Raw genomic sequence first — 117,572 nt, forward strand, 5'->3', positions numbered from 1 at the left:
TCATGTCGTTTTGTGGCAGAAACCAACACAACATTGTAAACCAATTTTCCACCCATTAAAAAATAAAAAAATAAATAAAAATAAAAAAAGAACATTTTCTGGGGAGGAAAATGGTTGGCTGGAGGACAGGAAAAGGAGAGGCTTTACACTTGTGAACTTGAGTTCTACACTTCTATTACTTATCCATAAACAGAAATTTACTTTAAAATATAGCAATGAATTACCAAAAGCATTTTTGAAAATGTCAGTTGGATGACCTCAAAAGGAGAGGTGGTATTGCATAAGGGAAGAGAGAAAATGAAAGACACGGAGTCAGAGTTGGGTATTCTGCACGAATATCAGGAGAAACCAGTTTCTGCAGGCACACACATGTCCTGGGGTGAAAACCGACCTGATGAGGAGGAAACTCAGGCGATTTTCACATGGAAGCTGCGGGTCCACGGGACTCCTCTGAGCAGACTTTCAGACTGGAAACCCTTGTCACCCAGTGGCAGCTCCTATAGGAGGCTTCATCACTGAAAACTTTCACACCAGTGTAGATGATTATTGGCTATTTTTTAAGGTAAATAGTCTGCAGCCATGCAGGTCCACAGTGCTCTAAAGGCAATCTGGGGGCTTCCCTGATGGTCCAGTGGTTAACAATCTGCCTGCCAATGCAGGGGACATGGGCTTGATCCCCGGTCGGGGACGGTTTCGCGTGCCATGTGGTAACCGAGTCCCTGCCACACCACTGCTGAGCCTACGCGCCGCAGCTACCGAGGCCCATTGGCCCTAGAGCCATGCCCGCAAGAGAAGCCGCTGCAAGGAGGAGCCCTCACACCACAGTAAAGAGCAGCCCTGCTCCCTGCAGCTGGAGGAAATCTTGTGTGGAGCAGCGAAGACCCAGCACCGTCTAAAATAAATTAACAAATAAGTGTATCTTAGAAAATATAGGCAACAACTCAGGCTCTCTGCTCTGCTCTTCTGGTCCTGATCTCAATTTAGGAATCACATGAGTAATCAAGACTACTAAAGGCCAAACCATTGAAAACAACAGGGGCTGTCTTTTCCAGTCTTTTTTGACCACTTTTTCCCAATAGGAAACAGATTTTTACATTGCAGCCTAGTACAGTGTTCATGCAAATTCACACACACACACACACACACACACACATATGAAACAAATCTTTGTAAAAAAATACTTCAATTACATAGGATGGATTCAATTTTCTATTTTATTCTTTCCTGTTTGGTTTTTTCTTTTTTTTTTTTAATTAAGCAGTAATAAATCACCCAGTTTTACTTTTAGATACAAATTAGTGAATTCAGTTGTTTCAGGTGAAACTAGCACATGGGGACATACCACTCAAAGCATGAAAAACTCCTGAGTTTCAATGATTTTGTGAATACCCTCCATGGTGAATATTATTACAACTGTATTTTAACTACATGCAATTTCTTCAGAGTATGTCATCCAGTGAAATCAGTCCTTAAAAAGTCAGACAAAAAAAAAGTCAGATAAAAGTGCATCCCTTTGGAAATTACAAAGTACTAATAAGTGGACTGATTTGGGGATTTGGCCATGGAAATATGATAGTACTTTTTTTTATATTATAAACTACATTTTTAAACTAGTAGTGGAAACAATGAGTGGTGTGAAAATAAATATGCTTTAGAAATACATAAAGTAACTTCACAAAATAAATGTTAACAACTAATAAGAATTTTTGTAGCACCCATTACCAGATAATGATGAAAAGAGGATTGTGATAAAAATAAGTCATTGGTTCACTTTATAAAAATGAAATAGCACAAATATTGCAGGATACACTTCAGCTATTATTTTGGAAATGGAAAATTATTTAATCTTTAGTTGATCACATTTTTTTTTCTGGTATACACCTTTATGATCCAAACCATGTCTATTTATCTTTGCATCCTCACCTTGGAGTGCACCTTGATTGCTAAAAAAAAAAGCAATAAATTAATATCCATTATATCAAGGTGAAGTGTCTCAGATATTAAAAATATTTTCTAAGATTTAGCTTTAAACCATTCAATTCCTTTTTCTTTTCCCAACATTTTGATTTTAGGATTAGTTCAACCCTTATGTCCCTCTAAGTTAGTACTTAAAAATTTGGTACCCAGTATCTATTATAATACTTCTTAATCCCATAATTTTGTAGGATAGGTGCTACTTTTATTTGAAATAACTGAAAGGAAATGAGCAATTGTGGATGAAGTCATTTAAACAGATACAGTAAAAATAAATAAATAATAGATTAGTCAATCAAACAATCAATAATCCATCTCATGTACTTATTTGGGTGTCTTTCATACATCTACTCTAACTTAGTACAGTGATTCTTTCATCCAACATATAACTGAATGCCTATGCTCTAGCATATATTTTGTCATACAAATTTAGGAGTGTGGAATGGAGTGTGTTTATATGTCTTTGTGGTCTGTCCCCATCCACACAGATGTGGGGAAGGCCGCCAAGGTAGATCCTGTGGGATGCAGTGTTGGGACAAAGGGAAGACTGTCCAGGTTCCTCCTCTCAGAGGGCATTGGTACTGAAGGCCTTGGTGACAAGGCCATACCCAGTAGGTCAGATTAATAGCATGCACTCCCCATGGTTGACTGATTACTACCCCTCTTCTAAAATAATCAACTTTACTGATATATGACTTACATACATTAAAATGCCCCCACTCAAAGCATGCATCTCCATGAGTTTTGACAAATTCATACTCTTGTGTAACCATCACCCAGTGATGGTATAGAATTTTCTATCATTCAAAAAGTTTCCTTGTCCTCCTTTGCAGAGATGGGTCCACCCCCCCACCCCCACCACCTGCTGGCCCTGGGCAACTAGTGATCTATCTGCTTTTGCTTTCCTTTTGTTATCTCTGTGAAATGTGAGAATTAATCCCCAACAAATCAAGAGAACAGTTGGGGCAGGATGGAAAAGCAGGGCTGCGTGCTGATGCGGCTGGTTGTGGGTGGCAGTACTGATTTGGGAGAGATGACCAGGAACAGTGAATCCTGAGGGGTTGGAGTGGATGCGTCTAGCTGGGCCTTCCTAGGTGGAGACATGCCTTCCTTTGGAAGCTTTGGAGCACTGTCTCAAATTGCTGAAATCTTTGGTCTTTTCAGGTTATGGACATTTGGGTGAAGGTAGGAGGACTGACTGGAAAAGGAAATGGCAACCCACTCCAGTATTCTTGCCTGGAGAATCCCAGGGATGGGGGCGCCTGGTGGGCTGCCATCTGTGGGGTTTCACAGAGTCGGACATGACTGAAGTGACTTAGCAGCAGCAGCAGGAGGACTGACCCTGATGGAGTGGATAGATATTTTGGAGGTACTCCTTTGGGAAAGCCTAGTTTGGAATAGGTAAAGGATTAGTGTTAGAAATTTGACTAGAAATTCTGAATCCTGCTGAGGCCCCAGTGGGCCTTTGGCCTGAGCTTCTTTAAATTCTTCTTTAAGACTTAAGTTCTTCTTTAAGACTGTGTTGGAACTTACACCATGTTAATGAACCAAATCTAGGTCAGGGTCAACAGTTGGAGTTCAAGAAAGGGTCTAGAGCTGCAATGAGCAAACAATCATGCAAGAAGAACTGGGAAGGTACAGACTGCCAGAGTATTTAAGAGAGTGGCTGGTAAAGGCTGGACAGGAACATGGAAGCCAATGGAACATGGAAGATGCCAATGGAACGTGGGCACAGTAGTTTTTAATCAAGTCACCTTAACAGGAAAGGTAGGGGGGAGTTAGGAGTCATGCTAATCAGTCAAAACAAATCTGTAGTAGTGTGGGGGGAGAAAACCATACCCACTTCTTGCAACAAATGTGTGGTCAATATAGCAGATGCTGTAGGTGCCCACTCATGTCTCCTCAGCATTTATTTTCATGAACTAGGATTTGCAATTGCCAGCAGCCATTACTCTCTGCCTGAGTGCAGTCCCTGGTTGGTGAAGCCTAGTCTCCATGGGCATGATGTACACTTGATCTTAGCCACAAGGTGGAGAAGCAGTGAGTATGCTTCAGATACTGTAGAATTACCTGAGTTTCCTCCTGCCACCAACTCCCCTCCCAGCCTTGTATTTTCCAGTGGATAGGTAACTATATTTCCTACCCAACATGTTCTTCTTACAGTGTGAATTTGACATTCCTCCCATTGAGGAGTGAAGTCTAAGTCCTCTTCCCTTGAAATTGGGCAGGCTTTTGGGATTATTTCAACCAATAGGGCATGGTGGAAATGATGCTGTATAACATCTGAGGCTAGGTCATAAAAGGCAGAGAAGTTTATACCTTGCTTACTGGACTACTGTCCTTTGCCCTCTTCCAGCTACCAAGTAAGCAGTCTGACTGCTTCAAGGGCACCATGTTGTGAAGAAGCCCAAACAAGACCATGGCAAATGATCAGTGGAGAGCCATGAGACTATAGAGAGACAGAGATGCTGGCCCACCCCCTAGCTGACTTGGTTCCCCTTGCTGTTCCATCTCTAGCCACCATTTGACAATAACTACAGGAGAGATCCTGAGCTAGAATAGCCCAACCATGTCTTTCTTAAGTTCCTAACCAATGGAAACTGTGAGAGATGATTATTGCTGTTCAGAGCCCCTAAGTCCGGGGTGATTTGTTCTATAGCAACAGATAACCAGGGGCTTCCCTGGTGGCTCAGGTGGCACAGAATTTGCCTGCAATGCAGGAGACCTAGGTTTGATTCCTGGGTCAGGAAGATCCCCTGGATAAGGGAATGGCTACCCACTCCAGTATTCTTGCCCGGAGAATTCCATGGAGAATTCCATGGAGAAGAGAAGCCTGGAAGGCTACAGTCCATGGGGTTGCAAAGAGTTGGACACGACAGAGATACTAACATTTTCACATTCTAACAGATAACCAGAACATTCCCATCCCTTTAACCAATGGCCATCAGGACTTGGTATTTGAATTTTCCATTCCCTTCCCCACTGAGTGGGGTAACATTGAAGAATGTGTTTTTCTCTGTAGTCACCACAGTGATAACCTTTTAGTTGCTGTCTCTTTTCTGCTTCATTTTCCCCTTCTCTTCTGGTGTTTCCCAGAATTGCCTCCCCAAGAAGCTGTGCTGCACTGTGCTTATTCTCTCAGTCGTGTCCGACTCTCTGTGACCCCATGGACTGGAGCCCGCCAGGCTCCTCTGTCCATGGGATTCTCCAGGCAAGAATACTGCAGTGGGTTGCCATGCCCTCCTCCAGGGCATCTTCCCAACCCAGGGATCTAACCCAGGTCTCCTGCATTGCAGGTGGATTCTTTACCATCCAAGCCACGAGGAAAGCCCCTTCTCCCCAACCCCAGAAACTAGTGAAGTCTCACAGTTGTGTCCGACTCTTTGTGACCTGATGGAATGTAGCCTGTCAGGTTCCTCCATCCACGGGATTTTCCAGGCAAGAATACTGGAGTGTGTTGCCATTTCCTTCCCCAGAAACTATTTGTATTAAATCCCTAGTCAGGGTCTGGTTTTAAGGGAACACAAAGTACGATAATTTTCTATGTTAAGCATTTCTCATTTGATTCTGAGTACTTAGTGACTTCTTCACCCGTCCCCTGAAATGTGTTTAAAATATATACCATTATTCAGGCCCTTTCTCCCCAGCTCTCCTCTCACACCATCTGGAAGACCATCCCATTACTTCCCTGAGAAAATGAAAACTGCCTGCAAAGAGTTCCTCCAACTTTTATCCTCTTTTTCTTCTGCTCAATTTTTCTCCTTGAGCAGAAAAAATAGGGAAAAAAAGGGACTCCCCTGGTGGTCCAGTGGTTAAGACTGCCCTCCCAATATAGGGGGCATGGGAGCAATCCCTGGTCTGGGAACTAAGATCCCATATGCTGCAGGGCTCGGCCAATTTTATTTCTCCTTCGAGCATCCCAACACTAGGTTCTCTCCCCCTGTTGGGGTAGAAGGGATACCCCTCTGCCTGTCTAGGTCTGACTGCCCCGTGTGCACTGTGGGTTCCCTCCTCTCTCGTCTCCTCAGAGACATAAGCCCCTGACCATAACTGCACACACTCCCGAACCTTCCCTTCTGTCCTGGCCCATGTTCCACAGCTCTCCTTCACTGCGACCTTCCCTTTCCTCTAGCTACTGCCCTCTCCTTCTTTTCTCAGTATAGTTTCTAAAAAAAAAAATGGTATCCAAGTTCGTTGAGTCTCTACTTCCTCCTCTCTAATTCACCCTATGCTTTCCTGAAGGTGAATGTTCCAGAGACAGTATTCAAGTCCTACCAAAGCTACTCTGTTCAGACCCCTCAGCTTAGTGCACAAAACCTTGGTGTTTGGGGACTTCCCTGGTGGTCCAGTGGGAAAGCATCTGCCTGCCGATGCAGGGGACACCGGGTTGATTTCTGGTCCAGGAAGACTGTGTGTGCCACAGGACAGCTGAGCTCACAGGTCACAACTACTGAGCCTGTGGACCCAGAGCCCAGGCTTTACAACAAGAGAAGCTGTCTTGCAATGAGAAGCCTGTGCACCGCAGCTAGAGAGTAGCCCCTACTTGCTACAACTGGAGAAAGCCTGCTGGCAGCAACAGACCCAGAACAGCCAAAAGAACAGAACCTGGTGCTTGACTTCCTGCCTGTCCCTATGCCACAGGTCACATGGACTCTTCACTTCTGTCACTGAGGATTACTTACATTCCTTCAACATGTTACTCTTCCACATCTTTGTATATTTGTACAAGCTGTTTTCTCTGCTTGAATTCTCTTATCCCCACCCAACTTTCTCTAACAATTCCCATTCTGACAACTGCTACTGAGTCTTTCAAGTTGTCTGAATTACCATCTTTTCAGGAAAGATTTCTTCTCTAGCCTTAGATGACTTTTCTCTATGTTCCCATGGCCCTAGGACATGATAAACGTTCATAAGTATCTGAATTAAGTATTAGGCAGCAGTAGTAGGGTCTTAAGTACCGACACTCATATAGTTTAGAGTGTCCTGACCCCATAAGCAAAGCAGGAAAAGATCCAGTCTTAATAACTGGCCATTCCAGGCTGCCAAGTAGATGAAGGTAAGCATCTGGCAGGAGGCGTCAGGAAAGGGCAGAAATAAGGGATATGTCTTGACAACACTCCTGATGTTAGTTTGCGAGGACCCATGCCAAAGCACACGGGCTGGGTGACTAAATGTAAATTTATTTTCTCACAGTTCTGCAGACTAGAAGTCCCAGATCAAGATACCAACAGGGCTGGTTTCTTCTAAGAGCTCTCCTTTGGTTTGTAGACAGCCATCCTCTTTCAGTGTCTTCATGTGACTTGCTTCTGTGTGTATTTGTGTCCTAATCTCTGCTTCTTTTAAAGACATTGAAAAAGTGAAAATGTGAGTTACTCAGTAATGTCTGATTCTTTGTAACCCCATGGACTCTAGCCTGCCAGCCTCCTCTGTCCATGGAATTCTCCAGGCAAGAATACTGGAGTGGGTAGCCATTCCCTTCTTCAGGGAATCTTCCTGACCCAGGGATCAAAGCCAGGTCTCCTGCATTGCTGGCAGATTCTTTACCATCTGAGCCACTAGGGAAACCCCATATAAAGACACTGGTGACATTGCGTTGGAGTCCACACATATGACTTCTTTTTACTTTAGCTACCTTTTTAAAGGTCCTATCTCCAAATACAGTCACATTCTAAGGTATTGAGGTTTAGGATTTTTTTCTTTTTGCTGGGCTGGGTCTTTGTTGCCACTCAGGCTTTTTCTCTAGTTGCAGCAAGCAGGGTGCATGTGGCTCCTATGGCTTCTCATCGCAGTGGCTTCTTGTTGCACAGCACAAGCCAGGTCTCCTGCACTGCAGGCAGATTCTTTATCACTGAGCACCAAGGAAGCCTGGTTTAGGACTTTAACATGTGAATTTTCAGAGGGCACAGTTCAGCCCATAACACTCCCCCAATATAGAGAATCCATGCTTCTTAATGTTAAATTCTTTAAACACCAGATCAGATATCAACCCTGAGGGAAAGAGCTTCTCAGCCCTGGGGACATTAACTTGAGTCATGGGCTTTGTTTTCTTAACCTGGCTGTCTGTTTAAGACCAATACTAGAGGGATAATAAGTTCAAGTCAGAAAACAATTCTGTTTCTTCATAGCTGTTGTATGATCTTTCTGCAGCTGCTCTAGAGACCAAAATCCAACCAAGAGGTCTCCAGAATCCAGGGATGTGTGGAGGCTGATTATTGGGAGAATGAAGGGGAATGACTACAATCAGCTTCCAGAAATACTGTGCAGCATGTCTTCCAGGTTAGGTGCATTGGGCTTGGGCATAAGATTTTGTAGAAGAGCTGATACTTTTGTAATTATTAGCTTCTACCTAGAACATCCTTGATGCTGTCACTTGCAGTATCTCTGGGCCTGACAGGGTATAAGAAGAGCAGAGAAAGGAAGCCCCTCCTGAGGGAAGGATCACAGTATGAGAACTCCCAGCTGGGACTCACTGCTTTGGGAGGTCTCTGAGCCTTCCAGCTCTAGAGTGAACGTGTTAGAGGCTGGGGCTGCCCCCTGTTCACAAGTAGCTCTGCCTTGTCAAAGGTGTGAAGGTTTGGAGATGAAGGAGATTGAAAAGTGCTCAGAGAAGCCTGAAACAATCCTATTTTAGTTTTTAATGGCTCCTATTTCCCTCAAATTGGGAGACATTAATACTTTCTTATTCAACTGCTGCTCAGTTCAGTTCAGTTCAGTTCAGTCGCTCAGTCGTGTCTGACTCTTTGCGACCCCATGAATCGCAGCACGCCAGGCCTGCCTGTCCATCACCAACTCCCAGAGATTACTCAAACTCATGTCCATTGAGTCAGTGATGCCACCCAGCCATCTCATCCTCTGTCATCCCCTTCTCCTCCTGCCCTCAGTCCCTCCCAGCATCAGGGTCTTTTCCAATGAGTCAACTCTTCACATGAGGTGGTCAAAGTATTGGAGTTTCAGCTTCAGGATCAGTCCTTCCAATGAACACCCAGGACTTATCTCCTTCAGGATGGACTGGTTGGATCTCCTTGCTGTCCAAGGGACTCTCAAGAGTCTTCTCCAACACCAGAGTTCAAAAGCATCAATTTTTTGGCACTCAGCTTTCTTCACAGCCCAATTATCACATCCATACATGACCACTGGAAAAACCATAGCCTTGACTAGACAGACCTTTGTTGACAAAGTAATGTCTCTGCTTTTTAATATGTTGTCTAGGTTGGTCATAACTTTCCTTCCAAGGAGCTAGTCTTCCATTAATTTACCAGTCATCATAATGATTAGACGTAGATGCAGAATATTTACATTACAAGGGGTTCAAAGACCGAGTTCGGTCTTCATTTTGCTCATAAGGAGAAAAGGGAGAACTAACAGTTATTAAATGTTTTAAATATGTTACAAATCTTACAAGGTAATTATTATCCCCATTTTATAGATAATGAGATACACTCAGAAAAATGAAGTAACTGGCCTAATAACACAAGGTAAGTGCCAGGATTGGGAATAGAACCATGTTTCCTGATTCCTAGGCCACTTACCTTTGGATAATTACTTTAGCCCAAATCTAGTGAGGCAGTGGTCTCCTAATTTTAATGCCCCAATCTATTTTCCTGGTAAATCAGATTATCTAAAGAACTCAAACAGACACTGCTTAGGAAAAATTGAAGGTAATATATGGTCAGTCAATAGCTTTTCATTACTCAGTCCTGTTGGCTCCCAATTTGGCTGGTGGGATGTTAAATCCATTGGAACCCTGGTGTGTATCTTGCTTAAATTGCATTGAAAACATAACTTAGATGAAACTATACATAGAAAATCCTAAAAAAAAAAAAAAAAAAAAAAAAAAATAAATAAATAAAAAAAAAAGAAAATCCTAAACATGCTACCTGAAAACTACTAGAGCTCATCAATGAATTTAGTAAAGTTTCAGGATACAAATTTAATACACAGAAATCTGTTGTACTTCTATGCACTAACAGCAAAAGTTCAGAAAGAGAAATTAAGAGAACAATCCATTTACCATCGCATCAGAAAGAATAAAATAATTGGGAATAAGCCTACCTAATGAAGCAAAAGAACTATATTTTGAAAACTACTTATAATCACTGATATAAGAAATTGAAACTCACACAAGCAGATGGAAAGATATATCATGTTCTTGCATTGGAGAATCAATGTTAAAATCACTGAACTACTCAAGGCAAATGCAATCCCTACAAAATGACAATGGTATTTTTCTCAGAACTAGAAAAGAATATTTAAAAATTTTTATGAAAACACAAAAGACCCCAAATAGCCAAAATAATCTTGAGAAAAAAGAATGGAGCTGCAAGAATCAAGCTTCCTGACTTCAGACTATACTACAAAACTACAGTCATCAAAACAGTATGGTACTGACACAAAAACAGAAATATAGATCAATGGAACGAGATAGAAAGCCCAGGGAAAAAACCACCCATTTATGGCAAATTAATCTATGACAAAGGAGGCAAGAACATACAGTGGAGAGAAGATAGTCTCTTCAATAAGTGGTGCTAGGAAAACTGGACAGCTACAAAAATGCAATTAGAACACTTTCTAACACCATATATAAAAATGAACTCAAGTGGATTAAAAACTGCAATGTAAGACCAGATATCCTAAAACTTCTTGAGGAAAACATAGGCAGAACACTCTTTGACATAAATCACAGCAATATCTTTTTGTATTTGTCTCCTACAGTGATGGAAATTAAAACAAAACAAACAAAAAAGTCAACTGGGAACTAATTAAACTTAAAAGCTCTTGCACATCAAAGGAAATCATAAACAAAATAAAACACAACCCACAGAATGGGAGAAAATATTTGCAAAAAATGCAACCAACAAGGGATTAATTTCTAAAATATACAAACAGCTCTACAACTCCGTATCAAAAAACCCAATAACCCAATCAAAAAATAGGAAGATCTCAATAGACATTTCTCCAAAGAAGACTTACAGATGACCAACAGGCACGTGAAAAGATGCTCAGCATTGCTGATTATTAAAGAAAGGCAAATCAAAACTACAAAGAGGTATCACCTCATTCTAGTCAGACTGGCCATCATCAAAAAGTCTACAAATAAGAAATGCTGGAGTGTGGAGAAAAAGAAACATTCCTACACTGTTGGTGGAAATGAAAATTTGTGCAGCCATTATGGAGAATTGTATGGGGGTTCCTTAAAAAACTGAACATAGAGTTGCCATATGATCTAGCAATGCCACTCCTGGGCATATATCCAAAGAAAAATCTATTTCAAAAAATGCATGAATCCTAATGTTCATAAAAGCACTATTTATAATAGTCAAGCCATAGAAGCAATCTAAATGTCCATTTACAGATGAGTGGACAAAGATGATATGATCCATCTATCTGTGTATATACAGTGGAATATTACTCAGCCATAGAGAATGAAATAATGCCATTTGCAGCAACATAAATGGACATAGCTACAGGAAGTATCACTTATATGTGAAATCCAAGAAAAAAGATACAAATGAATTTATTTATAAAACAGAAAGAGATTCACAGGCATAGAAAACAAGCTTATGGTTACCAAAGGGGAAAGGAAAAGGGAGGGATAAATTAGGAAGTTGGTATTAATATATACACACTATTATATATAAAATAATCAACAAGGACCTATTGTATAGCACAGGTAACTAAATTCAATATTTTGTAATAACCTATAATGGAAAATAATCTGGAAAAGAATATATGGGGGTCACTGTGCTAACTAACCTGAAACTAACATAACATTGTAAATCAATTTCAATTAGAAAAAAATGAAAATATGACTGAGAGATATGCTGGAGGAGCCCAGCTTCCAGAAGTGGAGAGTTGCCTAGTACAGGACCTGCCATCAGAGTCGACTGAGAGAGAAAGGAACGCATGTCCAGTGTAACAGTGAAAACGGAGGAGAGCTTTTCAAAAAAAGAGGGACTAGGGAAAGAGAAGGGACCACAGACTGTGGAAAATGGGAGAGAATGATGATGCAGAGAGCCTTGCAGACATTAAGATGTTACGAGAGTCAGGGCAGCAGAAGCAGAGCCCTCAGTGAAAATGCAGTCCCTCGGGAGAAAGGGAGCACTCTGCTGTCACCCCGTGCCACTTGTGACCACCTTATCAGTTTCCATCAGGTGCTCCACCTCCCCTTGCACCCTTTCCATTTCCTGTTATCTCTACCTATGTTTGAAGGTCAAAATCCCTTGACTCACGTTCACGGCAATGTTTCATTGCCGTGATGAATCTCAGGGCACTGATTTCTTTGGCCTCTTTTTGGCAGCAATGCAGGATCTAAGTGTGGAATTCTGAGAGGTATGGGGGGAAGGGAGAGGGAACAGAGAAGGCTCTCGTGTTTCCCTCTCTGCTGCTGCTGTTACTAACACGGTCACAGTGAAGCTATTGTTGGGAAATTCTATCCTCAATGCATGAGCGTTCATACTCACCCTCGAACTGCAGGAGAAATGAAAATAGATTCTGATGCTTTTACTAAATTTTAAGCAAAAACGTGTTTGGTTAATTAGTATCTGAGACACCATGTATGACCTCTGTTAGAGACACATGGTGGCAAACTGCTGCGGGTTGGAGATTATGGCTTTATAGTAACAATAGTTAATACCTACTTAGCACTTCCAAAGACCAGGTCCTATTCCAAACAATTTATATAATTAATCCACTAATCTTCACAACAACCCTATGAGGCTGGAACCATTCTACCTCCCTTTTATAGATAAGGAGACTGAGGCTGAGCGACTTGTCTAGGGTCACCTAGATAGTAGGTGCCAGAGCTAGGATGTGAACCCAGATGCTTGTGCTCACGACCCCCAGCTTGCACCACCTCCCTCATACCTACATTCCCCTTAGCATGCTGCGTTCAGATCTGCGTGTGACTCTGGTTCTTCCTCTGTGGGCCCTACTACTTACAGAAGGGTCCGTCCTCCAGAGCTATTTCTCCTGAGCTCTTGAGAGGAGTCTTTCACTTCAGCTTTTTGCACTCATCTTTTCGTTCTCCTCCTAACACTCAGATTATGCTGATTCAGGAATAAATGGGTATGTCTCAAATATTTGACATTTAAAAAACAACGGAACAACAGCAGCTGGGGGAGGTGATTCCTTCTCAATTCTTTCCTCCCTATGGCTTAGCATGCAGAAGGCCAGTTAGGTGGATGCAAAGTGAAATCAAAGAACAAGACACACCATCTGCCCATACGGGGGTGGGGGAGTGATACTGAGAACTTCAGGCCAACAGATCTAAGATATAGATGTTAACAGTCTTGCTTGTACGCTCAGATGACTTGAAAGGCTATAATACAATTTTTCTAAATACTAGTGGAAAGAATGGCTTAAAACATCATTAAGCTGGATCAGCTGTATGGAAAGGGAAAAAGGAAAGAGTCAGGAAACAGTAGAAGGTAAACAACTGCCAGTGAAGTTGTTGGAAAATTACACCCTTCACTCTGCTATAGAATTTCAGAGCTCTGTGAGGAACAAGGCGTTAGACTCCAAATAAGCACAGATCCCAGCTCTTACAACACAAAGGTGAAACAGGAGAAGCTCTTGAGGGGCAAATGGAGAATTGACTAGCCGAGCTTCTCAAGGGAGTGAAAAGACATTACAGTGAAGCTAGTTTCATAATACAGAGCGAAAAGAATGTCAACACACCAGGTAAGCAGCACTGATATAAATCCATGATGGAAAAGAGAGACCGTTCCTTGCATTAATAATTTTCCTGGGAAAGGAACTCTTTATGTAGTAAGTTAAGAATTAACAACATCCTCTCTGGAAACCAGAAACAAGTTTGAAAAAGAAATAAAAAATAGTGTAATGATAAGAGCTGCAGGAAGTCACTACTGTGAGTCACCGTGAGAACAAGGGTGACTGCATCAGGCACATTGTAGGAAGGGGAGGGCAGGGCATAAGACAATGACTTGAGAAGTACAAAGAGGTCATGCATATAGGGCTTTAAAAAATCATTATTATTATTCCTCTTGGAGCAGGTACACTTTCAGAAAAAGGATAAGGTCAGCACAGTTTCAAGAGAAGCACAAGTCCATGTTTTATGTGCATTTGATGAAAAAATAAAAGTGAATCTAAAATAATTCTGATAAAGGACTGACCTTATTTTGAGATTTCCTGAGGACTACACCCTACCCACTCTGAGTGCTAATATATGAAAATTCTCCAGACATTCAGACTTTCAGTATCCTTACTCCACTGGGGCAGGCTTATGGGTCTATGTCTTTAATCAACCCAGGGTGGACAAACATACATCCTGGATTTTCAGAGGCAGGACGAATTTAAATCAGCCTTAATTTCCTCCACAAGTACAGTGGCTTTTGTTCATATATCCTGAAGTTGGGTTGGAAAATACAGTCATTCTACTGCAGAGCAGAAACTTTTCTTTTTCTTCGATTGTTTTCCATTGGCTCAGCTGTTTCCTTTCTTCTTCCAGACTTTTCAAATATTTCCCTCTTCTTTTTTCCTTGTTATCTTCCATCATCTTTGTCTTTCTTTTCTCCCCAAAACCCTGGTCCCTGCTAGGAGGCCTCACTGGTCTGTAGAATGTGGCTGGCAGAATACCAGTCACCTCATTGCATTCACTTTCTTCCTGACAGTATTCTCTTTGTTTGAAAAACAAATCAAAACATTCTCTTCTTCAACTTAGAATCTTACTAATACTTCCCTTACATGTTCAGATCTTCCATGAACTTTCAATTACAGATGTCAACTAAAAAATACAGTCACAAACTGAAAGTAGAGATTTGGTGGGAATGTCTAGGACTCTGAGCCAGGGAAACAGCACTTCAGTAGCTCAGAGAAAATTGCTCCAAGGAGGCAGCAGTCAGGCTATTTACAAGTTTGCAACAAAGGGAACAGGCAGTCCGAACTTCAAAGATTAGGCTTCAAGTTAAGGAATTTAGCATTCTTTGTATGGGAACATGCAAGCCTCTCGGCTCACAGAATTCACTCCTTTCTTTTGCACCTCAGCTGTCTGAGGCCAAAGCTGTTCTCCCAGCTTCTTGCATTCCCCCAGCTCCTCAAGCAACCCCAGTGGTGGAGTGGCAGCATCTGCTGGATCACAGTTTTGGGAGCTCTCATTCACATCTGGAGGGCAGAAATCACTGATGGCTGTGACATTTCTTATTTATTAATATGGAGGGGGATATTTTCATTTCATTACAGACTTTTCATTACAAACTTTCATAAGAACTGCTGCTTACTGTTCCCTCCCAAAAGCAGTAATAATAACAGTTTTTTCTATATCAGGGAGCAAACCCTGAGGTTGGTGATACGGTCACTTCCCCCGGGGTTAATCAGATGCTGGCAGAGGGAACTGCCAGGACCTAACAGGACCTCAGCCAGGAGTGGGCTCCAAGGCGGTCTCTCCCACATCCCAGTAGGAGTCCAGGGGACTCTTGCTCCCTGGGGCTCCGCCGACCCTGCTTTCCCAGCGCCACAGAAACCCCCACGGAGGATCCCTCCTCTTCCCTAAATGGAACACTGGGGATTACTAACAAACATCTCACAAAGCCACCGAAAAGCAGCCCCTATTTCCGTCCAGCTACTGTTTCCCAACCCCGCCCTCCCTAGGAACTGACCATTCAGCTTCGGGCTTTATCGGCAGCGCTGCATTCGTGGATCACAGAGGGCCGGTTAGAGAGGGCTGATCCCATTGGGCAGTCTCTCGGCTGCGTTGTAGTCGCTGGAAACTGGGTGGAAATGAAAGCGCCAGGCCAGGACCGGTGGCTCAGAGGCAGCACCTCAGAGGCGGCCTGTTGCCTTAGCAACCGTGGAAGGTGAGGCCCGGGGCTGCAGCTTGGACGAGTGTGGAGCCCGGTGGAACCCGGTCATGCCAAGGGGACACTAACCCTAGTTTCTTCAGCAAGCCTTTCCAGATTGACAGGAGAGATGGAATAGCCTCCATCGCTCCATTTCCGTCATTTTTATTCTTTCAGTTTAGTCGCTCAGTTGTGTCTGACTCTTTGCGACCGCGAAGACTGCAGCACGCCAGGCTTCCCTGTCCATCACCAACTCCTGGAGCTTGGTCAAATTCCTGTCCATCCAGTTAGTGATACCATCCAACCGTCTCATCCTCTGTCGTCCCCTTCTCCTCCTGCCTTCAATCTTTCCCAGCATCAGGGTCTTTTCCAGTGAGTCAGTTCTTCGCATCAGCTGGCCAAAGTATTGGAGTTTCAGCTTCGGCATCAGTCCTTCCAATGAATATTCAGGACTGATTTCCTTTAGGATTGACTGGTTTGATCTTCTTGCAGCCCAAGGGACTCTGAAGTATCTTCTCCAACACCAGAGTTCAAAAGCATCAGTTCTTCAGTCCTCAGCCTTCTTTATGGTATAGCTCTCACATCAATACCTGACTATTGGGAAAAAACATAGCTTTGACTCTACAGACCTTTGTCGGTAAAGTAATATCTCTCTGCTTTTTAATATACTGTCTAGGTTTGTCATAGTTTTTCTTCCAAGGAGCAAGCATCTTTTAATTTCATGGCTGCAGTCACTGTCCACAGTGATTTTGGAGCCCAAGAAAATAAAGTCTTTCACTGTTTCCATTGTTTCCCCATCCATTTGGCATGAAGTGATGGGACCGGATGCTATGATCTTAGTTTTTTGAATGTTGAGTTTAAGCCAGCTTTTTCACTCTCCCCTTTCACTGTCATCAAAAGGCTCTTTAATTCCTCTCCACTTTCTGCCATAAGGGTGGTCTCATCTGCATATCTGAGGTTACTGATATTTCTCCTGGCAATCTTGATTCTAGCTTGTGCTTCATCCAGCCTAGCATTTCACATCATGTACTCCGCATATAAGTTAAATAAGCAAGGTGACAATATACAGCCTTGATGTACTCCTTTCCCAATTTGGAACCCATCTGTTGTACCATGTCCAGTTTTTTCATTCTTTGTTTCCAAAGCATTTTTATTTGTCAACCTCAGAGTAAAAACCCACTTACTTTCACATGGGCATAAGAAATACTTTTATCGGTCAGTGTAATTTTAAAAATAAGTAAACTGTGAAAACTTTGGCAGTCAGCTCTCATTTCCCTACATTTTCTATGAGAAAAACACTTCCCTGCTTGTTATTTATATGCTTGCTCGACATTTGTATTTCTTCTTATGTAGAAAGAGATTACATGACAAATCCCTGCCACATTCTGAAATCTCTACCACATTCATACACATTAGCAGGTACAAGAAAGACTAAAGGAACATTCTGAAGTCCCTCTGAGTGGTAAAGGAGTTGGCCACTGTTCGGGACATTTTCCCACCCTCTCATTCCTGATTACCTTGGTTTAGAAATAACAGTGCAGAAGGAAATGGCAAATCACTCCAGTATTCTTGCCTGGGAAATCCGTGGACAGAGGAGCCTGGCAGGCTACAGTCCATGAGGTCACAAAGAGTCAGACACGACCTAGCGGCTAAACAGCAGCAAAGATAGCAGACTGCTTTTTCTTCTCAGAGGTGGAGGGAACTGATGGAAATGAGGAGGGATAAGCAGACAAAAATGGAAAATGGGATCATTCTTGGATAACTTCAGTGTAGACAAATTTCCCTCTCCCAAATAGTTTTAATTATATATATATTTTATTTTTTCCTTAAAATTTTATTAAAAATTTTTTTTGAATTTTTACTTATTTATTTTTGTTTTCCTGGGTCTTTCTTGCTTTGAGTGGGTGAGCAGGCACCACTCTGCTTTGCTGTGCTGGAACTCATCGCCATGCTTCTGCTGTTGTGGAGCGCGGCTCAAGTCATCCAGGCTCAGTACGTGTGGCACATGGGCTCAGTTGCTCTGATACATGTGGAGTCCTCCCTGACCAGGGATTGCACCCATGACCCCTGCATTGGCAGGCGGATTCTTATCCACTGTGCCACCAGGAAAGTCTTTTCCTTTTTTTTAAACTAAGAATTTATTTTTAATGAGCAGTTTCTGGTTCACAGCAAAATGGAGGAGCAGAGATTTCCCATATACCTCCTTACCCCTCACATGCATAGCTTCCTCCATTACCAACATCTTTATTACTCTTATTATCTACATTGATGAACCTGAACTGACACATCATCATCACCCTAAGTCCACAGTTTACCTTAGGGTTCACTCTTTGTGTTGTCCATTCTATGAGTTTGGACAAATTGTGTATGTATTTTAGCAAATATTATGACCCCAAAGCATTTGGATCTAAGTTTGTGAAATAGCAGGTTAGTATCCAGCTGATCCTAGTTTGAATTTTAAAAGCAAGAAGAAGGGTAGAAGAAATATGACTATTAAGTATTGTACTGTTTTTCTTATATAGCTTTGAATGCAGTTCCAAGAGGAATTCCATAGACATTTTGAGCTATGTGGTCATATCACCTGTAGACATATAGCTTCCAATAGGGACTCCTTTGAAAGGCAACCTTTGTTTAGATGTATAAATTCTAATAATCAAAATTACTTTATCTTTCCCTTTCTTTCTCCCTCTCTTCCATCTTTGTCTCATTTTCACAAAGGATTTGGGGGCATGACTTAATTGATTTATTTCAATTAAAGCTACTTTGAAATGTGAGAAATATAAATATGAAGTTTATTACTGTTATTTTAGACATTACCAAATTATTACTAAAATTCTTAGTCATCGATGATTATATCCAGTGGTACTCAAATTAAACAGGCTATATTGTGCTAATGAAAGATTTTGTAGATCAAAATTGAAAATGTTAAACAACATATTTTTCTGTTGATTTTGAGTTATTATTTGAGAAGCTTTAAAAGAATTTTTGTTACTACCACTTTGGAGTTAGTAGGCATTCCTAATTCTGTCTTTAAAATTTTGTAGCCTCTTTGTTGTTAATGAAATGTATATATTGAACCATATGGGGTCACCAGGATTTTGTTTTCTATTTGGTCAAAATAGTCAAGTGTTGATAATTTAATGTGATTCAACCTAATATCTCAATAAGAAAAATTTCACTTAAAATATTTTTAAGTTATGCTGTTTTGATATAAATGACCACTTTTTAATGTATTGATTTTTACAAGATTTTATATATTGGGTTTACTTACAGCAGGTCCCATTTAAACCAGACTTTTCTCCTTTGCACATGTGTGGTATGATATCCTGACTAGAAATTCAGGAATTTAAGGGCAACTAGAAACCTTTCAGCACATGTCTTTCACAGCATTAACTACAATCCTCCCTGACAAGTTGGAGGTTACTGACTGTGAAATGTAGCCAGTTGCTGAGAACTCAGGGTGTATTCTTTTCTTGACCCCTAAAAACTGGCCTGTTTCCAATTAATGGTTTTTTGTTTTTTTTTGAGGCATGTTATGTTCCAGTTTCCTGGTTAATTTCCAGATCTTCTGCCATTCTTCTTGTACAATTCATTTTCTTTGTGGTGGGTCTTACCGAAAGACACTGTGTACAGAAAAGGGGCTTCTGGAAATTATCATGTTTCAGCAACAAAATTGTTTAAACATCTGTCTATCATTTACAACCAACATCTCTGGTCTCATCCATGGAAAATATCACACATAGCAGAGAAAATTGAGAAGAGCTGGCAGAAGATAGCTGTTGTGTTTGCATCCTGCAGTGGGTTCCTAGGAGACCTCAGATCAAGATTGTTTTTTACTTCAGTTTAACTTTTTGGGTGTGTTCCTTTCTGCAGAGAGCTGAAGATCAGAGTCTGGTTTTGAAGGTGAACTTGAGAAATCAATCAGTGCATCCTCCTCCTGACTGGAAACTCAGCATCATTATGGACAGAGAGCCTGTCTCCAAGGCAAAGGGAGGTAGAGGCTCTTTAACATTCCTGGGCAGGCAGGAAGCATTTCTGTTGGCTCTCATCCTTGCTGACCTGTTCTAGTCTCAGGTCACTGCTGTCCTGAGGGTCCTGCAGAGCGGGTAACTCCGTGTAGTTTGGACTAATGGTTTGTCACCCTGGGGAGCCATTGACTAAGCTTGTTCTTTAGGTCTCTGGTTAGGAATTTCGAATATATGCTATCTTTAGGAGTCCATGGGCTTGTATATTTCTTTAAGGGCATTTTTCCAGGTTTTTTTTTTTTTTAAATGAGATAAGAAAAACCTGTTAAGAAAGCTGGTTAGCCTGAAATTGAGCTTTGGAGCTTGAATTACTTTAACCTTAGGGTATGACATCATGCCACAATGATCTCTCCACCAGTTTAAAGGCACTGAACTAATTAGGGATGAGAAGACTATAGAGCATTAGGAACACACCTCTGAGTAGAACAGCAAACATTCTTTAACGTAAGAATGTGAAGTTCTTTGCTAAAGTCTCATAGGCTACATACTTCTAGTATATAAATTACACTATTATTAATGTGATCTGTAGGATAGAAACTTTGGGATGATTAGTGAACTCCTCAGTCACTTGTAAGATGCAATCTGAGAAAATCAGACTTCATTAGTTTCCTCACAATGTGAAACTCCTGCCTTATAATTTCAACTGTCTTAACTGAACCTCAGGTGACAGTTTTCTGTCTATCAATTAAGGAAGAAATAGATTTCATTTCACATGATCATGTACTAATTAATTTAGGAACTGCCTTTATGAAAGCATGTTTGCATGACTTTACCACAGTGCTCTCCAAAGGAAATATAGTGCTATCCTCATACGTAATTAATTTTTTGTAGTAGTTCCATTTGGAGAAGGCAGTGGCAGCCCACTCCAGTACTCTTGCCTGGAAAATCCCATGGATGGAGGAGCCTGGTGGGCTGCATGCAGTCCATAGGGTCGCGAAGAGTCAGACACGACTGAGCGGTTTCACTTTAACTTTTCACTTTCATGCATTGCAGAAGGAAATGGCTACCCACTCCAGTGTTCTTGCCTGGAGAATCCCAGGGAAGGGGGAGCCTGGTGGGCTGCCATCTATGGGGTCCCACAGAGTCAGACACGACTGAGGTGACTTAGCAGCAGCAGCAGTAGTTCCATTAAAAAGTAAAAAGAAATGGGTGAAATTAATTTTAACAAACTCTATTTAATCTAATATATTCAAAATAGTATCATGTCACTATGTAATCAATATAAAATCATGAGTGAAATATGTTATGTTTTAATTGATGTATGATGTCTTAGAAATCTGGTATTTTACACATAACAGTGTATGTCAGCTTGGACAAGCCGCATTCCAAGTGCTCAGCACCCACTTGTAGTTAGTGGCTGTGGAACTGGAAGCATGATTTTCAACTGTTACTGTATCTGTAATTAAGCAGAGGATTTCAGAGGGGAGAGAGAAATGGGGCAGGTAAGAGGAGAAAAAAGCCCTTGCTGGATATGGAGCATCACTGGAACCAGATTTCCTTTCTTCTGTTCAACATTTCAACTTTAAACCAAAAGCAACAACTTCATTTATCTGACACCCCAGTAGGACATTGTGATCAAAACAAGAAAATTGTCTTATAGACTCAATGTTTGCCCTACAAATGTGGGGCTTCCCAGGTGGAGCTAGTGGTAAAGAACCTGCCTGCAAATGCAGGAGAGGTTAAAGACCTGTGTTCAATCCCTGGGCCAGGAAATTCTCTGGAGGAGGACATGGCAGCCCACTCTGGCATTATTGCCTAGAGAATCCCATGGACAGAGAAGCCTGGTAGGCTACAGTCCATAGGGTCACAGAGTCAGACATGACTGAGGCGACTTACAATGCATGCACACAAATTTAAGAAGTGACAACAGGTGCTTTGGACAGTAGCATGACAATGGACTTTGGGAAAAGCACAGATAGACTTGAGTTCAAACCAGCCCTGTTGTTGCTGAGCTGTGAGCTTATGCAATGACACCACCCTTATAGAAGAAAGTTAAGAGGAACTGAGGAGCCTCTTAAAGAAAGCGAAAAAAAAAAAAAGATTGAAAAAGCTGTCTTAAAACTCAACATTCAAAAAATGAAGATCATGGCATTGGGAACCCATCACCTCATGGCAAATAGATGGGGAAACAATGGAAACAGTGACAGACTTTATTTTCTTGGGCTCCATAATCACTGGGATGGTGACTGCAGCCATGAAATTAAAAGATGCTTGCTCTTTGGAAGAGAAGCTATGACAAACCTAACCAGCATATTAAAAAGCAAAGACATTACTTTGATGAAAAAAGTCCATCTAGTCAAAGCTATGGTTTTTCCAGTAGTCATATATGGATGTGAGAGTTGGACCATAAAGAGAGCTGAGTGCCGAAGAACTGATGCTTTTGAATTGAGGTGTTGGAGAAGACTCTTGGGAGTCTGTTGGACTGCAAGGAGATCAAATCAGTCAATCCTAAAGGAAATCAGTCCTGAATATTCACTGGAAGGACTGATCCTGAAGGTGAAGCTCCAATACTTTGGCCCCCTGTTGTGAAGAACTGACTCATTGAAAGAAACCCTGATGCTGGGAAAGATTGAAGACAGGAGGAGAAGGGGACGACAGAGGATGAGGTGGTTGGATGGCATCACCGACTCAATGGACATGAGTTTGAGCAAACTCCGGGAGCTGGTGATGGACAGGGAAGTCTGGCGTGCTGCAGTCCTTGGGGTCGCAGAGTCGGACGCAACTGCGTGGCTGAACTGAATGACTGATTGAGCTTATGCAAATCTGTCACCTCTTTGACTCCTTCCACTCTAGTCAAGGGCATGGAACTATCCAGGCTGGTGGGGTTTTAGTGGGGGTTAAATGACATTCCTCATGTGAAGTTACCTAGGCCAGTTGGTTTGTGGTGTATGAGAGGCACTCAGTCTACCAAGACTGTTATTTTCTGGTTTTTCCATCTATTTTTCATCATCAGGGCACTTTGCCCAACCTTTCTTGCCCTTTACTCTCTTTTAGGTTCCGAACTATTCCCAGAACCTCAATTTCTGCTGCAGCCCCTGCTCATAGGCCTGCTGCAATTGTGATTATGTTATAAATATAAACGGCTTATTGTCAAAGCACCAGTAATAATGGTAATATAAATTCAGCTATTGCCCATTCCAAATCTATGTGAAGTGTTCCATTGTGCTAAGTCTATGTGCTAAGCTGCTTCGGTCATGTCCGACTCTTTGCTACCCCATGGACTGTAGCCCACCAGGCTCCTCTGCCCATGGGGATTCTCCAGGCAAGAATACTGGAGTGGGTTGCCATTTCCTTCTCCAGGGGATCTTCCTGACCCAGGGATTGAACCCAGGTCTCCGGCATTGGCAGGTGGATTCTTTACCATCTGAGCCACCAGGGAAGCCGAAATCTTTCATTAGATCACTCCAAATTTGGTGAAAAGACCAGATATATTTTTATTTTTGGCCGACGGGTGGCAGCATTGTCTAAGTCACTGATCTCTGGGCACGCTGGTCCTTCAGAGTTTCCTTTCTTTGTGCCTTTCATTATCTGAGGTTCATTCCCTCAACCTAGAAGAGCTTTTCATTGAAAAGGTCAGGACTGGAGGACAGTATCAGCCCCCAAAGTGCTAAAGGCAGCCCAGAACCCAGAGCTGCTGTCCATCAGACACTTGGGGAGACAGCTCAGGCTTGGAGTCAAGCTTCCCAGTAGGTGGGTTTGGGCAGGGGCCTGTTAGATTAATGGCAGGATAAGATGCTTTCCAGCAGGTGATCACCAAGGATCTAGGTATGGGGAAGAAGGGGTAGTGAGGCTGACCCCAAGAAATTGCATGAAAATAGACCAAGCCTCCATGAAAAGAGATGTTTGATAGGTATCAAGCACTGATCTTATAAGCTCACTGGGAATTAATTTTCTTACCTTCATCCCTGATTAGTAGGACCTATTGTCTTTGAATTAGAGGGATGTGCTTAAAAATTATTATTATCTTTTTCTTGTTATGTGGTAGTCTGTATGGGAGGGGAGTTTGAGGGAGAATGGATACATATATTTCTATGGCTGAGTCCCTTCACTTTTCACCTGAAACTATCAAAACATTGTTAATCAGCTATACCCCAATACAAAATAGTGAAAGCCGCTCAGTCATGTCTGACTTTTTGCGACCCCAGGTCAGAGTTCTGCAGGCCAGAATACTGGAGTGGGTAGCCGTTCCCTCCTTCAGGGGATCATCCCAACTCAGAAACTGAACCCAGGTCTCCTGCATTGCAAGCGAATTCTTTACCAGATGAGCCACAAGAGAAGCCCAGGAATACTGGAGTGGGTAGCCATACCCATGAATACTGGAGTGGGTAGCCTATCCTTTCTCTAGTGGATCTTCCCGACGCAGGAATTGAACCAGGGTCTCCTGAATTGCAGGCAGCTTCTCTACAAAGTGAACTATCAGGGAAGCACAATTCAAAATAAAAAGTTCAAAAAATTATTCATTTAAAAAAATATGTTGTTACCTGGAATTTATCCTCCACCCTGGTCCTCAACACCCAGTACAATGACAATTTGGCAATTTGAATTATGATCTTTAGACATCACATTACCCAACCATTTGGATTAAGTCCTCATATTTGAACACAATTTTTTTTCAGGCTTTCCTTTAAATTTTCTTATTTTTATCAGGTGACTGATTTGGTATGAATCAAGAGGTTTATCAGAGAACATTTAGGAAAGCATGAAGGAGAAAATAAAAACCATCCATTAGCTTGAAAAGATATATATCTTGAAAAGTAAGATAGAAAAGCTATTGTTTATTGTTCAAGAGGTATGGACTAAATCAGAAAACTTTTTGAATTGTTTTATTATGAATTTTATGATTAATCATGCTGACAAAACAGGGCATGAAACTTCTAGGATTATTTTATTTTGTTTGACCATTTAGCTATTCATTTATATGTGAAAACATTGGAAAACCTGCTATGAACTATATATTGTGCTAGATTGGGGGTTGAGGGAGATAGTTGGGCCATAAGACATTGTCCTTGCTTGTGAGTGCCTTACAATTTACTAGAGAAAAGAGACAAGCAAATCAATAATTCCAGTGTGGTAACTGTCACAGTAGGGGAATACACCTTTTTATAGAAGCAGAAGGAGAGGCATTTGACTGCCCACTGGCAGCCAGGAAAGGCTTCACGGGGAGGTGACACAAGCTGAGTCATTAAAGTCAAGCAAGAATTATCCATATTGTGCATAAGAAGATGGACATTCCAGGAAAAGGAATGAACTATACAAAGGTACTTACATTCAGTTGCTTGCTGTTTGTGAGGAATGGTAGGCACCTGATATGAGGCTGGAGTGGCCTATGTGAGTATATGGAGGAATAGAAGAGCTAGTGGGAATTGGGCAGGGAAGCTGAGCAAGATAATAATGGGCTTTTTATACCAATTGAGTTGTTGGGAATTTTATCTTATAGGATCTGATAGGATCTGATGGGATCTATCTTATAGGATCTGATCCATCTGATGGCAGATGGATGTGGGGAGTAGGATAGTGAGAGAATTATACAGTGCGTCCCTTGATTCTACTTTGGATGATTGGATGACTGTTTGTAACACAGAGGAGGAGCAGGGTTGAAGGAGCTGACAAAGATGACCAGCTTACTTTCAGACTTCAGGGGATCCTGTCCAGGTGACAGCTCTTTGGCCATCAGGAGAGAGATCTCAAGTTCTAGGTACAAACTGTGGTTACTAATAATAACCATTTACTGAAGATTTATTGTTGTTGTTCAGTCACTAAATCGTGTCCAACTCTTTGCGACCCCATGGACTGGGGGCATGCTGGGCTTCCCTGTCCTTCACCATCTCCTGAAGTTTGCTCAAACTCATGTCCATTGAGCCAGTGATGCGGTCCAACCACGTCAGGCTTGACCACCTGCTTCTCCTTTTGTCTTCAATCTTTCCCACCATCAAGGTCTTTTCCAATGAGTTGGCTCTTCTCCTCAGGTGGTCCAAGTATTGGAGCTTCAGTTTTAGCATCAGTCCTTCCAATGAATATTCAGAGTAGATTTCCTTTAGGATTGACTGGTTTGATCTCCTTGTTATCCAAGGGACGTTCAAGAGTCTTCTCCAGCACCACAGTTCAAAAGCATCAATCCTTCAAGCGCTCAGTCTTCTTTATGGTTCAACTCTCACATCCGTACATGACTACTGGAAAAACCACTGTTGTTGCTGTCCAGTTGCTCAGTCATGTCTGACTCTTTCTGACCCAATGGACTGCAGCACACCAGGCTTCCCTGTCCTTCACCATCGCCCGGAGTTTGCTCAAACTCATGTCCATTGAGTTGGTAATGCCATCCAACCATCTCATCCTTGGCCACCTGCTTCTCCTTTTGTCTTCATTCTTTCCTACCATCAAGGTCTTTTCCAACGAGTCGGCTCTTCATGTCAGGTGGCCAAAGTATTGGAACTTCAGCTTCAGTATCAGTCCTTCCAATGAATATTTAGGACTGATTTCCTTCAGGATTGACTGATTTGATCTCCTTGCAGTCCAAGGGACTCCCAAGAGTCTTCTCCAACATCACAGTTCAAAAGCATCAATTCTTCAGTGCTCAACCTTCTTTATGGTCCAACTCTCATATCTATATATGACTACTGGGGAAACCATAGCTTTGACTATACGGGCCTTTGTTGGCAAAGTAATGTCTCTGCTTTCTAATATGCTGTCTAGGTTTGTCATAGTTTTTCTTCCAAGGGGCAAGCGTCTTTAATTTCATGGCTGCAGTCACCATCCCAGTGGTTATGGAGTCTAAGAAAATAAAGTCTCTGTCACTGTTTTCATTGTTTCCCCATCTATTTGCCATGAAGTGATGGGACCGGATGCCATGATCTTAGTGTTTTGAATGTTGAGTTTTAAGCCAACTTTTTCACACTCCTCTTTCACCTTCTTCAAGAGGCTCTCTCTTTAGTTCCTCTTTGCTTTCTGCCATAACAGTGATGTTATCTGCCTATCTAAGGTTACTGATATTTCTCCTGGCAATCTTGATTCCAGCTTGTGCTTTATTCAGCCCAGCATTTAGCATGAGGTACTCTGCATAGAAGTTAAATAAACATGGTAACAGTATACAGCCTTGATGTACTCCTTTTCCAATTTTGAACCAGTCTGTTGTTGCATGTCAGGTTCTAACTGTTGCTTCTTGACCTGCATACAGATTTCTCAGGAAGCCAGTCAGATAGTATTCCTATTTCTCTAAGAATTTTTCAGTTTGTTGTGATCCACACAGTCAAAGGCTTTAATGTAGCCAATGACGCAGAAGTAGATGTTTTTCTGGAATTCTCTTGTTTTTTTTCTATGAACCAGCGGATGTTGGCGATTTGATCTCTGGTTCCTCTGCCTTTTCTAAATCCAGCTTGAACGTCTGGAAATTCTTGGTTCAGGTACTGTTGAAGTCTGGCTTGGAGGATTTTTAGCATTACTTTACTAGCATGTGAAATGAATGCAATTATTCAGTATTTTGAATGTTCTTTGGCATTTCCTTTCTTTGGGATTGGAATGAAAACTGACCTTTTCCAGTCCTGTGGCCACTGCTGAGTTTTCCAAATTTACTGGCATATTGAGTGCAGCACTTTAACAGCATTATTTTTGTGGATCTGAAATAGCTCAGCCGGAGTTCCATCACCTCCACTAGCTTTGTTCGTAGTGATGCTTCCTAAGGCCCAGTTGACTTCTCACTCTGGGATGTCTGGCTCTACACCATCGTGGTTATCTGGGTCATTAACATCATTTTTTGTGTAGTTCTTCTGTGTATTCTTGCCACCTCTTCTTAATATCTTCTGCTTCTGTTAGGTCCTTACTGTTTCTGTCCTTTATTGTGCCCATCTGTGCATGTTCCCTTGGTATCTCCAATTTTCTTTTTTTTTTTTTTTTTTTTTTTTATTAGTTGGAGGCTAATTACTTTACAATATTGTAGTGGGTTTTGTCATACATTGACATGAATCAGCCATGGATTTACATGTATTCCCCATCCCGATCCCCCCTCCCACCTCCCTCTCTACCCAATCCCTCTGAGTCTTCCCAGTGCTCCAATTTTCTTGAAGAGATCTTTGAGAGTCTTTCCCATTCCATTGTTTTCCTTTATTTCTTTGCATTGTTCACTTTGGAAGACTTTCTTATATCTCCTTGCTGTTCCTTGGAACTCTGCATTCAGATGGGTATATCTTTTCTTTTCATCTTTGCCTTGCACTTCTCTTCTTTTCTGAGCCTCCTCAGACAACCATTTTGCCATTTTTCAAAACCATAGCTTGACTATATGGACCTTTGCTGGCAAAGTGATGTCTCTGTTTTTTTTTTCTTTTTTCTTTTTTTATTAACTTAGTTTTTAATTGAAGGGTGATTGCTTTACAAAATTTTGTTGTTTTCTGTCAAACCTCAGCATGAATCAGACATATGTTTTTAATACACTGTCTAGATTTGTTATAGCTTTTGTTCCAAGTAGCAAGCATCTTTTTATTTCATGGCTGCAGTCACCATCTGAGGTGATTTTGGAGCCCAAGAAAATAAAATTTGCCACTGTTTCTACTTTTTTCCAGTCTATTTGCCATGAAGTCATGGATGATGGAATTGGATGCCATGATCCTAGTTTTTTAAATATTGAGTTTTAAGCCATCTTTTTAATGTGCCACATTTTGTATTAATCCTCAGATAAATCCTGTGAAAGCACAACTCTGTAGCTACATTTTACAGGCGAGAAACCACATTTTAGGTGATATGAATATGGTGGAGCTGGAATTTGAGCCCAGGCCGATTCCAGAGCCTGTGTTCTCAACCGCTGCCTTCTACAGAGCCATTTACATGGAGCTGTGGTTAAGTAATGGGCAAAGAGGAAACATTCAGGGATAGGATGTAGAAAGAGGAAAGGACCGAGGAGCATAGCCATATGGGACAAGTAGTAGCAGAGGAGCTGGTGGAGCCTAGGACAGAGTTGCCCCAGGAAGGAGGAAACAGCAAAGGATGTTATCCAGAAACCCAATAGGAGAATTTTGAGGAGTGAGGGATCAACAGTGACAAAAATAAGGCATGGACTATGTCTTCCTGGCCCCAGCCCCACACTTCCAGCTGATGATTAAATATAACCACTTGGGTGTTCCACAGGCTTTGTCACCTTCTAAATTCTGTTTCTGTTGATAATATGACTGTCTTCTCAGACATCCAGAACACATGCTTCAGGATGATCTTTAATGTCCCTTTTTTACGTGACCACCAATGACCACATCCTGTTGGACTTAACATTTCTCTTGTCTACTCCTTCCTCTTCATGCCTTCATTGATAACCCAGTTCTTTGCTTCTTACCTCCATCATTTTATTTCTCTCCTGCTTTGTCTTCTTGCCACTGGTTGCATTCTATCAGCCTTGACCATGAATCCTTCTGAAGTTTCACCATGCCACTCCCCAGCTCAGGAAACTTCAGAGACCCTTTAATATTTACAATATATAATAAATTCCAAATTGTTATTGAAGACCATCTATGAACTAGCTCTGGCTTCTTTCTTCTAATATTTTCCCCCTGCATTAAGTGCCTTGCGGCCTCTCTTCCAGCCAGATTGAAAAATGTCTTGATTCCAGTGTTTTCCTTCCTTAGATCCATTGTTGAGACCAATCCTTCCACCTGGATGCATTTTCCTTTCATCTTTCAGTTCCAAATCATACACATCCTTCAAAGGTCATCTGAAATATTTCAGTGAAGCTTTTCCTGACCCTTTCTACTGGAAATAATTTCAGCCTTCTCTGAACTCACATGAATATGACACTTTATCTGTACATTTCTTAGGGCAATTAATGGTGTGTGTGTGTGTGTGTGTGTGTGTGTGTGTGTGTGTGCGCGCGTGTGCACATGCTCGCTCAGTTGTGTTCAACTTTTTGCGACCCCATGGACTGTAGCCTGCCAGGCTCCTCTGTCCATGGAATTCTCCAGGTAAGACTACTAGAGTGGGTAGCCATTTCCTACTCCAGGGGATCTTCCTGACCCAGGGATCAAACCTGTGTCTCCTGCGTTACCAGGCAAGGTCTTTACCACTAGTCCCACCTGGGAAGACTCTACCTTAGGTTTTAGAAGTATATAAGTGTTTAAATAGTTTTCGAAGGCAAAGTCTACTTCTTGACTATTTTTCTATTCTTCATTTTGCTAATCACATGGGCATTTTACATGTAGGTGTTTTGTTTTGTTGAATATTTATTTATTGGGTGAATGGATGGAGAGCAGACATTGCTGTCAGGTTCTGTGCAATCTCTGGATATTCCCTTCTTAATCATCTCTTTAGACCGAGCCTCCTTAGTGCCCTGCCCTCTCAGTTGTATGGTGTAGACTCTAGCTTAGGTTTGAGTAGAGTTAATTTTGAGTATGTCAATGAATGCAGTAGAAAACTTAGGTAACTATTTGATTTTTGAGATATACTCTAAAGAACTAAAATTTCCTATTTGGGGAAAAAGTCTCCAGTTCTCTAGGGCATATCAAAATCCAGTCTGATTATCCTAAGGTATTTCTTGTGGTTTTCCTCAGCAGTCATGTTTAGAGCATGCCTTTGAAGATGGGTAGATATTAAGAGAAAATGAAAAGATGCTTATCTTGAGGATGGTATCCTGTATCCCTTGGAAATATCTTCATGTTTGGTGACCACATAATATTTCTGGGTTATCCCTTGACTCACAGATAGAAACAGATTAGAGAATTAGGAGCCATGGCCAGGATGTTGGACCAGGTTTGGTGGTGCCTGTCTGTCCTGCTTGTGAAATTAAATCTGGAGTATGGAGTTTCCATGGCTGAGCCTTGCATCCTGCTTGGGTCTCTTCAGCTTCCTCTGGCTTTTGAGGGTATTTTCCTCTTTTGCCACATGTGGATGAGCTGCTTGTTAAGCTAAATGCAGTGGAACTCAAAGAAAGAATCAATGGAAAATGTCTTCTGGTGTTATGTTTATTTGGGTTTCAATGTCATGTTTTAAGCCTATAATTTGAGCATACAATCAGTTGGAACTCGTAGTTTCTTACCAGCTTGGGCAGAGCTAAATTCCTCCTTGAAAATGGAATCCAGGTTTTGTTACCTTATCTTTAACTGCTGTTGTTGATGGCAGTAAGGATAATCTAAGGGAAAGCTCTCACATAAAGGGTTATCCAGGATTTGTGAACTCTCCTTGACAATCCACCTGTGTATCCTACAGAGGACAGCATATCTTCATTAGAGAAGATCAAGAGAAATTAACTTTGTTGATCAATATCTGCTTGGCATGGAATCTGGCAAAGAGAGCAAATTAATAGTCTTAAAAAAATCTCTTTCCAGCTGTTTCTCCCTGTCCTTTCTTATCCATGTTACTCCCTTTATCCAGTGATGGGCAGTAAAGCAAGGTAAATGTCACATCTTCATTAAAAGGTGAGGCTTCTCTAACGTGGGGGAGGTCAGGGTGGGAAGACATCCAACACCTACTTGTCTTCTTGAACAATTGGTACAGGAGCTGTCTGGTTCTTCCTCCACCTGCCTGGTTCATAGGTACCCACATCCCAGATGTGAAGCTCAAAGATAAAGAAGATCCTGGGTGCTGGCTCTGTTAGCTTGCACATCACTTTGTGTTTTTATCCTCCCCCTTTTCATGTCCCCTTTCACTCAATCTGGCTTATTCAAACTGACACCTTCTCACATGGAACCTAAAGGAATTACTTTGGCATCATTTTCACTGGAAATTAGTGGATCCACATGTGCTCATAACTTTTTCATTTCCTATTTCAGAGGGAATAGATTTGTTATTTTTATGTAAGTACTCTGATGACTTTTACTTAATTCTTTATTTCTTTGGTCTTGGGTTTCTATACTCTTTTCCTTTATTAAAAACTTTTTTTTTAATTAATTTTTTATTGGAATATAGTTGATTTAAATGTTGTGTTAGTTTCTGCTGTATGGCAAAGTGAATCAGTTATACACAGACATATATCCACTCTTTTTTAGATTCTATTCCTATATAGACCAGCACAGAGTATTGACTAGAGTTCTCTGTGCTATACAGTGGGTTCTAATTAATTTTCTATTTAGTAGTGTGTATATATCAGTCCCAGTCACCCAGTTTACACCCCCATGTTCAGGTCTAATTTAGCGCTTTTACAGCCTGTATTTGATGTCTTTGTCTGCTGTTCATTAAAAACTTGGAGTGGGGGGATTTTTGACTTCTGCAATTAATTAAAAATTATGGGAATCTCTTTCAAAAAGAGGATCAGATCAAATCTTTTGTGCCATGGCTTGCTGAGGTTCAGAAATTTCATGTGGAGTCTGGGGCTGAGAATTAAGAATTCAGATTTCAAAGTGATAGTCTAAAGATTCTGGATTCCATTTTATGGAGTACATCAAAGCAGGATGGAAGAATCACGTGACTCACAACACAGGCAAAGATAACTAAAAATTTAAGATTCTAGCTGAGATTGTGAAGAGTGACCAACTTGGGAAACAGACCACTTTATATCTCTTAAGTATGTAATTAAACCTTCTATAAGGATACATATATAATATCCAAACCCATGTAAGAAATAGTAAAGCCAGTAAGATTGGGAGTCATGTTCATAGAGAACTTTCTGGTTTACTTGTTATTCCTTATGGTAAAATATGTTTTCTCACTGAGTCATCACCACATCCTTGTGAAGAAGCCATCACCATTACCTTACTTTATAGATGTAGTGATGGAGGTCAGAAAGTTAGGTTAATTGCTCCAAAGTCACACACAGTGATTGAGACTATCCATGTTATCTGGTTTTGGATATCAGTTTCCTTCTGTACATTTATTTAAGACTACATTTTGGCAAATGGGATAGGGACCAAAAAAATAAACATATCACATTTAGAACCTTTCCTTTCCCCTGCCTTCTGAAAGGAAGACATCTCAGGTAGGCAGCTAATTTTGTTCTGCGGAATCACATAAGGGAACAGAATTGGTAAGGGCAGGGAAGTGCTAGAGGGAAAGAGGTATCAAGGGGGATGAGAGCAAATGCAGGCTGAAATTTGAGAGGTGGTTTTTGGGCATTTGGGGAGTATGGGCCATGAACTTGGTAGAGCAATGAGGAAAGAGGATGAGGAAAGTCTTGAGGAGTTCTATTATCATTATGAACAGACTGCTTCCTTGGTGCCTTTAAAAGACATTTCAGCATAGATGGCAATTGCTTTTCAGATTTCCCTGGAGGGTGGCTGGTTCTTTTGGATTTAGTGTCTCACTACAGATGGCCTAGCATTATGGGTGTTAGGTGAGCTCAAAAGTCAAGATGGTAGTCTAGGTTTTCACTCTCAGGTTCAGTTAGGTAAGGAAAGAGAGATCATCAGCGTGCTATGTCCAAGCTCAATGGTGCCAAAAGGAACTCAATGATGCCGAAGAGAAAGCAGCAAAGGAAAGGTTTTTCCCTCAGCTTTGTTGGTAGAGGTCACAGTTAGACCTGAGTCAAAGAGTCTCTGATTAGAATTCTGAGTATCTATGCTTCTGAAGTCTCTCATTTCTCTTTAAGGCCAGGAAATTCTTCTTGGTGTTAATCTGATCCATCTACAGTTGCACAAGGACCATGGATATCCTTTTATTTATAGGAAGAGAAATAGCACAGCTCTAAAGGGAGACTTCTTGGCAATTTCCCCTCATTTCATAGCTTGTGGTGAGCATGGTCTTGTGACTCCATTCCCCTGGTGTAATCGTGTGCACAGCCATGTCAGTCATGGGTCATGAACCAGGCATGCAGACGTGCTGCCTTAGCTGAAGGACCGACCTTGTCCCAGAAGAGAATCCAGTGAGCCTCAGCCCAGTCAGAGCTGGGAATAGGAGAATCTGAGGCCAAAGATAGACTCTGGCATACCTGGCATTGTCTGGCTATGTCAGGTCGGATTTTGCTGAGAATCGGTATTCGATCTGCTGGTTTCAAGGCTGTTCAGGGTGGGAGGTTGATTACTCCCTAGTGACAATGTGCTTCCCTAGGGCTAAGTGTCAATGCAGCAGTGTGTTTGATAGTTTGATGAGGAGTAGAAGCAAATACTTTTCTTTCCTGTCCCTTGGGGTACTTCCTTCTACAACGTGAAACCACTATGCTTGCAAAATGATGTGCATTCTTCATTCCAAAATATTAGCTCCTGATTAATACCGTAATTTAGGAGATATTGTTTAATAGCCCCCTACCCCCACCCTTTGGTTGCAACTATATTTCATTTAAGATGACTACTTTAAAAGTAACTGCCCTCATTTAATGAATCAATTTTACCTGTAAGTTTATAAAAATTACCCACCATACTTCACGGTCTTACCTTGTGGGGTTCATTTTTGTATCAGATAAGACTCTTTGGGTTGCAAACAACAGTTAAAAAGCCAAGTCAATCTAATTCAAGTTGGAATTTAACGCCTTATGTGACAAGAAAGACCATAGGTTTGTTAGCAAGGCTTGGTTGTGCCTCCCAGGCCCATCTATTTCCATCTCTCAGGTCTATCCTCCTCCTGGTTGGCTGTAATTTTGTCCATGCTGTTAAGACAGCTGCCAGTATAGACCTAAAGAGACACTAGTGACTGGAGTGGCTTAGGTAATTTGGAATCTGTCTGAGAAGTCTTGTATCTGAGCCTTGGTTTCTTCATCTGTAAAATGGGAACAATAATACTTCATCTACAGAGAATTAAGGAAATGAGCTTATGAAGGTGTGTGCCTCTATGTCTAAGAACATGGACTTTAGAGTCACATCTGGCCTCTTCACTTATTAAGTTATTAATACTTGGGTACAATGAGAAGACTTATAGTACCTGCATTATAGGGTTGTTAAAATTTAAAATGATAGATGGTATATAAAATCTCTAAGAGGGTGCCTGGCACATGGAGCCACTCGATACATGGTAGCTATTATTTGAGTAGCATTTTGAAGTGACCACCAGTGGCTTGAAATGAAAAAAACCAACTCAGGCATGGGAAATGGCAGGGAAAGGGCATGGAGAGTGATTCATAAAGGAGGCATTTTGGGTGAGGGTAAGGTTGGATAGTGTCCCTGTATACAATGTGGCTCTTGCACTTTGTATTAGAACCATGATAGAAGGACAGACACTAAGGGATGGTCTTGGCTTCCCAGGTGGCACTAGTGGTAAAGAGTCTGCCTGCCAATGCAGGAGACATAAGAGACGCAGTTTCGATCCTTGGAGGAGGGCATGGCAACCCACTCCAGTATCTTTGCCTGGAGAATCCCCTCGGACAGAGGAGCCTGGTGGGCTACAGTCCCTGGGGTCACACAGAGTCGGATATGACTAAGTGACGCAGCATGCAGCATGCAAGGGATGGTCTGGAGAAGAGCCTGTCAGTCAGCCAGGAGGGCAGCACCTTGGCCACTCCCATCAGGGGTGCTGTGGTGCTAGGGTGTCCTTTTGTCCAGTTACCACTGCCTGGCTTAGTGCCAGTGTTTGCGTCACTGACTTGAATTGCCTTCAGTGTCAGAGACGGTTTCCTTAAACCCTCAGTGGTGGCAAATCTTCCTTATAGGAGAGTAGATTTTAAATTTAGAACCAAATCTAATGAACAGGGTTAAGGATCAAGCTGAGTAATTCTGATTCAGATTAAAAAATATCAAGTTAAACTAGTGTGATTCCTCCTGCTAACCCCTGGTTTTTAAAAACAACAGGATGAGTAAGTTGTAGCACTCTAAAAAATCAATTTTATAATTTCATATTTTACATATAGAATATAATAACTCAAATTACAGAGTACTTGCCACATACTAGGCATGATATTGGGGCTTCCCTGGTAGATCGATGGGTAAAAGAATCCACCTGAAATGCAGGAGACTCAGGTTCAATCCCTGGGTCGGGAAGATCCCCTGGAGGAGGGCATGGCAACCCACTCCAGTATTTTTGCCTGGAGAATCCCCCATGGACAGAGGAGCCTGGTGGGCTACAGTCCATAGGGTTGCAAGGAGTTGGACCCGACTGAAGTGAGTGAGCATGCACACAGGCCTGATATTAAGTGTTAAGAGTTTTAAAGATTGATAGTATTTCTTCTTTGAGAACCTAAAAAAGAAAGAGAACAGATTAGTCATCATAATGGGATGAGATCATACTTGTAGAGTTTGGATTCTGTGAGCAGGCCTAGGGCAGGGGTGGGGGATTTTGGGAGGTTTTAATGTAGAGGTGATGTTTCAGAAGGATGTTGAAGGAAAAGTATGAATATGCAAGAATAGAGTATAGGTGGGTATGGGTGTGTGTGTGTATCTCAGAGAGAAGTTTTATATGTGAAGGTTTTGGTGACCATGAATGTCAGGAGAATGTCCTGAGGAATGAGTAACCTGAAACAGATGAAACACTTAAGAGTAATGTCTCCCCACCCCGCCACCCCCCAACTTAGTTTTGGCCAGGACAGGCATTCAATTTTTGATATCTAACTAAGGTTAGCGTTTGAAGAATCCTTCTAGGATGTCCTATCTTAAAAGTCAGCAGGTAAAAGGCAGCCAAGAGAAATATGTGAGTTCTGCAATTATCCCTCCCAACAATCTTGTGAGGATTTTACAGATGAGGAACCTGAAGCTCAGTGGGTTTAAGTAATTTGCCTAAAATCTGGAAGGCCAGGAAGAAGTGAACTGGGATTTGAAATGGAATATGCCTCCAAACAAAGTCCATACTCTACTCTGAATATACTTTCATCTCTATCTGATGACTCAGGACTTCATCTCATCTCAGGACCACCATTCTGAACAAGAGATTGTTCTGTGTGCTTTGGTAGCTGGAGATGGAGCTGCGGGTGCAGGGGGCTGAGTGTATGGACCAATCAGAGGCGAAGCCCAGACCAGTGGCTCTCAGATTTCAGAGTGTGTAAGGTTCCTTACTCCTTGGAAGGAAAGTTATGACCAACCTAGATAGCATATTAAAAAGCAGAGACATTACTTTGCCAACAAAGGTCTGTCTGGTCAAGGCTATGGTTTTTCCAGTGGTCATGTATGGATGTGAGAGTTGGACTGTGAAGAAAGCTGAGAACCAAAAAAATGATGCTTTTGAACTGTGGTGTTGGAGAAGACTCTTGAGAGTCCCTTGGACTGCAAGGAGATCCAACCAGTCCATCCTAAAGGAGATCAGTCCTGGGTGTTCATTGGAAGGACTGATGCTGAAGCTGAAACTCCAATACTTTGGCCACCTCATGTGAAGAGTTGACTCATTGGAAAAGACCCTGATGCTGGGAGGGATTGGGGGCAGGAGGAGAAGGGGACGACAGAGGATGAGATGGCTGGATGGCATCACTGACTCGATGGGCATGAGTTTGAGCAAACTCTGGGAGTTGGTGATGGACAGGGAGGCCTGGCGTGCTGCAATTCACAGGGTTGCAAAGAGTCAGACACGACTGAGCGACTGAACTGAACTGAAATGAAGGTTCCTCTGGGAGATCTGTGATGTTTCTGATTCTCAGATCCCACTTGTGAGGGTCTGTCTCCTTGTGAAGCACCTTGGGTGATTCTGACACAGATGGGATGCGATTCACACTTTGATGACCATCACCCTAAGTGAATTTCCTATGTGAACACCTCTGTTCTTCTTCCTTCCCCCTTCTTTCTTTTCTTCCTTCTCTTTCCTTGTTTTTTCTTTTCTTTCTTTTGAGGTTTCTGTTGACTGGGTTCAGATGATTTGACGAGATTATACGTAAGTACTATTCCTCGACTCTCCAATAAGATTATGCATTCCTTGCAGGCAGGGATTGGGTACTTTGTGTCCCTTTCACTGAGGCTTACATGAGTATCTTCCCCTAATTAAAACATACTGGGTACCTATTACCTTCTGATTACAATTAGGCATTTTGAAAACTTTAATTCAGTCCAGGTAGGCATGCTCAGCCATTTGCTTAAACTTTTCATGTTGTCTATGTGTTCTTTTTCCTCCTAGTCTATGCCTCTCTACTCTTCTGCCTTTCACATGATCCTGCAGGGTCCTAGATGGGTAGAACGTAGACTAATGCTTAGCGATTCCTTTCCAATTTCAGTTCTCAGCATTTCTTCCAGCCTCTGGTGAAACATCACCCCTTAGAAATCTCCAGACCTGTGCTTCCCCAGTCATGCTCACCTATTCAGATGCTTTTCTCATCTTGGGCTCCTAAAGAAAGGAAATCCCATTTTAAAAAATATATTTTTTAATTGAAGGATAATTGCTTTACAGAATTTTGTTGTTTTCTGTCAAACATGAATCAGCCATAGGTATACATATGTCCCCTCCCTCTTGAACCTCCTGCTTTTGTTTGCTTTTCGTTCAATTCTCCTCATTGTGGCTGGCTTAGTATCTGGGTTTCCCTCTTTTTGTTCATTGGATGCGAGGGCTGTGTGGGTGACCTGGACTCATTGTGGTTAAGTTGTTTTCTCTTCTCAGCTTAGTGGATTCCTTGCATAATATCACATAAGGTGGGGTTTCTTTCTGTCTCCTTGCCTTGGCCCAGACACCTGGATTCTGAAGTTAAGTTGCATGGGTTCAAATCCTGCTTGCTGACTGAGCTTGGGAAAATGTTTTAACCTCTAATCCCCCATTTCCTCACCTGTAAAATGAGAACCATTAGGTAGTTGTGAGGTTTATATAAAATGACGCATGAATGAGAGTACTGATTTATGATAAATGCTGTTGCAATTATTGTTATTGGTAATTATTTTTACTTTTTTTTCACTTCCCCAATTCAAATTCTGTCCATCTCCCAAGACCAGCTGGAGCTCTTCTTCATCCACAAAGCTTTTTTTTTTCATCTACTCAAACCAGCAGGGAACTCTGTCCTAAATTCTCATGATCACTCATGTCTGAGGTGAATGCTTGATTGCCTTTAATATTTAATGTTCTGTTAGTATTGCACTAGGTCCTAATTGGCTTTATTCTTGGTCCCTGGTGTCAAGAAAAGTCCTTGAATACTGATAATAAAGACTGTCTTTTTCTTTTAGCCTCTCTCCACCAGTTACATTAGTAGCATTACCCTTTTTTCAAGTGTCATGGTTAAGGATGTATAGATCAATACACTCAACATGAACTCATTTGGGATAAACAGAGATGAAGTGGCAGCGTCTATACCCCAAGTGACAGCATCCTGGGGTCCATTACTCAGCTGGCTCCGTCCAGTTGCTGCTCTTAGTACATGTGAAGAGGTGCTTATTCAGAGAGAAATGCATTTTAAGGTTTGAATGAGTAACCACTGGAAGACCTTGTTTTGCCACCCATCTCCTTCTGAAGCTGGTGACTCTCAGCCCTGGATGCACAGCAGAATCAGTGGAGAGCTTTAAAAATACTGATGTTCAGGTCATATTCTTGGCCAGTTAAGTACAAATCTCTTTGAGGGACACACAGGTATAGTATTTTTTTTTTTTTTAGGTATAGTATTTTTAAAAAGCTTACCAGGTGGGGTTCTTTCTTTTGAGATTTTATGAGTTTATTCTGTTACCAATTCATATTACTTTGATAAAACAAAATACATTTTAATTGGAAGTTATAATACATTTAAGAACTTTCTTCTCCACTAATACATTTGAAAAGCTTACCAGGTACTTTATGGTTTTATTATGCAGCCCAGGTTGAGAAGGTTACATGGCTCTAAAACCAGGGCCACAACCCCGTGTGTGTGTGCTAACTTGCTTTAGTCGTGTTCGACTCTGCAACCCTATGGACCGGAGCCTGCCAAACTCCTCTGTCCACGGGATTCTCCAGGCAGGAATTCTGGCTTGGGTTGCCATGCTGTCCTCCAGGGATCTTCTGGATCCAGGGATCGAACCCAGCTCTCTGAAGTCTCCTGCACTGGCAGGCAGATATTTTACCACTAGCCCCGCCTGGGAGCCCTCCACAGCCCCTCATTTGGTAAATGGGCATTAATTTAAATTTCATGCATTCATCCTGTTTTTCTGGAGTGGGCTGCAATTGGCTTGTAGGAATTAGCTTTTAAGAGAACACGTGTCTTAAGGGTCCAAACCAGGCCCTGAAAGAGACAGTTTATTATCTTGAGGCTGCTCCCAGACAGTATGCCTAGAAATAGAATTTTCCTTGCCCTAGGTCACTGATGCCATAGTAGAGAACTGACAGGGCTCCCTGAGGACCTAAAGTATTTATAACTCTTACAGTATTGCTGCAAGGTGAGCTTTGCTGCCAGAGGCCTGAATTGGGGCAGTTACTGAGGTAGAGGAGCTGGGCACAGCTGCTCTGAGCTTCTGGGGAAGCAATTCTTAGCCCTGAGGCAGAGGGGCTCAGGTGTCTTTCCCAGAGAACAGAAAGGAGCAAGGCCAGGGAGCAGACTCCCCCAGGCTTCCTCCTTCATCTTGTCTGAGGTATTTTGCAGAGGAAGCAATTAAGACTTAAAAAACCCCAGATTTCTTGAAGTATAATTTACATAACATAAAGTTCATCTGTTCAATGAGTTTTAGTAAATTTACAGGGCTATGCAACATTCCCACAATTCAGCTTTAGAGTATTTTTATTACCCCTAAAAGATCTTTTGTGCCTGTTTACAGTCAGCTTCTACACCTATTTCAGAAGCAGGGAACCACAAATCTGCATCCATCTCTGTAGTTTTGCCTTTTCTGGACATTTCATGTAAACGGAGTCTCCAATGTGTAGTTCTTTTGTGTCTTTCTTTTTTCACTTAGCAAATATTTCTGAGCTTCATCCATGTTGTAGCATGTATCATTTGTTCCTTTTTTATTGCTAAATAGTATTACATTGTATGGATGTGCCACATTTTATTTATCCATTCATCTACTGATGGCCATTTGGATTGTTTCCGCTTTCTATTATAACTAATGCTACTATGATCATTAGTCCATTTTGTGTGGACATGTTGTCATTGCTCTTGGGTAAACAGCTTGGAGTGGACTTCAGAGATTACATGGCAAATTTACATTTAGCTCTTTAAGAAACTGCAAACTGTGTTCCAAAGTGGCTGTGCCATTTTCTATTTCCACCCAAAATTCATGAAGGTTACAGTTTCTCCTCATCTTTACTACTGCTTGTTGTTATCAGTGTTTTTGATTTTAGTGTGCTGTGGTATCTCGTTATGGTTTAGTTTGCATTTACCTAATGTGGAAAATTCTGAAAGAGATGGGAATACCAGACCACTTGACCTGCCTCTTGAGAAACCTGTATGCAGGTCAGGAAGCTACAGTTAGAACTGGACATGAAACAACAGACTGGTTCCAAATAGGAAAAAGAGTACGTCAAGGCTGTATATTGTCACCTTGTTTATTTAACTTATATGCAGAGTACATCATGAGAAACACTGGGCTGGAAGAAGCACAAGTTGGAATTGAGATTGCTGGGAGAAATATCAATAACCTCAGATATGCAGATGACACCACCCTTATGGCAGAAAGTGAAGAGGAGCTAAAAAAGCCTCTTGATGAAAGTGAAAGAGGAGAGCAAAAAAGTTGGCTTAAAGCTCAACATTCACAAAACTAAGATCATGGCATCTGGTCCCATCACTTCATGGGAAATAGATGGGGAAACAGTGGAAACAGTGTCAGACTTTATTTTTGGGGGCTCCAAAATCACTGCAGATGGTGATTTCAGCCATGAAATTAAAAGACACTTACTCCTCAGAAGGAAAGTTATGACCAACCTAGACAACATATTAAAAAGCAGAGACATTACTTTGCCAACAAAGGTCCATCTAGTCAAGGCTATGGTTTTTCCAGTGGTCATGTATGGATGTGAGAGTTGGACTGTGAGGAAAGCTGAGTGCCGAAAAATTGATGCTTTTGAACTGTGGTGTTGGAGAAGACTCTTGAGAGTCCCTTGGACTGCAAGGAGATCCAATCAGTCCATCCTAAAGGAGATCGGTCCTGGTGTTCATTGGAAGGACTGATGCTGAAGCTGAAACTCCAATACTTTGGCCACCTGATGAGAAGAGCTGACTCATTGGAAAAGACCCTGATGCTGGGAGGGATTGGGGGCAGGAGAAGAAGGGGACGACAGAGGATGAGATGGCTGGATGGCATCACCGACTCGATGGACATGAGTTTGAGTAAACTCCGGGAGTTTGTGATGGACAGGGAGGCCTGGCGTGCTGCAATTCATGGGGTCGCAAAGAGTCGGGACATGACTGAGCCACTGAATTGAACTGAATGATTAAAGACGTTGAGCATCTTTTCAAGTACTTATTTGTCATTCATATATCTTCTTTGGCTACATGTCTCTTCAAATATTTTGCCCATTTTTAAGTTGGTTTATTTCACTTATTATTTAGTTGTAAGAGTTCTTTATATATTCTAGATATAAGTTCCTGATTGGAAATATGATTTATAAACATTTTCTCTGATTCTGTAGCTTGTCTTCTTACTTTCTTGATGGTGTGAAGCTCAAAGGTGTTTAATTTTGCTAAAATTCACTTTATCATTTTTTTTGTATTGTGCTTTTGGTGTCTTATCTAAGAAATTTTTGCATACTCAAAATCATGAAGTGTTTCTCCTAGATTTTAGGAGATTTTAGATTTTCTTCTAAAACTTTTATAGTTTTAGCTCTTGTTTGATTAATTTTGATTTGAGTTAAATCATTTGTCATTTGATTAATTTTGAGTTAATTTTTAGGTATGGTGTGAGTAGGATTCTAAGCTAATCTTTTAGTATGAAAGTGTCCAATTATTCCATTACCATTTTAAAGAAGTTACTTTTTCCCCTTTGAATTGCCTTGGTGCGTCTGTTGAAAATCAATTGACCATAAATATAAGGGGTTATTTCTGGAGTTTCAGTTTCATTCCATCTGTTTATGTTTATCTTTATGGTCAGTACCACACTGCCTTGATTATAGTAGCTTAATGATAAAATTTGCGATTAGAAAGTGTAAGCCTTCCAACTGTGTTCTTCTTTTTTCCAAGTTGTTTTGGCTATGCTGGGCTCTTTGTATTTCTGTGTAAATATTAGCTGGTCAATTTCTGCAAAAAGCCTGTTGGGATTTCTGTGTGTGTGTGTGTTGTGGAACTTATTGATCAATTTGGAAGACAACTGCCAATTGAACAATATTAAGTTTTCTAATCCATGAATACAGAATGTCTCACTTATTTAGATCTTTAATTTCTCTCAGTAATAATTTACAGCTTTTAGTGTGCAAGTCTTACAATCAATACTTTTTGACAGCGTTCCTGCTAGGGAAATTTGTTCGTATTTTTTTCTCCCCAAAGGTCTCATGGAAAACAGTGGAGAGAGATGCATAGCTTAGCAGCCAAGAGCAGGAGGGTGATAAGTGGGAAAGAAACCAGCCTGGAGATCAGGAGGACCAACCCTAATTTTAACCTCTTGGTTTATTGCTCTCTAAAATGAGTATAATATAATTTATTTTGCTTCAAGGTTGTGAGGATTAGAGACAATGTGTGGAAAGGACTTGGAAAGATGTTGGAGTTAGTGGGTGTTCACTATTTGGTGCTTGACCTCGTTGGTGCCTGTGATGATGATGATGGTTATTCAGCCCTGTGTGTGTGCTTTTAAAGGGTTCCCATCCCGGCCACTGAGTCTGTTTGCAGTTCAAGGCAGAGGCCAGCGAACCACAGGGAAGAAGGGAACATTCCACCTCATTTGACCCTCAAACAACTTAAAAACTTTATTTAAAAAACTATAAGTTTTTATACAATTTAAAAGGTTATTTTCCATTTAAAGTTTTTTTTTTTTTTTTTTTAAACTGGCTGTTTCCCCCATTTTGCACAACAGATCCTCGAGCCTGCCTGACACCCAGTAGCCTGTGCCTCGCATCCTCCCGTCCCTATCCTGGCCCCCCCACTGCTAAGCACGGCTCTGTCCTCTGTGTCTGTGAGTCTGCTGCTTCTTTGTTATACTCACTAGTTTCGGGTATTCTTTTTTAGATTCCACATTTAAGTGATATCAATTGGCATTTGTCTTTCTCTGTTCAGACAACTTACTGAATTAGTATTTTCATCCACACCTTGCACCTAGGAGACTGATGTTCAGGGCCATAAAGTCAAGTTCCCAAGGTTACAAGTTAGGAAGAGGTAGAGCAGGATGTAAACCCTGAAACTTAAACCCAGGCTTGCCTGACTTCAAACCCTCTGCCTTCCCTCTACATGTACCACCCCGTCTGCCCCCACCAAGTCTCATCAGGGGATCTACAAGGCAACGATAAATCCTGGGTGAGGCACGTAACTCTTCAATGGAAAAATGGATACTGATAAGTGATTACTATATCTTGCTTATCTTACTTAACATGTTAAAGATTTAATTCTGCCTTGAGATTCAGCAAGGATTAGATGAGAAAACCAAGATGAATTCATAAGGGTTGATGACAGGGAGATATTACAAAAGTCACCTGTTTTACATGGCTGTAGAGATGGAGATAAAAGGCAACTTTTATTTCCAATTTTCAGTGCAACCTGACGAGTGCTAAATTCCACCTTACAGCTTTGATTTTCTCAACTGTGATTGAGAAAGATGAGAGCTGGTGAGAGAAAGGTGGAGGCTGTGGCAATATTTTATTTCAGATCTGGTGAGAGAAAGGTGGAGGCTGTGGCCAAGTGATATCTCAGATCTGGTGAGAGAAAGGTGGAGGCAGTGGCAATGTTTTATTTCAGATCTGGTGAGAGAAAGGTGGACGCTGTGGCAATGTTTTATTTCAGATCCAGAGTGGCAAATGTCCCCCTGCTGCTTACTCTGGACTCATTCAACAGCACCACAACTACCCGTGTATATGAATGCAGTCTAAAGTTGACTCTGAGCTGATGGTTCACCAGTTTTTTTCTTGTTTCCCAAGTAGGAGATCTACATTTGATTTCTAGCAAAGCCTTTAATAGGAAAGTGCATAGGTTTTGGAATCAGTTAAATGAATTTTGTTGCATTTATACTATCTGCTGGTTTTGTGGTCCTGAGAAATGTAATCGACTTATCTGAGTCTCGGTTTGTTCGTAGAAAATGATGCAAATAATCGTCTCAAGGAGTAAAATGAGAGAATGTCTCTAAATAGCTTATTAGTGCCAGGTGTATGTTTTAGACAGAGTACGTTTGCTTCCTTCTATGGTAGGAAATAACCAGATTTAGTTTTGAAGAAATCTCACTGTGAGCAAGTATATTAGTCAGATTTTGCTGCAGTAACAAATAGCATGCAAATCTCTGTGGTTAAAAATCACACACATTATTTCTTGCTCATGTCCCCTGAGGGCTGAATTAACTGTTGCTTTGCTGGGCTGCACTGGTTTACATTGGAGGTTCTGCTCATTGTATCTTTTCATTTCAGGATCCTGTTGAGGAAGCATGCTCTTCTCATGGCAGGGGGAAGGAATTTTAAAAAGCTGGAGCCAAGTGATACAAGTGTATTTAAAGTTTCTGCTTAGACATTTATATCACATCTGCTCACATCCATTGTCATATGGCCAAACCCCAAATCAACTGATGAGGAAGTATACTTTACCTAAAAGGAAGCATGGTATGGGCTTTGTAAAAGAATAAAAAGCTACCTTAGCAAGTAAGAATTTTGATGGAAGCAATTCTTGGTAATCCAAGGAATAATAACTATATAAATGGAATCTTGGAGCTTCTTTGTTTTTATCTTTCCTTTTGGCTGTGGCAGTTTGCCTGCTTTTACAGTTTTTCTTTTTAAGAGCAGAGCTGATAAAAGATAATTTGTCAGAAAATATTTTCCAAATTTTCTTCTTACCTCATTCTTTTCAGCCACTTGCAGATCCACCCTTCTTTACTTGTTCAAATGTTGCCTTTCTTAGACTCCATTCTCTTCTCCTTCTATGCTCTTTTCTCTGGGTGATCTTATACAGAACCAAGGCTTTAGTTGATTATTCTCTGAGTAATCTTTTTTCAACATTTCCAGCTCAGATGCCTTGGGGCCTCAGACCCATATCGCCTGCTGCCCACATGACATCCCTATTATAATGACATATAAATCTCAATGTAACAGAGCCCAACCCTTGTGAGTCTATCTTACCCTCTAGGAGCAGACCATCTAGCCATTTGTATACATGGAACCCTAGAATGCGTCCTTGCTACTGTCTTTTCCCTCCCTTGCTTATCCAATCCATTTGCAAGTTCCCTAGCCTTCACCTCTTAAGGGCCTCTCTGATTAGCCACTTTCCTCCCTTGCCCCACATCTCCCCCTTACCCCATCCCTGTCCCCACCAAACCACGATCTTCTGTCACCTGGACTCTGGCAATAGACCCAACTGTCTTCCTGTATTGTTTCCTTCCCCTTCTATTAATAATTTGTTTTTAGCACTACAACTACAGCCAGAGTCATTTAAAAAAACTTGAACTTGACCGTTTCTCTCTTTCACTTAAAACTCTTAAAGGACTTGCTATGTCTTTAAGGATAAAGCCCCCAGTCCCGTCCATGGCCCTCGGGGGCCTGTGTGATCTGGCTTTTCCTGTCTCTCCCGTTTCATTCAGCATCACTCTCCTCTGTCTGTACTGAACACTACAGCGCTCTCCACTTCCACAACCTTGAACGTGTCATGCCGTCACCTTCCTTGAGGACTTTGTACATGCTTCTCTCTGTATGCAATGTTCTGGCCCTGACCCCTGTCCTTGAAATCCCAGCTGAGATGGCCTGTCGTTGCTGAAGCACTCCCCAGCCTCTCCAGGCTGAGAGTTGTTTTCTCTTTTATGATATAAAAACATTTACTCATATTTTAATGCGTGTAGGAGGCATCTTATGTTATTGTTTGCTAATGTGACTCTCTGTCTGGGATTCAAGGTCTGAGGCATAGTTTTATTTTATTCTCCAAACAATGGTTTAAAAAGTTCTTCTGAGCTTAAATAAAACTGTTCCAAAGAGAAACCAAAATTCTCTGCTTCTGGAATTCTTTTGGACAACCCATTCATTTTTTTCCCTGGCACAGTGGAGGCCTTAGAAAAATGGGAATGTCAGGGACAGAATGAACCACCTTAGCACCCATGTATGGGAACTTTCAGATGGGACTTGACACCATCAAATGGGACTAATGTTACTTGATGCCAATAGTACTTCTGAAAGGTAAAGGAGGAACCACCAGGAATATGACCTTAAATTAGTCCTTTCATCTCTTTAGGCTTCAATTTCTTCATTAATAAAAATAAAGGATGTGGACAAGAGCTCTGATATCTCTTCTACTGCTGTTTCTGTGTTTGTGATTTGGGATTTTAGGTCCTTTATGTAATCAATCTCTAAGTTTTAGAGCCACAAATGGAACTTTATGCCCATTTTAACTTGAGGGAAAATGAGAGTGACAGGGATTATAATGGGTTCAAGGTTCATGTAGCTCATGAAGAAATATCCCTCTATGTAGGGATCATTATGGTGAATTTCTTTTTACTTGTTTGCTGGGTGAGGTTGAGGGACTGGCAAGATCTGCCTACATAGATTTTTCCTGGAAACTGGTAATCCCAAGGGGCTTCTTGGTGGGAGACTTGCAGCATTTCAGTGCTTCAGTGTAAAGTCGCTGCAGTGTGAGCTTCAGTGAGCCCACTTCTCAGGGCTTTACGGAGCTCCTGCCGTGTGCCTGGGCCCTGGTCAGGGAGATCCCCTGGAGGAGGAGACGGCAACCCACTCCAGTGTTCTCGCCTGGGGAACCCCGGGACGGAGGAGCCTGGTGGGCTACAGTCCATAGGGTTGCAGAGTCAGACACGACGGAAGGGACTGAGGATGCACACAGGCATGCTGCGTGCATTGTATGGTGCTAAGTTCACTGGAGATAAAGAATTGTAAGCTGTGGACGACTTCTGAGGGAGACCAGATCAAAGGATTAAACCCGTTTTTATCCACTCTTCTCTTTGGGAATGAGCTCAGTGTCACTTAAATGAGTCCATGGAGACCAAAAAGACCCCAAGTCATGTATCAGACTGTATTGTTCTTAGACATTGATCTCTTGTCCTGAATAATTGGCCTGGTTAAGAAACCAATCAGCCTGCACCCTTTCTTAATCTAACTGCACTTAGCATTGTTTTCAGATTGTCCCATATTCTCGGTGGTTCCTTCCTTACCCCTCAGAAGTATCAGAAGTATTATTGCCAGAGCTGATCGCCTGTATACCATATCTACCATCTGGCTGCTTGTAAGGAATGGATAATCCTTTTAAAGTCTTAGTAGTAATAGATGATCCATTTGGCCCTATTTTCTAACATTAGCTTTGGGCTTGTATCCAATCAACAGGTTTTGAATTTGAATCCTAGAGATGAAGAGTGGTTAGCAACAGGGAGGAGTTGACATGAAAAATCATGAAAAATCAAACTGGAAAAATGAATTTTGTTAATTTCCCTAACATAGGAGTCTTCTTTGCACAGAGGAGGACGCTAAGTTGGTAGATAAAACACAAAGCTTGGCATCAAGAAGACAGGCCGGCTGAGACCCCAGTGCTGTCAGGGTTAGCCAGTGAAATAGGACCACAGGACCATGCTAGCATTTTAAATTTGGTTTACTTAATTAAATTTTTGCCATTAACTCTTTTTTTTAAATTGCAGTATAGTTGATTTACAGTGTCGTGTAGTTTCGGGTATATAGCACAGTGATTTAGTTATGTGTGTATGTATATATAACATGTATATGTATATGTATGCTTTTTCAGATTCTTTTCCCTTATAGGTTATTACAAAATACTGAGTATAGTTCCTTGTGCTATACAGTAGGTCTTTGTTGGACCTCTGTTTTATATGCATGCATGCTCAGTCGCTTTGGTGATGTCCAACTCTTTGCACCCTTATGGACTGTAGCCCACCAGGCTCCTCTGTCCATGGGGTTCTCTAGGCAAATATGCAGGAGAGAATTGCTGTGCCCTCCTCCAGGGGATCTTCTCAACTCAGGGATCAAACCTGTGTCTCCTGCACTACAGGCAAATTCTTTACCACTGAGCCACCGGGGAAGCCCCATATAGAGTGGTAGATATGTGTTAATCCCAGACTCCTAATTTATCCCTGGCCCCCTCACCTTTCCCCTTTGGTAACCACCAGTTTATTTTCTAAGTCTGTGAGCATATTTCTATTTTGTATAAAAGTTCATTTGTATCTTTTTTTTTTTTTTTCAGATTCTTCATATAAGTGATATCACATCATATGTCTTTATCTGGCTTACTTCACTTAGTATGATAACCTCTAGGTATATCCATGTTGATACAAATGGCATTATTTCATTCTTTTTTTTTTTCTTTTACTGAGACAGCATATTAAAAAGCAAAGACATCACTTTGCTGACAAAGATCTGTGTAGTCAAAGCTATACAGTAGTCATGCATGGATGTGAGAGTTTTTTCCAGCAGTCATGCAGGGATGTGAGAGTCGGACCATAAAGAAGGCTGAGCACCAAAGAATTGATGTTTTCAAATTGTGGTCCTGGGAGAAGACTCTTGAGAGTCCCTTGGACTGTAAGGAAATCAAACCAGTCAATCTTAAGGAAATCAACCCTGAATATTCATTGGAAGGACTGATGCTGAAACTGAAGCTCCAATACTTTGGCCACCTGCGGCGAAGAGCTGACTCACTGGAAAAGACACTGATGCTGGGAAAGACTGAGGCAGAAGGACAAGGGGGCGACAGATGATAAGGAGGTTAGATAGCATCACCGACTCAATGGACATGAGTCTGAGCAAACTCCGGGCGGCAGTGGAGGTCAGAGGAGAGAGCTGGGTCCTGGTTACCTACCGTCCATGGGTTGCAAAGAGTTGGAGACAACTGAGTGACTGAACAACAATATCAAGTATTCCATTGTCTATATGTACTACATCTTCTTTATCCATTTCTTTCAATGGACATTTGGGTTGCTTCCATGTTTTGGCTGTTGTAAAACATGGCTGTGAACACCGTGGTGCGTGCATCTTTTCGAATTATAGTTTCCTCCGGGAACATGCCCAGGAGTGGCATTGCTGGATCACACGGCAGCTCTATTTTTAATTTTTAAGGAGCCTCCACACTGTTCTCCACAGTGACTGCATCAATTGACATTCCCACCAACAGTGTAAGAGGGTTCCTTTTTCTCCACACCCTCTTCAGCATTTATTATTTGTAGACTTTTTGTTGGCCTTTTGGACCAAGTGCTAACCTTTTTCAATGTTAGTTTTCTTATTCATCCAATGGGACAGTAATTTCTTTCAAGGTTGTGGAAAGGCTTTGTGAGTTGGTTATTAGATGCTGCTCTGTGTCCAGACCTCCCCTGCTCAGGTGGGGTCTGAGTTTGAGGAAGTGTAAGGTGCTGGGTGGAGTCATGAACACTGTTGCCAGAACATGCCCTCAGCCCGGTTGTGGTCTTGAAATCTCAGAGACAGCAGCTCTTGTAGATGAAGCCGAGGGTTCTTCCCACAGCCTGGCTTTGGTCTGTTCATTCTGCAAAGACCTGGCAGGAAGAGGAACTCCAACAGATGGTCTGGGGTGGAGTGGGTGGGCACTGGGAGGGTGATGAGACACTGATCCACAGTTATCCCCCTTTGTAAATCTCAGGCACACAGGTTAAATTATATCTCTCAATAAATTGAACCTCGTCATCATTTGCCTGTTCTCGGCCCTTCTCCTTTTTGTTTTTTTAAATTAAATATACTTTTTACCCTCAGTCTCAGGCTTCCCAGTGGTGCTAGTGGTAAAGAACCTTCCTGCCAATGCAGAAGACATAAGAGACTCAGGTTCAATCCCTGGGTTGGGAAGATTCCTTGGAGGATAGCATGGCAACCCACTCCAGTATTCTTACCTGAAAATCCCATGGACAGAGGAGCCTGACAGGCTACAGTTGCAGAGTTGGACGTGAATGAAGTTACTTAGCATGCACACACCCTCATTCCCACTCACCTTTCATTTTCTTATTCAAGAAAAGTTTAGAAGTGCCTCTTTTATGATAGGCTTTGTTCTAGGTCTTAAGAAACATCAGGAAAAAAAAACAACACAGGCAAGAGTTCCTGCCTTCACAGAACTCAATCCTGCCTTCACAGAACTCACGTTCTAGTTGTAAATATAGGAGTGGGTGACAGTATTTACTACCTTTAAGATGACTATAAAATTTACTTTTCATTACATTTCATTATTATCTAAGGTAAAAATAGAGTTGGGCAAGGGGGACAAGTGTGTGTGTGTGTATGTGTGTGTGTGTGTATGTGTGTATGTATGTGTGTGTGTATGTGTGTCTATGGGGGATTCTGAAGGCTTGTAATTCCAGGCAGAAGAACAACCAGTGCAAAGGCCCTGTTGCAGCCTCCGTGCCTGGTGTATATTTATAGCAGGCATTCAGTGAGGCTGGGGCAGAGTGAGTAGTGGGACGGTGGTAGAAGATGATGTCAGTGAGAAAAACAGAGAGATGGAGGCAGGGTGGCAGATCATGTGGGGCTTTGTAGGACGGTGTAAGGACTTTAGATTTTACTAGAGGATTTCAGGATTTTTGAGAATCATAAAAAATACTCATCATCTTTCCCCCTTTGTTCACTCAGCATTGTGTTTTTGAGATCCACTCATGTTGCCATATGTACGTCTAGTTAGTTGCCTATAACCATTCTATAGCACTCTATACATTTTACCCAGTCACTCTTCCAACTCTGTGCTGCTACACATAACACTGCAACAGATGTCTTCATGTGTGTTCTATTATAGGCTGCATAATCATTTCTGCGGGAGATCTACCCAGGACTGAGTGGACCTGTTGGCTGGTAGGGTAAGCACACACTCAATTTGACTTAAGTGGTGCCGGATTGCTCTCCTGGCTGACTGTACCCATCTCTACTTCCTTCAGCAGTACACATCCCTGCCAACATGTGACAAGATCCAGCTTTCAATTTTTTTTTTAACCAATCTAACAAGTGTAAAGTAACATCTATTGTTTTACTTTGCATTTCTTTGAATACTAATGAATGTGAGCACTTCTTTGTATGCTAGTTAGCTTTCTTTCCCTCCTTTTATAAGTTGCCCATTCATATTCTCAGCCAGTATTTTTATTGGGGTTCTTGCTATTTTTCTTTTTGATTTGCAGGAGATCCTTGAATATTCTGGATATTACCTATAGTTTTTTCACATTTATATTTGAGATGGTCTTTGAGGTAATCTAGTCTAATCACCTCATTTTACATTTGGGGGAACTGAGACCCAAGCAAAGAAGCAGCTTTTTTTTTTTGGTAAGTAACTTCTTAAGATCACACACGCAACGGAAAAGCTGAGACTGGGTTAGTACTTCTCCCAACGTGTCACTACAAGGACCCCTTTTAGTGAAGCAGGAATGGCAGTAGGTGGTGGGCAGGAGCTGTGGAGTGTTGCCCCACCCCACCCCCCCAGCATCTGCATTTCTTTGTAGCCCATAGTGCCACTAACCCTGACATGATGACTGAGACCCGTTTGAGATCCAAGAGGCCCTTGCAGTCTATGAGGTCCTGGGTTTAGTGACCATTTTCTCCTTCCCGTTCGGGACTTTATTTCCTTGTGCTTGACGGATGTTTCTCAAATTTTAGGATGCATAGGATTTACCGAGAGAACATATTATAGTGTAGATTATAAAATTATATATATATATAAAATTATAAAATATAGATTACTGCCTCACCCCTCCTGAGGGTTTAGAAGCACCGAAGGATCCTTAGGTCCCTGTTACAGGTGGTCTGTGGGCCTGATTTTGCGAAACAGTGCACAAATTTCATTAGCTACCTGATCTTCTGTTTCCATACTAGCATGCTTAGTTACTCAGTCGCGTCCAACTCTTTGTGACCCCATGGACTGTAGTCCGCCAGGCTCCTTTGTCCATGGGATTTCCCACGCAGGGATACTGGAGTGGGTTGCCATTCCCTTCTCCAGGGGATCTTCCCAACCAGGATTGAACCCAGGTCTCCTGCATTGCAGGCAGATTCTTTACCATCTAAGCCAGCAGGGAAGCCCATCCTAGAGTTACTTCAGTGTCGTCCAGCCTGCCAAAAAGAACTAAAATCATTCCCTGAACACATCTCTCTTTGTCAGACCTCCATGCTTTCACCCTTACCATTCATCTGAAATGCCCCTTCCTCCATGAAATTCTATGACTTTTAAGAATCTAGGCTAACCATGGCCTCCTGTAGAAAGCCCTCTCTGATTTTTCTGGGACTCAGTCTCAGGAGCACATTGTGAATGGAGAAATCTGGCATGGAGTAGGGACATCCCCTTTGCAGGCACGTTGCCCTTTTAAATCACATGGATACCCACGTGGATAGAAAAGGGGGCTAAAGAGCCTCTTGAGATAGCAACACTCTAGATGAGCTAGTAGTAAAAAAAAAAATCAACCATTTTAATCAAATATAGAGGCACATAGTTTATTTACAGTTGTAGTTCTACAAAATTTATGAAAAACAGCCATCTTCCATGCTTTCTCCCATACTCTCCCCTCCCCAGACACTTGTAATTCTTTTGACTGATTTTTTTGATATCTCTAAAGATTACACTTAGATGGCTTCTATTTTGTTTTCCAGTTTTAAGCACTATTGACTTTCCACTGAAGAGCATAAGGACTTCACCTTTGATCTCCCTCCCTCCACCCGACCATGCCTTCACACGTGCCCTGTCCCACCCCCATATCTTATTGCTTGGCCAGTTTTTACATCCAGCTCACCACCATGGTTCTTTCTGTCTCACTGACTTGTGCTACCAGCCCCCGGGCTGTCTAGATCAGAAGTTTGGGCACCCTCCTTAACTCCTCCCACCCTCTTGGAATCCTCTGCCTATCCATTCTTTCCCTATCTTCCCTGTCCTGTCATTCACAGAACTCTGTCAACTCCGTCTCTGATGTAACTGGGATTCATCTACTTCTCTCTGTTTCTAGTGTCACAGCCCTTGCTTCATCACCCTTGGGTCTCACCTGGAGTTCTGCAGTATGCTAGACTGTGTGTTCTTATATGTCCCTCTGGGCTCTTTCACCTTATAGCCAGAGTGAGCTTTCTAAAACACAAATTAGACTATGTGAGTCTCACGCTAAAAACTCTTGAGTGGACCTTGGGGTCTCCAGGGGACAATTCAAATTCCTTATTGTGGTGAGCTAGACACAAAACTTTGTCTACCACTGGATTTTGTGTTCCTGGCACACAGACTGTATTTGCTTGTCATGAGGTTTGGGCCATGAGAAATGTGAGTTGAAAATTATCAGTCGTTCCAGGCTTGGGCAGTTAAGAGCTACGTGCCTGTTACATCTCTTCTCTGAAGAGATGCTGTGCTGTGGACTCCAGGCCTGTGTTCTAGATGCTGGAGCTGAAGGGTAGAGGAGGGCTGCCCTTCCCTTATCAGACTTTACAGGAGAAGGGTCTTTGTTGTGCTAAGCTAAGCAAACTCTGGGTTTTATCTGCTACCGCAGCAGAACCTACCATAACCCTGGGTAACAAATGGTGGCATAAAGACTTTGGAGCCTGGCCTTGCATCTCCCTCTCATGTGATCTCTCCTGTCTTCCTCCCCTCTTCTACTCTATATTCTAGCTACAATGACGTGCCAGGTCATTTCCCACTTCTGGGTGTTTGCACACACAGTTCTTATTACTTAGAATGTCCCCCTTGCCCACACATATATTCTTTGCCAGTTTGCACTCAGCCAAGTCTCAGCTTAGATGTCTTGTCCTTAGGGGAAGACTTTCAAGACTCCCTGCTACTTACTGTGAGAGGTGCCCTTCCCCTGGGTCCCTTGGAACCCCGTGCTTACTTCACTTACCACTCTGGCTAGAAATCACTTGCTTACCTGTGTTTCTGCCAAACTAGACTATAAGCTCCCTGAGAGTCTTGATTCTGTCTGTTCCCTGTGGAATCCTCAGGGCCAGTCAGAGTAGATGCTGGGCCCATTTGTGTGTATGTGTATGTGTCTGTATAAAGATCCAGGGTCTCTTAGGGGAAGAACTACTGTGCAAATCTGCAATTCATATTTCTTTTGCCAAGGCTTTCCTGGTAGTTTAAATTCTTGAGAGCTAGTATTGATCAGGGGTTTGGGGAAAACAATCTATAGTCACACAGAGCTGGTTTGACTTCTGGTCTTACTTCATAATTTTGAGCTAGTTAAGCCCCAACTTCCCTATCTAATGAGGATATAAATAATAATAATATCCACATCACAATGGTTATGTTGACAATTAAATGAGTTGATACATCTAGTGTTTAATTAGAAACATGCAGAGCAATTCATGACATATAGAAATGCCCAATAAATGTTAGATACATTGTTGTTTTAAAGAATATCCTAAATGTAAATGTGGTGTCCTTCATTGGATTCTGGAACAGAAAAAGGACTCTGGGGAATCCAAATAAGGTCTGAAGTTTAGTTAATAGCAGTATTCCAATGTTGGTTTCTTGGAAGAGGAGAATGAAAAAGTTGGCTTAAAACTCAACATTCAGAAAACTAAGATCGTGGCATCTGGTCCCATCACTTCATGGCAAATAGGTGGAAAAACAATGGAAACAGCAAGAGACTTTATTTTCCTGGGCTCCAAAATCACTGCAGATGGTGACTGCAGCCATGAAATTAAAAGACACTTGCTCCTTGGAAGAAAAGCTATGACCAATCTAGACAGCATATTAAAAAGCAGAGACACTACTTTGCCAACAAAGGTCCATCTAGTCAAAGCTATGGTTTTTCCAGTAGTCATGTATGGATGTGAGAGTTGGATTATAAAGAAAGCTGAATGCCAAAGAATTGATGCTTTTGCATTGGAGAAGACTCTTGAGAGTCCCTTGGACTGCAGGGAGATCCAACCAGTCCGTCCTTTAGGAAATCGGTCCTGAATATTCATTGGAAGGACTGATGCTGAAGCTGAAGCTCTAATACATTGGCCACTTGATGTGAAGAACTGACTCACTGGAAAAGACCCTGATACTGGGAAAGATTGAAGGCAGGAGGAGATGGGAACGACAGATTATGAGATAATTGGATGGCATCACTGACTCGATGGACATGAGTTTGAGCAAGCTCTGGGAGTTGGTGATGGACAGGGAAGCCTGGCGTGCTGCAGTCCATGGGGCTGCAAAGAGTCGGACACAAGTGAGCAACTGAACTAACCTAACTAATGTTGGTTTCTTAGTTCTGATGAATATACTGTGAGACAACTGTAATGTGAGATAACTTTAGGAGAAACTGGGTGAGGGGTTTATGGTAACTCTCTGTACTATTTTTGTAACTTCTCTGTAAGTGTAAAATTATTCTAGAATGTATTATTATGGTTGGTATTCACTTTATTCTCGCCACATCCCTCTATGATGTAAGCAGTATAATGAATGCCATTTACAGATGAAGAAACTGAGGGTTAGAGAAGTTGAACAAGTTGCCCACGGCCACCCCTCACAATCAGGATAATAGAGTAGGAATGATTGGTGGGCTGGGATTTAAACGGAATGCAAAAATGAGCATTTAATGAGCCCCTACTTTGTGTAAGGCACCACCCTATGTGCTGTCTCCATGGGGAATAACAGGCAGCCTCTGTTCTCAAGGTCAGAACAAGTAGGAAGCTCAAGTTCACACAGAGGGGAGGACATAAACTAGGAATCCTGTTTGAATGTTCATTGGAAGAATGGATGCTGAAGCTCCAATACTTTGGCCACCTGATGTGAAGAGACAACTCATCAGAAAAGACCCTGATCCTGGGAAAGATTGAGGGCAGGAGGAGAAGGAAGTGACAGAGGATGAGATGGTTGGAAGGCATCACTGATGCAATGGACATGAGTTTGAGCAAACTCAGGGAGAGATTGCATGCTTCAGTTCATGGGGTCGCAAAGAGTCGGACACAACTTAGAAACTCAACAACGACAACAACAACAATTTGGAGGGCATGGCACCAAGCAAATTCAAGGGAATCACATGAATTTGCAGAATAAGTGTAGAGGTAAAGGCAAGTCTTGCTGGGGGCTTAGGGACAGGTAGCTCCATGGGTGGGGCTTCGATCTGAGTCTTAATTCGATCTGGGAAGGGAGAAAGGGAAAGCATGAGTCTTTGGGTTGAGCCAACCCTGACTTCTGCTTCTTCCCTCCTTCTAAGCAGCCCCTAGAGCAGGACCAGGTGGGTGCACACTTGGCTGTCTTGTCGCTTCATCGGGGACGGGAGGTCACAGTGCACAGAGCGTGGGCTTTGGGTCAGGCAGCCTGGGGTTCAGCAATTGTTCTATTTCTTCTCATCTAGTGATCTTGAGCTGGTTACTTAGCCTCTCTGAGCATCACGAAAATGAGGTAACAATGCCCAACTGACTGAGTTGTTATGAGGATTAATCCCATTAGATGTGTCATGATGCTAGGCTCATGGTAAGGCCTCAGAAGTGATGGCTGCCTCTGTGCCTCTCTCCTTCATTGTGACAAGGCTGACACAATGAACCTTTGGTAATGCTGCTAAACATTTCGTGGAAAGGCAGCTTCTCTTAAAGGAAAAAATGTGGGCTTTGGGAGGCTGTGCTACTGACCATTTGGGTAAACTAGTGTCACTGTAAATTAGGACTGTTGTGATATTACAAGGGGAAGTGTGAACACAGCCCATAGACATAGTCCATTCCTGTTAGTTCTTGTCATTTTGTCCTGTGTTTTTCTCCATTTGATTCACATTAATGTTGACTACTCCCCTGAACCAACTTATTGCTTTTCCAGGACAAATCTTTTAAGTCTTATATTTCTCAGATCCCTCCCCCCAGCACTTAATTTAGGGGCAGAGTAGGTGCTCATCAAACACAATATGGCCCATTTTCAGAGTGGGCTTCCTCAACATTTAGATGCCTACAACAGCTTCAGTAGACTTCGTTCTACCCCATCCTTCTGAGCTTGAGAAATCGTGCTTGGGTTGGTTGAGCAGAAGAAGACCAACCTGTGAAATGACCGCCAAACATTTTATTTATTTTACTGGAATAGTATTTTACCATAATATTAGGCTTCCATCTCTAAGACAGCTCTGAGGAGTGGGAAGCGGAGGGCAAGACAGAAGGCAGGAGCCTGGGAAAGTTGCATCAGATAGCAGCATCAGCCTCTGCAACTAAATCAGCTGAGGGAACCCATAATGGCCCGAGTCCACTCTGCTATGAAAAATCCGCCTGCCGACTTCCACCCTCTGCTCCACCTCGTTCTCCGCCTCCTCGTCCTCCACGTCGTCCTCGCTCGACTTGCGGCAGGCATTCTGGTAGAGCACCGCACACACGCCGGTCAGCCAGGCGGCCACGGTGCCCGCGGAGAAGATGCAGAAGCTGATGAGCAGCAGGAAGATGTAGTCCTGGAGATCTAGGTTCGTGATGCACATATACCGGAGCGGGTTCCCCACCTTCGTGATGGGCCATCCTGCCAGCTCTGTGGGCTCCACGCAGGTGGCATTTTGTTCATCTAAGAGGAAACACACAGCAGGCAGAGTGCTGAAACAGATCTCCTAGGCTTGTGAGGCCAACGGGGACCTGGCGTGATGGCCTGGACGCCGGCTACTCAAAGCGTGGTCTGGGGGCCAGCCGTACCGGCATCACCGGGACCCCGGGAGAAATGTGGAATCTCAGGGAGCATGCCCAGGCCTCCTTGAATCAGAATCTGCATCTTAACAAGATCTCCAGGTGATCCCTGGGCATAGTAAGGTTTGAGACTGCACCTGGATTGCTTTTTGCCCCAGGCTTAGCTGGATTCACACACCCACTCCAGTACTCTTGCCTGGAAAATTCCATGGACGGAGGAGCCTGGTAGGCCACAGTCCATGGGATCGCAAAGGGTCGAACATGACTGAGCAAGTTCACTTCTAGCTGCATTCACATCACCTCCTGAAAATGACCTTTGCCTTTTAAGGCTCTTCAAGGAATGAGAGACCACAGTAGGAGCTGGGAGTTTGGAACCTTAAGCAAGATGGTCATGGAGTGTTGACATTTCACAGAGCTCCATCAGTGCTTGGCATCGCTTGCTCCCCTTCCTCGCCTCACCCCCACCTTCCCCTCCACCTTGTCCCTTTCCCTTCTCCTGTGCCTGAGCCCAGCCAGGGATCACTGAGGCCACCCAAGGTCATCACACCCCACTTAGGAGGGACAGGATTCCCTGGAAATGCCTACTGTGTGTTCTCTACACCCTCAACCTGGAGAAATCAGGGAGGAGCTCAGGGGAAAGAGACCGCCAATATGGGAAGCGGTTCTGCTTCTGTGATGCTGTTGGCATCACTCATGATCTACATGAGTCTCAGTCCTTTCTAGTGGCTGACTCAGCTGCCTGGCTCCTTCTCTGAGCACCTCCCCACACCAAGCATTGTGGACTTCAGTATACAATAGAAGACAAAGTGGGTCATGGAGCCAGACAGACTAGAATTCAAACCCACTGTCACTTACTAATTTTGGAAACTTCAGCAGGATGTCTGATTCTGTCTTTGAATCCCATTGCCTCATCCTATAAAGAATAACTGTATCCATGAAATTAAAAGACGCTTGCTCCTTGGAAGAAAATTTATGACCAACCTAGACAGCACATTGAAAAGCAGAAACATTACTTTGCCTACAAAGGTCCATCTGGTCAAAGCTATGGTTTTTCCAATAGTCATGTATGGATATGAGAGTTGGACTATAAAGAAAGCTGAGCACTGAAGAATTAATGCTATGATTTAGTTCAAAAGATTTAAACTATGGTGTTGGAGAAGACTCTTGAAGATTCCCTTGGACTGCAAGGAGATCCAACCAGTCAATCCTAAAGGAAATCAGTCCTGAATATTCATTGGAAGGACTGATGCTAAAGCTGAAACTCCAATACTTTGGTCACCTGATGCGAAGAACTGACTCATTAGAAAAGACCCTGATGCTGGGAGGGATTGGGGGCAGGAGGAGAAGGGGACGACAGAGGATGAGATGATTGGATGGTATCACTGACTCAATGAACATGAGTTTGAGTAAGCTCCAGGAGTTGGTGATGGACAGGGAAGCCTGGTGTGCTGTAGTCTATGGGGTCACAAAGAGTCGGACTGAGCAACTGAACTGAACCGATAAAGAATAACATCTATTCTTGGGGGTAATAAAGAGGATTTAATTGGCACAGGTGAGCAGGTAAGCTATTGTACACAACAGTGTACACAGTACCTTGTACACGAGAGTTGCATAGACTGCTCAGAGCTCTGTCATCAGCCCTACATTTTTCTAGCTCCATATACTCTGCCATGCTGATGCTGAGCTGCCTGTGTGCAGTGTCCTGGTGAAAATATCCAGCAAGCATTAGATAAAGGAGTTTCCGTTCAGGGTTGAGATTAGGGCTTAAGACAATTATGATCAGAATCATAGTAGCAGCTGATATTTACCAAGTTCTGTCTACATGCTAAGTGATATGCAAATGCTATCTCATTTAATTCTTACAAGAATGTTGACACACGTTTTTTTTTTTTTCTTTTCCCCACACATTTTCATCCTTGTTTTTCACATCAGGAAACTGAGACTCAGAAAGGTTTCCTAACCTGAAGGTTCTGGATAAACTGCAGGATCTCAGCAGGGGATAGGAGACAGAAAACCTGGACTGAGCCATCTGAGCTTGTTTTGCAGAAGTGGGAGTCACAGAGAGAGACTAATGCGGGGAGAAGCTTCCCCTACAGCAGGGTAGGAACTCCAGGCTATGTAGTGGTAGTAGTGAAAGTTGCTCAGTTGTGTCTGACTCTTTAGGACCCCATGAACTATACAGTCCATGGAATTCTCCAGGCCAGAATACTGGAGTGGGTAACCTTTCTCTTCTCCAGAGGATCTTCCCAACCCAGGGATCAAACCCAGGACTCCCTCATTGCAGGTAGATTCTTTACCAGCTGAGCCTCAAGGGAAGCCCAGGCTATGTAAAGGCACTGATTTCTTTGGTGACCAAGGAAATGAAGGAAATCAGTTTGGACTGGAGCTAGAAGCAGGAGAAATAGGGAAAGGAATACAGAGGTGAGCTTACTGGGCGGAGGCTGGCCCTGGCTGACTGGAATGAGCTGTCTATGACCATTGAGTCCTCTCCAGACCAGACACTGTTGCCCGCACCCTGGCTCCTGGTCAGCGCACCTGCAGTGAACTTGTTGGTTACTGTCAGGAAGCTGGCCTGATGTTTGTAATGCTACTGAGGACTCGCTCTTGGTAGAGGTTTTAGTCACAGGAGGAGGAAGCCAGCATGGGGCTGCAAAGATTACAGAGGAAAGGAGAGGAAGAAGCCCCTCTCTAGAACGAGTGTGAGACGGAGGCCCTGTGGGTGACCCAGGCCAGCTGGAGGGAAAAGGGGCCTTGGGTCTCCATCTCAGGGTGCTGTAAAGGGTCAGGGACGCAGTTAGGTCTCAAGACCTCTCTCTAGTCAGCCTGGTTCAAGGACCTCGGGGGCTTTTCCAGGAGGCCCAAGCAGAGGCTGGTGAGGTGAGGGAAGACTCCTGCAATCTTCAGGAATCCTAGCAAGCACCTGCCCAAGCTGCCAGAGATACCACGTGGGAATATACAAAGAAAGATGTATATGAGAAAGGAGAACATGGGACTCTGAGGGTCTGGAGTGTACCCAGTGGTGGGGGCAGAGGGGTTTATCTCATTCTATTTTTAAAAATATTAGGCTTTCAAATCAGGGCTTGAGCGGCAGATATGAGACTAAACATTAAATGCGTTATTTCCCCATTTTGGAGCATTACCTTGAAAGGAGCAATTAGGCAGTGATTTTAATGCATTGTTAGGCTGCTTTTAAGTGAGGGATGTGGGTGGTTCTGTGGGGAGGGTTTTTCTGCCGCTGCATTCTCTCTCCCCTCTTCATTGCCTGTCCCCGCCAAGGTGTGAGCGCTCCTCACCTCCCAGCAGGTCTGCCTCCACCATTGCCAGTTCCCCAGCTCTGACCACTGCACACACTTCTGCAAGCTTGGCTCTTGCCAGTCACAGTCCGGTTCAAAACCCGTCTCACTCCCCCGTGGGCTCAGGGTAACAACGTCCAGACCACCTGGTGTTCAGAACCCTCAGCATTGCTCTGTTCTACCATTCCCACCTTACTTCTCAGTTCTCCCAGTAACTCACCCTTTGCTCCTTGATTACATCTCCCTTTACCTACAGCTAGCTTTGTTACACTGCTCTTTTTGCATCAAATATCTCTTCCTCCAATTTTTGCATCATCAAGTCCTTCCTGTCCTTCGAGGTCTAATGTAAATGCATCTACTCCCAGGAACCCTTTCCCAGCCACTTCATCCTCGTAGTTCAGAGGATATTTTGTGATTGTTCCTGTTCTGAACTCATCTATTGCATTTCCTAGTGTCATTATTACTGCACCTATCACGTTCTATCTTACTTGGTGGTTATTTGCTAGAAAAGCAAAGCATCAAAAAAAAAAAAAAAATTTGAAAAAGTGTATTTTTTTTAAAAGACTTTTTTGATGTGACCATTTTTAAAGTCTTTATTGAATTTGTCACAGTATTGCTTCTGCTTCATGCTTTGGATTTTTGGCTATAGGGACATGGGATCTTAGCTCCCTGACAAGGGACCAAAACTACAACCCCTGCAAGTGAAGTCTTAACCACTGGACCACTAGGAAAGTCCTGCAAAAAGCATATTTTCTCTCCTACAAGACAGACTTTTAACTCTTGAAGACATAATCCATGTTTGATCATTATCATTCTTGTTAATAAGAGCTAATATTCCTTGAATTACTTGATTTTTAATATTTGGGGATTTTCTAGCACTGCTTTCATTATTCAGTTCTAGTTTAATTCTACTGTAGTCAGAGGCATATTCCTTCTGATTTCAGTCCTTTGAGGTCTATTAAGAATTTTCTTTATAATAGAGTCAGTTTTAGTAATTTTTGCATGTGCACTGAAAAAATGTATTGTCTTTGTTGAATATGTTGTTCTATGTATGCCAACTAGGGTGCTTTTATACAGATTGTCTATGTCTTTATTGACTTTTTATTAACTTTATATATTGTCTTGGTTACTATTAGCCTATTTGTTGTCTGCTAGTTACTGGGAAGTATGTTAAAATCACCAGTTATGGTTGTGTACTTGTCTACTTCTTCAAATAGTTCTGTCCAGTTTTGCTTACATATTTTGAAGCACTGTTCTTAAATACATATGTAACTGTTACCTCTTTCTGGTAGACTTACCCTTTTCTTTTGGTTAGTGTTTGTATTGCATATCTTTCCCCAGCCTTTTAATCTTTCTATGTTCCTATATTTAAGGTACATTTAGTAAGCAGGATGCAGCTGGACTTGTTCTTCATTCAATCCAGGAAACTGTATTTTAATCAGCCCATTAACATTTAATGTTAGACTGATATATTTGGATTAACTACTTGTTTTCCATTTCTCCCACTTTTTAAATGATCCTAGCCCTCTATTATTTCACCTCTCTCTCTTTTTAAACATTTTTTATTTTGTATCGGGGTACGGCCGATTGGCAACACTGTGATAGTTTCAGGTGAGCAGCCAAGGGATTTAGCCACACACGCATGTATCCACTCTCCCTCCAACTCCCCTCCGACTGAGGCTCTTAGGTAACATTGGGGTGAGTTCCACATGCTATACAATAGGTCCTTGCTGGTTCATCTCGTCTTTAGTTTGTTCATCATGCATTCTTCTCCTAGTCTAGTATGATGACTGGAGTTTTGGACCTATCTGCTCATCTTGGAGGGTCTTATATGTTCTAGGTGTCATATAAATTAAACTCTACTCCTGAGCACCCCACTGGGTGTGTGTGGTAGTCGCTCAGTCGTGTGACTTTTTGCGACTTTATGCATTGTACCCTCCCAGGCTCCTCTGTCTATGAAATTCTCCAGGCAACAATACTGGAATGGGTTGCCATTCCCTTCTCCAGGGGATCTTCCCAATCCAGGGATCAAGCTTGGGTCTCCCACATTGCAGGCAGATTCTTCACTTTTTGAGACACCAGGGAAGCACCCCACTAAGTAGTTTTAATTATTCCCAGGCTACAGAATGAATACATTGTTCATCAATTACTCCTTCTCTGGCTTTCTTGGTCTCCTTGCCTCTGAGAAAAGGCGACCAGGCACTGTTGGGTATGGGCTTTCATTCACGTTACAAACAGGCGACTCAGCCCCATATTATCCCTTCCTCAGCTCCACTTCATAGTTGCAGAGCATTTGCCCCAGTTAAAGTGCCTAGGTACAATTACAGGTATCATTAATGTTTAAATTCCCCCTGCAAATAGTTCCTAAGGAAACATAAACCACACACTTATTTAGTTCCTCATGTGGCACATTGCTCACAAGTGGAAAACCTATCTGCCAACATCAATGCATGAAGGGAAAAGTTTCAGGGACCCAGAACCACGTCTGGTAGCATAGGAACTGAGGAAGTCTTCCTTCAGAAAACCAGCTTGAACCTGGTGGTTTTATGAGGAACTGCTCTTTTTCTTAGTCCACAAAAGTGACCACAGTTCTGCAGTCTGCTTGGCTCTCCAGATGAGCAGGCTGCTTTGAGTTCCCTGGACAGTCTTGCTCAGGAACTGCGTGGGCTAAGTGGAGGAGGCCAGCCTCCAAATGATGGTCATGTAATGGGAGAGGATGCAACTTGCAGACTTCAGTTACACTGCAACTGCCCCTTGGAGAACAAATGTCAGTGTCTATCAGCCTAAGCACTTTGTGGTAAAATTTCCACCTGGAACCTAGAGAAAGGCCCAGTTCCCCCATTTTTCCTTATTAGGCCCTAGCTTGCCTGAATATCATTAGATGTTCAGTACTTTGTCATTCTCTTGTTTTTTTTTTTTCCCAGCTAACTTATGTATTTAACGAGGAAGTGGATTTACTATGTATACACTTGTCTGCTTCTGTCTGCTAGATTATGAACTCCATGAAGACATGGATTTGTGTTTCACTATTGTGTCTCCAACATCTAGAGTACTGCTTAACACACACCAGAGCTCAAAGTATGTTTGTTGAGTGGGTTAAATATTTTTTATTAATGTCCCTTGGGGGCAATTATTGACATAAGGCTTAGTGGGAGGAAAGAGAACTTGGGGTGATAGAAGGCCATAGATGGGCCAGCTAACCTCTTACCATTTTGGACTACTCTACACTAGGCTAATACCAATCCCTGCTTACCGTGTGAGAGTTTAGGGAGAATTCAGTGAGCTAAGGGATGTGAAGTCTTGGAGGAGGCAGGAACAGATGGTCTCCAGGACAAAATGAAGGGTAAACCTTGAACTGTCTTCTGAGAGTGGAGAAGGAAATGAGGCTAAGTGCAGATGGAGATGGGGGTGAGGATACAAGGGCTGCAGGCATATCAAAAGGTAATTATTGTTCCAATCATTGCTTGAGAATTGTTTGAGAGCAGAGACCCTATTTATTCACCTGTATATCCCTAGTGCCAGCACACAATACAGCCTTGATAAATATCTGTTGAATGCATACAGGGGGAAATGTGTGGATTATTGGCCTAATTTCATACAGTTCAGGTGCTCAGTCATGTCCGGCTCTTTGCGACCCCATGGACTGTAGCATTCCATGCTGCCCTGTCCGTCACCAGCTCCTGGAGCCTACTCAAACTCATGTCCATCAACTCAAGATGCCATCCAACCATCTCATCCTCTGTTGTACCCTTCTTTTCCTGCCTTCAATTTTTCCCAATATCAGGGTCTTTTCCAATGAATCAGTTCTTCATATCAGGCAGCCAAAGTACTGGAGCTTCAGCTTTAGCATCAGTCCTTCCAGTGAATATTCAGGACTGATTTCCCTTAGGATTGACGGGTTTGATCTCCTTGCAGTCCAAGGGACTCTCAAGAGTCTTATTCAACACCACAGTTCAAAAGCATCAATTCTTCAGCACTCAGCTTTCCTTATGGTCTTACTCTCACATCCATACATCCATCCATACTGGAAAAACCATCACTTTGACTATACAGACCTTTGCCTGTAAAGTAATGCCTCTGCTTTTTAATATGCTGTCTAGGTTTGTCATAGCTTTTCTTCCAAGGAGCAAGCGTCTTTTAATTTCATGGCTGCAATCACCATCCCAGTGATTTTGGAGCCCCCAAAATAAAGTCTGTCACTGTTTCCATTGTTTACCCATTTATATGCCATGAAGTGATGGGACCGGATGCTGTGATCTTCATTTTTTAAAAGTTGAGTTTTAAGCTGTTTTTTTTCCACTCTCCTCTTTCACTTTCATCAGGGGGCTCTCTAGTTCTTTGATTTCTGCCATAAGGGTGGTGTCATCTACATATCTGAGGTTATTGATATTTCTCCCTGCAATCTTGATTTCAGCTTGCACTTCATCCAGCCCAGCATTTTGCATGATGTACTCTGCATGTAAGTTAAATAAGCAAGGTGACAATATACAGCCTTGACGTACTCCTCTCCCAATTTGGAACCAGTCCATTGTTCCATGTCCAGTTCTATCTGTTGCTTCTTGACCTGCTTACCAATTTCTCAGGAGGCAGGTAAGACAGGTAGGCAGGTAAGGCAGGTAAGATGGGTCTGGTAGTCCCATCTCTTGAAGAATTTTCCACAGTTTGTTGTGATCCACACAGTCAAAGGATTTAGCATAGTCAATGAAGCAGAAGTAGATGTTTTTCTGTAATTCTCTTGCTTTTTCTATGATTCAACAGATGTTGGCAATTTGATCTCTGGTTCCTCTGCCTTTTCTAAATCCAGCTTGAACATCTGCAAGTTCTCATTTCACATACTATTGAAGCCTAGCTTGGAGAATTTTGAGCATTACTTTGCTAGCGTGTGAGATGAGTGCAATTGTGCGGTAGTTTGAGCATTCTTTGGCATTGCCTTTCTTTGGGATTGGAATAAAAACTGACCTTTTCTAGTCCTGTGGCCACTGCTGAGTTTTCCCAATTTGCTGGCATATTGAGTGCAGCACTTTCACAGCATCATCTTTAAGGATTTGAAATAGCTCAGCTGGATTCTCATACAGCATTTCTTTAAAACTCATGTTTTTGGCTTTGCTGTGCAAGACTTGTTTCTGATGGAATTTGAAGCGAACACTATTATATTCTGCTATACTCTGAGTGGGGTTTCCCTGGTGGTTCAGCCGGCAGTAAAGAATCTGCCTGCAATGCAGGAGACCTGGGTTTGATCCCTGAGTCTGGAAGATCCCCAGGAAGAGGGCATGGCAACCCATTCTAGTCCTCTGGCCTGGAGAGTCCATGGACCGAGGAGCCTGGCAGGGGGCAGCCCACAGGGCTGCGCAGAGCTGGACGTGACTGAGTGACTAAGCAGCTGCCGCAGCAGCACCCGATGAATGGCTCAGAGAAGTCTCCCTAGAGGGGACCTGGACTGCACCATATGGCAGCCCAGCACAACCAAAGCCAACTGGCCAGCAAGGCCCTTCTTAGAGCCTCACGCATGGTCCTCTGAGTGTTTCTAGTCCTGACCTTGGCTTCTACTTTTGCCTCCCTAGAGCTCCTTTCTCTCATCACCCAGATGTCTTCCCTTGATGGCATGAGCCAGGTTCAGCAAACTACAATCTGTGGGCCAAATCCATCCCGTGGCATGTTTTTGTATTGATAAATAAAGTTTCATTGGAACACAGCCTTGACCTCTCATTCATGTATTTTCTATGGCTGCTTTCATGCTACAGAGACAGAGTGAGTTGTCACAACAAAGACCCACAAAGCTTAAAATATTTGTCTTTTTTTTGACTTTTTAATTGAAGCATAATTGCTTTACAGAATTTTGTTCTTTTCTGTCAAACATCAACAAGAGTCAGCCGTAGGTAGAAAGTGTGTGCTGACTCCTGGTCTAAAGCGTCCTTGGCTTTGGATGATTTGGGCTTGGGCAGTACAGTTCTTATAACAATTTTTTCCCTTGTATGAAGAGTTCATATTTTGGTAAAGCTTAATCCTGATTCATAGACCATTGGAACATTACAGGAACAAACCCTGAAGTCTAGCAAGTTCAACCTGATTATTCCTGTGCTTTAAAGTTGCTTAGACTACAGGACTGGTCTTTTGTATAAGTGGTTGTAGATGAGCAAAGTTTACAGGTAGAAAGACCCCTTTTCTTCATAACACTTCTAATATGCTTCTCAGTGCCCAGAATTCTGTCAGCAGAGCTTCACTTCACTGATAAAACAAGGCTTGAAGTGTAAAGTCCTCTGGAAAAGAGGCCAAAGACTTAGGCCCTCCCCTGGGGAACCCCTGCCACTGACTTTCCGTAGCAGGTTTTGATGTGGGGAGAGGAGCCAACTGCATGTCAGACCTGGGGGATGGTGCCAGGCAGTTCTGAAAAGCTAATTTGTAAACCCTAGTTTGCTCTCAGTTTGGCCTAGAGCTGGACCTTGTGAATAACTACCCATCTTCTTGGAAAAATTCCAATAGTGGACAGTTATTATCCTCATGGATAAGAGGCAATTTAGAAAAGCTCAGTGGTAGAAGGGCAACACTCTTCACCATTCACCCAGGCAGAGACTTGGGAGTCCTTCTTGCTGCCTCTCTCACATCCCATAATTCAAGCCATGAGCCAGTCCTGTTAGTCCTACCTTCCCAATATACCCTAATTCTTACCTTCTCTGGACCATTGCCTGGAGCCAAGCCACTGTCCTTCCTTGCCTGAAAACTGAGACAGCCTCTTAACTCAGGTCCCCGCTTTCTCATCTCTCCATCTAGCAGTGGGAAGCAGCTCTAAATCATAGATCGTGTCACTTCTTCACTTAAAACCCTTTCATAATTTCCATTTTCCAAATGTCACATTTGGAATAAAATCAAAAACCTCTCCATGACCTCCATGACCTCCAGGTCCTATATGATCTGGCCTTTGATTTTTAACCTCATCTCTTACTTCACTCACTCTTCTTCAGCCATATTCACCTTCTACTACATCGAAGTTATTCCACCCTAAGGTCTTTGCACTTGCTCTTCCCTTTGTTTAGAAAGCCCACACCACTCTGTGTCATAGTTCCTTTGCTGATCCCCTCACTTTATTCAGTTTTCTGCACTTATCCTTTGATATGTTGGCATTCCCCAAATCTTCTGTTCTTACCCTGTGATCCTCTCATTCTAAACATCCTTTGTATGGTTTTCATGATCACCAGTGAGCTGATGACTTCCAACCATATATTTTATTCTCTACTCTGAATTTCAGGTCAAAACATCCAAAAGCCTCCTGTCTCACAAAGAGCTCCCACTCAACACATTCAAGATGGGACTTGACCTCTCCCCGAGCCCCATTACTACTTTCTTCTCTCAGTGGAGTCCCCACAGTTGTCCAAGCCAAAGCCTTGGGAATTACACTTGATTTTTCCTTTCCTTTATTTTCCACATCTCATTGACTTCTTTTATTCACTCAAATATTTTTTGAGAACTTTCTCTGTGCCTGAAGATTCAGACCTGCTCTTTGATCTTGTAGACCTTCCTATCAGGGAACACAAATTGTTAAAGAACACAAACCTGTTAATTACTTAGATTTGTGCCCAGAGTCACAAAGGGAAAGTGCAGGGGATTCTGAGAAGGTCTAGTTCAGTCCCAGGTCCTGCTGTGTCTGCCTTCTGGACACTTTCTTCTGACCTATCTGTACCTCTTCATTCATGCCTCTGCTGTAGACTGCCATCCTCTGTCTGAATGCCCACAGGAGCCTCCTAGCTCTGCATCCATCTTGCCTGCCTTCCAAAACTTCTCAGGATACATTGCATGTTCCCTAGAAAATCATTCAAAGGCCCTAGATGGCCAACCCCCGTTTCTCTTTTCTAGCCGCATCCACACTTTGTTGGATTTCTTTCAGGTTGGGGAATTCTTCATCTCTAGAGATGAAGCAACTGAGGTTAGCTGCTTTGGGGGCCTTGCGCTGCCTCCTTCCAGGGGCCTGAACAGTGTTGGGTGACCAGAGGGGCCATGCAGAGAGGTCTGGCATTTCTGAGTTTGAGGGGGCTTTAGATCACCCACTCTCAGTGATTCCAACTGGGCTGAGTTAGAGAGTGTATGAGAATCACAAAAGGTCCTTCCCAAACTGAACAAGCTTGCCACCTCCATCCCTTCTCAAATTTTCTGGATCGTTTAGGGGTCACTGACCCATTTGCAGCCCTCTCAGCTGCTTCATTGCCCTCGGGAGGCTGCTTCTCTGACTCTCAGCAGAAGGGAGCCACAAGGCCGGGGTAAGGTGGGAGAGACATGCTGGCAGAGCAGTTGACGGCCTTGGCAATGTCTGCGGCCCAGCTGTTCCTGTTTTTGGCGTCTGGTCTTTATTGCACTCTCTCTGATGGAGGAGATGGGTTAGCATTAATAGTGGAAGGGTGTGAAGACCTGAATTCATTCTGGAAATCTAAGCTTTGGCACAGTTGTGGATGACTTTGTACTTGGCGGGTTGAAATGGGGCCATTATCCTATCACAGCAGCCTGGAATACGGGATGAAATAGCCTCAGAATGAAACTAAGATGTTCTCTGTTCAAAATGCTCTCTAAATGACTTAGACCTGAAGCCGAGCATGGCCCAGCCCATCTGCTTCCTGCAGATGTCCCCAAGTGACTTTATCCCCCTGCCTTGGTGGCACTCCTGCCTAGACTCCTCTTTTTGACTTGTGGACCCCACCACTGGACTAAGCAGGACTGTCTAAGGACTATAATTTAAGGGCTGACGCAGACAGACCATCTGTTCTGAAACTACCCCCATGTCTATGCTAGTAGCCTGTCCCTTTCTGTATTCTCACTGGTTCCGTTTGTTCCCTGTCACATTGCAAATGCCCCTAGAGGGAGACAAATCAAAACATTATTAGCCACCAACATCTCATCCAGGGTGTTAGTCGCCCAGTCATGTCTGACTCTTTATGACCCCATGGACTGGAGCCCCCTAGGCTCCTCTGTCCATGGGATTTTCCAGGCAAGAATACTGGGGTGGGTTGCCATTTCCTTCTCCAGGGGATCTTCCCAACCCAGGGATCAAACCTGGGTCTTCTGCATTGCAGGTAGACTCTTTACCATCTGAGCCACCAGGGAAGCCCCCAACGTCTCAGTGCAAATCAATTTATTCACTAGTTGAAGCAGCCACTGTAGAGCTAGAAGCCAGGTCATTGTCCTCAGGCATCTCATAGACCCTGCCCTACAGCTCACTGGGCCATGATCTCTGGACATGGAGCCTGGGCTTCTTGTGCTCATTGGAGTTTGAGAACTGCTGGTTGAGCAGGCCAGGCATGGGAGGAAAATTCAAGGCACCTAGTCCCTGGAGGGTGGAGGCATCATTCTAGGCCAGTAGAGGGTGTTTAAGACAGGAGGTGGGAGAATGCAGAAGTTACAGGCTGCATTTCCTAATTGTGTGACCACAGTACTCATCTCTAGGAACGCCTGCACCTCAACACTAACCCATTGTGTACTTGCCCGTTTGGGACCCTGTTTGCTGACCACTGATCTCCTCTTCCTACATCTAAGTGCATCTTATCTTTCTATTTAGGTCTAACTAGAAGGAGTCTTATAGTGTGTCTACTCCTGTTTCCTTATTTCAGAGCAAGTGAGACTCAGAGAAAATGACTTGCCACCCAAATCATACATTGACATGATTGAGATCAGAATTCCTAGCTTTCAACTGCATTTTCCCTCTCTTGTATCCCTAAATTTGTCTTATGAAAGACAGGATTTATGACTTCTTTCCCTGTGATAAAGCACCCCAACATCAAAATACAATGTTAAGCATATAATAAACATACAATAAATGTTTCAGAGTTGAATGGACTGTGATGTGCCTGATAGTAAGGAAATACCATGGCAAGGGGGAAGCACTTAACTTGGATGTTAGAAGATCTCCATCCTGGACTGGGCTTTAGAGCCACTTACCTGAGACGAGGCTAAATTCTAAAGTTCCAGCTTAAGCATCTTATATTAAAGGCTTCCCTGACCAGTCATAAATATGGCTATTTAAATGAATTGAAATGACATAAAATTAAAAATTTGGTCCTCAGTTCCACTAACCTTATTTCAAGAGTTTAATCACCACATGTGGCTAGTGGGTACTGTGTTGGATAGCACAGATTTAGACCATTTCTACTGCTGCAGAAGCTTTTGTTGGACAGCGCTAGGCTGTACTTTGAGGGTGTAGAGGCAGGGTGGGGGGATGTAGGAAGCCAGATTTATTCTGTCCAGGATCTTAGAGCTGCATGAGTTTTTCAGAGCATCTTCAGAGGCATTCAGCTCTGTCCTGCTGGGGAGCTCTGTCCTGGGAAGAGCTCAATTTCCATGCTCACCTTGAAACAGCATTAATGACTGGAAAATCACAGTTCTGGCCAGGAATTAGACTTCCTATTTGCTGACTTGAGCCAAAAAGAAAATGGAATCTGTGAATCTGTTTTAACTCTGTATTGATCAGAGCATCCGGGGAACAAGCTCACTTCAACTCACTTCTGTTTCTGCTATGACTTTTGTCTTTGGAAAGTGAATACATGAACTCTTTGAGAACTGGACAGTTTCCAGTGCATCTGGTGAGTCTATCACTGAGGGTTTCCTTTGATGAAGATGTTTGATAACAGCACCAAATCTCTGGTCAGTAAGGGAAAGTTTCGATGTTCCTATTAGCTGTAGCCTTGAAATGAAGTTAGGTGAATAAAACATTCAGCCTCTTCTATAGTTCCTCTGAGGGGGGAAAGCTACAGGATGACATAGGGGAAGAACACATTATTACCCTTATGTCTTTTGTTTTAAGACCACTCCATGTCTTGTCTGGATCTTGGCTTCCTTCATGGTTCCCCACTGTTTCAGAGTTAGTTATTTGTATTTCCTAAGAAACCACTCTTTCCTCTGATATGAAAGTTGATAAAAGCTTGTTGGTGTTCAGTCACCTAGTTGTGTCCGACTCTTTGCGACCGCATGAACTGCAGCACACCAGGCCTCCCTGTTGTTCCCCATCTCCTGGAGTTTGCCTAAGTTCATGTTCATTGCATCTGCGACGCTGTCCAGCCATGTCATCCTCTGACGCCCTCTTTTTCTCCTGCCCTTGATCTTTCCTGGCATCAAGGACTTTTCCAATGAGTTGTCTATTCACATCAGATGACCAAAATACTGGAGCTTCATCTTCAGCATTAGTCCTTCCAGTGAATGTTCGGGGTTGATCTCCCTTAAGATTGACTGGTTTGACCTCCTTGCTGTCCAAGGGACTTTCAGGAGTCTTCTCTAGAACCACAATTCGAAGGCATCAAGGGCACTTGTATTATTCTTCCCAGGAATTTATGTATCTTTCACAATCCTCTTCAAGACTGGGGCACTTTGGGGGATCCAGAAGGATACATCTCTAATGGTTAATGGTAGCCTGATGGTAGGCAGTAGATGGGGAGAGCCTGGGACCAAAGTTCTATTCAGTACTCTTCAGATGACAAAATTACACCATGAAGGTGACTTCTTTCTCCCAAGGCCATGTCCACCCCTTGGAGGTTGGAACTGACCTCCTTGATGTCGTCCCTTGAAAGATGCCTGCATGTCCATACCTGTGCCTGGAAGTGGGCTTGTCGTTAAGGTAGAGCTTCAGTTCTAGACTCAGGTGCCTCAGGAAGAATCCCCTTACTGATGCTGGTCCAGCCCTAAGTCTCATGGTCCAGTTGAGGCCATGCCTTTATTTGAGATTCTGGTTTTTTTTCCCCCAGGGTCTGAATTCCTGTGTTCATAATTCATCCAGTATCCAACTCCCTCCAGGATTCCCTCCATCCCATTTTCTCAGGGATGGGTGTCCTGAGACCTGCTGCCCACCTTCTCATAGCCTATTTATACCCCCACATGCATCTGTAGAGGCATGTCTCCTGGACAAGGCACCTGTCCTCCAACACCACTGAGCCTTCCTGAGGTCCCCTGCTTGGCCCATTGACTGCCCGACTGACAATCTGGTACTCTCTCTGTACCCTCTGCCTTTCCTGCATCTGCCTACCATTCATTTATTCAATGTTTATGGCGTGCCAGTCTTAACGCTAATGGAAGTTCATAAATGTTCTCATTTCATCCTTATACCATCCCTGGACAGTGGGGTCTATTATTAGACCCATCTGAAAGATGAGGAAATTGAAGTGCAGGGAGGTTAAGTGAATTATCTGATCTCTTTAAGTGGCAGGGCTAGGATTATGATCCAGGTCTATTTCGCTCCAGAACCTGAGCTCTCAACACTGGGCTTTCCTGCCTGCATGGTGGCCGTCCTTCACCACCTGCAGCTGAGACTTTCCCAAGTGCTTGTTCTACCCCACAAGACACATGCTTGCCTTCTTTGTCCTGCTCTGTCCAGTGAGTTTAGTTCTGGTGTCCCACTGGACCATGGGACGTGTATGTGCAGGTGACTCATAGTCAGATGAGTCTCTGTACATAGTCCCAGGCTTCTTGGCCAGTTATCTCCACGAGCACTTGTTTGGGACATAATAAATATTTAAATGAATGAAAGGATGAGCTGAGTGGTAGCACGGAAGCTCCTTGCTTCACTGCCATGCTCTTCAAACGGTCTACATACTATAATTTTGCTGTCATACTGACCTCAATACTGCACTGAAGGCAAGATCTCCAATAGCAAGGTTTGGTATTCTCCCTGAGTCGAAAATGAAACCCATCTTTAAGTTGGATTCTCCTTTATAAACAACCAGGTTATTCAGCTTATTTCATAGAAATTTTTCCCATATCCTGAAATTTGGGCACATGGGGAAGAGATGTGATACCATTCAAGAACATGTCAAAGATTACCATTTTGACAGAAAATGTGGTGTAATAGGTGGGCTAAAGGTTGAGAGTTCAACTAGAGTGTTTGTAAATAGCAAAGATACTTTCACCTAACAGAGACATGAATCATCATACGAGAGTCACATAGAATAAATGTCTTCCATTATGCTGAGGTCTGGCTGGAGGACACGTGGAGCGTTCAGTGAATTCCGCTGTGTTTTCAGCTTTATGTGTGTGTGTTTGTTCATGTGTTGGTGTGTATTTGTGCATTTTTATATGTGTGTGTGTGTCATGCATATGTAATACGTGGTTGAGAATGTGAGTATGTATATATACATGTATGTATGTTTGTGTAGATATAGTTTTGTGTTTTTATATGTGCATGTATGTATGTGCTTGCATGGTGTTTGTGTGTATTTGTGTGTGCATGTGTATGCATGGGAAAGAAGAACCAGACTGAATAAGGTGCAAAGGAGAGCAAACACAGAAGTTAGGTTTATTCTTTGAGAGTTTGGGTAGATGGGGGTGAAACCTCAGCTTGGAAGGGAAGTGCAGGCATATTATAATGAATCTATGATGGCTCGGGTTTATTATCCAATGAAAGTGATCTTGTGTGAGTTCCAAATGTAGACAAGACATAAAGGTGACATTTAGGTGCTGTGGCCCTATGCTTATGACATGACTTATATCTACAACTAAAGTGACTTATTGGATCATAGTTATACAATTTGAGGACTTAAGAGAGAGCAGTCATATAGAAAAAGACCTGAATTTGAAATCAGGAAGTTCAAACCACCTACCTGACCTTTAGTAGTTGTGTGACTTTGGGTGAACCAATCCATCTTCTCAACCATAGGATAGGGTCCAAAATACCTATTCTAGCCTCTTCCACAGTCTTAGGGCACAAAATTTAAGAGCTGGTGTGAAACTCAAAGTAAAGAAAACGAAACTGCATATGTGAAAAACTTCAGTAGCTGCAAAACCCAATACAAAGCTAAATTGTTCTATGCCTGGCCCAAGGCTCACTGATACCTTTAAGAGATAATAATAGTGAATTGGGGCAGTGGGACTATACTTCTGCATGAAGTGATCTAACCAAACAGCAGAGGGAGATGAGCAGATTTGCAGTTTGCGCGCACGTGTGTGTGTGTGTGTGTGTGTGTGTGTGTGTGTGTGTGTGTGTGTGTGTTGAGTTGGGGACTTCTACTGGACACTGGATGAAAGAGTTGTCTACATCAAAAGACAGACTCTCCATTCAGGAGAAGCTTATGATCTTGACAAGAGAGATACCAGCTTCTCATGTTTTTGAAAACATGTAGTGAAACAGATTCAGTTTATAATCCTGTTCAATCCTGGATTGAATTGAGTCAGAGTCCAAAGTAGTTAGTCTGAAAATTCTGAGAAGATACTTTAAAAGCTAAAATTCTGATTAAGGGAGATTACCTGGAAGGTGAAGTTAAAGGCTTAGGGACTGGGGAAGAAGCCAAGCTCCTTCACACTTTTCAGCAGGGGGTCCTCCTGGCAAACTGGCAATTTCTGCTCAAGAAAAATGTGTATGAATGGTGGGGAGGGAGCAAGAGATGCTGCTGCTGGTCCACAGGCTAGGTACATGAACACTGACAGGGAGAACCCCATCTGGGAACCATATTTAATGTCTGAGCATGATTAATATCAACCTTCTTTTAGAGAGCTTTCTAGAAACCACCACAGCACCAGTCTTGAGAAAAGCAGAAGACATCATCCCTGGAGAGGCAAGGCAAGTGACCCAAGAAACTGCTCCAGTATTCTTTTATGATTAGTACTGTTAAGAAAATGGTCTGACAAAGCTTGTTCCTTTTGATTTATTCTAACTTGAGTTGGCTTAGATGGTAAAGAGTCTGCCTGCAATGCAGGAAACCTGGGTTTGATCCCTGGGGTCAGGAGGATCCCCTGGTGAAGGAGATGGAACCCACTCCAGCATTCTTGCCTGGAGAATCCCATGGACGGAGGACCCTGGGGGGCCACACCCCGTGGGGTTGCAGAGTTGGACATGACTGAGCGACACACACGACTCAAGTTGAAGCACCTAGCAGCAGGGCCAGGTGCCTCAGGCACAAAATTTAAGGAGATACTTTCTCTTGGTGCCACCGTCAATTTTGCGTCCTGGGAGCCCCAATTTTGCATCACTTGCCCCATCATAGTACAGCCCCTGCCTGGAAGACATTTAAAGACATACCCACTTAGAAAGCCAGGAGGACACATTTTTACTTGCTGTCATCACCCAATTCCTTCTCCCCCAGTGCCCCTTAAAGCCTGGCATTTTGGTCAGGAATCTTTCTAGAATATTGCCGCTTGGACTTAAGAGTGGAAACTTCAGCAGGACATTTGTGAAGCTGGTGTATGAAATTATTTTCAAAAACACACACCCAGGGAAGGCAGAGAAGACATGGTCCTGACAGTTTAATTACATCAGTGGCTCCAAGCTTTCTGTGAGGGGCTCATTATTTCACATTTATCCAAAGCTCTGGCTTCCCTGGGTGAAAGTGATATTGGTGGTGTGGGGGAATTGAAGGATGAGAATGGGACAGTAAAGTCACTGAAAAGAAGAAGGGATGAGGCACCAGAGTGCCCCAGGGACCATGGCAGAGCAGTGGGGACAGAGGACAGAGTGGCAGCAACTGGCTTGTAACTCTACCAGGTAAGACTTGAGAGTCTGCCTGTGAGTTCGGAATCTCTCTGCTTGACACAGTGGGATTGGTGGCCCATTCTCCACTCAGTCATGCTGTTCTCTCCTTCCTTACATGTTAGCATCTGAAGACAAAGGAGGAAGCAAATCCTTCTCCTCCTCCTCTCATTCATGTCTAGGTGGCTCAACTGTCCCTCCTCCATCTCTATTGAACTTTCCTCTCTATGTATCATACCACTGGATTTTCTCCTGGTTAGGAATGACTGAATTTACTTTTAGATCCTGGAAAAAGTCAGTCACTGAATTAAACAGATTAAAATAATTTACCAGTGGAATTCAGTGCCCTTGTATTACTTTGTCACTTTGCAGTTATAGTACATTATCATTTCCACTCATTTCATATTGAAAGGACAACTCTGTACGTTTGGTAATATTATTGTCCCCACTTTATGGATCAAGAAACTGAGGCTCAGAGAAATCAAGACTTCCCCAAGGGCAGCTGAGTAGTAAGGGCTGAGTGTGGGAGCAGAACTCAGCCCTTTGGATAACTATTCTAGAACATTTTCTATTGATCCTTATCGCCTCTGCAGTCAACCCAAGGATAGATCCTGCAGAGCAATAAGAATGCTTTCTATCAGCTTTACCCAGCTTTCTCTCCCACACTAACCCCCTTCTGACTTCACCTTTTCTGGAACCAGTTCCTCCTATGCCATCACATCCTCATCCCCACACGCAATCAAGCCCTCACCTGGGTAGTTCAGATGGGACACTATTAAGTAGATGGTGAAGTTCAGGAAAAAGCAGTTGCATTTCCAGGGGTTTCCACTCAGATACAGGGTCTGGAGTGTTATGAGGTTCTGGAAGGCAGCTTCGTCCAAGGTCTGCAAGCCGGTGTTTCTGAGGTCCAGGTATCTCAACGAGCTGGTGTTGGCAAAGGTGTACTTGTTAAGTGATAACAGATGAGGGTTGTTGGAGATATTCAGCTGCAGCAGATTGCTGAGCATGGAGAAACTGTATGGGGAGATGAAGGTTAGATTGTTGAAGCTGAGGTCAAGGTAGATGAGTCTGAAGACCCCGACAAAGGTATAATCCATCACCTCCTGAATCCTGTTCTTCTGGCAGTCCAAGTAAACAAGGTCACTGAGGAGTCCTAGATTCATCGCTGGCAAGAAACGGATCTTGTTATCACTCAAGTACAGCCTCCGGGTGTTCAGGGGTATGTCAGAGGGGTATTCGGTTAACTGGATCCCTGTGCAGATCACTTCTTGGTCTTGACATTGACAATTATTTGGACACTTTGACCCCGATACCAGTATCATTCCGAAGGAAAAGAGTAACCACCCCGGCCCAGGGCCTGAAGCAAGGGACATAGTAAGCCGCGGCGACTACCCTCCTTCCACTTTCCAGCGGGCGCTATCCCTCTGATCAGAAGGCTGCGAGGGGCGGGGTGGGGCGGGGGAAGGGCGCTGGAAAGAACTGTAACACTCTAGCTTTGTGCAAAGCAATTTTCCATTACAGGAGAACTGAACAGAAGCTGAAACGCCAGGCCCGGTGCCCCACCACCCGGCTTGGTGGCCCTGCTGGTTGCTCACGCCCAGACTGCTGCTGGGAGCCTGCCTGCTTGCCTGCGTTTGCAAGTGAAGGGGAGCCAGGGGAGAGTCACGTGACAGCGAGGCTGCCAGTGGACACCTTTGTGACGTCAGCAGCTTCCGGCGACTGCCCTGCGTGGGGGGGCGGGGGGGCAGAGTCCTGACTTCTGGGTTGTGTGTGGGTGTTTTGTAAGCTGGTTGTCCTTGGGGGAGTGGGGGCCTGAAGCATGGGAGTAAGGCGGGAACTCCGTGGGTTCACTGTGTGTGTGTATCAGCTCCCTAAGGAGGTGCTGTGGGTTAGACTAAATTGGACCCCCTAATCCGCAGGCCATAGAGGAATCACAGAAATCTCCAATGCAACTCCCTTTTTTTTACTGATGTGAAAAGTGACCTGTTTGAGGTCAGTTCTCACCATGGGTCTCTTCCCTGGGTATCGAGTTTGGATAGGTGCCGTTTTTGGGGGTGTTGTCAGAAAATGGGAAAGGGGCAGGAAACAGGGGGGCTCCTTTGAAATGAGGCAAGGGAAGTTCCCTGATAAGGTGGTACTCTTATGGCTGTATTCCCAGTTTGCATAAAACTCTGTCTGCATTTGGAATATATATGTGTACTAGTATTAAAAGCCTTTTGAGCAAGTATAAATAATCCCCCTAAAACAAAACCCAAATGTATAAAAAAAAAATCTGAATGCGATGATATGAACTTTTCTTACCATTTTTTTCTAGAATATTTATATTCTAAAATAGCGTGTCACTAATGCTCTAATATGAGTTTATATTCATTAGCTTCTTGAGGGGTGATGGGAGGGGCTCTTTAAAAGGGAGGGGTGGAGAGTCTGAAGCTTAAGAGTTAGGATGTATCATCCAGTCTCTAGAAGAAGGCACATTGGGCAGAAACAAAGCATCCCAGGAATTAAAATTTTTATTTTGGAGAAGAAGGAATCTCATTCTTTAAAACATTCATGTATACCATAGCTTGAATATTAATAAAGCAATGAAATCTATATTTAGCTTAGAACAGTGCCTGGCACCTGGTATATAATAAATATTTATTGAATGAATGATGCGTGAATGTCTCTGATGGTCTGCTTCCTTTCCTTGTTTCTCTGCCAAGAGAGAAATTAATAAACTCAAGTGGATCTGTGGCTGGTTAGCTAATGCTTGATTGTGTTTACTTACTCAGCATTTCCGGGGTGACTGGCTGTGAATTAAGATGATGACTTTGGTGTGTTTACTGAATTGAAAGTGACCTTATTTAAGCAGAAATTTCAAACACTTAAAATAATGACCCAGATGATAATTGTACTAATTGAAGCAGGAGTTTATTGATAGAAGCATCACCCTCTCCTTATAATTAAAAAAATTAATTCCTGGCTAGATTTTACATGATTGCCCAGGAGGGGAATTTGGTACATGAAATCTATGGAGAAGAATTAATTTCCAAAGTGATTGTTTCTTTTGGGGGCTGGGGCAGAGGTGTAGCTTGATGGTGGTGTGTGGTGCGGATGATTTCTTCAGTTGGGGCTGTATGTGTTGTGTTTCCTTTTAATGGGAGATGATCGCTGAGTGGCCTACCAAGGCTCATTGAGTGGAGTGTTTTTATTGATGTTCCACCTATTCTTTATTTCTTTTTTAAAAAAATCTTCTCAATGCTTTTATTTTTTTTATTTTAAAACTTTTTATTGGAGTAAAGTTGATTTACAATTTTGTGTTAGTTTCTGCTGTGCTGCAAAGTGAATTAGTTATACATATATCCACCATTTTTAGATTCTTTTCCCCTATGTGTGATTACAGTGTACTGAGCAGAGCTCCCTGTGCCATATAGTAGGTCCTTATTAGTTATCTGTTTTACATATAGTAGTGTGTATATGTCCATCTCAGTTTCCCAAGCTACCATAAGATCCAGCAATCCCACTCCTGGGTATATACCCAGCTGCTGCTGCTGCTAAGTCACTTCAGTTGTGTCCGACTCTGTGCGACCCCATAGACGGCAGCCCACCAGGCTCCCCCGTCCTTGGGATTCTCCAGGCAAGAATACTGGAGTGGGTTGCCATTTCCTTCTCCATATATATCCAGAGACAACCATAATTCTAAAAACATGCAGCCCAATGTTCACTGCAGCACTGTTTATCATAGCCAGTTCATGGAAGCAACTTGAACGTCCATCGACAAGGGAATGGATAAAGAAGAAGTGGTACATATATACAGCAGAATATTACTCAGTCATAAAAAAGAATGAAATAATGCCCTTTGCAGCAACATGAGTGGGTCCAAAGATTGACATTCTGAGGGAAGTCCACCTCTTCTTCAGTGACTTTCTCTTTCTGAGACTCCTTTTCCTCAGGTCTCTTTTCAACCAGTGTCTCCAGGTTGCCCTATTGAATTTCAGCCCCCTCATGTAGATTAACTTTCGCAAGACAGTAGCCTCTGGCTCAGGCTTACCTGTTTGGCCATATGATTCAAGTGCTGTCTCTTAGAAAAGCCTTAGATGAACAAAACAGTTTATTGACCAACACACAGCAGCTGTGTCTCTCTTTGGAATATTACCATTTTAACAAAGTTTTATGTGTAGTTAACCTCAAGGAGTAGTCTTTTGGCTTAAGCTAGTTGTGTATTTTTTGGTCCTGAAGTCTAAATATCCACAGGCTAGTTTCAGCATTGCCAGGTTAGACAAGATCCCTAAAATGTTTTCTTTGTTTTGAGACTGAGTAAACAAGTGTTAAACAGAGGATGCCTGAATGAGACAAAGGAGAGTAGAGAATGTAGTCTTTCTAAGACTACCTGATCTCAGAAACTTAAAGATGCTTTTTTCAAGGAACATTTTGTCAAACTACTTTTTCAGGGATCCTGCTTCGAGAGATTCTGGACGAGGCTGTTTGCCCTGGGTAGAACTGTTTAAAGTCTCTGAGGCTTTATTTTTCTCATCTATATATTCAGAAAGGAGGACAAGGTAATTTCCATATTCCCTTAGGACTTCCAAACTCCTTCGTAATGGAAAGGTTTCAGGCACCACCCAGTGAACTAGTAAGGAAGAATTTCGGGGCTAAGATAAAAGACTTCCTAGTCCTTCTAATCACACCATGTAGCCCGACCTGTCAGGAGGCTGCAAAGACAGAATTTGCTCTTCCCAGTGAGCTGCGAGCAGCTTCAGCTGCAGCTGAGTTGTTGTTTGTATGAACAGCTGTTTTTTGAGCCCTCCTCTGCCCGCTAGGTGACCGGCGTGGCCATCCTTCTGGTAGCACAGGTGGAATATCAGGTATCAGTACAGTGTCCCTCACTGCGACTGACTGGTCTTGGTCAGGCTCCTATTTTTAGCTGTATCTGTTACAGACACTGACTTCCCAGCTTAACAATTGTGTTCAGGTACCCACACGCTGCCAAATAGCTCTCTCGTGATCCAAAACGCCCCTGGAACTACAAAAGGAATGAACAGGGTGACGGAGAGAAAGGTGGACTCAGCCGAGGGGCCTGGATTTCTCTGTGAAGCAGTATGACTTTGTGACTCCCAGGACCTTGGTCTCCTTTCTGTGAATAAGACAGGATGATTTCTTAAGAGCCCTTCCAAATTTGAAATTCTATAAAGACCGAGTCTGTGCAGGGAGAAGACAGATAGATGCTTAAGAGTTTTAAGACCCAAGCACTAGGGACAGAGATTCAAGCAACCACGCAGTGCTTGCCACAGTGTAAGAAAGTCTCTGTATGTTAGCCAGTAAATATTCCACCTGGAGGCATGGGTACGAATGCTAAGGGAATTGAAACTTTGACATACATTTATTTGCTCAGGAGAAAAATAGCAGAAAATAGTACATATGTCATTAAGTTAAAACTGCTCATGTGTTCAATTTTGTACTTGCATGGGGTTAGGATCTAGGGGCACACAAGCTAGTATTTTGCCCTGCTTTCTGGGTAGGAAATTTAGTGAGCTGAGGTCTAAAGAATGTCAAATTTTCAAGGACATTCCTGTAGGAGCTGCTGACGGTATTCAGTTCACTCCAGACTTAGGACATCATCTGAGCCCTTTTCAGCAAGGTCATCTCAGTGGGTAAGGAGGCTTGGGGCAAGTCCTATGGAAAGCAGACAAAAATTAATGAGTCAGACTGGAAGAAAAAAAAAAACAAAACTCCCAAGAAAGCTGGGAAGGCTGGGGCCTAAGGGTCAAATATGTACATTTATCTGTCTATCTACTTACCTACCTACCTATCTATAATGAGCCTTGGGTCTGTTTTTAGTATCAGCTGGTATGAACTACTTTTGTCTTTTCCCTTCAGGCTGCCTGAGTTTCCACTCAGGAGATTGGATCCTTACAGAGTCCAGGCCAGAGAAAATCACTCCAATTGCTGTGTTCCCCAGGGATGCCTTTGTTTTTAGGCTTTCTCCACGTTACATGCTTCTGCAGCATTTATTATCTAGAGGAATCCAAGGGGAAGCCTCAGAATTGCATACTGTTTTGGAGGGCTAGGATCACATTTTCAGCTTATAACAAATCTATACACTGTTGCCCAAGGCTAGTCTTTTTTTTTTTTTCCATTTATTTTTATTTGTTGGAGGCTAATTACTTTACAATATTGTAGTGGTTTTTGCCATACATTGATATGAATCAGCCATGGATTTACATGTGTTCCCCATCCCGATCCCCCTCCCACCTCCCTCCCCATCCCATTCCTCTGGGTCTTCCCAGTGCACCAACCCTGAGCACCCATCTCATGCATCCAACCTGGGCTGATGATCTGTTTCACCCTTGATAGTATACTTGTTTCAATGCTGTTCTCTCTGAACATCCCACCCTCGCCTTCTCCCACAGAGTCTAAAAGTCTGTTCTGTGCATCTGTGTCTCTTTTTCTGTTTTGCATATGGGGTTATTGTTACCATCTTTTTAAATTCCATATATATGCATTAGTATACTGTATTGGTGTTTTTCTTTCTGGCTTACTTCACTCTGTAAAATGGGCTCCAGTTTCATCCATCTCATTAGAACTGATTCAAATGAATTCTTTTTAACAGCTGAGTAATATTCCATGGTGTATATGTACCACAGCTTCCTTATCCATTCATCTGCTCATGGGCATCTAGGTTGCTTCCATGTCCTGGCTATTATAAACAGTGCTGCGATGAACATTGGGGTGCACGTGTCTCTTTCAGATCTGGTTTCCTCAGTGTGTATGCCCAGAAGTGGGATTGCTGGGTCATATGGCAGTTCTATTTCCAGTTTTTTAAGGAATCTCCACACTGTTTTCCATAGCGGCTGTACTAGTTTGCATTCCCACCGACAGTGTAAGAGGGTTCCCTTTTCTCCACACCCTCTCCAGCATTTATTGCCTGTAGACTTTTGGATAGCAGCCATTCTGACTGGCATGTAATGGTACCTCATTGAGGTTTTGATTTGCGTTTCTCTGATAATGAGTGATGTTGAGCATCTTTTCATGTGTTTGTTAGCCATCTGTATGTCTTCTTTGGAGAAATGTCTGTTTAGATCTTTGGCCCATTTTTTTGATTGGGTCATTTATTTTTCTGGAATTGAGCTTCAGGAGTTGCTTGTATATTTTTGAGATTAATCCTTTGTCTGTTTCTTCATTTGCTATTATTTTATCCCATTCTGAAGGCTGTCTTTTCACCTTGCTTATAGTTTCCTTTGTTGTGCAAAAGCTTTGAAGTTTCATTAGGTCCCATTTGTTTATTTTTGCTTTTATTTCCAATATTCTGGGAGGTGGCCAAGGCTAGTCTTATGTGATAGTCATTATGCCTGAAACTCACATTGTGATTTGCCTGAGCCCATTGATATGGGAGGAAAATATGGGATCTTTTTGTAGATTTCAGCATGGGAGAGACAACTGTATGTAATACAGTGTGAGCTCTGAGATGAGAAGACTCTTCACTGAATGACTTTCTGCAAATACCTTAGTTTCTAGGGGTATTAGTTTCCTTTTTGATAAAATAGGGATGATAAATATTGCTTTTCCAGTGTTCTTAGAAAGGTTGCATGTGACTTAATGTAACACAGTATCTACCATTCACTATCCCCTTGTGTCAAGCATGTGATCCTCCCAGCAACCCAGTGAGTGACATAGCATGACCTGCGTCTTATAGATGAAGACAAAGAAGCTCTAGGAGATGCCACGTATCTAAGGTCACAGAGGTGGTGCGTGATGGAGGCGGAATTTGTTTCAGAAAGTTTTACTTCTGAGTGCAAGCCCTTAATTACTAAACTTACATCATGAACAAATGCCTCAAAATATTCATGATTGTTTTTACTGACTCCATGGAGTAAATTGTCACCTCCTAGCACCAAATGGTACCTCGACTTCAGACAATATCAAAACCACTATTGCCATAGGATTTATATATGCTTTGGGGTTTCTTGTCTTTTAGAAGGCTATGACTTTTCACTTTCAACTCTTATACAAAAGATTGAGATTGTTTCGTATACATTTTTTTCTCAGGCAAATAAGCTAAAAGGGGGAAAAAAACACTTGCCGAGGCTTACTCAAAAAAATGAGTGACAAAACCTGCAGCAGCTGACTCATTAAATTCTGAGGTGAATCGAATTCCCTGTACAGCTATTCCCATAAGAAGGAATTCCTTTGAATATAATGTGGAACCTGGTACAAGCCACTGGGCAATGAACACTTACTGAAGCCCCTGACAGTACAAAACAACTCTGGTTGAAATCTATCTCTTCATAATCAAGTGGGGCTACCCTACCTCCTTGCCTGCTCTTTTCCTGTTTTATACTGAAATTCTAATGGGCTTCCCTGGTGGCTCAGAAGTAAAAAATCCATCTGCTAATGAAGGAGACTTGGGTTTGATCCCTGGGTTGGGAAGATCCCGTGGAGAAGGAAATAGCAACTCACTTCAATATTCTTGCCTGGGAAATCTCATGGACAGAATCTGGCAGGCTACATTCCATGGGGTTGCAGAAGAGTCAGACACAGCTTAGTGACTCAACAAAAACAACACTGAAATTCTAACACGGTGAAAGCCTTTGGTGGCTTCTTCATCTACACTTCCCATAGGTTCATGGGAAAGTCAGGAGGAGGACTGAAGGAAGTGGAGTCCTATATCTTTTTCAGCATTCCTTGTGGACAGATTTTCAAGAAAATATGTAATATGGGAGGTAAAAACTTTGAGCACAAGTGCTACTGACTTTTCTACTTGATGTTGTGTAGAGTGATCAACTTGGCATTTGACTTGGAAATTGAAAAGGATGGCACTCAACCTGAGTGAGGCTGGTGAGAATGTCTCTAAGTCTCAAAGCTTTCCTAGTGTTTTTCAAAGGCTGCAAGTTCTTGTTAGAGCTAAGTGGAATGTCGTGAGTATCTCATCATGCTGTTTCTGCAAGGACAGATGATAAAGGGGAGGGGGAGAAGCAGGGAGCTCATAGGAAGAAAGCCCACTGTACTGTGAGTCTTGCAGGGAGCATTAGTACTTCCTTTTGGAGCTCACAGACCCACTCCTATGGGCAGGGTCCTCCTAGCACTTCACTTCCTGAACAGACTGAAAAAGATGACCTTTAAAGCCTGGCCATAGTCCCAGTGATACCAATTCATAGGAAGTAAATAGCTGAGTAGCAGGTTAACTTTGTGATAAATGCTTTTGCCTCCATTGCCAGGCCTGAGCTCTTTTCCGTGAGAGCTTTTATTGATGCCAAAAGCTTGGCCTCTGTGCACTGGTGCCAAATTGAACCTCAGAGACAGAGTTTTGGGTGAAGTAGCAAAGACGAGCTTTATTGCTTTGCCAGTCAAAGGGGGACACAGCGGGCTCCTACCCTGAATGCTGTGTGTCCCAAGCCGGGAGGCTTTGGTGAGGAGTTTTATAGTATTAGGTCAGGGGCAGGTTTTCTGATAAGATTAGGATGCGTGCAGGGCCTGTACTCCTGTTAATCTGGCCTCAGGTGGTCTCTGGCATGAAGAAGGCTGACATCTTCCGTTTCTTGGGGGGTTTTAGTTCTACAAAGGGCTCCAAAGATACTGTTCTGTATGTCCCTTGAGGTGGAACGAGGACCCTGCCCCAAGGCTGCACTATTATTTCTTGGCTACTTCTCTCTTGTCTCTGCAGCCCCTCCCTTTCCTTATTGGCAACTGCTGAATCTGCCCTTTGGATTCAGGGAAGGTCATGGAGCCTGAAGTTTGTTCCCTACAAACAAGGAATGGGGGACACAGAAAGGCTTCTATGAGCAGGCGCCCCAAGGGTCCTGCTGAGTTTCACCATGAGAGCAGATGCAGGCAAGGCATCGCCCTCCCTTCTGTGGTGGGGATTAATCTAAGTTTCAGGAGCAGTGTCTCTAGTCTGTCATGGGGCTTAAATAGCCTCTGCTTCATGACCTTGCTATCTTCCTTCCTGGAGAGCTTGCTTCACATGTTTCTTCCCAACTGTAGAGGATGAAAGGTCAGAAAAATGCCTGTGAGAAAATCTTAGTCCATATATCCTGCTGTGTCATCAGGCCACTAGCCTTCACCTCTGTTTTCCCAGCTTATAGCTGCCTCACTCCTGTGCAGAAACAGTCCACGTTGGGTTCCTTCTGAGATAGATTCTTTTGCTGTTGCCCTAGTAACAGAATTATTAAACCATGTTCTAGCCTCGGGAGTATTTATGCTGGTGAGGTAATGTCTGTCGCATCCAGGCTTTCTTTTCATTTCCACTGCCGCCCCCTCTCTTTAGGCCCCGTGTATCTCACACATAATGTACTCATCTCCTCCCTGGCCTCAGTGCACTGCCCACCCTTTCCACTGGGGCTGCTTCTGGCTCAGCAACACCCTTTCTCAAGCTCAGAGACTCAGCACTGGCCAATGTCTCCATCAGCTGGCATTTAAAGATTCCCATACCTCCATTCCTAAAACCCACAGCACTATCTGGGCTAAGCAGAGTACACTGCGGCTGTAGGGCAGTGTCAAGAAATAGATCCAAGAGGAACTAAACAAGGAGAATCCATGGGGCTTATCTAGGGACTGGCTGGTTGGGAGGCAAAACAGTTCAGTTCAGTTCAGTCACTCAGTCGTGTCTGACTCTTTGCGACCCATGGACACAGCACGCCAGGCCTCCCTGTCCATCACCAACTCCCGGAGTTTACCCAAACCCATTCCATTGAGTTGGTGATGCCACCCAACTATCACATCCTCTGTTGTCCCCTTCTCCTCCTGCCTTCAATCCCTCCCAGCATCAGGATATTTTCAAATGAATCAGCTCTTTGCATCAGGTGGCCAAAGTATTGGAGTTTCAGCTTCAGCATCAGTCCTTCCAATGAACACTCAGGACTGATCTCCTTTAGGATGGACTGGTTGGATCTCCTTGCAGTCCAAGGGACTCTCAAGAGTCTTCTCCAACACCACAGTTCAAAAGCATCAATTCTTCGGCGCTCAGCTTTCTTTATAGTCCAATTCTCACATCCATACATGACCACTGGAAAAAACCATAGCCTTGACTAGATGGACCTTTGTTGGCAAAGTAATGTCTCTGCTTTTTAATATGCTATCTAGATTGGTCATAACTTTCCTTCCAAGGAGTAAGTGTCTTTTAATTTCATGGCTGCAGTCACCATCTGCAGTGATTTTGGAGCCCCCAAAAAAGTCTGACACTTCTTCCACTGTCTCTCCATCTATTTCCCATGAAGTGATGGGACCAGATGCCATGATCTCAGTTTTCTGAATGTTAAGCTTTAAGCCAACTTTTTCACTCTCCTCTTTCACTTTCATCAAGAGGCTTTTTAGTTTCTCTTCACTTTCTGCCACAAGGGTGGTGTCATCTGCATATTTGAGGTTATTGACATTTCTCCCAGCAATCTTGATTCCAGCTTGTGCTTCTTCCATTCCAGTGTTTCTCATGATGTATTCTGCATATAAGTTAAATAAGTAGGGTGACAGTATACTGCCTTGATGTACTCCTTTTCCTATTTGGAACCAGTCTGTTGTTCCATGTCCAGTTCTAACTGTTGCTTCCTGACCTGCATATAGGTTTCTCAAGAGGTGGGTCAGGTGGTCTGGTATTCCCATCTCCTTCAGAATTTTCCACAGTTTATTGTGATCCACACAGTCAAAGGCTTTGGCATAGTCAATAAAGCAGAAATAGATATTTTTCTGGAACTCTCTTGCTTTTCGATGATCCAGCATATGTTGGCAATCTAGTTCCTCTGCCTTTTCTAAATCCAGATTGAACATCTGGAAGTTCACAGTTCACATATTGCTGAAGCCTGGCTTGGAGAATTTTGAGCATTACTTTACTAGTGTGTGAGATGAGTGCAATTGTGTGGTACTTTGAGCATTCTTTAGGATTGCCTTTCTTTGGGACTGGAATGAAATCTGCCCTTTTCCAGTCCTGTGGCCACTGCTGAATTTTCCTAATTTGCTGGCATATTGAGTGCAGCACTTTCACAGCATCATCTTTCAGGATTTGAAATAGCTCAATTGGAATTCTATCACCTCCAATAGCTTTGTTCATAGTGATGCTTCCTAAGGCCCACGTGACTTTGCATTCCAGGATGTCTGGCTCTAGGTGAGTGATCAGACTGTTGTGATTATCTGGGTCATGAAGATCTTTCTTGTACAGTTCTTCTGTGTATTTTTGCCACATCTTCTTAATATCTTCTGCTTCTGTTAGGTCCATACCATTTCTGTCCTTTATTGAGCCCATCTTTGCATGAAATGTTCCCTTGGTATCTCTAATTTTCTTGAAGAGATCTCTAGTCTTTCCCATTCTGTTGTTTTCCTCTATTTCTTTGCATTGATTGCTGAGGAAGTCTTTCTTATCTCTCCTGGCTATTCTTTGGAACTCTGCATTCAGATGGGAATATCTTTCCTTTTCTCCTTTCTTTTTGCTTCTCTTCTTTTCACAGCTATTTGTAAGGCCTCCTCAGACAACCATTTTGCTTTTTTGCATTCCTTTTTCTTGGGGATGGTCTTGATTCCTGTCTCCTGTGCAATGTCATGAACCTCCATCCATAGTTCATCATGCACTCTATCAGATCTAGTCCCTTAAATCTATTTTTCACTTCCACTGTAAGGGATTTGGTTTAGGTCATACCTGAATGGTCCAGTGGTTTTCCCTACTTTCTTCAATTTAAGTCTGAATTTGGCAATAAGGAGTTTGTGATCTGAGCCACAGTCGGGTCCTGGTCTTGTTTTTGCTGACTGTATAGAGCTTCTCCAACTTCGACTGCAAAGAATATAATCAGTCTGATTTCGGTGTTGACCATCTGGTGATGTCCATGTGTAGAGTCTTCTCTTGTATTGCTGGAAGAGGGTGTTTGCTATGACCAGTGCGTTCCCTTGGGAAAACTCTATTAGCCTTTGCCCTGCTTTATTCTGTACTCCAAGGCCAAATTTGCTGTTACTCTGGGTGTTTCTTGACTTCCTACTTTTGCATTCCAGTCCCCTATAATGAAAAGGACATCTTTTTTGGGTGTTAGTTCTAAAAGGTCTTGTAGGTCTTCATAGAACTGTTCAACTTTAGTTTCTTCAGCGTTACTGGTTGGGGCATAGACTTGGGTTACTCTGATATTGAATGGTTTGCCTTGGAAATGAACAGAGATCATTGTGTCATTTTTGAGATTGCATCCAAGTACTGCATTTCAGACTCTTTTGTTGACTGTGATGGCTATTCCATTTCTTCTAAGGGATTCCTGCCCGCAGTAGTAGATATAATGGTCATCTGAGTTAAATTCACCCATTCCAGTCCATTTTAGTTCGCTGATTCCTAAAATGTTGACGTTTGCTCTTGCCATGTTTTGTTTGACCACTTCCAATTTGCCTTGATTCATGGACCTGACATTCCAGGTTCCTATGCAATATTGCTCTTTACAGCATTGGACCTTGCTTCTATCACCAGTCCCATCCACAGCTGGGTGTTGTTTTTGCTTTGGCTCCATCTCTTCATTCTTTCTCGAGTTATTCCTCCACTGATCTCCAGTGGCATATTGGGCACCTACCAACTTATGGAGTTCATCTTTCAGTGTCCTATATTTTTGCCTTTTCATACTGTTCATGGGGTTCTCAAGGCAAGAATACTAAAGTGGTTTGCCATTCACTTCTCCAGTGGACCACATTCTGTCAGACCACTCCACCATGACCCATCCATCTTGGGTGGCCCCACACGGCGTGGCTTAGTTTCACTGAGTTAGACAAGACTGTGGTCCATGTGATTAGATTGGTTAGTTTTCTGTGATTGTGGTTTCAGTCTGTCTGCTCTCTGATGCCCTCTCTCAGTTCCTACTGTCTTGCTGGGGTTTCTCTTACCTTGGATGTGGGGTGTCTCTTCATGGCTGCTCCAGCAAAGTGCAGCTGCTGCTCCTTACCTTGGACATGGGGTATCTCCTCTCAGCCGCTCGTGGCTCCAGCACCACGTAGCCACTGCTCGTTGCCCCAGAGATTAAGGGAGGGGAATTTTAGTAGCCTTTTCAGATAGTTGTGGACATTATTTTTTCATACAGCAGAAGAAATGAAATGCCCACAACCAGTACAAAGCAGACAGATTCAGGTCCTTGAGCTGCCTCGGAGAAGTTGGGTGAATCTTTACTAAGCAAGGTCATTTTAAGGCTTACACATGTCCGGAGGAGCCCATGGCCTGAACAGTAAGATGTTTGCCTGAGATGTTTTTCCCAGAACCTGGAATCTGCTGTATCTGGTTCCAGCAATACAGTGCAATGTTTAAGCATACGGGTTTTGAAATTAGTCTAATGGACCTAGCTGAATGACCACGGACAAGTTTCTTAACCTAAGTCTCAGTTTCCCCAAATGCAAAATGGACATAATGACAGTACCTTCCTCATAAGGGATTCTCTGCTCAGTTAAAGATTTTCTATAGCACTTAGCGTCACAGAAATATGAACATATTCAGTGAACATAGAAATTCATTGAACATGTTAGCTGTGTTGATGAAGATGGTGGAGAAGGGGGGAAGTTATGAGAAATGGAATTGAGAATGGCTCCTGATTTTGGTGAATCCAGGTGAAGAAGGAACCAGTTTGTGAAAACAAGCAATGATTTCATTTTTGAGTTTGTTGAAGTGGCCTAACTCACTTTTACTGATTCTCACTGAGTGCCAGGAACTATATGAAGCACAGTAAATGCGTTATTTCGTGTAATTCTCACAAGTCCTTGAGATAAATATTGTTAACACATGGCAAGATTAAGTAACCTCCTTGCAGGCAGGATTAAGTAACCTGCTTGCAGTTATTAGGTAGTAGAGGTGGGATTTGAACCTAGGTCATTGTGTTTCCAGAGGCTACATGGTTTACCACTATGCCCACTGACTCCTAAACATCTTTACTGCAGCTAAGAAGTCAGTCCTTCTCAATTTATCTTCCTATCTATCTATCTGTCTATCTGCCTACTTACCTACCTATCTATCACCTATCTCATCTACGCGTGCTTTTAGTGTGAAGTCGGTCTTTGGGGAAGATAATGGTTTGTGTGGCTTCTCGCTTAGACAGTGCTCCTCCCCCTCATCTGGGGTCCCTGTGTGTAAATTTGGCCCCTAGCTTGGGAGCTTCTTTTGTGACAAGTGTTCTCCTGACATTGTGCTCAGACTTAGTGGCTCAGTGAGCAGCTTTCATGTTGGTATTTTGTCTTGTTTCCACCACCGCTGTCTTCCACTCCCAAGCTGGGATCCTTGGTCTTGAGGTGAGTTGGCATCTCTGAGCCTCAGCTTCCCTCCTCTGAACGCTTAAGCCATTGCGGAATTGCAGTATGCATCAGAAGAGATAGACAGATGTTCCTCTTAGCATTCCCAGTGCCTGCGCCAGAGCTGGGCGGGTACCAGGAGCTCTCTGATCCCTGAATGAATTGATGACACCCTGATTGCATATCTGTCTATACATGATGCAGTGCTCAGTCGTGTCCTACTTTTTGCGATCCCATGGACTACAGCCCGCCAGGTTTCTCTGTCCGTGGACCTTTCCAGGCCAGAATACTGAAATGGGTTGCCATTTCCTCCTCCAGGGGCTCTCGCCCCTGTCTCCTGTGTCTCCTGCGTTGGCAGGCAGGTTCTTCACCACAGAGCCACTGGGATGCAGGGCCCACTCCTTTTGCTAGACTCTACTGAGATTTCTCCCTCTTCCACCTGTCTGCTGTCCTGTATGATTACCACAGTTTATTTTGCCTTGGGATGACTTCTTTAAACTTTTGGATTCAGCTAAATCACAGTGGTGGTTGGGATTACAACACGTGTTCGGTGTATGCCCCTGTATGTGGTGGGGGAGAAGGGGTGAGTGGGAGCAGGTGTGGAAGGACTGGCAGGTAGAGGTTGGATCATATTTCCTTCACAGACTTTCTTTCTAATGGGGAAAGATGCTCTAAGATCCCAAAGGACATGAATTTACCTGTAGCAAATGCAATCCAGGTGCTATGGTTAAAGCCTAAAGGCCAATGTGATGATAATAGGAGGTAGGGTCTTTGGAAGGTGATTATGTAATGTGGGTGGAGCCCTCATGAATGGAATTAATATCTTATAAAAGAGGCCCCTTCCACCATGTGCGGATGTAAGAAGTTTGAAGCCTGGAAGAGGGCCCTTGTTCAAATATTCTAGCATCTTGATCTTGGACTTCCAGCCTTCAGAATTGTGAGCAACAAATCCCTATTGTAAGACACTCAGTCTGTAGCAATTTTTTTATAGCAACCTGAACAGATTAAGACACCAGGGTAAAATGAATTGGTTTTTAACGAGAGTTTTCTGTTCTTTTAATAATAATGCTTCAATGTGGCAACTTTTAAATATTTTCCCCTCTATCATTTCCAGGTACTTTCACTTTCAATAACCTGCATATGAATTTCAATGCTATTTAATTAAATCCTAAACCTATAAAAATGGACATTTAATACTCAGAGTAAACCCTTGGTTTGTTCCCTCTGAAGATAAACAGGTGAGATATCTTCCTGACCTAGGAGTTCTGAGATAATTAAGATTAGTTGCCATAGAGAGAGAGAGACAGAAACACATTAAAATGTATCATACTTTTCGTGTTTAGGAAATTCATTTAATTAAATATTCAGGACCATCAAATCTACTCAGACCCAGATACCTATTAATCTGTTGGCCACACAGCCTCCAGAGTGGTCTTTGTCTGTCAGGACACTGTTCTAATTGCTCTGCTCCTCTGCTCAGAAACTTTTAACAGCTCACCATTGTTCTTTGGACAGATGATGGTCAATCTTCCTAACACATGTGAGACCAGACCTTTTAGGATCCGAGCCAACCTCCTTCCCAAACTCGTTTGTTACCACTAGACCCTTAGGTGCTTGCTGGCAACTGCTGACACAGCGTTCCCTGCTCTCTTTACATTATTAACTCTTTGGATTCTTTTTTTTCTTTGGATTCTTTTTCTTGTATGCTCTTGGCTTTGCAAGTTCCTGTTCACTCTTCAAAACCCAGTTCAAATTTCCTCCTTCCAACTTACATGCTAGACCTCTTTGGATTCCTCCAGATGGAATTGAATTATCCTAGACTTTCTTGAATTTTGCACTTTATGACAATTCTCATCATAATGCACCATAATTATGCATTTCCCCGCTAGATTGTGAGTTCCCTGGGACCCAGGGAACTATTCCTTACCTAAATACTTGTATATTCGTGTAATGCCCAACCCTTGTTGAAGGAACCTAAGTTCATGACAATGCACTGCCAGTTAATAGCATTATGATGTCATAGAGATCTTTGAAGTGACTGTGACCCTTGTCTTTTCTGCAGTGCTGCATATGATAGTTCCACGATGTCCTGTGGAAGGAAATCATCTTTTCATACTGGCAGCAGTAGCATGAAGCTAAAACTACAGTTCACTGATACTCCTTTGGTTAATGGGTAGAAAGGTCAAACTTAGAGGTCACCAAAGAATCACTTGCTCTATGATGCTAATAGTGTCTTATAAATGCTTAGTAATGGGAGGTCATATAACGTGGGGTTAAAACATGAAATTTGGAGTCAAGCAGATACAACTTGGCTGTGTGACTGGCAGCTCACTGAACTGCTTGCCGGTTTTGTTGCCTGTACAATGGGCATGATCATAATTTATCCATTCCTACAGCCGTGTCGAGCTAGTCAGCCATGTAATCAATAGGGCACCTGAGATATAGGACAGTGTTCAGAAAAGGTAGTAGCTATTATTTTTGTTTGACTTTAGAACAATTATTAGTTATTGATAAGATAAAATGTGCTATAGCAATGCAGAATAATACAATAATGTAATTTCCCCCAAAGAAATAGCAATTGCAGTAATAATTACTAGTTTGTTAGTACATTAGAATTTAGTTTGTTATTAGTAGCTGTTTAACACATTAAGGTTAGAGCCAATCTCAGAAGAATTCCAAAAGAACTGCTCAGCTAAGGCCATCCCACAGAGAGAAGATGCTCAGATAATCTGTGGTTCTGAGCACAGCAAGATTAGCAGACAAGGCTAGGGGACCAAATAAGCAGGCCAAGTGTGTGTTAGGAGGCTGGGTGGCTACAGACTTTTGGCACAGCCTCACAGAGCACACAAAACGCAGGTCATCTCTTTGCACACGACCCTGGATTGTCTGAGATCACCACCCCCACACTGGATGGGAAACTCCTGACAATTAACTTTCTTGGGAGCATTGTATGCAGCCTACACCTGAAGCTGCTTCTTGACTCTTTCCCTAGCAGACCTGCAACCCCCAAAGCTTATCGCTCATTTTGACCATGAGAACATGTGTGAGTGTGTAATCTCTGATGGATAAATCCATTACAAATGGAATCCCATGCCTCTGGTGTTTTCTTAAACATTCTACTTTGATTAGGCATTACCAAGGAGAAAGAGTAGTTTTGTTTAACACCCTCTGCTTTTTCAATACTTTATTTTCTTTCTCTCTTTAGAGGTAAGAGGTTTCTACAGTCACCTTAAAGTATACCTGATTTTGGAGACTGAAAGGGAAATTACTTGTGTATTGTGGTCTGTGAAGGAGGCTAAGGTCAGAGGAAATTACTAACATGTCCCTATAAGTCCTAAGTGTGTTCAGGAGCTGGCCCCCAGCCCTGGTAAAATCCATGAGAGGCCAGTGCTCCTTCAGAGCCTCCTGAAGCTGCTCTGGCTGAGACTGTGATCATCTCCCTCCCCATCTTTCAATTCCCCTAAAAACCAAGAGTGGAGCTGAGGGGCAGTCTAATTGGGATCCACCCTGATGGCAATCTGGCTGGAAAGAGCATAGAACTGGGAATTTGGGGCCTGAATTTAGTCTTGGTACATGCAATCTTGGGCAAGTGCCACACTCTAGGTTTTGGTTTGATCATCTGAGAAATACAGGAGCTATGGCCTTGGGTCTCAGGTTCTGTGGACCTAGGCTGGGGACAAGCATCAGGGCAGGAAACAGCCCCTTCCCTTCCTACTGAAAGACACATCCCAGCTGTCCTTTACAAGTAGTGTCCAAGCTGACAACATGTGATTCTGAGATTTGTGCAATCTAGAATTGGCAGTCTGGAGGTGTGGATCAGCCAGGAGTCACTGGAAGAGCAGGGGAGATGTAACTTGGACACAGCAAAGCTCTGAGATTCCCTGGGAGGAGAGTGGAAACTTTCAGAATAGTGTATGTATGTGAAATCAAATTCTGGTCTCTGGTCTTGTGGTAGGGAACCTCCCCCTGCAAAACAAAACTAAACTAAAACAAAACTTGGAGTATGTGGTGGCCCATTTGGAGACACCTCATGGAGACACTGGAGGTGTTTGAGGACCCTGGTAGGACAACAAGGGAGGCTGCGGTGTCCTATCAAAAAATGTGTCCAATTAGAGCAATAAGTGGCCAGACACAAGGGGATTTTCCTTTTTTCATTGAGAAGGTAGTTCATGTGCATGGGAAATAATTCAGACAGTTCAATAATTATCCCTGAAAAACCCATTTCCTTTCTACTCTCAACCTTCGGTCTTCACTACAGAGACAACCATCTTTTACCATTTGTGTGTCCTCTAGAAGTACTCTGGGTGTCATCTTCATTTGGCTTTATGTAACATGCATGTTAGAGATTGTCCTGTCACAGCATGTGTGTGCTTAGTCGCTCAGTCTTGTCTGCCTCTTGCACCCCTTTGGACTGTAGCTTGGCACACATACATTTATTAATTATTTAGACATAACTTTGAGTGTCTTCTGAGGTGCAGACTGTTCTAGGCCCTGAATATATAGCAGTGGAAAAGCACAACTGTGAGGCTGCCAGGGCTAACACCATCACAGGTGGCCTGGACCTAAGTTTCAGCTTCCCCCGAAATGGTAAGATTCCCTACCCCCATCAGGCAACCTGGAGCCAGCCAATCAATATGCGCCCAGTAAGAAACAAAGGGAAAGCTGAAAAGCCCGCGAACACTCAAGTTTGAAAAAAGCCCGCGAAAGTTTGTATCAATAAAATTGCTTTGCAAACATATAACCAGTCCGCTTAAGCCAGCTACTAACCGCTTATGCATACCCTATAAATTTGGGTAACAGCTTGGGCTCGGGGCTCTCTGACCCGCACCACTGCGTTGGTTGCGGCAGGAGCCCTGACTCGAGTCAGTAATAAACTTCCCTTTTTGCGAATTGCATTGTCTTGGAAGCCTTCTCTCTTCCCGCTCGGGGATTCGGACATTGGGCATAACAACAACAAGACCTCCACCCTCCTTGACATTCTATTGACAATACCAGGAGATGCACAAGTAATTATGTGATATGAGGTCAGGTAGGGAGAAGTGCTGTGAAGGAAGAGGAAAACAGTATAAGGATCGAAGTGCTAGGGTCTCTTTTAGATAAGAAGGCCAGTCTGGGGAGATGACATAAAAGAGAGGCATAACCATGCCGAGTTTGCCAGGTGGGCAGAAATATACAAAGGATGAGGATGAACGTGTGTCTGGCGTGTTAGAGGGACAGGAGGAGGCTGCTGCGGCTGGGACAGAATGAGATGGGGGTGTGATGGCCAAAGAGGTCACAGAGGCAGTCAGGGGACGCAGCCCACGAGGTCCTAAGGGATATATAAATCCATCGGGTGGTTTGGGCGGGGGAGACCCTCTGCCTGCTGGGTGGTGAACAGACTGTCAAGGGGCAGGAGTGGACTTGATGGAGACCAGCTGGCTGTCCCTACAATCAGGAAGCAGGTGACAGCAGCTTGGGCTAGGTGGGTATCAGGAGATTTATATTCTGAGAGTAGAGCCTGCAGAATGTCGGGTGTGAGAGAGAGCAATCAAAGTGACCTGAGCAACTGGGTGAATGTTCTCCATTTACTGAAATGGGGGACATGGGGGTGAAGGGGCCAGTAAGGTGGGGACTGCCGTTTTCTGGCTTAGGGGAGCTATACTCAGGGTGGCTGCTTCCTGTCCCTGTAGGATGTGTGAGTCTGGGGGGCACAGCTTACGTTAGAGCTGGAGATAGAAATTTGGGCGTCATTAGATATTTTAAACTTTGGGCCCAGATAGCCATCAGGGATTGAATTCAGAGAATGTAAAGAGAAAGCTGAAACCGATTCTTGGGTTGCTCTAATATTCAGAGGTTGGGAAGAGGAGAGGCCAGCTACAGAGACTGAAATGGGATAACCAGGGAGGAAGAAGAAAAATATGAGTGTGGCATTCTGAAAGCCCAGCATAGAAAGTGCTAGATAACTTCCCCAATTCCTTTTCATATTTGCATTGCATTCTATTGTATGGCTATAACATCACTTATTTAACTAGTCCTCTGTCCATTGGTGTCTGGATGGTTATTATTCTTTTGCTGGTGTGTGGTTGACTTTATCAGCAGTTTTTGGTGAGGCACTCACAGGGAACTGTTTCAAGCCCTCTGCTTTCCTCTGCAGCACAATGAGTATCCTTGGCTTGCCGACAGCACCACTCACATATATATAAATGAATGTTGAGGGAGCCAGAGGTTAAGAACTGGAAAGCCCTCTTGAAACAGCTATTCCCAACTACTCCTTCTATGGGCAAGAAGATAAATTTGTCCAAAGTCATCTGGCACCTTGGTCATGGTCATTCTTAGAAGACAATCCCTTGACTCTCAGCCCGCTCTCGACAGAATTCCAAATTGCCTGCCAAGGCATTTCCAGTGCTCAGCTCCCCCAGACTTGCTGAGCTGTAGGATATAGATGTACCTTGATTGAAGGGAGTGAGGTGTAGATGAATGAGCAAAGATTTGGGGCCAGACCTGGAGTGAATCCCATCTTCAGCTCTTGCTGGATGTGTGGCAATAGACTTGACTCTAAACCTTGTTTTCTGTAGAGTGGTGATATAACTTACCCCAGATACACGGTGCTCATGCCGGAAAGCCCTGCCCCAGCCTTGCATACAGCAGACTGTAATTGTGAACTCCTTTGCCTCTTAACCCCAAGTTCTTTGTCTTCTTCCCATGCAGTTGTTTCAAGAGAGAAATTAGAACTTCATATAAACCTTGAAGGAAACAAAGACCTCAGACAGTGAACCAAAGACAGTGCTGTGTGTAAATGCGTGTAATTTAAAGCTTGGTCTTGTCCTGACACAAATGTCTCCAGGCACTACGAATATATTAGACTATCACCTTCAAAAGATGTGTGGAGATAAGAACAAGAGATTAAAGAAAACAGAAATCCCTTGATAATCCTTATTTAAAAACAAAAAGTCCTATTTTCTTGAATATAACACCTTTTCTTCCTCCTGATTATTGTGTTTTTTTTTTTGCCAAATTATGGAAAATATGGAAAGGATAAAGAAGAAAACAAAAATAATGTACAATTCCATAACCACTGTCAACATTTTAGTGCATTTCCAGTCTTTCTTCTGTGTAGATGTGCTATTCACATCTCCCTTCACGAGAGACCTGGCGTCCAGCTATTACCTCCTTTGGAACTGGCCTCAGCATTTGTGTCAACATTCCTGTGTTCTTTTTTTTATTTATTTTTTTAAGATGTCAGTATATTTTATTTTTATTTACTTTAAAAAAATTATTAATTTATTTTACTTTACAACATTGTACTGGTTTTGCCATACATTGACTTGAATCTGCCACGGGTGTACATGTGTTCCCCATCCTGAACCCCTCTCCCAACTCCCTCCCCACCCCATCCCTCTGGGTCATCCCAGTGCGCCAGCCCCGAGCACCCTGTATCATGCATCGAAACTGGACTGGCGATTTGTTTCACATATGATAATTACATGTTTCAATGCCATTCTCCCATATCATCCCACCCTTGCCCTCTCCCACAGAGTCCAAAAGACTGTTCAATACGTCTGTGTCTCTCTTGCTGTCTCGCATACAGGGTTATCGTTACCATCTTTCTAAATTCCATATATATGCGTTAGTATACTGTATTGGTGTTTTTCTTTTTGGCTTACTTCACTGTGTAAAATGGGCTCCAGTTTCATCCACCTCATTAGAACTGATTCAAATGAATTCTTTTTAATGGCTGAGTAATATTCCATGGTGTATATGTACCATAGCTTCCTTACCCATTCGTCTGCTGATGGACATCTAGGTTGCTTCCATGTCCTGGCAATTATAAACAGTGCTGTGATGAACATTGGGGTACATGTGTCTCTTTCAGATCTGGTTTCCTCAGTGTGTACGCCCAGAAGTGGGATTGCTGGGTCATATGGCAGTTCTATTTCCAGTTTTTTAAGGAATCTCCACACTGTTCTCCATAGTGGCTGTACTAGTTTGCATTCCCACCAACAGTGTAAGAGGGTTCCCTTTTCTCCACACCCTCTCCAGCATTTATTGTAGACTTTTGGATAGCAGCCATCCTGACTGGCGTGTAATGGTACCTCATTGTGGTTTTGATTTGCATTTCTCTGATAATGAGTGATGTTGAGCATCTTTTCATGTGTTTGTTAGCCATCTGTAAAAAAATTAAATTTTTTACTGTGCTGGATTCTCTAGCTGTGGAGAGCTGGGGCTGTCCTCTGGCTGTTGTGTGCAGGCTTCTCATTGTGGTGCCTTATTTTTTGTGGAGCACAGGCTCTAGGGTACATGGATTTCAGTAGTTGCAGCACGTGGGCTCACTAGTTGTGGTTTGGGGCTTAGCTTGGGCTCTTCCTGGATCAGGGATCGAACTCATGTCCCCTTCATTGGCAGGCAGATGCTTAAGCACTGGACCACCAGGAAGTCCCTCCTGGACTTTGAGACGGCTCCAGCTGAGACTGAGCAAGGGTGTGCCACAATAGCCTGACCATTTCCCCTCAGATTGTTGTTTGTTTTTTATTTGATTTTTTGACAAGTAAAAGTTTTACATTTTTATGTAGACTGATCTACTAAATTTTTTCTTTTTGCCATCTCTTCCAATATTTTTATGCCTGAAAAATCTTTCTTCATCCAGAGATTAGGCAAATCTTCAACTACATTTTCTCTTTTTGTTAATAGTTTTACTTTTTTATGTTTAATTCTTTAATCCATCTGAGATTTATTTGCTTTATGGTGTCAGGTGAAGGGTCCAGATGATGTTATTCCCAAATAGTTTTCCTACAACCATTTACTACTTGATCAAAGGCAAATAACTTAACCTCTTTTTTCTTCTTTTTTTTTTTTTGAACCTCTTTTTTCTTCTTAACCTCTTATAACTTCCATTTCCTTATTAAGACAGTATAAGATACACCCTGACTTGAAGGGTTAGGTTGAAGAAAAAACTAAGGTCATGGATATGAAAGCATTTTATAAATACTATAGAAATGCTATTTTTTCTAGTTGTTACAAGAAAATAATGTGTGAATGGGTGCTTGCTTGTTGGTGTAGTCTTCTCCCAATGCCCTTTGAAAACAACCCCCACAGGGCTAGCTCCGTATATCCCAACAAACCCAGGACTACTTAGACCCACAGAAAGGTTTCATGATGCCACAGATGAGTTCAAATGTAGGCTGTCTCTAGTAAGGCCAGGTCAAGGGCACATATGTTTAGGGATGAGGTGGGAAGGGCTGGGATTGGAGTGGCAATCAATCAGGAAAAGTGGCCAATGACTTGTATGAATAGGCATTTACTGATGAGGGGAAGCACTTGGTTATTCTTGAAGTCTTAAGGACCACAGAGAGGGTGGGATTTCAGGAATTCCTTAAATGATAAGAGACACGTGGCTTGGCGAGGTGAAAAGGAGGGTTTTCCAGGCATACTATGCTGCCTTGGAGCTGGCTCGGGGCTGGTAGAAGTTAAGCTCAGAAGGATGAGCTGGACACTGTTATCTTGGCCTGGCCACAATTTCAATTCCTCATTTAGACAAGAAGAGAGATGTCTTATAGCTCATCAGAGAGAGATGCAAAAAAGTTTTCTGGCAGATAGAACCAATTCTTAACCACTGAGGAGAGAACAGCTATAGATCTAGTATTATAAGAAGGCTCAAAATGTAACCATTTCATTTCCAAAGCCAAATCATTTCTTGTCTTCTTCTTTCCCCTCTTTTAAAATCTACCAGTGTAATTACAATGTGTTTAACAGGGAAGGGCTACAGAAGTTCTGAAATTTGACGAAATGCCTAAAAGAATACTACCCGTAAGAAATGGTGGAAGATAGAGAAGTATGGAAAAAGAAAAATAAGACAAAAATATGTTCTTTGAAATTAGAAATTCTATCTCCTTCATTTTTTAGTGGTGTAGGGAGTTCAGTTCAGAGAGTAGAACTTAGTGGGTGTACAATCTCTACTGGTTGGTTGAATTAGGTAGAGCACAGACTAGAGAAATAGCTTTTGGTTAACCAAGAGTTAACATGGTGCTCTTGAAGAGTCATTGGTGGTGGTTGAGTTATGTGATAATGTGCACCCTGCTAAGTACACATTTCCTGCTCAGGACATGGATTTGATGGGGCCTCTTAGAAGTAGGTGACTTGGACAGTTCTTTTAGTGGGGAAAAGATGAAGATAATATGGTCTGGCTTTGGAAGCTAATTTCTCATTGTTCCTCATCACAAGTCCTTTATCCTAGCCAAAAAAAGTCTATTACTGTCTAAATCTAAATAGTGCAGATTCCACCTCTGTGCCTGCATTTGCGCTGTTCCTTCAAGACCCAATTCTCGCTTCTTTTGTAAAGCTGAGTTGAGAACATTTCCAACTTTCCTCCCTTTCTAGTTGTTGTTGTTGTTTAGTTGCCAAGTTGTACCTGACTCTTGTGACCCCATGGGCTGTAGCCTGCCAGGCTCCTTTGTCCATGGGATTTCCTCAGCAAGAAAACTGGAGTGGGTTGCTATTTCCTTCTCCAGATGATCTTCCCAACCCAGGGATTGAACCTGTCTCCTGCTTGGCAGGTGAATTCTTTACCACTGAGCCACCAGGGAAGCCCCCCTTATTCCAGTAATCTTCTATCTGAATTTCTCCCTTAGCTATTGTATCTATGTGACTTATTTGGCACTCATTTACCCTCATGTTAATTAGTGTTTTATATACATATATTTATATCTCCAAGTAGATAATATATTTCTTGTTGTCTGAGATCTAGTTTTGTATTTCCCTATTACCTTCCCCAATCGCCCACCACAGTGCCCAGTACAAATGTGGTACCAAAGTTTATTTGGTAATATGATTTCAGAATATCCCATGAAGCTCATTTCCAGGTAAATCATCACAATCTTATTCTCACTATGATGCAAATAAGGCAGAAACAAAGGCAAGGCTGGGTTTAGGCTTACCACATGGAGAATACTTTCAACGGGGAACAAGATAGTTGCTGTGAGGGTTGATAAACAACTGGTCAGGGTTCCTACTCTAGAATTCTACTGCCAAAACCAGCTCCATGCATGCAGAGTGTGGGAGACAATCAGGACACTGACGACTATGAGACAATGTAGTAAATACTATGATAGTGGCAAGTACAGGGGACATGGGAGTCCAGAGAAAGGGCATTAAAATGAGGCTGGGCTAGGTTATCAAGGAAGACTTCCTGGAGAAGACAGTGCTGGACCTGAATGTAGACACCAAAGAGAAGGAGGGAGAGATTTTTGTGCCCATCACAGTCTGAGTCAGGAAAGGGTGTTTGGGGAAATTTAAAAGAGAACTTTTCTAATATAAAGTTACTTTATAAAGAAGCATTGGGAAATCAAGGGATTTAATTACAACTGCCTCACGAGCAGGATTTGAAAAGGCGTGGGAGGCTCATGGAAACCTTAATTGCTGAGAAAAGTTAAGAGGAGAAATATGACAGAAGTAATGGGTCTGTATGTATGTCATGTCTGATTTGTCACTTTTCTAGACAGGCACTCTGCCTCCTGCCTTCTTCTCAGAGGGAAAAAAAGATCCTTCAGCTAGTAAGGTAAAGGTACCATTTAGGATGCAGAAATAGACCTGGAAATACTCCTTATTCCTTTTAGGGAAGAAAAGGTCCATCTCAGATTACCTGATTGTTAAGAAAAATAATAAGTATTTGTTCAGTGATAATAATGTGTGAGGTGCCTGAAAGAGGCCTGAGTCAGGCTGAATAATTTCTTCCTTCCTCTAGAAAATAAAAAACAGCTTGCTTGGTATCTCTTCCAATTTATTCTTGTGGTTTTTCATTCCTTTGGAAGCTAGGAGGATGCTTATTTTATGGGCCTTTGTAGACCCGCCCTCCTATATTCAGGGAGGGTGTCCTTGTGTGTATTAAGCTGGATATCTAAGATTAATGCAACGTGCAGGAAAACACGATAAATGAAACAGCATTAGCAGCTTCTAGCCTGTACAGTGGCTGCATGTTGAGGGCATCTGAAAAAGCTGTCACTCACAGCATGATCAGAGCATGACCAACAGAGGCCAAGGCAGAGAAATGGTGAATTGGGAAGAATGGAGCTGGACCCAGCCTCCTGGCTTGTCTAACACAAGGACTGCTAGAGAGAGGGCAAGATTAAACAGTGAAGTTTTTATAACTATTAGAGCGTAAAGTGCTATAAGGAGCAAACCTGCTTGTAGTATGTACAAAAGAGAATCAATGTGGCTGAGAAAAGAGGAGGCTATATACACAAGTAGAGGGTAGATTAGACCATTTTCAAGGTTCTGTCTTCCCTGGTGGATCAGAGGGTAAAGAGTCTTCCTGCAGCGCGAGAGACCTGGGTTCGATCCCTGGGTCAGGAAGATCCCCTCAAAAAGGAAATGGCAACCCGTTTCAGTATTCTTGTCTGGAGAATTTCATGGACAGAGGAGCCTGGTGGGCTACAGTCCATGGGGTCACAAAGAGTGGGACACAACTGAGTGATTAACACTTTCACTTTCAAGGTTCTGCCCTACTCAGACTTTGATCTCATGACTCTGAATCAGGACTCAATGAGATTTCTTCACAGGCCCTAATATCTCATAGACCAAGGGAGTCCTTGGAGATACATATGTATATATAGTAAATATATGTATATGTTGGGGCAATCCAAACTCGATTTGGAAAAGAATTTCCGGACACAGCATTTCAGAAGGGAGTGAGTTTATTAAGAACAAAGAATATTATTATCTATTTTATAGGATGCTGCAAGCACAGTGGGCTGACTTCCTCACAGACCAGGGAGAGATGATGCTTTTCATGGGTTAGTAGCCAATTTTTATAACCCTGAGACAAAGAAAATTCCTACTGGAAGGGTAGCATTAGGTGATTGGTTAGGGCACTATAGGGTGACTACTGGAGTGGGCATTTTTGCCTAATCTGGGGTCAGAAAGTCTGCTGGTGATGATCAGGGGGCTTTTGGCAACAGTTACAAAGGGGCTCAGTCACCTTTGGAGGTGACCTTGGTTCTGGACTCTGCTTCTGTGGCCTTGGTACAAGGCCTCAACACCTGTGACTCTGGGGCAGGACTCCTCTCTCTCTCTCTCTCTCTCTCTCTCTCTCTCTATATATATATATATATATATATATATATGTATGTATGTATTTATATATGTGCTATGCACGCTAAATCACTTCAGTTGTGTCCAACTCTGTGCGACCCTTTGGACTATAGCCTGCCAGGCTCCTCTGTCCACGGGATTCTCCAGGCAAGAATACTGGAGTGGGTTGCTGTGCCCTCCTCCAGGGGGTCATCCCAATTCAGGGATCGAACCCGCATCTTCTGTGGCTCCTACATTGCAGGCAGATTCCTTACTGTTGAGCCACTGGGGAAACCCCATATATATATATATATGTTCCCCCCCATGAACTTAAATGATTTTCATCTGTGCAGTAGTTTACAGTTTGTAGGAGCCTAATTTCATACTCTTTTGGTTATCTGTTGCCACAGTGATGTTGTGTAACAAACACCTGTGACATCTCAGTGACATACAACAATAAGTATTTACGGCTCACATGTCTGGAGGTTTGCTAGGTGGCTCTGCTGATATTGTCCAGCTCATGTTCGGCTCATATAGCCGGAGATCAGCTAGCTGGCTGTCAGTTGATCTAGAATGGCCTCAGCTGTGATGACTTGGATAAGTCAGATTTGATGCATTTCTCCTACCTTCCTTCAAGCTAACCCAGGTGTGTTCTCATGGTGATGGAAGAGGTGATGCAAGAAGCTTAAGAGTAGGCAGAAACATGCTAGGTTTCTGATAGTGCTGAAAGGAAGTCACATGGCTAACTCAGTGTCAAGGATGGGGAAATGTACTTCACTCCTTTTGTTGGAGGAGTTGTATTAATAGAGTCATCTGGCAAAAGGTATAGATACAGGGAAGGGGAAAGCATTGGTGAGATCACAGCAATCTACCACACAGATATTGCTTTCCTTAATCCTCACAGTGTAATCCTTTACCCTTGAAGATTGGTACTATTATCCCCCCTTTATAGATTAAAAAAGAAAAGGACATCAAAGAGGTAAAACGCTTTCTGAGGCCACATGACTGATCAGTAGCATCTCAGGGGCTGGAATATTGGTCCGCCTATTACAAACACAAGGCACTTTCCATTGTACTATACCATGTTTAATTAAGAGCACAAATCCCGGGAGTTTTGCCAGGAGCTCCCAAGAGGTAGATATTGGTAAAGTAACATATGTGGCTCTCAATGCTATATGAGTTAGAGAATACATACTTATTTATTCTTGTAGCCTTTTTTCTGAAATTCTCAGCAGTTGTATAAAATATTTTCACATAAAACATATCATTCCAAAGAATTCACTAGTTATCTAAAAATTAGTTTATTTTTGACTAGGTAGATACTTAGTGTATTTGTCAGGGTAGGCTAAATGTTGTGCCTCAGTTCAGTTCAGTCACTCAGTCGTGTCTGACTCTTTGCGACCCCATGAACCGCAGCACGCCAGCTCTCCTTGTCCACCACCAATTCCCAGAGTCCACCCAAACCCATGTCCACTGAGTCCGTGATGCCCTCCAACCATCTCATCCTCTGTTGTCCCTTTCTCCTCCTGCCTTCAATCTTTCCCAGCATCAGGGGCTTTTCAAATGAGTCAGTTCTTCGCATCAGGTGGTCAAAGTATTGGAGTTTCAGCTTCAACATCAGTCCTCCCAATGAACACTCAGGACTGATCTCCTTTAGGATGGACTGGTTGGATCTCCTTGCAGTCCAAGGGACTCTCAAGAGTCTTCTCCACACCACAGTTCAAAAGCATCAATTCTTTGGCACTCAGCTTTCTTTATAGTCCAGCTCTCACATCCGTACATGACCACTGGAAAAACCATAGCCTTGACTAGAAGGACCTTTGTTGGCAAAGTAATGCCTCTGTTTTTTAACATGTTGTCTAGGTTGGTCATAACTTTCCTTCCAAGGAGTAAGCGTCTTTTAATTTCATGGCTGCAATCACCATCTGCAGTGATTTTGGAGCCCCCAAAAATAAAGTCTTTTACTCTTTCCACTGTTTCCCCATCTATTTGCCATGAAGTGATGGGACCGGATGCCATGATCTTAGTTTTCTGAATGTTGAGTTTTAAGTCAACTTTTTCACTCTCCTCTTTCACTTTCATCAAGAGGTTCCTTAGTTCCTCTTCACTTTCTGCCATAGGGTGGTGTCATCTGCATATCTGAGGTTATTGATATTTCTCCCGGCAATCTTGATTCCAGCTTGTGCTTCCTCCAGTCCAGCATTTCTCATGATGTACTCGGCATATAAGTTAAATAAGCAGGGTGGCAATATACAGCCTTGATATACTCCTTTTCCTATTTGTTTGTTCCATGTTCAGTTCTAACTGTTGCTTCCTGACCTGCATACAAGTTTCTCAAGAGGCAGGTCAGGTGGTCTGGTATTCCCATCTCCTTCAGAATTTTCCACAGTTTGTTGTGATCCACACAGTCAAAGGCTTTGGTGTAGTCAATAAAGCAGAAATAGATGTTTTTCTGGAACTCTTGCTTTTTCAATGATCCAGCAGATGTTGGCAATCTGATCTCTGGTTCCTCTGCCTTTTCTAAATCCAGCTTGAACATCTGTAAGTTCAAGGTTCACATACTGCTGAAGCCTGGCATGGAGAATTTTGAGCATTCCTTTCTTAGCATGTGAGATGAGTGCAATTTTGCGGTAGTTTGAGCATTCTTTGGCATTGCCTTTCTTAGGGATTGGAATGAAAACTGACCTTTTCCAGTCCTGTGGCCACTGCTGAGTTTTCCAAATTTTCTGGCATATTGAGTGCAGCACTTTCACAGCATCATCTTTCAGGATTTGAAATAGCTCAGCTGGAATTCCATCACCTCCACTGGCTTTGTTCACAGTAATGCTTCCTAAGGCCCACTTGACTTCACATTCTACGATGTCTGGCTCTAGCTGAGTGTGAGTGATCACACTATCATGATTATCTGGGTCATGAAGATCTTTTTTGTACAGTTCTTCTGTGTATTCTTGCCACCTCTTCTTAATATCATCTGCTTCCATTAGCTCCCTACCATTTCTGTCCTTTATCAAACCCATCTTTGCATGAAATGTTCCCTTGGTATCTCTAATTTTCTTGAAGAGATCGCTAGTCTTTCCTATTCTATTGTTTTCCTCTATTTCTTTGCGTTGATTGCTGAGGAAGGCTTTCTTATCTCTCCTTGCTATTCTTTGGAACTCTGCATTCAAATGAGAATATCTTTCCTTTTCTCCTTTGCTTTTCACTTCTCTTCTTTTCACAGCTATTTGTAAGGCCTCCTCAAACAGCCATTTTGCTTTTTTGCATTTCTTTTTCTTGGGGATGGTCTTGATTCCTGTCTCCTATACAATGTCATGAACCTCCGTCCATAGTTCATCATGCACTCTGTCTATCAGATCTAGTCACTTAAATCTACTTTTCACTTCCACTTTATAATCATAAGGGATTTGATTTAGGTCATACCTGAATGGTCTAGTGGTTTTCCCTACTTTCTTCAATTTAAGTCTGAATTTGGCAATAAAGATTTCATGATCTGAGCCACAGTCAGCTCCTGGTCTTGTTTTTGCTGACTGTATAGAGCTTCTCCATCTTTGGCTGCAAAGAATATAATCAGTCTGAATGCTGTGCCTAAATACTCCTAAATCTTAGTGATGGAGAATAATAAAAATTTATTTCTTACTCATATTGGCCAGAACTCAGGCCCATGGCCAAACCTAACAGCAAGTGAGGCTGGAAAATGTAATTTAGCTCTGTGGAGAAAAGGAGAGATTGATAAACACTTAGTAAAATCCAAAGGAACGGACCATAGGTAGCATAGAAAAGTTTGCAAGGAGACTAGGAGGTATGTTTCAGGTGATAGAAGATACAGGACAAAAGAAGATGGAAGAGAAAGCCTGTAATGCTATCCAAGGAAATTGTAGACCTGTAAGAAATGTTAAAGGAAGTTCTTTTGGTATCAATTAAAATGATTCCAGATAGAGTCTTGTATCTACACAAAGAAGCAAAGAAAACGGCGGAAAATGGAATAGATGAAAATAAATTTAAATGCATTATTTCTTAAAATATTTTTCTGCCTTGCTTTCTCTTCTCCCTCAGTTCAGTTCAGTTAGTTCAGTGATTCAGTCGTGTCTGACTCTTTGCGACTCCAGGGACTGCAGCATGCCAGGCTTCCCTGTCCATCACCAACTCCCGGAGCTTACTCAAACTCATGTCCATCGAGTCAGTGATGCCATCCAACCATGTCATCTTCTGTCGTCCCCTTCTCCTCCTGCCCTCAATCTTTCCCAGCATCAGGGTCTTTTCCAATGAGTCAGTTTTTCCTATCAGATGGCCAAAGTATTGGAGTTTCAGCTTCAGCATCAGTCCTTCCAAAGAAAACCCAGGACTGATCTCCTTTAGGATGGAGTGGTTGGATCTCCTTGCAGTCCAAGAGACTCTCAAGAGTCTTCTCTGATACCACAGTTCAAAGGCATCAATTCTTTGGTGCTCAGCTTTCTTTATAGTCCAACTCTCACATCTATTCATGACTACTGGAAAAACCATTGCTTTGACTAGACGGACCTTTGTTTGCAAAGTAATGTCTCTGCTTTTTAATATGCTGTCTAGGTTTGTCATAGCTTTTCTTCCAAGGAGCAAGTGTCTTTTAATTTCATGACTGCAGTCACCATCTGCAGTGATTTTGGAGCTCCCCAAAATAAAGTCTTTCACTATTTCCACTGTTTTCCATCTAATTGCCATGAAGTGATGGGACTGAATGCCATGATCTTAGTTTTCTGAATATTGAATTTTAAGCCAACTTTTTCACTGTCCTCTTTTACTTTCATCAAGAGGCTCTTTTGTTCTTTGCTTTCTGCTATAAGGGTGGTGTCATCTGCGTATCTGAGGTTATTGATATTTCTCCTGGCAATCTTGATTTCAGCTTGTGCTTCTTCCAGCCCAGCATTCCTCATGATGTACTGTGCATATAAATTAAATAAGCAGGGTGACAATATACAGCCTTGATGTACTCCTTTTCCTATTTGGAACCAGTCTGCTGTTCCATGTCCAGTTCTAACTGTTGCTTCTTGACCTGCATACAGATTTCTTAGGAGGCAGATAAGGTGGTCTGGTATTCCCATCTCTTTCAGAATTTTCCACAGTTTGTTGTGATCCACACAGTCAAAGACTTTGGCATAGTCAATAAAGCAGAAGTAGATGTTTTTCTGAAGTTCTCTTGGTTTTTTGATGATCCAGTGGATGGTGGCAATTTGATCTCTGGTTCTTCTGCCTTTTCTAAATCCAGTTTGAACATATGCAGGTTCACTGTTCACGTCCTGCTGAAGCCTTATTCTCCTGGGATTCCAATTACATGCATATCATACTGATACTGTCTCACAGTTCTTAGGTGCTCTATTCTGTTTTTTGTTTTTAACCCATTGTTTTTTCTTTCTTGGATTTCAGCTTTTGTTGTTTCTATTGACCTATCTTCAAATTCACTTATTCTTTCCTTGACTATTTAAAGTCTGTTTATGAACCCAGAGGCATTTATTTGTGCTATTGTGGTTTCCATTTCTAGCATTTCCATTTGATTCTTCCTTACACTTTTTCTCTCTTTATAGAAATTACTCATCTCATCGTGTATATTTCCCAGCTTTTCCACTAGAGCCTTTCAATAGTTTAATATGTTTAATAATAAGCATAGTTGTTTTAAATTCCCTGTTTGATAATTCTGACATTTGTGTCATAGCTGAGTGTAGCTATGACAGTAACAATCTGATTTTGTTGATTGTCTTGCCTCTTGACAACGTTTTTCTTTTGTCTTTGAATGTCTTGTAATTTTTTTATGAAATCCGGACATCTTGTGTAGGATGGTAGAGACTGAGTTAAACAGTTACATTTAGAAATGGGCATGCCTTTTCTTAGGCTTCCTGGGTGGTGCAGTGGTAAAGACTCTACCTGCCAAAGCAGGAGACACAAGAGTTGTGGGTTTGATCCCTGGGTCAGGAAGATATTCTGGAATAGGAAATGGCAACCTGCTCCAGTAATCCTTGCCTGGAAAATTCCATGGACAGAGGAGCCTGGTGAGCTACAGTCCATGGACTCGCAAAGAGTCAGACACAACTGAGCACACATATGTGCCTTTTCTTATTCTTAGCATTTAACGTGGGGAACTGAGTCGGCCTACTTAAAAGCTGAACCAGTCTGGGGTGTTGTTGTGATGGTCACCTTCAGTCCAAAAGCTCCAGTGTATCTTGTGTTTAGGTGGGGAGCTGGTCTGCTGGAAGGCTTGCTGCCCCAGTGTCCGCTCTGCCCTCAGCTTCAGGTGCCCCCTTTGCACTGTGCTTCAGTGGGGGCCTCGCCCCCTGCTTTCTACTTCCCTCAGCAGTAGACTACGGTCACCGGTTACCCAGTCTGGGAGAGCAGAAAGCATCCTCTGTGTTCTGATTAAGTCTCAGCTGTAAGCAGGCATTGTGTCTCTGGGTGCTGGGGGCGGTGCTTTCTCAGGTCATCCTTTACCTTCAGCTGCAGGCCTGGGCCCAGCATGTATTCTTGCTCCCTGCTATGGCTTGGTTCTGTCCTCGCCACACCGCTTCTCCCAGCCGCAATGGCTTTTTCACCATGTCCTCAGAGTGGCAGGATTTGTTGCTCTTTGGCCAGTGCTGAAGGCTTTGTGTTCTGTAGGAGAAACAGAGGATGAGGATCCAGGTGGAGCTTCACGTGTCTCACGTGGCAGCTGCGCTCCTTTCTCCCAAGCCTGCAGCGTCTCTGTATGTGAGTCTCTCAGTCGTGTCCGACTCTTTGCCATCCTGTGGACTGTAGCCCGCCAGGTTCCTCTGTCCATGGAATTTTCCAGATAAGAATACTGGAGTGGGTTGCCATTCCTTTCTCCAGGGAATCTTTCTGACCCAGGAATCGAACTTGGGTCTCCTACAGTACCGGCAAATACTTTACCATCTGAGCCACTCTGACAGCCTGCAGCACATGGGACGCTATTTCAGGATTCTTGTCTTGCTTTAATCTTTCTTGGGTGTACCTGGCAAGGTCTGTGGAGAAAAGCCTGTGAGAGTGTGTATAATTCTCCTTTGTCTGTGTCTCCAGTGGTTCTGCATTTCTTGCCAGCCTAAACTCAGCCTTTAGCAACGTGTTGAAAGTTTTAGTTGAATTATTCTTATCTGGGTCTAGTGACATTTGCTCCAGATTACAGAGTGCTCATGTTTGTCTCCCTGGGGAGGTGCCTGTATCTTACATAAATTCTGTGTTAGTTGGTTTCTCTTCAGTTTCAGCTCTCTGCTGGGTTCAAGAGAACTTGTGGATTTGTAGGTTGTCCAACATTTTTTTTTTTTTTTTGGTGTGAGGGTATGAGCAATATTTTTTCCAGTTTTCTGGGAAGCTTTTCCAGTTAACTGGAAAGCTAACATGTACTTCTTAAAAATATGATTTATCAATTCTTCCATTTTATGAAAGTGTAGAACATTATTTCTCTTAGTGTCATTCTCAGACCATTTGTATCAGAATGGTAAGCTTGTTAAAAATGCTGATTCTAAAGCCAAACTCCAGGCTTATAAATCTGAAGATGTAAGGGGTTATCAAGCTCTCCAGGTAATGTTTATGCATCTTAAGTTTGAAAATTGTTGGATTTAATGTCAGCAGTAAACATCCATTAGCACTTTTGATGTATCAGGCATTTTTTCAAAGACTGTCCTATTTAAATCTCACAGCAAGCCTATGACATGGGAACTTTGATCATCCTCTTTCCAGACCATGCTACTGGATCTCAAAGAGATAAATTAACTTGAGCCTGGTAGCACAGCTGGGATGTGGCAGGGGCCAGATTCAAACTCAGGTGGACTGAGTCCAAAGTCCAAGATCTTTCAAAAATTGATATAATTCACATCTCCATCTTATATTTACAACCGGTGGTTTTAGTATATGCACAAGATTGTGTAACCATCACTGCTATCTAGTTCTACCTTTTATTTTCATCACTCCCCAAAGAAACCCCATACCTACTAACAGTCACACCCCACGCCCCCCTCCCTTTAGTCTCTGGCAACTGCTAATTTACTTCTTGTCTCTATGGATTTGTCTATTTGGGACATTTCATGTAAATTCAATCATACACTATCTGGCCTTTGTGTCTGTCCTTTTTTCACATGGTAATACCAGAGGTATTAACCACTAAGTCAGAAACTTAGAAATGGGCTTGTTATCTGCTTAGACAAAAAACAAGCACCAGCTTGCTTGTGCAGGAGACAGGATAATCATGAAAACAAAGCAGGCATTCTATTCAATTTAATAAAGATTTATTGAAGACCGATGGTGCGCTGGGTCACACTGTGCCCCTTGAGGGGCGGATTCGCGTTTCTGAGCTGAGGTTTGGAATCGGGAGCGGAGGTCCACTGCCGAGCCGTTAGCTCAGGGGGCTATCCACATCCCATTCCCGCCCCAGGTCGGCCACATTCCCCGCCAGGCTCCTCGCTTCCCGCGGGAGGAAGCGGGAGGCCGAGAGGCGCCCAGGCTGGGAGAGAAGGGAAGGGAGGGGGCAATAGCGATAGTTCTTAAGGAGCTGTGTACCAGCAGCCGGTCTCGGAGCGCAGAGGCGCCAGAGCTCCCCAGCGGGCGAGCCGGTCCAAAGCCTGGAGGGCCAACTGCCAGAGGGGGCGCTGCTGAGCACCGACGGCCACAGCGCGGCTCGGGGAGGGTTTTCTAACACGTACAAACGGAATCTAGAGAAATGGTACCGAAGAATTTACCTACAGGGCAACAATGGAGAAACAGACATAGAGGATAGACTTATGGACATTGGGAGAGGGGAGGAGAGGGCGAGATGTATGCAAAGAGTAACATGGAAACTTATATTACCATTTAGAAAATAGATAGCCAAGGGCAGTTTGCTGTGTGGCTCAGAAAACTCAAGTCAGGGGCTCCGCATCAACCTAGACGGGTGGGCTGGGGAGGGAGATGGGAGGGAGCTTCAAAAGGGAGGGGATGTATGTGTACCCAGGGCTGGAAGAAGCACAAGCTGGAATCAAGGTTGCCGGGAGATATATCTATCAATAACCTCAGATATACAGACGACACCACCCTCATGGCAGAGAGTGAAGAGGAACTAAAAAGCTTCTTGGTGAAAGTGAAAGAGGAGAGGGAAAAAGTTGGCTTAAAGCTCAACATTCAGAAAACTAAGATCATGGCATCTGGTCCCATCACTTCATGGCAAATAGATGGGGAAACAGTGGAAACAGTGTCAGACTTTATTTTTGGGGGCTCCAAAATCACTGCAGATGGTGATTGCAGCCATGAAATTAAAAGACGCTTATTCCTTGGAAGGAAAGTTATGACCCACCTAGACAGCATATTAAAAAGCAGAGACATTACTTTGCCAACAAAGGTCTGTCTAGTCAAGGCTATAGTTTTTCCAGTGGCCATGTATGGATGTGAGAGTTGGACTGTGAAGAAAGCTGAGTGCTGAAAAATTGATGCTTTTGAACTGTGGTGTTGGAGAAGACTCTTGAGAGTCCCTTGGACTGCAAGGAGATCCAACCAGTCCATCCTAAAGGAAATCAGTCCTGGGTGTTCATTGGAAGGACTGATCCTGAAGCTGAATCTCCAGTACTTTGGCCACCTCATGCGAAGAGTTAACTCATTTGAAAAGACCCTGATGCTGGGAGGGATTGGGGGCAGGAGGAGAAGGGGACGATAGAGGATGAGATGGCTGGATGGCATCATCGACTCGAGGGACATGAGTTTGAGTAAACTCCGGGAGTTGGTGATGGACAGGGAGGGCTGGCATGCTGTGGTTCATGGGGTCGCAAAGAGTCGAACATGACTGAGCGACTGAACTGAACTGAACTGATGGCTGATTCATGTTGAGGTTTGACAGAAAACAACAAAATTCTGTAAAGCAAATATCCTTTAATAAAAAATAAATTAAAAAAAAAGGGAAACTCAAAAAAAAAAAGAGAGAGAGAGAGAGAAGGATTCCCGCTCAATCTCAAATTCCCCAAACCTCAAGAGGGAGTGGAGCAGCCAAAGTACTTCTCTTAGGGAAACTTGGGCAGGCGTCCTTACACTGAGGCTTTTGTCCCTGGTGATGTTGGACTATTGATCGTGGGTCATGGCCAAACGTCAGGTATATGAGTGAAGCCATGGTTTCTTTCCCTTCAGAAATGATGATTTGGTCGTGAGGCAATGCTTTACAAGGCAATGCAAACATTCCTGGATTTGCTTTGTTTACTAAATGTGAAGTAAAGTGAGTTTTTAAAAAAAAAACACACACACACACATACAAAAAATTTATCGAGTATTTTCTATGAGCAAAGCATAGGGCTGGATACTCCTACTATTGGTACATATCAGAATTACCCTTAGAATGAGATACAAATAGATTTCTGGGTTTCACTCCCCAGAAAATCTGATTCTGGGGTCTGAACCAGGCCCCATATCCCGTGTTTCTAATAGGCACCCTCAGATGAGGATGATATAACTGGTTAGGGACAGGCTGGCAAGCACAGCTGGAGGATACTTCTCAAGTTTTAATGTGCATATGAATCACTTGAGGATCTTGTTAAAATTCAGAATCGAATTCATCCATCAGGCCTGGGGTGGGGTCAGAGAGTCTGCATTTCTAATCCCCTCTCAGGTGGTGCTAACCTGCTCTTCTGGGGACCACTTTTTGTGTGGCAAGGTTGTAGGGGATATAAGATCAAGGATAAAAAGCCCTGGTTTCCCCATAAGAGCTTATGGTAGCCCACAGAGAATCCTGTGTACAGCTGAATCTAAGTCAAGGAGAAGTAGGCTGTCTGGATAAAGACCCAAATATGCAGTGGATGAAGAACCCTCCCTCCTGTCCTTCACTTCATGTTCATAGGAGACATCAGATAAAATGGTGTGTGCAAGATAGGGAAGTGCATTACATATCTGACACATATTTCCATCCCAAGTGCTTAATATCTTCAGGAAAAAATATTGATGCTAAAAAGGTAAGCCCTAATTTTCCAGAAAATTCACTGATGTGGAAAACCTCATTTCCTGATAATGCTGGGTAAATCTGTGTTTGTAGGGAGCTCCATATGTTGTCAGTGCTCATGAATTGTTCAGTTTTATTATCCTCATTAACAGGGATAATGCTTGCTTTTTAACAACCATGATCACCATCTGGAGTCTGGAAAATCATAGTCTGAGGCTCAGGTAGAAAGAGGAAACTGTCCTTACTGAGTCCCAGCTCAATTATTTCCCCACTGCCCCAGCCCTGTTTGTGTCCATTTGCTTGGCTGCCAGGCACATTAAAACCATACAGACAGATGTGGTGTTAGTTCTGGTTCGAGAGAAAACAGAAGCCAAGCAAAACAGAGCAAAACTCAGAGAGGGCAGGGAACATTGGCTCTGACTTCACTGTTTAATCTCATTCTAATCTGAACAAATGTTCATGAAGCAGCTTTCCACGTGTGTTCCCCTCACAGCCTTGGTGACCCCTAACTTTGCTGTTGGCATTGTGACAAGTGGACTGATGTGTTAGTCACTGCTTTTCCAGCTCTTGGGGTGAATGGGGTTTGAGTCTCTAAGTGTCTTCTCTTTGTTGCTTCGCAGAGACGGATTGCCTTGTTAGGAGGAGGTGGATAGACTGCTAGAGTGCCTGGTAACCATAGCAACCACATATGCCTGCCCTGGTGGGCGCTTTAAGATGCCTCTCCAGACCTTTTCCAGACTTATCTTTTCAAGCTCTCTTAGCCTGTAACAAAGCAGCATTCTGAGACCATCTCAGCCCTAACAGGTAGGAGCAGCTCCAGAGTACTGACCTGCCTGCTTTTTCCTGGTACCTATATAATCAGCACCTCGTGGGGTAAGCAGTTCTTCCCACCTGGAAGAACTGGGAAAGTGATGAGGACAACAGAAGCAAAAGCTCGCTAAAGAAGTAAGAGACCTACTTTAATCACTAAAATCAGAAGAAGATGCAATGCTCATATTCAAGAATCACTCAAGCCATTGTAGGCAGTTATGCCTAAAAGGTTTCTCAGGGATGGCAGGCAATTTAGTCAGAGAGAATTTTCCGGAGAAGGCAAGTTTCCAGCAGGATTCTGAGGGTGGAAAGGGGCAAAGCTTGATGGTGGTGAAAAAGGGGGATGTTAATAGTTCCTTTAGGGTGGTTGTGTGTTTTTCCAGGGACATGGACGGGGGTACTGTGAGGCAGAGTGCATGGAGCAGGGCATTGGCAGCCACATGGCTGAGGTTTGCAGCCCTAATCCATCATCAGAAACTTGACTGATTCCAGTGTAGGCAGACAACAAAACAGAAACCAGACTTCCCCAGGTTCCCTTGACTTTCCAGTCTTCTTCCATGTGCAGTTTCCATGTACTCTCCCTGGCAGCCTCTGCCTTGCATGTAACTTCTAAAACACCAGAGCCTTTCCATCAATTGGTGCCAGATTGAAAAGAGGTTGAGGCCAGATATTGACTTTGCATTAATGGTTAAGGTGCTATTGGGGGTCAGCCAGATGAATTGTGGCTTCTTGACCATTTTTCTGCCAACATGTAAACACAGTGAATACTTACACTAAAGAAGTGGGAGGATGTGAGTGCTAGCTAGCTTTCACTTCCCCTCCCCCTGCCATTTCCTACAAATGTGGGTTTACTGTTGG

General features: G+C 42.9%; 1 protein-coding gene and 1 long non-coding RNA gene across 2 annotated transcripts; one reads left to right on the forward strand and one right to left on the reverse strand.

The window, feature by feature from the left end:
- Positions 1 to 15,623: 15,623 nt before the first annotated feature.
- LOC122429867 lies at positions 15,624 to 75,860 on the forward strand. Its single transcript, XR_006266166.1, has 3 exons — positions 15,624 to 15,785; positions 51,255 to 51,315; positions 75,790 to 75,860. It is a non-coding gene; the product is annotated as an uncharacterized LOC122429867 (long non-coding RNA).
- LRRC52 (leucine rich repeat containing 52) lies at positions 57,538 to 78,448 on the reverse strand. The gene is made up of 2 exons (XM_043450525.1): positions 77,517 to 78,448; positions 57,538 to 57,932 (listed from the first exon to the last, which is right to left on the reverse strand). The coding sequence occupies exons 1-2, from the start codon at positions 78,136 to 78,138 to the stop codon at positions 57,592 to 57,594; spliced, it is 963 nt and encodes a 320-aa protein (XP_043306460.1). The 5' UTR covers positions 78,139 to 78,448; the 3' UTR covers positions 57,538 to 57,591.
- Positions 78,449 to 117,572: the final 39,124 nt, after the last annotated feature.

This window comes from Cervus canadensis, chromosome 2, assembly GCF_019320065.1.
Source record: "Cervus canadensis isolate Bull #8, Minnesota chromosome 2, ASM1932006v1, whole genome shotgun sequence".
Taxonomy (NCBI): domain Eukaryota; kingdom Metazoa; phylum Chordata; class Mammalia; order Artiodactyla; family Cervidae; genus Cervus; species Cervus canadensis.

Bases quoted from the DNA above. Each gene is read 5' to 3' on its own strand.
- LRRC52 (XM_043450525.1), bottom strand. From the start codon at position 78,138: ATGTCCCTTGCTTCAGGCCCTGGGCCGGGGTGGTTACTCTTTTCCTTC. The intron at 57,933-77,516 runs GTGAGGGCTTGA...GTTTCCTCTTAG, and splicing joins GTCCCATCTGAACTACCCAG to ATGAACAAAATGCCACCTGC.